At 46.3% G+C, this 121896-nt stretch overlaps 1 protein-coding gene across 4 annotated transcripts; it reads left to right on the top strand.

Moving 5' to 3' along the window:
- Positions 1 to 437: 437 nt before the first annotated feature.
- Positions 438 to 63419, top strand: mim (missing-in-metastasis). Of its 4 annotated transcripts, none has more exons than XM_089580542.1 (16): positions 438 to 843; positions 17610 to 17671; positions 18097 to 18170; positions 21773 to 21857; positions 27650 to 27741; positions 28402 to 28476; positions 34506 to 34669; positions 37399 to 37551; positions 40970 to 41131; positions 45523 to 45645; positions 46585 to 46765; positions 47222 to 47459; positions 47896 to 48011; positions 50060 to 50187; positions 54852 to 54951; positions 58942 to 63419. In XM_089580542.1, the coding sequence occupies exons 1-16, from the start codon at positions 766 to 768 to the stop codon at positions 60261 to 60263; spliced, it is 3153 nt and encodes a 1050-aa protein (XP_089436668.1). In that variant the 5' UTR covers positions 438 to 765; the 3' UTR covers positions 60264 to 63419. The 4 variants fall into 4 exon arrangements, with proteins under 4 accessions (XP_089436668.1, XP_089436667.1, XP_089436666.1 ...); XM_089580541.1 differs by having other exon boundaries at positions 34476 to 34669; positions 45526 to 45645; XM_089580540.1 differs by having other exon boundaries at positions 34476 to 34669.
- The last annotated feature ends 58477 nt before the right edge of the window (positions 63420 to 121896 follow it).

The following is a 121896-nucleotide window of genomic DNA, read 5'->3' as shown; positions in this document are numbered from 1 at the left end:
ACCACTAGTATAAAAAAAAAGGAAATATCTCAAAGAACCTTACCCATGGCTACAAATGATAGAAAGCCTTCTAAAACTCATGTGTGATACCATATGAATTCAGAGCGTTTCGGTTGGAAACTGCCAGAAACGGCCGCAAAGTTAATCACGTTCTGGGGATATTGATGCAAGGTGAAGTCCCTGGTGAACACATTCATCCCATTCATCCCTAACGCTCCTGCCAAAAGGCACCTAGGTTTTGACAAGGGATTGGCGCATGCGCCATAGGTTAGCCGGCGAGCTGCTAGAACCAACCCGCTCTTAGGTTTTTTTTTTCCCCTTCTCTCTTCTTTTACTTCTCTCATCATTTTGCTTTTGCATGTTTTGCTTATCCATCTATGGTTCGTTTCAACCAATAGGACGATACGCATTTGGTCACGTGACTAACGTCACCGCCATTGAGCAGAATCGTGCTCCAGGCGCTCTAGGCCGGACGGCGGTGATCCCTGTGCGGTTCCCTGGAGTTTAGCTTCGGCTGCTCATAATGTTTTGTTGAGCCCACTTCGCATAGTCGTAAGTGTAGTGCTTCAACGGCAAATCGCTCTTCTGCCAGCGAACGCAATGTCTGGTCGCCGGGGCTTCGTGACGGACAGTGGGCACCGAGCGTCCATCCAGCGAGTCGTGGAACCAACGCCGCCATTGGCCAAGCGACGCTTCGTGCACGGAGGATTGCTGTAGCATTTTCTTACGCCCAGTGTTCGCACCGCTGTTTGCTGCCCCTCAGCGATGGAGGTGGAGACGCACGTCGATAAAGACTGCAGCGCGCTTGGCAGCCTGTTTCAGTATATCGTCAATGACCTGAAGGTAAGCAAATCTCCCAAACATAAAAACGATCGTGCCAGTGCATCCCGTCACCGCTGCAGCACTGCTTGAATAAACGTCGCAGTGTTTTAACGTGTTCTTACCTCATGCCGGACAGGCATAACTCTGTACTTGTGTATTTCTGAATGATTGTTAATGATTGTTTTTTTTTCTTCAGCAATTTCAGTGCGAACTTCATAGTTGCGATTGGTACAGTGAATGTAACCGTGTATCCAGAACGTTTCAGAAGGGCCGGCTGTGCACTTATGCAGCAGTAGCGTTTGATGCGTTCAGGTATTTGATTATCCATCTGTATGCTATCGAAGCTGACCACCTTGCGCTTTGAGAGGACGAATGCACCTAAACATGAGCTTTTCACTTTAAATATATTCGCATCAGCGCGGGTAGCGCAGAAGTAGCATCGTTTCTTATGAAGCATAGAACGTGAAGGTGGCGTTGTCACTTTGATATGGCAGTAATCGGCTGTAGTTTGGGTTCATGTCTAGCAAATGCCAATAACACATTTTCCAACCTATAGGTAATGTTGTGCGAGCGCAGAGTGTACCGTTGTTTTGTTTTCATTTTTTATTTTATTAGCCGGCGCATCGTATCTAGTGTTTTGAAAGGCGTTTGCTAGACTAGAAGCGCGCATAAAGCGCTCAGTAATTCATATGTCGCGTGCTTTGGTGTGTTGTCCCTCATCGCCCTGAATTTTATTCTGTAGACGTCTTGTCGCCCTGGCTTATGTATTGTATTGACTTACTGTGGCCTTCGCGCTGGCAGAGAACTTGCCTTTACCTCTGTTCGTGCTCTTTCAGATGTCATTGGCGGTGGCTTTAATCGGCCTCATGGCAGCTTGCGCCGTTTTATTCTGGTTTGACGGTATTCCCGTGCGAGCGGAGTCGCGGAAAGTACTACTGCTGCGCAATAAGTAATATGTATTGCACTTCCAAGCACAGATCCTTTGGAGTACGCGCTCTCGATGTAACGCAGACGGAGAAGCTCCTTGTTTAATACATACAAAGCATCATTGTAGCTTGCGTTTACAGTGGGCATATAAATATGATTTAAGAATTACTTCTACTCTTTCTCACTGGTGCTTTATGTCCTTGATGGCTGCTGTACTACAAAACCTTACTATACTGCCATCGCTACTGCAGGGAGCCCGGGTTGCAGCAAACTCTGGCAGCGTTGGTTTTGCTCCTGTTGACACACAAATGTGTACTGTAAAGGTCAATGGATGCAGCCAGCACTAGCAATGTGCGTTATTCCTGTTCATGTCGACCTTTCGAGAGCGTTCCAAGCTTCAGCTGAAATAGGGTTGAGGCTAATCCTTTCCAGTACTACATATCACACAACATAACGAAGGGCAGAAAAGAGAGGACACTCGAGGCTACCTAGTGTGTGTCCATTGCCTCCATTGCTATCGGTGAACATTCTAGGCAAGTATGTGCTGTCAACTGTAGATTCCAGCTTATGTTTTTCTGCATATGGAGCTCATAGAGTCTCTCAACTGCGCGTGTGGGTGTAATTGTAGCAAAAAGTTGCCTACTATTTGCGGTTATGCAAGTGGCTTCACGCTGCCTGTTGCATTCTTTGTCTTTTATACCATTTCAGGTGTGAAATGATGTCCGCGTTATATGTGGTATCTAATGTGATAGTCGGGCACTGCCTTATAGAGACCTGTTATAGCCAGTGTCATCGTGCAGAGGACGGCTGCCTTCCATCTTCCAAAGTGAGGGGTCAGCAGGTGTTTGCTGCAACCGCGCTTATGAAGAGCAGATGCTGTTCGTAAGCGCAGTTCCAGTCTTACGAAAAGCCTCCAAGCAAGTTCTAATGGCAATAGAATTTTACGGTTGACCCATTGCTTTCGATAAGGTTGACATGCAAGTGCAGATAATCTAAAGACAAAGTTTTCCAGGAACATAGCAGATCACAGGTGTGCGGAAAATTTGAAGTTTGTTTCGCGGGCCCTGTACCTGTTAGTAGGCACTCGATCGTTGCTGAAATGCTTGCTGCTGCAATGGCTTTCATTTGTGGTTGCTTTGTTAGCATGCCCGCAGGCGCACAGCAGCGGTGCAATATTAAACTTTCTCGTGAGTGTACCCCAGGGCCCGCTCTTGGTGAAAAACAAAGGAATATTGTTTACATCTGCATCACATGGCTGCACCTTTCACCTCAGAACTCAGAATACTGGTGCAAACGAACTTTATTACCTCATCGTGTGCTTAAGTTTGGTATCGATGTTGTGCATGTCATGTTCCGTGCACGGATTTCGCATGCCGTGTTTTCGTAGTTAAGTTACGACTCTTACTGGCATGGTGTAAATGAGCGGGGACAAATTATGTTCTGATTTCGCGTAGTTAATCACTTCATGACCTCGCTTCATTTGGCTGATCACGAGATGGCCAATCACCGGACCACTAGAGAGTTTTAGCACAGTGGAGACGTATTACATTATTACAGCGAGAGCTGTACCTGCGTATCTCCTGTGCCGACGCTTACACCCGTTCACACAGATCACGTGGCTGCTCTTGCACGTGCCTCACGCTACCTTCGTTGGGGGGCGCTCATGTGTGATCACATGACCACCCCCTACACTGTACATTGAGCCTCGTGCTATGTCCAACCTTTGTCGTCATCGGGTGAGGCGCACGGTCGGTCGCAAGACGCCGCCAAACTCTTTGAAACGCCTCTTGGGACGCTGCACGTAACCGGTAGGGGAGAGCCCGCAAGTGTGCAGCGAATTCCACATAGGAAACACGCAGCAGTGGCTCAGTGGTTAACTCCTTCCCAACCATAGACAAGCACTGCTTTTTTGCATACCTTGATTCTTATTTTCTTTTTTTTTTGTTAGAAATTGTTGCTCATTATGTTGTGTTGCACATGGAAATGAAGCTAAATGCACGGGCTTTTGTTAAGTGAGAAGTATTACGCAGAGGTGAAATATTCAGTGCAAACTTTAATTCACAAACACAATTTCAGTGAAGATCGGAAAAAATTAGGTAAAGAGAAGCATATAGCTCAAACTAAAAAATTCTAACAAAGATCAGCATGTAAAAGAGTTCCCCATTATACTAATAAAACATGTAGCAAAAACTAACGTAGCTCGCAAAGCCTTTGAGCTATAAAAATGTGAATCAACCCTTGTGACTGACTTCCCATGTGGCAAAGCGCCACTCAAAGGTGAATGCCTGGTTTTCACCGTCGCCGCCCAAATGATGCAGACACCCTGCAAGTGTACGAAATAGAGCATGTAAACATCAGCGAACGATCTGAACCGAGTGTGAAAACGAAACTTATCTGCAAACTGCCAACAAATGTTCCGGGTTCGTTTGGTTGATGAGAACTACTGTATTCTGACGACCTGGGATCGTCGTCGGACTCGCTGCTGCTTTCAAAGTCAGAGCCGCCCATCGACAATGCGGCAAAATCGCGAGATGTGCCAAGAGACCGCAACTTGACGATGGGGCCGCGTGGGCGGTCATGGCTTTCAGCGATCATGCCGCGGCATCGCTTTCACGGCGAGTTTAAAAATTTACCATGGCGGGAAGAGTTGAAACTGCCTAAAAATTGATACTTTAGTTGCTAATCTATATACAAGATATGCCCTATATACAAGAATATGCCCTCAGAGGTTTAGCATATCGCGATCCGCTTCCGCGGGGCCGGAGCTACGCATGCGCAGTGGTAGGTGTGCACCTCACGAGCCCTACTGCGCATGCACCTTGAGGAAACCGGTTCGCGGTAGCGGATCGCTCTACGCTACATCTCTCTAGTAGTCTTATCACAGCGTGTACCGCCGCTGCCTACAGTCGCCAGTGCGCCTGCGCACATCGCGCCGATGGGCCAGGTGGGCGCCATATGCGCATGCACATCTGCGGGTAGGCGGTGGCGTAACTGGCGGTAGAGGGTACAACCGAGTTGGTATATTAGCTCTATGGTACAACCGGACAAATCTTTAGCTGGCGTGCGTGACGGCCGCGTTTTTCGTGCTCCTGCAGATTATGACGTAGCAAACTTGCGAAAATGTCGAATCTAAGCGCAGGCTCACTAAGCCCGTGCTTAATATTGAGCTTTCCGCAAGTTTGCTTCGTCGTAAAGCGCAGGAGCGCAGAAACAGCGGCCGTCGCTCACGCTAGCTAAAGATTTGGCCGGCTATGCATGCGCTATATTAAATATGTCTAGTGAGACAGTTATTGCACCTTTCCTTTCCCGATAGCCAGTTAGATTTAGCATGTAGAGAGAAGTAACTTTTATTCGCGCCCGTCAAAAATGACGGGGGAGAAGGCTTTATTTAGCCTAAACCCCCCATTCATTCTCCTAATCGTCGGCCGGAATCCCCTGGGACTCGGCGGAGGTCAGGGCGAGACCGATGAATTTTCGTTGCTCCTCTGCTTCGCGGTTTAGTAATAAGGTCTCCCAGGATTCGACATTTCTATTCGGATCGTCATAGGAAGGGCAGGTCCAGATCATGTGGACTAGATCTGCAGTGTAGTGCGTGCATCTAGGATTAAAGACTTCCTGATGCCATTTACTGTACAATTGAGGGCTTGGAAACACCCCGGTTTGCAGTTTTCTCCACATGATTTCCTATTTTCTGCTGAGCCGTTTATCCGCTGCTGGATAGGTCTTATGACCGAGCTTATAAAAAAGAAATGATTTCGTGGAATGCTCTGAATTTGCCACCCGAAGGGAGGGGTTCCTCGCATGGAGACGGCGCGTCAGCGGCCATCGACCGGAAAGTGAGCCCTCGGGCAATCGCGTGTGCATAACGCGATCCGTTATCGCGAACCGCTTTTCCGAGGCGCCAACTGCGCATGCGCACTCATGCTACTGCGCAATCGCAGCTCGCGGAAGCGGATAGCACAGTGCTAAATCTATCGGGTGCTTACAGATGAGGTCAACCAAACGGTGGTTTGTTGACCGCTTAAATTTGCTTGATATTTGTATACGTTATTGCTTGTGACTGGAGTAATGAGTTCTGCTTTTGCCCAACATTTTTTTTTTTCAACGCAAAAAAAATCTTTGATCACGAAGAGGTCGAGTGCCGCGCTCACGCGCTCTGCTGTTTTGGCCAACTTTGGTTATGCATAAAGTAAAATATAGTTGCAGTAGGTAGCTGAAAATGTTTAGTGTACAACTATGGGTGCTTTATTCTGCGCCTTATTTTTGTCTGCTTCAGGAGCCCAGTCTTTTTTTTTTCAAAAATTTGTCAAACTTGGCCCAAGTAACTCCACCTAACACCACCTCATCGTGGTCAAGAATTTACTGTGCGTTGGAAAAAAAAAATTAGGGGCAAAACCTATTGCAGAACTCTTATTCCAGTCAACAAGCAGCGACATATAAAAATATCAAGTAAATTGAAGAGGTCGACTAGCCACACTTCGGTTGATCCGTGGCCTCCGCGATAGAGCAGTGCGCGGCCGGCGCGCCGCCGTGGCTGATCGCGGAGGCCACGGTTGATCTTATCTGGAACCACGCTGTTATTATTAGCACGCGGCAGGGACGCTACCTAAAAGCATCCGCCCACACATTTCAAAAACAAAAATTTCAGGGGTGGGACCGCTGCACTAATTGCGCCAATTTCATACAAAAGCGATTTTCTGCGCCTTGTTTCGCTAAAGGCCAGACGCACCCGACACGATATTTTGCTCGGTGTGCTACGGTGTTCTGCATCTCGAAGGGATTGGCGAATATTCGAAATTGCGACTAGTTTGCGAGTATTGCTTGCTATTCGATTCGCGCCGCACTTTTATTGGACCTATTCTGCTCTTCTGGATATTCGTAAATTTCTAAATTTCCTGTTTACCTTAACTTGACGAACCATTGCGGCGTTTCCAAATGGCGCTGTACGTCATGTCTTTTGAAAAGTTCATTTAACTTGCTCTTTTCTCGTAGGGTCGACGTCAAGCACGCCAAAAAAGCGGGCATGCGGTAATATTACGCCTGAGAATATCAATGCGTTGGCGGTCATCGTCGAGAGCCGGCGCGGCCGCCGCGCTCCCACGGGTCGTATAAAATGAAGGGCAGCACCACGCAGCGCGTCTTGACGTCGTGCCACGGCGCATTCGACGAGTGGATATGATGGCGAGGGAGGCGGATGAGCGCCAGTGCTGCTATATCGTTTTCGATCACGTCTGGCGGCGTGCACGCGGGGACTGTTCTTGGGAGGATAGCAGGACGAGCAAATTTGCGGTGGGCTGCTACGGTCACTTCCCGGCGACCGCTGCCATCCTACACGATTGTAGTCTATTCGAACCCAGAACTGGCGAATTTTAAGCCACAGGTGACAAGAAAAAGTCGGGTGACGGAAATGAGTCTCGGAGCCAACCCGCGCAGCTACACACCTCTTGCAACGCTACACGCGTGCTGCATCTCGCTGCTTAGTTTCGTTTTCGCGCCTTAGGTGTGCGACAGCATTTTGACCCATCGCGCGGTTCGCATGCGTTTTAGCAAGTTGCGCCGCTGTTCGTTTCCCGAGCCCGTTTTGCGTTATGCCAGCTGGGGTGGTGGAAACGTTTCTTACCAATGATGCAAATCGCGGGGGCGAAGCCCCTACATGGCACTCGGGTGTCTCTGCCTCCTCAGTGTGAGGAGGAGGCACCCTTACAACGCGAAGGATAGCCCCTGAGCGCAATCCTTCTGTGAGCTCTGGAGATGATCCGGCGCTGGTCTTGAGCGGACGAGCGGGTCAGAAGAGACTCCCAGTAAGACTCCGCCACGGTTGGTGATGGGGGATGAGGGAAGGTGAAGTCTCCTGGTTTGCCGCAAAGTTTGCATAATGACGGGAATTGGTCTGGGTATAGGACATGCAGCAATATTGGGTATGGAGCAGTCCGGGTTTGTAGTTGTCGCCAATGTGCAGCCTGCGCTATGGTGAGGGATGGAGCTGGGGGTGCGTATTCCCTTCGTTTGTCTCGGTAGTACGAAAGAATATCACGGGAAGAGAGCAGGCGCTCCGAGGCCCGTAGAGGGGGCTCAACTCCTGCCCTGAATGTGAGACCTCGGGCTAGGGAATGAGCCTCCTCGTTGCCAGGGAGGCCAGCATGTGCTGGCGTCCAGATGGAGGGCTATGAGGCGCCGGGGCTGCCAGAAACGTAGTAAACGAGCAGCGGTGCTGGATATGTAGCCCTTGGCATAATTTAATATGGCAGATTTGGAAGCCGAGATAATTTTTGTGGCAGATGTAGAAATGAAAGCAAGCGCGATGGCTGCCTCTGTGGTCGAATTGGTAATGATTGAGCTGGAGGTTAGAAGCCTCGCCGCGCCGCTCCGATAGCAGCCTCTGAGGTCACTCCACGAGTGAGAAAATTTCTGTCTACCTTACAGTTACTTCGACCTTCATTACGCAAAAGCAGCTTACAATGCCTCATTTCAGAATTCCGTGAGCTCCTTCGTCATGTAAGTGTGTAGTCAAACTGTCATATGAGGCTCTTTTGCTGAACGCATTATTGTTATTTTGCGAATAGTTTTCGAGTTAATGGTCTGCAAAAATGGAAGGAGGCACTTAGGCTCCGCCTGGAGGCTGTGACGCGATAGCGATAATGGGTTAATGCCCATATATGCGGAAGTAATTGTAGATTGTGTTTAACGTTTTTGGAACGCTATACTAAAACTCTGTGGATAGCCTAGGCATACTGCAACTTTATAGGGAGGCCCTCTCAGAGCCTCTTTAACATTTTCTTCCTTGAAAAAGCTAAGGCTGGTAATTCATTCACCATATTCGTCAGCAATTGCAGAAAAAAAAGTTTATTCAGCCCAAAGTTGAATGGTGATACAAATGGAACGGAAAGGTGGCAGCTTTGGCTCCGAGCCGACGTGTTCATCCGGCGTTGACCTTAGCACTACTGCACACGTGTGTACCTGCCTAGTGGCTTGAGTTAGGTTGTATGTGTTGCGAAAATGGAAATGAAAATCAAGCTGCTGTATATCTTTATTTTTCTAGTGCTCAGACGTGACGTAGGTAGGCTTACTTTTTTTTTTCTTTTGTTACAACGTTGAACGAGTGCTTTCCGTCTGCGTCTGATGAATACAGATCGCTGGGCGACACTGCACGGCGTCCTTGTCGCACGGCGCATGGCCGCTGCCAGTGCGCATATCTTTTTTTTTTTTTTGCTTTCGAACTGCACGGCATCTCTTGCGTAACGCGTTTTAGGGCGAAACGGTGACGACGCGGTCCCTTGCGACATTGCGCGGGCCAGCCAGTGGCCTCAGCGAACATGTTCGTTTGGTAGTGTATTTTAATCTGCGCGTGGTGGTGCGTGACTCAGCATAGTGTTTATGTATTCTGATTTGTTGCTTTAGCAAAATGAACCCAAACGTAACACCATGTCTATGGTCGGACACAACCCAAGAACGAAGCGGCCCCTCAAAGCGCCCTCCAGCCTATGGCCTCGACCTGATCTCATGACGTCATGCGTAATCCCGTTGCACCTGCTAGCGTGACAGCGCGGGGGCTTTCAGGTGCAAGGTGATGGTCCACAGATTAGCGTGCTTAACCACGATATTACGGCAACCGTTCGACGCCAGTGGCTGGAGGGCCTCATTTGAGGGGCATTCACCGCGCCCTTCTTGAGTTGACCGGTGCGGATGTCCCTGCGCCACATTTCATCCAGCAGTGGCGTACGAAAACGGTCCGGACGAAAGTTTAGGCTAGCGCGCAGCGCTGTCGCGAGTCCACGTGGCGCTGCTACTCGTCCGTCAGTTCGCGGTGCGCACGTGTCTACGGCGTTCCATCGCCGTGGTCGGCATCGGTGCCTTGCGTTATATTCGTGAACGTGAAACGTTCTCGATGGGACTTGGCTCCAACAACGGTTTCGAGACCGGCTGCTGCCGTGACGGGCCTCCGCGGCCAGGATGCGGTCAAAATGGGTCGCGGCGCACCATTTCGGGAGCTCATTGGGAACCGGAATGGGCTGCCGCAGAACCGGCGCGCCGGTGATTGTGCTGCCGGCGAGAGGCTGCCGTTTCTTGCGCTCAGTATGCGTCCGTGGTCTCTGCCGCGGCGTGACCTTCTCGCGGGCCGACCCGGTTGTCACAGCGTGTTCGTCTCTCTGGCCGTTCGCGGTGTAGCGGAAGCGCGTCAGCGGGAATACTTTTTTTTTTTCTTTACAGCGGCAAAGAGAGAGAGAGAGAGGGGGGGCTCCGATTCGCATCGAGCGACACGTAGCCGACGAAAAGCTTTGGCAGCAGTTTCGTCCGTTTACAGTGTCTGCGGATGATTGCCTCGCACAGCTGCACGAAGCAGTGCCGTCGCGTCGTGTTTCTCTTTTTACATCGTTTCGATCTTGGCGTACGTTTTCATTGCGAAAAACCTGCCGAGAGAGCAGTGACGAATAGCGAAGTAATCGTGGCGTGCGTGTTTCTTTTAATTTCTTACCACAGACGGCTGCTTTCTAAAGGCTTTTAATTACTGCTGACGCGTAGCCTTCGGAGTTGACCTTGTCTTAACGGTCACTGACCTCAACATTTTCAAGTGCGAGGCTTTTTCCTTTATCTTGCTTGTTACTCGTAAAGCAAGTGCGTGGAATTTAGTGCGTTTACCGGGACGGTTCGAGAACTAGTTTATCCGTTAGCTTTCGGACCGCTTTAGGGGGCGTACGAGTGGTGCGCTCTTTGCAAGCGACCTGAACAAGATTTTATAAATTTGCTGGAGCATTTACATCCGCTCTTCTTTGGTCGCAGCAGTATTAACAACGTGGAACAATTTCACCGCCTTGTAGCGTAACACAAGAGCAATCGATTAGTGGGGACTGTTAAATGTGTTCCATTTTGATTGGCTCATTTGTTCTCTGCTATACTGAGTAATGGGTACGGAAAGGTGAGGTGTAATAATACGCACACAGGCGCGTGCGCGGAGGTAGGTTCCGTCGGCTTCCCACCATAGTAAAAAAAAACACACTCACTCCCACTGCAGTCGCGCTGTGTAAATATAGCCGGCCGTTCAGAAGAACTGCAGTCGCAGGGTTCCCGCTGCTTCTTCGAGATTTGACCGGCCAAAAACTGATTCGTCAGGCCGTGTTCCCGTATGATTGATGTTTCGCATTGAAATGCAACTCAACCACTGTGACGCGTAACCGGCGCTCCAACCGTTGTTTGTTGCGTTGCAGGTTTATTAGACATTGCGCCGCGCGTGACCTCCCTTTCTTTTTTTCGTGGGTCGCTTGGGGACTTAAATTTATGGATTTAAAAAAGGCCTCTCAGAGGTAGGTGCCCGCAAAAAATAGCCCAGTGTGACATCGAGAATTCAGCAGCTATCAACGCATTTGTCGGCCTGCCGAAAACGCACGGTTTTCTTAGTGTTCAGTATTAGGAGAGAAATGGGGGAATGCTCTCCTTGTGCAACAGCTGCTTTGCCAAGGGCGGAATGACGTTCCCGGCGTGTTTTGTTCTCTTTTTGTAATTCCTAAGACGCGGGTGTCGTGCTTGGACTCCTCGACGGACCTCGTGTGTGGTGTAACCATTCGTACGCGAAGCATTGTAGCGTCTTGCTGCCGCAGCATTGCTGCATGCTTGGTTCGAATTGGCTGTTCGAAGGCCAGTTTTGGGTAAATTATGCATTGCACATAGAAGCAGCGAGGCTAGCCGCATTGCAGAACCTGCTGTGCTACGTGCCCGTCCGCGTGCGCTGTCTTTGGTGGCGTTCGCACGAAACGCGCTGTTTCTTCGGCGCGCACTCTCGCGATGGCCTAATGGTCGCCGCGCGCATCCGCGTTTGTGGGACCGCTATAACCGCCGTCTGCGGGCAGGTTTTACTTCCAGTTCTTGGGATCATTTGCGAGCGCGAGGTCACCGTGAGTGGAGAAAAGAGGAAAAATAAAGAGCACGCTCTCGTAATCTGCAGCCGTCGCAGTCTCCTGCCGAGGCGGCGCGAAATGGTTGCGAGACCGCTGTGGACGGGGGTCGGCGGGCGATTGGTCAGCATCATTCGTTGCTTACTGTGGCGACAGCAGAATTCAGTGCTTGCAGGGAGCAGCGTGACGAGCGTTTTACCAGATTTCCAGTATTTGTGAGAACGTGCTTTCGTTTCTCCATTCTGCTCGAAGCATGTGCATTTTTACTGCGCTGAATACTGGTAGCCGTTGTTATTGCTGCTGCGGCCATGCATGGTCGTCCGCTAGGGTCTTCAGTTCGGTCGGGGGAGAAGAAAAACTGGGGCGAACTTTTCCGGTCAGTGCCCTCTTTCCGACATCCCTTCAGTACCCCCACCACGCCCGATCAAGCTATATAGCGGAGACCGTCACACCCTCCCCACTTTCTAACTACTAGCTCTGTACAGACAGCGCAGCGTGCGCTCTGACTTTCGTCGTAACACGTGGAACTCGGGCTGATAAGCTGCTTGGGAAGCGCGCGCACTCCCCGCCGTCTCGGGAGTTTCTTGGCTCCTGTCTACACACGTCGCGTTAAGTGTTAAAAAAGGCCCATTAGCAGCGGCGCTGCGTGCCGGTCAAACCCAACGACAAGTATTGCAAAGTAATTCCCTACTGCCAAACTTTTGTCTTTTCTTTAATGAAGGTTTTGAAGCGGCCGACTTGGTTTTTTATTGTTATTATTTCTCGCTCTTGTCGGTTTCGCACCCGAGATGCCGACGGGCTGCCTTGCCGGGTGTAAAGCGCCAAAAGAGTGTCGCTCCCGGCGTGTATTCCAGGTGAAAAGGCAACCCTTCAGTGTCCTTTGTTATTAGCTATCGTCGTGCGTTGCCGGCAGAACGCTTTGCAGGCGGCGCGCGGGCCCTGGCTGGGAGTGCATCCGGATGCAGCTCGTCTAATACTTCACGTGACGTCACTTGCAGCTCACGCTGTGCTTCGCTGTCTGTACAACGCGACACCTGTTCTCTTGTTCACGCTCATAAATCTCACGACTGCACTTCGTTCGAAGCAAGGCCAGGAACGACTGCTCTGTCTCCCGCAGAACTTCTGCTAGAGAAACTGGAAGTATGCTGTTGTGCGCGCGCAAGCGAGCTTCCTCCCTCAAGTGGCCCCGCCAGGAAGGAGCCTCGGGAACTGTTCGTCGAGGCAAGCTTTGGTTTCCAGACGAGGAGCGCTGCAGCCCGCAGCGACGGCGGCCAGCAGCTCGGATGACGCGGACGGACGAGTCTGCAGGCGCGAAGGCGGGAGCACGTGCCGCTCTGTCTGCTGCGAAGATGGCATGTAGGCAGGGACACTATAGAATTGTCTGTGTACGCCATTGTTGTCACTTGAAACCTGCGCGCCGCTGCTCCGATATTCGCGAGGAGTGATGCGCTAGATTGGATGCGCCACCACAGCACAGCCGACACCTGATCCGCGGCGCACGCGGAGACCGGGTACCCCGGGAGCATGGAGGAATGCCCGGGAGCAACCTGGCTGGCGCCTGCCTGGCGGTCACGCGAGATGTTGCGCGAGCGCCTTCGGTACTGTAAGGCGAGTTGCTCAGCAGAGCGGTCCCGAGCAGACACGCCGCGTGCAAGCTCCTATCTTGTTCTGTGCTCTACAAAAACAGCGCTATAAACGAGAGACAAGCGATAAGTGCACGGGACATGCGTTGTACTTCTCTCCGCCTCTCTTTCTACATCGTGAATCGGTACAGACGCTCCCAGCTTCCCATTTTCTTGTTCTGTTCATTACGTTCGATCGAAGGGAAGGGCGTTGTGGGGCGGATTACCCGCGTTCATCGTCCCCTTTAATTCACGAAATTATTGTTCTCAGTAAAAATTGATTCGTTGGTTCTTTATGTGGACGTTTGTCTGGCACCAAAACGCGCATTTGTCCTGGAGAAAATTTGAATCCACAAGTGGACAAATTTTTAAATCAAACTCATGAGTACCTTACCGAAAAGGACGAGTTACCACAGCTTTGAAGTGAATGGCCGTGTAACGTATCCTCTGGGATTCGCGCAAAAATTGGCGTCGACGCACGCATTTTACTTGAGAAATTGGCTGCTGATGGCTACTCCTATATTTAGTCTTTTTTTTTTCTGTCTTTTCTAGCTTATAAAAGCTCCGTTTTCAATGAGAGTGGTCTCTCTCTGATTAGAACACAGTGCCCTATCAATTCAGGCCGACTTCAATTTGCCCTCAAGTGTGGAGAGCGGCTTCCAGCAAATTTTTTTTTATGAATATAGATCCAAATTTTCATGCATATTGTAATGGTTTTATGTCTGCGTGCACAACATTTTGATGGAGGCGAAATTCTAGATGCCCGTGTACTGTGCGATGTCAGTGCACGTTGAAGAACCCCAGGTGGTCGAAATTTCCGAAACCTTTCACTACGGCGTCCCTCATAGCCTGAGTCGCTTTGGGACGTTAAACCCCCATAAAAATATAAACCAAACTATATTTAAGGAATATTGTTTTCTACAAATTTTTAATCTTTTCTATGCTGAACGTTGTGCAAGGCCTGCAGGCTCAACAGAACGCGTTAGAAAATTAGATTAACATTTCATTGTATTCTGTATTTATGCTACAGGGCAGCAAACTTAGTTTTTGTTTTATAAATAGTTGTTCCAAGAACAAAATTTCATACAAATAATTTATAATGAATAAAAAAAAGAACGTCTTGACCCGTAGGAGGCACCAAGGCAGTAGTAACGAGCCATACGAGCGGATGCTTTGCCTTTTGGAAAATCTAATTTTTGGCCGTTTTTCGCGATTTGAAAGCCGGATCCTTATTAAATGCAAAAGCCGAGTAGAGCGGACAAAGTTGGCCCTACTACTTTTGCCTTTTCGGCTTCATCGATGAGCGTTACAAGTTTTTGCATGCCACTGTTTAGAAGGCTGCTACGAGGGTAGCATGAAAAACAAAACAGCAACGAAACGCGTGCGTGTTTTCTTTCCTTTGGACTAAGGAAGGAGGTTTGTCTCAGCACAAGCCTCGTAAAGCTTGCGAGTTAGTGAACCGTTGAGTTAACCTAAGCACACCCCAGAACAGAATACACGGGCTGTGCGTTGCCCGGACGAGACGCGGAAAACATGAAAAATGGTTTTGAGAAAAGGCGCAGCAACTGCCTGTCTCACTTCTTGGTGGACGCCTCAACCGCACCGTGAGCGAAAGGAGGGAGTAATGAAAAAACGGAAAGGAAGGCCCCGTAGTGGAGGGCTCCGTTTAAATTTCCCGTTTTTTTTTTTTTTAATTAACCAGTAAACCTTGCAGAAAGTGCGCAGTTTCGGAATTGACACTGGACCTTAAAGTTTTTCTCGAATTTCTTGCCGTCGTTCGGGGGGCTGTGAAACAACAGCTTTCGTAGCACATCGCTGCCGCGAGCTGGGTCGGACTTCGTTTCGTCCGCCCCAGCGGTGTCTTTGTCCCATCCGTATACGCCTCGCGCGGCTTCCGTGAGCTTCCATGGAATGGCGCGTTTCAGCCGCAGCGCCAGAAACTAGCGGCCACGGTTCGATGAAGACACACAAAAGGACACGAACAAGGACTCTGCTCCTAAAGTGTAGAAAGAAAACGAAGAAGCGTGTCGCTGTTATGAGCTGATATCGTTCGTAATGTGGGGCGATGAAAGGGTCCGCGCGACCCTTCGCATGATAGGCTTGGTCCGCTCTGAAGTTGCCACATTTGGACCGGGCGTCGCGGAAGATTGCGGCCTAGCTCCAGCGCATTCGTGTCTGTCATCCTTCTCACAGCTGAGACCACAGCAGCGCGCAGTTCTTTCGTCGTCTGAGGTGTGTACAGGAGCACGTGAAGGGATCGTAAAACGTTAGGCGGCCACGTAACGTGTCATGTTGACGGTACGCTACCGCACGCGCTATGCTTGGGCCGCCCGAGCCTGAGCCCACCTCTGCGCATCTGCGCTCTGGTTGTACGGAACGGAACTCGTCTGGGCACATGCAGCGCACAGATTGAACGCGAATGTTGGGGGCGCGCCCACGACGTCGGATACTGCTTGCGCGCCCCGCGGGCCAGGCAGCGCGCGCGGCCGCCTTGTTTGCGAGGTGCCCCCGCTTGTAGCGGCGGCAGCCCATGTAGGGAAAGCATCGCCGCCGGGCACTGAACGCAGCGTTTGTTATGGTAAGGGCACTCTGCGCGGGTCGGCTGTTGCCCGGTGCCTTTTTGTTTTTCTCCGTGCGCCTGGGGCGCGTGTGTGCGCTGGTGAAGATGGCGAACGATCTCGTCTTCTTTGGAAAACACAAGAGTCATGGCTCTCGTGCCTGACTGGGCCGTTCGAGCCTTCGACGCAATCTTTAGCTTGTCTTGGACTCTGCCCCTCTAGTGTAGTTAATTTGCGCCTCAGTCTTTCAAAGCCGTCATATGCATTATGACAACAAAACGTTGCTTTCTATTTTTAATGTACGGTAGCCATGAAGAAAAGAGGACCTGTAATTGTGCTTTTGTATTGCAGACTTGATCACTAGAAGGTGGCAATTAGGCAGGAGGGAACAATGTCATTGTTCAGGGGCTTGCAGAAGCATAGTTCTTCTAACTTCAGTGCCAGCTCTTGACTTTGGTTTATGTCACTGTCATAACACAGAACAGGGCATAATGTTACCACATGTTGTGCCTAAAATAAGGATGTATTTTTAGTCTCTGAGGGCACCTGATAGACCAGGGGCTCTCAACATCTTCAGATTCAGGGGAACCCCTAGCAACTTCCAAAAAAGGTGCTGAGAAGTCAAGTGTGTATGGGCTTTCATCCTTTTCTGCCTAAATAAATGTAAAAAATGCATGTATATTCATGGACCTTCAACAAACACTCAAATTCAGTTAATAATGACTGGCTGTATATAGTAGGATACTACTAACAAAAAAAAAACAGCAGTTGATAATGCTGGGCCACGGTCCGCAGCATCCTTGTATTACTCTACTGGCCAGTCATAACAGTAAGTGAAATCAGCTTTTAATGTCAACTTTATTAAACAAGCCAGGCATCAGAATTCTAGAGTTCATAATTTTTTCTTGTTTTGAGCTCCTTGTTCTTGTAGCTGAGACTCCTATTTGCTCTGACTTCATCCGTGCCCAAAATGTAGTTTGTCAGGGACAGTCATAATCAGTGTCCAATAACTGAACATATGACATCCTTCTCCATAATTTCCAATGCTGAGCATGCTGTTTACACTGCTCAGTGTTTTCGAGAAAACCTTCACCAAGGCTTCGATAAGTATGAGTGATTCACGGTGGAGTGATATGCTTTTGTGGGCACACTACTTGCGTAGCTTCCGTAACGTTGCATGCCGAGTGTGAAATGGAGTATAGAGGCGGAGGCATCTCTATGGTACAGCGAAGCCACATGTGGCCAAGGGTGCAGGTGGGCCGAATTCAGATTTGCTAGCGGCATTGCAAAACACAAAATGCCTGCAGATTCTATTGCGTCCCCAGGCCCTAGCTTTCCCTCTGCTGTGTAAAGCACTAAAAGGCACCACAATCAAGATGACAGGACACATGCTACCCCAGCTTCCTGCCCATTGCCAGCTTTCTCCCAATGTGAGGAGTTTCGGGAGCCTGAAAAATCTGGAAAACAGCTGGAAATTTGGTTAACAAACAAGTCTAATGGTGAAGGCTAATTTAATTCGAGACTAATGTGCTAAGGTATGAAAGATGGTTTGTTTGCTCGGGATATGTGCTTTCATGGCTAATACGCTCATACGTTACAACATGAAGAATATCCGGATTGTTTGCTAGGGATATGGGCTTCATGAAGGCTGTGGCTTTCCATATGTGCTTCCGGTAGAATTGTAGTGCCATTCCAAAGAAAACTGCTTTTGTGTATCTGGCGTGTGTTATACCATTTGATGGTTTCTTGTTACGCGTTGGGGTCATTTAATAACCCAGATATTTTTCTTTCAGGGTGGAACTCCAATATGGGAAGACTTCTTAGCAAAGGCAAGCAAGCTGCACTCCCAGCTCAAGTAAGTGATTTTTCTCCATGGATTTGTGGGCCTTTTTTTCTTTGTCGGGATTGTGACGCCTCAAAACCCTTTTTCTGGTCTTCTGAGGCCTCATGTTTATGTGGCACTTCGCTTTCATTCTGAACAGCTTCAAGAAGTTGTATTTTTTTGCTTGCTTACTTTCTGCCCCACGTCAGCCTTAGCTCATGCATGATGCTGGCATTGATTATTCTGTTCTTCTGACCCCATTTGATAGTGTACAGCGCTTGCACTTGCAGCATTTGTAACCGTGACTTCTTTATCCCGTCAGTTTGATGTGAGACATAAATATGAAGGCAGTGGCAGTCCATTGCAGGCATGAAGCCTTTTCTTCTGGTACTAGGTCAAATTTTTATTACCTTTTCAAGCAACCCTGTATAATGCAGTTGTTTACTTTTCTTTGCAAGGATCACTGCGTCGGTCTCGGCAGCCTTCTTAGATTCATTCCAAAAGGTGGCAGACATGGCTACAAACACAAAAGGTAAGGAGGTGGCCCTTCTGGATATTTATTGACTCAAACTTCCACCTGACTTCTGGTTGTAAGAAGCATTGGAGATGCCGCTGGGGGGTGTGCGGTGGGCAGACTGCACTTTGTGCACTGCTGAGAGTTGGTGCTATGACTGGTGGCAACGCTGTAGTTACAGTTGCGTTCATGCTTGGGATGTCTCAGGTGGTGATGAAAACATGCTTGGCCCTCATCTTTGTGCAGTTTGCTAGCTGAATATTTCTGCGCATTTCAGTGCACATTATTTTTCATGCATAGACATTGTTTGCATTTCTTGTGAATTTGTTTCCTCTCTTAATTTTAAGTCTCAGTCCAGGCATTCTTCCATGTCATAAAACGTTTGTTCTGTCTGCGTCTTTATTAATGCCATGCTTAAGAAAAAAAAAAGACAGGTGCTTGTTTTTCTGCTTCTTCTATAGAAATAAACCTGTAAAAGTAGGTTTGTTGTAGTATGTTTTACTGAATTATTTGTCGTGTATTTTAGCAAATAGCATGGCCAATCAGGCCATGAGGATACATGCACCAGCAGCAGGTGATCTCTGTGATGCCTCTGCTCCATCATGCCATCATTTGCTACTTTGCCAAGGCACTTGAATGCCCAAACATTCTGTAGTGCAAAAAATTTCTGCTATTTCTACTAGGGAGTTGCACCAGAGGGATAATTTTATTCAGCCTAATTTAATTCATGGGACCACAAATAAAACGAATTCACATTCTTCAGAAGAAAATTATTAGTTGATGAAAAATGAATTCCTTCCGAAGACAGGCAGTTGGCAGCATGAGACTCAATCTATAGCTTCAAGCACTGGAAGCTTGAAAGGAAGTATTTAGCTGTTTTTTTTTTCAAGCTGCATCGTGGGCTGCATTTCACAAAAATGTGGTTATTTTGTTGATACTGCGTCTTGATTGTATGCAGTGCCAATGTTATTGAAGGGAATGTTCGTTTATATTAGTGCACTATATTAGTGCACTTTTCTTTGCGTGATTTACTGACTGTAGTGTGCTGAGCACATTTGATTTGAGAGTGTTCGTTTCTATTTCACCTTTGAGCTGTGAAGGGAAAGTCTGCTCAGTTTTATTTACCATATTTTTGTTGCGGTATTTGAAAGTTCTTAGTCCTAAATAATATATACCTGGCTTTGGGACTGGGAAATGCGGCTGAAAAATTTAGAAGGTAATTTTTCTATATGAGAATGTTACTTTCCTGTATTAGTCTGCCTCTTCAAACGCTGACATTATAAACGTGACAACCCTTCCACCCAGGCGATGCACAGTGGCAACCTGCGGTGGCAATAATGCATGTGACATCAACTGAAAAGCATAGGTTTTATTGAAGAATTAAGGTGGTTTTAAAAAACTTTCACTAAAACAAGTCTGGTGGTGTCTATCGGAGATACCAGCAACCATATTTTGCCAGCAGCAATGTTACTGGTGTACGCTGTGCTGTTAGTGTAGTGGCAGTCAGTTTTATCAAAACTGACTGAAAGAAACATTAAACCATGTTAGAAATGGTATGCACTTGCAAAAGACAAAAAAAAAATATGATGTCTGGAGTATCTTACAGCAATAATAACCCTCCGAATTCCGCTCAGTCCTGTTCATTGTGTAGTATGTCTACTCCAGGTGTCTACATAGAGAACTGCAAAGTTTGAGTACAGCCTGGCGCTACCATTGGTTCTGGCGTGGCTTTCTTTGCCAATTTAAAAAAAAATCAGGGGACTAAGCTCCGCCGTAACGGTATGATGCGATAGCGTTAATAGGTCCCTTCAGTGGACTCTTCACACACGGACACTAAATCAAACGAAGATGACAGGCACTTTGTACTGCTGGCGCGCAATCTATTGGAGCAGTGGGGCATATACCATCGTGGGGGTTTTTCTGGCGGCCGCTGCATGCTGGCGCGCCACTATGCCACGCCAAGCAAAGAGGAAGTGAAACAGCAGCATGTACTTTGCTACTCACTTAATTATTGCTACCATAATTAAAACCCCTCCAATTACATACACTGGCGTCTCTCATAGCCTTAGTCGCTTTGGGACGTTAAACCCCACAGAAACCAATTACATACATACTCACTAGCATACAGTCTTAAAATACCATGCATATAAATTCCGCTTGTGCTCAAGCCATACAAAGCATGCCTGCGTGGCCTAGGGCTTGCATGTCAGACTCTGAACCCAAGGATCGCAGGTTCAAATCCTGACTAAAATTTTTGATATTTTTCTTTAAGCGAAATCATTTAGTTTATGAACGTACATCATTTGAGACTTGTGATGACCTTCAGTTTGCATTACATGTCATTTTTGTAATCACTTTCATTGTACAAATCCACGTGCAATGCCAGTTTTGCTTCATAAACGTCGACGGGATGATGCTGCTTTTCCACTTACTGGCTTTTTTAATGCTATTGGGTTTAGATATTAATTTTTTCCAAAACCTCAATAAGGGAAAAATGTTTAAAATTATGCCAGTATCTTATAAGCCTGTCTGACAGTGAACTGTCCCTTTATGGAATGGATACCACAATGCTTTTCCAAGCTTGTGGAGAGGTCTTCAGTTACATTTAAAATTTTTGTTACAGGGCTACTCTGGGTTTTTTTTTTAACATTTTGAGTTGATCATCACATCACATTCTTTAAAGTCCCCTCTCACCAATATTAAAATTAATTTTTAAAATAACGAGTAGAAGTATTTAAAAACTGCAAAAACCAGGAAATGGAAACTGGGCTTGAACCAAAGTAAGGCTTCATGACAGACCAAACTATGGCGCCACAGATACTGTCACAAAACCTATCGTGTGTTCATTGGTTGAGTGGACTGATGACTGCAAGTGACAGCTGGGATAATTTTTTTTTCTGACATGACCAAAAACAAGCTTGAAACTTTCTCCTTCAAAAAATGCCGAGCCAATATCGATGAGTGTACTAATTGTGGCGTCAAACATGCAAGGTTGCCTGTTTAAAATTAATTTGCACTGAAACAATAAAAGTGCCATTAGTCTGTGGAGGACAAAAAACGCTGGAGTTGTTTTTTTGTCCTTTAAAAAGGTTCAAATTGCCACTTTATAGTGCCCATTAAAATGGCCATTTGACTGTTCCTATTATAGAAGCTCACAGAAAACTTCCTTGCATCCCTGTGAACATACCTGATAACTACCTGATGTCAAGGTAATACAATGTAAAGTTTGCTTGTTGACAAATTTTTTTTCACCATCGGGAGTTCGGCTGTGAAAACTGATTATTGTGCACTGAAAATAATATCTACAAAAATGAGTTCCTCTGTATATAGCTTCTCATATGCCATTTTACAGCACGCGGTGGTGTCTAACTTCCAACTGATGTTCTTTAGCAAAACATGTTGTGTGCATGTTAGATTTCTGTGGTCAGCACTGCATATCAGCGTTGTCAGTATGGCCCTGCTTAAAACCTTTTGTAATTGAGGCTTTTTGTATGCGAGAGGAAGGATCTATGACATTGAGGATCTATACTGCTGCTGTAATGAAGTATGTATCTGCTTGAGTTAATCGTGTTCTGAGGTTGTTGCAGTGCTGTAAAATAGTAACTTAAGTAACTTTGCAGGTGCCACCAAAGAAGTTGGCAAAGCTCTCACTCGCCTTTGCCTTCGTCATCGAAGTGTAGAAGCAAAACTGCGCTCATTTACTGCGTAAGTATTTTCTTTCTTCAGTGCTGATATTTGGGGCTTTTTCCATTTTCTTAAAAAAAAAAATTTCAGTTCTTTATGGCTTGTTTCTTAATCAAACTTCTGAGTGCTCATTGAGTTGATTCTCTATTTTATTGTATTGCTATTTTATTGCTTAAACAAAAGAATCAATAATAAATTCTGTATATTGGACAGAGGTACAGTAGACTCCCTTTAAGACTAAATTGAAGGTACCAGAAAATTTGTTTGTCTCATCAGAAGTTAGGCTTAACAGAAATGCCCCTAAAAAGGTATATGCATGTCTAAATATATGTTACATGAAGACTGTGAATAGAATAGCCTCCCAGAGAGAGGATAATTGCAAATAGAGCATTTATTACACTATGCGTTGTACTCTGCATGAAGTGAGCTGAAGGCACAATATGAAGTAAGTTTATGTTATCGTACTTGAAAATGGCATTGGTATAGTTTTCTTTTTCCCCCATCTCTCTCTTTTTTTTTTTTTTCACTGTATCCCATGGTGGCTTCTATTTGCTTTTTTTCTTCCGATTTTTGCTTTCCATCCTGCTCTGAGCACTTCAAAGGTGCCTAGCAGGGTAGCCATGAGTCTCTCTTATCATGGTCCTTCTGTACCTTAGCTGTTACCAATGCCACGAGCAGGCACACAACACGCATTTCCATATGCTGCAGGCAGTGTGCACGGCGCCGATATCTGGTTATCTCTGCAATGCAATTATGTGTGTTGCGACGGCGTGTTTGCTGAAAATGCGGCCCTGGTATTTTTAAGTCCAAAGTCAATGCGCGCGATACCAAAATCTGCGCCAGCATGGGCGCGGTTGTGTCCTGCCTTTTCTGCTTTGGCAAGAGAGCTTTCTCGCAATAAAGTGCACTCTCGCAAGGCTGCTTCACCGTAGCTTTGTATGAAGGTGCGCAGAAGCCATCTTGCGTGGGTGCATTTTCTTGCATATAAGCATTTTATATAATTTTTTCTTTCCTTAGTGCCGCGTGGACGCCCCATGCGGGTTCACCGTGGTTTGTTTGTCTTAGCCAAAGGACATGCAAAACAGTTCGTCTTAAGCGGATTTTTTTTTAATATTGAGTCTTGTGTCCTATGGGAAACCAACCAAATGGTCTTACTTGTGCATTGTATCAGAGGGTTCGTCTTAACTGAGTTGTTAATGGGAGTCTGCTGTATGTTGTAGCCAAGAACACCGATGTATGAAAGCAGTCGTTATAAAACTGGGCCATTTAAAAAAAGGAAAAGATATTTTGTCTTGTAGTTACCTACATTCGTGTCAAGCATCTTTGTCCGAGTTCAGAATAAAGCTAAAGGAACACTGGGAGTATCATGCTGGCCTCCGGTTATTTCCTTCCTGCTGCCAGTGTTCTTTGGCTTTGAAGTTTGGTGGTGCTAAAACAGCAGTGCTTACAAAGTTTAACCCTTTGCAGTTTTAAACTTTTACCTATTTTGGAGCCGTTCCAATCCGAAACTATTTCGCCAGTTTTTGGCACTACTAAAGAAAACAACAGCTGTGCAAGAACAACTTGGGAAATATTTATTTTTGGCATTTCTTTATGTGCTCAAGTCTTCCAGCAATGTTTGGGCAGCATGTGGTATAAGAGATGGCGCATCATGGATAGTGAGGAAAATGCGTGCAGCTCAACAGCGGAAAAGTTGTTGGGTGGTGCCGGACAGCAAACTGGGAACGGTCGGGTTGCGTTGTCGAGAGGGGCCTGACTAGGAACCGCAAAATGTTATGCAGGTCTTGGTGGTAAGAAAAGATACTGCATATAAAAACTCATAATAGCCAATTGCAGCATCTCTGTTGTTGCATTATTTCAAAATGTGTAGTTGATAAATATTCTGTTATGAATGCAGGTTCACACAATGCTGTACACAAAGCATTTCATACCTAAAAGTCATTTAATACTAAAAATCGTTGAAAAATCTGTGATATGATTTGATCAAGCCGTAAGTTGACTTGCAGCCCACTACAGGGTCAAAGAAAAGGGAAGTATAAGTGAGCTTGTTTCACATAAGAATAGCAGCCTTCAGGGCATAAACGTGGGCACGTAAATCTTGAGCAATTAAATGGAAACACTTTTTGAGTGCTTGTAGTGTATCAATGGGAAGATTAAATGGTATAATTGGAGTAATCAGAAACATGAGGGTGGAGATAAAGGAGAAATTTTTCGCATTAGCTGACAGTGGAGTGTGGCGGACAGGTAGCTTGGTTTTCACGACAACACTGGGCTGCTCAGTATGCTGTTAGTACAGTCAGTAGGTTGTTAGGGGCAACTTGTATTGGAAGCTGAGCAATATTTTTAATTCTGATTCCTGCACAGGTTTACAGCCGCAGTTTTTTAAAAATATATTTTATATTGCAGTGACCAACTATTGGTGATTTGAACAATTTTCTCTGAAGAATAGCGACGCGCTAGCTTTCATCACATATTTTGTGTGCATACTGCGCTCTAGTTCAGTCATATAGGCTGCCACGTGCACAAGCCATCCTTTGTTCCTGCTGTGCATCCTGGAAGTCAGATGCAAAGACTAGGCCGGTTGTGCAGCCAGTGTCGACACTTTGATAAAAGCCATTTTGAAACAGCACTGGTGGTTTCCTGTCACATTTGATTCTTTGCGGAAGCGCTAATCATCTCTCATCCTGTTTCCTGTGCATATCATTGCCTCTTGCTTGATGATGCAAGTCACATGGCGTTTGTGGCTGATGACTTTGAAATTTTGCTAGTTCGATTAATGAGTATAGAAAAAAAAAGAGAGAAAAAAAGCAGTTATGATCAGAGTAAGTGAAAGTTCTTGCTTTCTGCTCCTCCTGGAATAAAGAAAAGCAACAAGCAGCAGTAAATTTTTTTGAGGGAGCCAAGTCAGTGCAAATAAATGGAGGTTGTAATTGTTGCCTTTTGTTAATATAGGAAATGTATTCATAGTGAAATTCTACTTGAATGAACAAAGGGAACCTTAAGAAGATGCTTGCTTATGTGAGAGTGCATTGAATGGAAATAAGCATGCAACCATTGCTTTTGATGAAGTGAACTATATTTCAAGCATTGAGATGGTTCGTAAAGTGTTTCACATGTTTCAAGTTTGAATGTCTATGCTTTTATTAACTTTTAATGGTACAAATGCCTGCTGGCTGGTAGCAGCTTTCAGCATTTAGACACATTAGTCACGTGCCTATAGTGCGGAAGTTGTTGCCACTCTTTTATAGCCGTACCAAAGCAAACCAGGCTTGGAATCCTGGGGTCCATGTGAAGGCATGGTGCTGCGAAGTTGTGCAAACTGCACAGCTTCAGAGTTGTAGTGTCTGAAGCTTTGTGGGCAAAAAATTGGAGAATGTCTGTCGAAATAATGTATTGTGACCTGGAAGCAGCATGTAATGCTTCCCTATGTGTTTGCTTAACTGAAAATTTTAATGTGCTGATATTGAACTGAACCACATTTGCAGTGGGTTTCCGGAGGGGATTTGGCAAAAGTTTAACATATAAGTTTGTTCAGATGGTAATTGTTCAAGTGATATTTCAATTTATACCTAAAATCCATCATCAGTTTTATTAACATAGTGTTAAGGTGTAATTATTCCAGGCAAGCTTTTTTTTTATGAGGTAAAATCAGGTATTAGAACAGTTCGTTAGGTTGCTATGACTCAGATTAATATTGCATTTTGTCTGTGTTGTTGCAGAATTAGTGGTGTACGATAGGCTCAAAAAGACAACAGGTTGTAATAATAGGTTGCATAGGGTGTTCTCAGTGCTTCTGTGACATTATTGGTGAATACGAAGAGATTAAATTTATAACAACGGCCCCTTATAAAACATTATAAAACATGCAATTTTAACTAGTATTTGGTTTTGTTTCAGTGGCCTATTTTAACCATATGTGTTTTTTTAGAGTTCACATTGTGTTTACAATACAATACAAATGCCTTTATAGCATCAGATGATGTTAGGAGGTGCACCCTAAAAGCCTTAGATTGGCTTGGCAAAGGAGTGTACCCCCTTCCTTCAGAAAACAGCGGCAGCAACAGTGTACAGATAGCAGCAACAAAAGGTAACAAAGGTTATTGCAGAATTTGCTTTGAAAACAGCCACAAGCATTGAGATGGCACAAATGATACACAAAGTAGAACTACATAAACATACATTTTGGTCTAAGGAGCAGGAACGTGCAATAAATATAAGGAGGTACTCAGCGTGTCATCAACTTGGCTTACGTTATTCAGGCAGTGGCTTGTGAGTGACAAAGAAAGCGCTTTTTTGTTGTTGAAACCTGCTGGAGAGCATGTTGGTGTTGAAACGTAATTTTGTCTTGCAGGTGTTTATTAAGGAAATAAAATGTAAGCAAAAATAGTGTTTTATAGATCTTCACAGTTTGTTCTGGTGAATTCATTTAATAAAAATGTCACAAAGTGTTTGTCACAGGGCTTAACCTGCCCTCTGCCGGAATGTTAAAAAATTGGTCATATCAAAAGTATTCCTAAGTAAATGAGTTCTAGAAAAGTAAAAATAATTGCACAAATCTTCAGTTGTGATGAGTTGTTTACATGGCTATTTTTGAGACTGTCCTCTTTAAGGCTCATGGCAAAAACCCTGTTTGCATTCATGTCCGAAAAGTTTATAAATTTATGTCTGAAAGGCATAAAATGTAGAAAGGGCACAACATAGAAAATATTATTGTAGTCCAGAATACTGTTTGGTCAAGTAGTAGTAGCATTACTGTGCAAGCCAAAAAGCTGGTTGATGTTTCTGAACTCGTACAGATTTCTTATTTGTAGTAAAAATTGGACCATGAAGCATGACACTTGCATAGCTTTCAGTAATCACTAAAATGGGTTGGTGTGCCAACTATTTCCACTCATCCCAATGTATCTCGTGTCCTTTTTTTATGGCCATATTCTGCAGTGGCATTTGAGGTACCGTGCGGCCTATGTTGGCATCATTATATCAGTGTTTTAGTCTTGTTGGTAAATGTAATGAAAAGTTTGAGAAAAAAGTCTAAAATTTAAACCTGTAGAAGCCTGTATAAAAATGGAGCGATACTCTGGTTAATGTGCTAAAAATATGACCAAAGCGCTATCAAAGGCATTGGGGAACATTGGAGATAAAACGTGCACGTATATACTCCTCTTCACGAATTGCAGGCTTCACGCCTAGGCTTGAAGAAATTCGAATAATTTCATAGCTTGTATGGTTTGTCAATTTTTAACTCTCATAGCATGAGGCTGTTTGATACTGGAATTCAATAGTTCATGCACCGTCCTTCAAAGCTATTGAAGAACTCTTGTTCAAGTTGTGTGGCTGGTGGTCAAGGGTGTTGCTCCATCATTGATGCTGCTGTGTAATTTGTTTGAGCTAGTGGGAAGATAGGGGCCTTAGTTATTGATCTGAAGTGAAAAATAAGTTTTGAATAAATTGGTTGTTTTTTTTATATGACATGTTATAGCCTTCAATTATGTAATATTATTTGTAGCCACGTAAGTTGTACAAGCAGTTTACTGACCATTGCAACGCTAAATGCGCAGCATAAAATGTTTCTCTCTGTGAACCATTCGCTTATTCACTCTGAAGTTTTATGCAGATGATATTAAAAGACCGACTTTTTGTTTCAAGCGCGTTCGGATGATGTACTTGCCTGATTCGATCAGAATTGGTTGTTATAGAATGAATTCTGTATGGTATTGTTACAGAAAGAAAGATATAAGTTGACAGATAGCTTTAGCTGACTGTTCCTTTGTGTTGGTTTTTCCTCTTATGTGCAATGTGCTCTTTGCTTTCAGGTCAATTATGGAGCAGCTGGTGATTCCATTACAGGACAAACTAGAAGACTGGAAAAAGAGCACTTTGCAACTGGACAAGGATCATTCCAAAGGTACTTCATGGTTTTATGTTGGTACTTTTGATTGGCAGCCATGTGCATTTTATTGCTTTAAGATTTTACTTGCTTTTTAATACTGAAGCAGAGTATTTTTTTCATGTGAGGACCAAAGTTTAGCTGCATTGGAGAAGTTTTATTGAAGTGTGGCAACTGCTCTTCAGTTGCCCTTGATGGAACTGCAAAGTCATGGTTTTCATTCAGCCACGCATTGTGTGACGTGAGCTGGTGTCAGCAGGATTGCTCTTACAGCTCACTAAGCATGTGCATTGTATTTATGGTACAAGAATCTGGCCATTCTTAATGTGAAAACCAGAAAATTTTTCTTTGTGGCTGTAATAAAATGATAGGGCTGCTAGTGTTCTTGTAGTGCGACAGCTAAGATAGAAAGGTCACCAAGGGAACACATGACACAAGCCTGGCTAGGAATTGATTTTTATTAGTATGCTGAGCATAGTAATGATTTTTTTTATTATTATTACTGGAGTGTAATCTTATGGCAAGCAGTTAAAGCTGTAAACAGAAGCAGAGTGGCCATTGTAACGATTGCATGTATGGATAGACTCCAGAACATGTTTTTGACTTGTACTTATTGCATATCTGTGCAGAAAAAGCTATTTCTTTTATAAAATGTGTAATTGGCTTGCATCCCCGTAGAATTCAAGAGAGCACGGCAAGAGATTAAGAAGATGTCAACAGACACCTTGCGACTACAGAAGAAGGTTAAAAAAGGTATGTGGTAGACTTCATCTGAGGAGTAAAAAAGATTTAAGTTTGAGCCTTATTTATCCTCCCTCCAACACTGAACTCCTCAAGTTTTACAAATACTTGAGACTTATTGCACTTGTTTAAGAGCACAGCAAAAGAACTGTTCTGCTGTTGGTAGATCACTTGCACGACATTGTGCAGACTACAGAGCATACGAAATTCATGCCAGTCAAACGGACAGTATTGCTGCCTGCACTTTATAGAGTGATAGTCTGTAGGGGTGTGCAAATAGTGGTTTTTGGTTCGAAGTGAATAGTAATTTTCTTCAAATAATTTATAAGCGAATATTTTGAATACTTCTATCGTACGGAAAAGGTTGAACGGCACAATAAGCAATTTCCAAATCGCGTATTTTTCTTGCACGCAAGGCCATTACATGGGGAAAAAAAAAACGGGTGCATTGAAGCTTTGCCAAACTGATTGAAGCTGTGCTGACTTTTTGCAAAAAATGGCCATCCGAAATTGGGGCAGTCGACCTACATGTAGTGCCAACGTATTTATGGGGTGTGAGACTTATTTGTGGGACCTCCGACTGCTTCTCTTTATTGTGATTATGTCGTTACGCAGCTGTTTCTTTTCATTGGTGACTCCATGGGCACCTGCTAGGCGAATGCGCCATGTGCCTAGCGCACAGTGTCACCCTGCGTCGTCACAGCCGCATTGCGACATGTTTCTGAAAAACAGAGGTGCCTTGCCTACCTCTGCTGCAAAAGTAAAAGACGTACAAGGCAGGCACAACTTTGTGACAGACATGTTGCTCATTGTTGTGCTACTGTCAACATTTTGGCTCAGTGGCCTGGAGAAATAATTTTATGTTTCGAGGGTCACTAAAGGGGAATATCAAACTAAACAAGACTGATAGGTTATTCCTCTGAATCACGCCGAAATTTTTTATACGCAGAAAGGTGGCTGCATTGCTGAGCAAATTGGAAATGAAGGTCCTGTAACCCTTCTACATTCAAACCGCCTGCAAAAAAATGAGTGATGTTACATCACTTCCATGATGTATTTGCAATGGGTTCTTTGATCAATTATAGGCACCAGTTCCAAAGACCGGAAATGCGTCCAGAGCCGAAAAAAAAGTTAGCCGTCACAGCAGCAAGGTGCAATTACTGGCCACTTTAGCCGTCTCAGCCCCCCCCCCCCCCCCCCCCCACCTCTCACTCAAAACCAGATGCCCTCTACTGCATCACATGTGGCTGCGTCTCGTTGCAACACACATATACGGTTGAAATAGGCTTTGGGTGCAAAAGAAACTATGTGAAGTTTTCGAAGGCAGCTGCAGACTGCAGAACAAGAGCTGCTGATTGCGCTCATGCATGTATACATTGATGATGCGACGTGAGTGTGTAGCCTTCGGTGCATTTTGTGATGTCGGGAAGTGTACACGTAAGCTTTGAGGGATTTTCAAAAGCGTGCGAGCAGCAGAGGCACTCTTATGTATTTCTTTCAACACCATATCTCTGTGAAAAATTGCATGCGCATTGCTCATCAAACTATGTGCTGTGCTGTCGTTTATAGCGTGCTTGTTGGCTAATTATCCTGTAAGTATGATCGCAGACGACCCTTGTGGTCGACTGTGTTGTGGTCATAGTGATTTCTACATTTTTCTGTGGGTTGTAGTATGTGGCAAAGGATGAGGGTATGTTACGGCCAACTGTAGTCTGCCACCTCGAGAGGCAGGGAATGCGCACATAATGTTGACAAACGCACATCAGTTGGTTGAGTGTTTTGCGTGTGGAAGTGTGTGTACCGTTAATGCCAGTTTAGCTGCATAAAGCACCTTTATGCTACAGCTTCACTGCAGAAAAGGAGCACTCAAATGAAAGGTGCTAATATCCGGCCTTACCATAAAATACTGAGAATCTATCCATGCTCGAATAAGCGCCCACCCCTCTTTTTCTTTAGGTTCTGAATTTACATAAAAAACCAAGCAAGCACTTATGCGAATATGTCCAATGCAACGTCCAGGAGAATTCCAAAATACAGCAGAGACAGATCTCGCGCCCGTTTTTCGGTATTTCCATGACGCTTATCGCGGAGGAAGGGTTGAATGAGCAGTAAAGGTATGGGCACACTGGCGGAAAACCGCGCGCCGCGCGCGGTTTTTTGCCAGTGTGTTTGTACCTTAAGGCTTGTGTGGTTGGAAAGAAGGAACCAGAAAGATCTAGGAATTCCGTGGCATAATGAAAGGAGCCGACGAATTGTAAGGGGGAGCTGACGAATTGTAAGCCACATACAGTTGTGTTAACAGAAAGTCTTTGGTCACGTGACAATGTTATCAGTTGGTGTACTTAACTATCGGCACGCATGCAGTTTTGTTCGTTTGTGTTTGTTTTTAATGATCTTTATTATAGTGATGGGTCGTTGGACCAAGTAGGGGCCCACTTCACCGCGCGCCTGCTCCAGATTTTCACGCCTACACCTAACATGCACCCATTCCACACTATTTCTAAATTGTCTTCATATTTTAGGTAGGCTTACTTGGTGTTTTATGGAACGTGCCACCCCCTCACATACTGAATGTATGATGACCAGGGTTGAGGAAACTTTTTTCTTTACTGAGCCAATAAAAGCTTTGTTCCTGGTAAAAGTGATATATTTGCTATCACGTTACCTCTCAGTCTATAGCCTGACTTAGTATTCCCCTTTAGTGTCCCTTGAGAACCACTGTTGCCTATTTCTGGATGCATGGTATAGAACGGGTCATGTTTGCTAGTGGACATATAAATTGTGGGTTAGTTAGACAACAGAAAAAGCAGGGTTTTCTGTGTTTCGTCTCACAGTGCAAACTTGGTGTTGGCAGTCACATATTTAGACCTACTGCTTGCGTTTCAGGCATGAGCAGTTTTGAAGGTACATGTATCTTCGGTACCATCTTTTGATACATTTTGAGTATCTGTATTTGGTATTGCTTGCCAGATGTGAAACTATCGTAGTTTCGCTATTGAAAATACATCATCATCATCATCAGCCTGACTACACCCACTGCAGGGCGCAAAGGCCTCTCCCATGTCTCTCCAATTAACCCTGTCCTTTGTCAGTTGCCGTCACTGTATCCCCGCAAACTTCTTAATCTCATCCGCCCACCTAACTTTCTGCCGTCCCCTGCTACGTTTGCTTTCTCTTGGAATCCACTCCGTTACCCTTAAGGACCAGCGGTTATCTTGCCTTCGCATTACATGCCCTGCCCAAGCCCATTTCTTCCTCTTGATTTCAACTAAGATGTCATTAACCCGCGTTTGTTCCCTCACCCACTCTGCCCTCTTCCGATCTCTTAACGTTACACCTATCATTTTCCTTTCCATGGCTTGCTGCGTTGTTCTTAACTTAAGCTGAACCCTCTTTGTTAGCCTCCATGTTTCTGCCCCATAGGTGAGTACCGGTAGGATACAACTGTTGTATACTTTTCTCTTCAGGGATATTGGTAAGCTACCATTCATGATCTGAGAGAACCTGCCATATGCGCTCCACCCCATTCTTATTCTTATAGTTATTTCTCTCTCAGGATCCGGATCCGCGGTCACTACCTGCCCTAAGTAGACATATTCTCTTACTACTTCCAGCACCTCGCTACCAATTGCGAACTGCTGTTCCCTTGCTAGGCTGTTGAACATTACTTTGGTTTTCTGCATGTTAATTCTTAGCCCCACCGTTCTGCTCTGCCTGTCTAACTGATTGATCATGCTTTGCAGTTCTTGTCCTGAGTGGCTTAGCAAGGCAATGTCATCAGCGAATCGCAAATTAATCAGGTATTCTTCATTAACTCTTATCCCCAACTGTTCCCATTCCAGTCCCCGGAATACCTCCTGTAAGCAGGCAGTGAAGAGCATTGGCGAGATCGTGTCTCCCTGCCTGACACCTTTCCGTATTGGAATTTTATTGCTGACTTTATGGAGAACTATAGTAGCTGTGCAATCGTTATAAATATCTTCCAATATTTTCACATAACACTCTTCTACACCCTGATTCCGCAATGCCTGCATGACAGCTGAGGTTTCCACTGAGTCAAATGCTTTCTCGTAATCAATGAAGGCTATATATAAGGGTTGGTTATATTCTGCGCATTTCTCTATCACCTGATTGATAGTGTGAATGTGGTCTATTGTCGAGTATCCTTTACGAAAGCCTGCCTGATCATTTGGTTGACTAAAGTCCAAGGTTGTCCTGACTCTATTAGCGATTACCTTAGTAAATACCTTGTAGGCAACGGACAATAAGCTGATTGGTCTGTAATTCTTCAAGTCCTTGATGTCTCCTTTCTTATGAATTAAGATAATGTTAGCGTTCTTCCAAGCTTCTGGTACTCTCGAGGTCACAAGACATTGTGTATACAGGGTGGCTAGTTTTTGTAGCACAATCTCTCCTCCGTCCTTCAACAAATCTGCTGTTACCTGATCCTCACCATCACTACACTACAAGTGTATTTTCACTACAAGTGTATTTTCACTACAAGTGTATTTTCACTACAAATGAAAATACACTTGTAGTGTATTGTGTATTTTAACAATACTCGTTACTGGAAAAAAAGAAAGAGCATGTCGCATATTTTGAGGCTGCTGTGAGTCGGACTTTGGGCTGGCGTGCTCACTCAGGCAGTAGTTCACTGAAAAAAGGAATGGAGTGAAATGAGCAAGAGACGATGCCAATGTCGTTGGCCCGGTCAGTCTTCTTTCTTCCTACCTTCGCTGTTTGACAGATAGATGACATCTGTGTTGCATTTCTGCACACTCGTTGACAGAAGGGAAGAGAGACAGGTTCACTGTTGTGAGCGAAACATTAGCCCTTCACCCATACCATAGTGTGGTTGCCAACAGATATGATAGACTTTTGCTGTCATGCTCAGGAGTTTACAAAACATCTTTGTTGACTTTGTCAGCATGAGAAAAGTCACGCACTCTTCCACAATCATCAGTGCCTGCAGTGTCTAATAAAATACATAAAAAGTTCATAAAATACAACACGCAACATTCTTGCAGAGGCTTTTTTTGATTGCTTCGCTTATAGCACGGCCGTATCGTGGAGCGAATGATGTTACTTAATACCGTAAAGTAAAGGTGACACCTAAATTACAGAGTTTAGCAAAATATAGTTTGACTAGTAAAACTTTTAGCCATTTTATTTTTTTTTTCCTTCTAGCTTTCAACAGAATGTTAAATTTCAAATCTCTGTTAAACACAGTACCTGGGGAATAACTGTTCGGCTTTCCCAAGTGTACACAACTTGCACCTTTTAGCTTTGGGCAAAGGCTCAGGCAACTTGGTAAATATCGCAGTAACAAACGAAAATGTCAGAAAATGTTTCAAGGTTATTCGTAAGTAGTCAGTCAAGTGCTCACAGACCAGTTCGCATGAAGATAATTAGCTCAAAATAAAGATATTGCTAGACTGTTAATGGAAATGATCGTTTCAGCGTCACCAGTCCAATGCTAAAGTTGTAATATAAACATTTGCTCCAACAGCTGAGTTTAAAAGAATTACATCTTGAAGAAATCTTTGAGGCTGGATTTGTTTAAACCCTTTTAAAAACAGTGTGATATATCGAATACGGTAAAGATTCCAGAAGCCACGAAAAAATCTCTTAACTTAGCTGATTGTATTATCAGCTTTGTTAATATTGGTTCTCTGTGGTGTGTCGAAGTATCGACGATACAGTGTCGAGTATCTGTATCAGAAATCAATTTTGGTTCTGTATGTTGTATTGGTATCGGAAATAGAATTTTTGATGGTATTGGGTATCGGCATCATGGCTACTTCGGCATTGAGGAGGTGCCCAATCAATCCTGTTTGCATATATACCGTGTACTGCAGGAGGAATGTAGGCTTATGTGTGCCTTTGGCCTTTTGAGGGGTTCTAAATGCCTGCATCCTGTCTGCTCTTACAAGTTGAATGCAAAGTGGTAAACATGCACATTAGCAGCAAGTGTCCTTGCTTCTCATTGCATATCTTGGTTGGGCTGCCAGGGCTTAGAGTCGCACTGGTGTCTGTTGCAGGCAGTGGCAAATGGGAAATGCAGCGGAGCCTGGAGTGTGCCTTGCAGGAGATGAGTGACCGATGCCTGCTTTTGGAGGAAGCCGAGAAGCAGGCAGTGCGTCGGGCCCTGGTTGAGGAGAGGGCTCGCTACTGCCTCCTGGTGGCCTGCCTCACTCCAGTTTTGGTAGGGTCTTCTTTGCACCCTGGCAGCTCTGAGACCAACCCACTCTTGGTCATGGATAGTTTTGCTCTGTTTTCAGAGTTGCCATACATGATTTGATTCCTGCTGTTGGTATTAGCATAATAACACCTGCAAGAAAAGCAAATGTACATGTGTTTTTGACATAATGCTAGAATCTGAAAAAAGAAAACTGATACTTGTTGTAAGGCTGTGGTGCTTTTGTACCAATTTGACTAATAATTTTTGCTGTTGAGATGGGGCTGTTTTGACCTACTGTAAGGTTAATCCTGCCTGCACATGAACCAACAACAGAAACAATAAGGAAACAACCATCTACTGCTGCGATATAGTAGTTTTTTTGGGTGTAAGATACCAGGTAACTAGCTCAGTCTTTGGATAACTGATGAAAAGAATGGTAGAGAGAGGGTGCGGTAGATGGTCCTTGGCGATCACAAAATGAACAAGGGAGGGGAAAGCCTCAGGTTGCTTGAGCCAACGTTTCGACAAGGGGACTTGTCTTCGTCTGGGCGAAGACAAGTCCCCTTGTCGAAACGTTGGCTCTAGCAACCTGAGGTTTTCCCCTCCCTTGTTCATTTTGTGATGAAAAGAATGTGTGATTGCCGCTTGCTATTTTGGGGTTAAGCAGTCTCACAGTAATCTTTGACTTATCTGCAACTTTCCAGAAAAGGCAGTTCTCATTACCATTCAGCCCATGCAAATTTAGTACCTTGTGTCTCTTATTTCTATATCAATACCTGTATTAATTTGGATGTGCTCAGGCTGTCACGTTCAGATGACATCATCTTTTTCTTTTGTGAAATGGGCTATGAGACAGAAATTCTGGGGACACTTAAGCTCTGTCTTGAGGGTATGACATGAAAGCATTAATGGTCCCCTTCAGCGGCCTGGAGTCCTCTTTGCACACTTCAAAGACACAGACGCTATTCTTTGTTATTATTTTTAACTTTTGTGTCGCCGCGGTGGCTCAGTGGTTTTGGCGCTCGACTGTTTTCCGAAAGATGCAGGCCGCCGCAGTCACATTTCGATAGAGCCGAAATGATAGAGGCCCGTGTACTGTGTGATGTCAGTGCACATTAGAGAACCCCAGGTGGCCAAAATTTCGGGAGCCCTTCACTACGGCATCTCTGACAACTCGAGTCGCTTTGGGTCTTGTTAAACCCCCTTAAACCATAAACCTGTTTTTAACTTTTAATTTCATTTTTGTTCTTTTTTAATTATTTATTCACCTCAAGACACACACGGCCTCCCTTCAACCATGTTGAATGAACGTTCCTCAGTGTTCAAGGAGTGGCGTGTCAGGCTTGTGACCCAAGGGTTCGAGTCCCGGCTTTACCATTTTTCTTTTCAGCACATTTGCTTTTCTTTCTTCAGAGGTACTGTGCAATGATGGTGGAATGACGCTACCACCCTGTAGACCAGTGTGGAATTACGTAGTGACGTCGTGACTGTTGTACTGTGCGATTGTTGTGAGGTGTTTGAACTACCCGAGCAAGGTCATGTGGTTGGGATGCCACAACCCTCTCACCCAATATGGATTTCCTCTACACACTGACGCCAGGTTTTCCGCTCTAGGGGACCCTTGAACACTTCCGCGTTAATAACTGTGTTGAAAACATTTCCAGTTATTGTGAAGGAAGTAACAAAATTAAAACATTGTACAGTCATTACAACAAACATGGATATTACGAATTATTGGCTATATCGAACTGTTCCTAAATTTTCTAGCAAACACATGCATTTCTTTCTTGATACATTGAACGCGGTTTGCCATAGAACGGATATATCGAACTGCTGACCGCAGTGCTGTGCCAGCTCAGATGGCAGGCGGCAGGCTTTGCCCCACTTCAAGGGTGACAAGTGGTGGTGCGGTAAATGTTCGCGCCACGGTTCATGCTTTTTCTCGCATTTTCCTGCAGCAACACAGAAGATATACTGGTGAGAACAGCTGTAAGCCAGATGGTTGGCACCCGTTTCAGACAGTCTGCACCCGTTTGCATTTCTCGCACCCGTCCATAGTACCCCAAAATCAGTGCCATGGTCGGTTGTTGTAGCTTTCCAGTAGTCGTCTTCAGCTCAAGTTGACTGTCACGGAGCGGAGGTGGTGAAAGCGGCGGTAGCTTTCATTCTGGTGTCCAATTTTTTACCTTATGCCGCTGTAACGCAAAGAAGCCACCCTAGAAGGAATAATATTCTTAGCGGTAAGAAACAGACACAACACCAAGAGACACACATACAGGACACCCGCTAGCGGGTGTCCTGTATGTGTGTCTCTTGGTGTTGTGTCTGTTTATTACCGCTAAGAATATGATTCCTTCAAGCCGTTACCAACTAGCCCAACTTAATGTTTTAACGAAGCCACCCTAGCTGGCATCAGACCTGGCGCCGCTGTGTGCTGCAGTGCTGTGCGGGGAAGCCAATCATACTGGCATATGCCGCTTGGTTTTTGCGGCCTCTACAAGAGCTGTGAGCAGTTTTGAAATGGTGCTAAACTAGGGTCTCTCCCAGTTGCTTTCACTAACTAAATTTTGCTTTTCCAGTGTGAACGTTTGGTGAAATCTTGATTACAAATTTCGGCTATATCGAACTGTTTTTCGATTTTTTACCTATTCGCGATAACGAGGTTTCACTGTAATTAGGGACACTTTGACTTTGCATGAATGCAGTGTTTTATTTTTTTTTTAATTCTATGTTTTCTTTTTATTTACCTGTAGGAGGAAGAACTGCTGATGCTGCAGGAGACTTCTCATCTGCAAGAGATTGTGGACTCCCTGGCCAAGTTGACACGAAATCCTGAATGCCTCCCTTCAGCAAGTGAACAGGTCATCACTGATCTGAAAGGGTCACAGGGCACCTGGACTTTCCAGGCAAGTTTTTTTTGCACAGTTGTTCGCTGGGTACTGATGATGCTCACTAGGTAGGGAGGTTTTCTAGATATAGTTATTGAGGAACCATTGTAGATTGATGAAAGTGATGACAAAGCCTTCTAAAAATGGGGGGGGTGGGGAGAGTAATAGATATGACGAAAGCAAGCTTTTCCACAAATCAGATATTATAATAGTGGCAATAATATGATGGGAAGAAGTCTGCAGGTTCAAAAAAAAAGTGATTATATGCAGCTTCCATGTGTAATGAGCTGTTTGTGTTTAACATACTTTTTGTGCTGAAAAAAATAAAACCATATCTTCTTGGTGGAAGGGAGCACATTTACTTTACGCTGGCTTAAAAATATAGTGGACTCTCGTTTATTCAGACCCACTTGATTCCAACATATGTTTTATTTGAACTCATGCTTTGGTTCCATCAGCATAAAACGTATTAGAAAGGTTCCCCTTAATTTGAACTCTGCATAATTCAAATTTTTGATCTGGTTCTAGTTTGAATTGCCGGTAGTTGACTGTGTAATATAATTGACTGAGAATTCATAAGTACAATACATGGCAGTATGCTTTTGTCTTGATGGCACTGTACTCTGTGAAGTAGCTTGCAGATTATACATACATTAGCTATCAAAGAAAGCGTACATCATGTCATTTTGAAAGTTGGTGTATGCATAATGCTGCTGCACGTATAGTTTTTAACAATTACCTGTGAAATCTGCATGTCTAGGAAAGCTGCTTTTGGATTCATGTGTCACATTTTACTGGACATGTGCTATATTTTGTGACATTGTTGTCACGCAGTGAAATGTGAGAAGCTTTACTGAAGGCCTTGTGGAAACGTAACTAAAAATGTCATATGTTTAGGGGAATCCCAGAAGGTGCAGTAAATTTGTAATAAGGGAACAAATTACTCATTGGAATGGATGCCAATGAATAATTTGTTCCCATGTTATAAATGTCATAATTTACTGGAAAGGCTCTGTGCACTCTTATTCTAAGAACCACTTCATTAAAGCATGAGGTGGGTTTAACACAGCTAGCTTACTTTAAGGGACACTAAAGGCAAGTATCAAACTAGGAAAAAGGGTAGATTATTCCTTGGAAACACTACTGGCGTTTTTCCTATGGGGAAAGGTGGCTGCATTGCTGAGGAAGCGGCAAATGGAAGTCCCAAAATCCTTTCAGATTCAAAGCACCTGCAAAAAGTGAAGTGCCATATGATGTTTTTGCAACCCAACCAATCAGAGGCACCACTTCCGAAGACCAGAAACTCTGCCGGAAGTCGAAAAGCCGGAAGTTAACAGATCAGTGGTCACGGCGGCGACGAGCTAGTACAGGCCGCCTCCCACTGTTTCGATGGGGGCTCTCCGCTGCTTAGCATGACTGCATAGCATGTGTCTGTGTCTTGTTGCAAGCTCTGTGGGTTCAAGAGAAACTGCGTGAAGTTATCGAGGGCAGCTGCAGACTGCAGAATGAACTGCTGATTGCGCTCAGGCTTGTATACATTGGCAACGATAATGCGAGCATGTGCCATGGTGAATTGTATACATTTGATTCGAGGGATTCTCAAAAGCATGCAAGCAGCAGTTGCTCTCTTAACATGTTTCATTCAACACCGCATCTGAGAGAAAAATTGCACGTGCATTTCTTACCAAACGGTACACTGTGCTGTCGATTACCGTGTGCTTGTTGGCTAACTATGTAGTAAGTATGATTGCAGACAACCCTTATGATTGGCTCTGCTGTGGTCATTGCGATTTCTATGTTTGTGAATTTCTTCCTATGGGTTGTAAACAAAAATGAATCTGGGTACATTGCGCCGAGCTGCAGGCTGCCGCCTACCGGCAATAGCTGTCGGCAGGGTGGTGCACGCGTAGTCTTGACGAACACTCATCAGTTGGTGGTTTTTCTTGCAAAAAAACCCTGCCTTACGTGCCGGTTCCTGGCGTTCGGAAACCTTTTTCTTTAGTGAGCCCCATTGAAGGTGAAAATGCATACATTTGGTATTCCTCAGCTATTTTTCAGCACATCTAAAAGCATATTCGACTTTCCATTGCACAGAAAATGTGGGAGACCATGCGTTCGCATTGCGCTTCACACTTTGATGATGTGCGTCTGTGCATGAGCACAAACTGAAAAGAAAGAAACACTTTGCAATTTCATAATGCCCACAGCCTGCACAAAGTAGCCAGTTCGACGGCTGAAGTGAGAGCGAAGCCCCTTCGCCATCCACGTAACAAGCATGCACAATGTGAGTGCTGGTTCGAGCTTGCGGTTCTGCACTTGCCGTTGCAGCGCCTACAAGCAGCCAGAGTGCATAGAATGTGAGGTGAAAACTTCAGCAGTCGCGTTTGTGACTAACATTTCTCTGCCACCACTGCATGAGTCTTCCAGTGGCGGTGCCATGTGTACCTCGCTTTTACGCAATTTTTTGGCTTATAAAAGCATTGTTATTGGTAAAAACTGGCTTATAAAAATGTTATTTTAGGTAAAAATGACATATTTGCTATCAAGTAAGCCTACCCTTTCAGTTTAACTTAGTATTCCTCTTTGGTGTCTTTTTAACGGAAGAAGTTGCACATGCAATGCAGTGGAAAAGGAGCAGTGTAAAGTGAGACTTACCATATTTACTTGCATAATTTGCGCCCTCATGTAATTTGTGCACCCCTAATTTATTACCCGGGTTTATAAAAAAAATTCAGACCATGAAGGCGCTGTTGTTGATGCATGCTGTGCTCCATAGCATGTAGGCACTAGGGGCGAGTGAACTGAAAGTTTTTCCACTGTTCGTTTTGGTTCGGCTCCGTATTCTCCTTCGTTATGATGCCTAGGTCGCCCAAGGCACGACGACAACGAGAGCTGAAAGCATTTGATGCTTAAAAAAAAAAATTGAATAATGCCAAGGGCGGCAAAAAAAAAAATTGAATAATGCCAAGGGCGGCAAAGTAATGCCTCATACTATAGATGCTGAAGAAGGTTTCCAAGAAGTTTTTGACGGCTTCCCCAAAGCCGGACTAGAAACTGCTGCAACAAAGGTGTCTGATTCTGGAGGCAATGATGGCAGTGACGAGCCCTCATTGAATCCAGCATGCTTGTTCTGACAGCCTCGAGGAAAGTGATTTTGATGGTCTTTAGAACTGACTTCTACGCGGTATAATAAAAGGCCCAGAGTTTTACTGTTTGACAATAAAATTGTTGCTTATGATTTTCTTTTTGACAGTCTAAAATCTGTTTTCAGCTGAAATTCGCTCGTGATGACTGTACACTGGATGCGGACTATCTCAGCAAGAATTTTTGTCCATGCAGACTATAGTCTGGAAGATACAGTACATAGTGCTGTGTTATGAAAAAAAAAAAATAAAAAGATTGGCTGTTGACTGTTAATCAAAATGGCTTGATGCAGACCCCTCCAGGCTCTCCTGGCCCTGCGGGTGGCAGCACTAGCAGTTCCCTGGGCTCACGCAAATCCAGCATGTGCAGCATCAGCAGCTTCAACAGCTCCTCTAGTGGGAGCACCAAGTCTCATTCTCCCTCGCACCAGCTGAGATGTAGAGCAGCTTCTCAGGTGAGTTGACTACAATTTCCTCTTAGGAGGCCCCAAAGCAGCACTTAAGAACCTGCTCAACTAACTACTTAAAGGAATGCACAAACAAGAATGGTTGAGGTTTGATGAAGAAGGATTGCTTATTTTCTCTGCGAATTCAGTACTGTGAAGTGATGTATTTTACAAAGCAGACTGGCATTTATGTTGCCTGTGCTAAAGTTGTTTATTGTGAGTAATAAGGGAGTAGTTACTTATTGGCATCCACCCAAGCATAGATACTATATGGCTACAGAGGAAAGCTACTGAGCTTCCATAGAAACTTTGTAGTTAAAAATTCATCCTTGTCTGGGGTTTGAACCCGGTAGCACCGCCGCACCAGGGCAGTTACTCTGCCAACTTGATGCCTATGAGTAATTACTTCTTTATTACAAACCTCCTCCACCTTGGGGGTTTCCTCTAAAACATTGGACCTACACCGTTCCCACTCTGAGTTATTGATCAATTCTCTGTTGCCCTGCCATGCGCTATAGCTAGGAGTTGGACTTAAAGTTTTTTTTTTTTTGAAAATTTAGCATTCTTTCTACAATGTTCATTTCAAATCACAACTTTTGGCTTTTTTTGGCAAATATTATTTTCGATGAATGAATTGCTGACTTTTTTTCAGTTTTTTAATGTAGCAATCCTGTGTGGTGAAAGGTCACTTAGTGTCTAGCTCAGTGTTTTTGTGAGTAAGTTTATTTACCAGTAAATAACATGCAAATGGTTGTACTTGGAGCTATGCTTGTGGAAACAATTGCTGTCGTTACTAAAAAAGTGACGCAAGTTAAATGAGATAGCCGGCAGACAGAAATACAAGTGAAGTTTACTTATAAAAACTAGGTTGCCACATTATCGTTGCAGTGTTGCACTGGGTTGAGCAACAGGGTGAGGCATCACGTAGTCTGCGCGTTCATCGCAACGATGGAACTGCCACTCGGTCGTTGCGGTATCCAGGAGGTGATGCTCTTTCATGATGCCCAGGCACGGTTTCGTGCCAGTGCCCTTCATGCTGTTGATAAACCTACCTAAGGGACTAACTGCTCTTAAGCAGGTGATGATAGTGAACAAACAGTGCTCAGCTAGCAGGCGGTGAGACTGTGGTGATTTCTGGTCTGCAGAGACGTGTAATCTAGCAGAGGAATACTTCAAATCGCACAAGTGCACTGCTTATCCAACGTTACCACCGTCCCATTACGCCCCTGGCTTCCCTACTTAGTTAATTTTCAACTTTTACTGAGTGTAACTTGTGCTGAGCAGCCAGCTAGCTATGCCTTGCATGCCGAGAATACTGACCGTATTTGGTTAAAACCGAATTTCGAAAATTGATTTTGGCGTACCGTTGTCATTCTTTCTTCTTTTTTTTTTCTGTTGCAACCAAAAAGTCCAACTCCTAGCTATAGCCCTCCTGGTTAACTCAGTTAGTAGAGCAACTGCCCCAGCAAGGTGTTGGTCCCGGGTTTGAACTCTGGACCAGGACGACTTTTTCTGTGGAAGCTGTATAGCTCCTGTGTAGGTACATGGCTGCGCTTGGGTGTATGCCATGAGTAATTACTCTTTTATTACAAACCTGCTGCACCTTTGGGGATTCCCCTAAAGTACTGGACTATTCATTTGAGCTTGTTCGGTGCTGTACAGAGATTCCACTTTTGTGCCAAACTGTATCGGACCAGATTTGCTTTGCAGTCGCGATAAAAATCAGGAGTATTGTACCAAACCTATCCTGAATTTATTGCTGCAGGAATGGTTTGCGCCTTGTGTGAGTTATTGCAGCTACGTGTAAAATTAGTTGCCCTCACCGTTCCAAAACAAAAAAGTTTGTTTGAAGCTCAATTGCAATCAACAAAACTTTCATGTGGCATCATTGTTATTGCATCGCTGCCCATATCTGCTTCAGCGAAACATCAGTAATCAGTAGCACACACGCCTGGATGAACAGGCTAATCAACGACGTGAGGCGGGCATGCATTTTTAACCTGCCTTTCAGGGGCACTTTGCTGATGGATTGGTTGGAGCCTATTGCGAGTGGACCATTTGAAGGTCACATTTTATTGTGACACAGATGTCACCTAGTTGTAGATTTGCTTATGCAGATATGGTGATTTCTGTGTGTATGGATCTTCGTTTTTGTTGGATGGTGTCATTACTGAGGTGTGTCATGTAGCAAGACTTCTTTTGTGTATATCTTGAAAAACGCCCCATCTCCCTTACTCTTGTCTGCTCATGTCTTGCAAAGGTCTTGGTTCTGGCAGTCTTGACAAGGAGGTCAGTTTAGATAGGTCGCAAAGCTGAAGCTCGAATGCAGTCTAGAACCAAGTGCCAGCATCATCGGTAAGGCTGCGGGACTGATGCGCCAAAATGAAGTGTGCGGACAAACACAAATCAGAGAAAAATAATTGGTTACATATTTGCATTTATAATGATTCAAAACATGATTTTAATTGCTCTTTTAAAAAATGTTTTAATTGTGTGCTTTTGTTGAAAAGTACCGTATTTACCCAATTCCAACGCGCCCCCGATTCCAACGCGCACCCAATTTACGGCACCAAAAAAAAAAAAAAATTTCAAGCCCCGATTGTAACGCGCGCCCGATATTGGTAATGAAAAAAAAAACTACAAGCCCCGCTTCTAACGTGCATGTGACTTCCACGAATGAAAATAATTTGCAACCGTTTTTATATTTTAAGGAGAGATGCGGGTGAAAAAACCGCGATTTTTTTCGATAAGTCGATTTTGTATTTTCTTGCGTTTTGTATTCCCCCAAGCCTCTTCTTTTATGTGTAAAAAAATCAAAGCATCAAAGCCGATAATCAATGGGAAGTTAGTAAAAAATGCAATTAAAGCACTCTCGGTGGCTCGCGAAAGTGCAAATTTGACCGAATTTCGGAAACGCGGCATTTTGCTCCACGGCGTCGCCCGCTCTTGAATATTCGCGGGGAAGTAGGCCTACCCATCTTCTGCGAGAAGCCACTTCGGCAGCGGCGCATTCTTGATAAAAATACGAAAAAAAAGATCGTCGCGCCCGAGTCGAGCATCGCGACTGGCCCTTCAAATCACGTGGTACGATCTGAGCCCTTCCATTGGCTACGAGCATTCCACCGCACGGTCGGGCGCAGACGCTCTTTCTTCGTTCTGCCGCCACCGAGACGTGAACCAACGCTTCTGCCCGGGTATTTCTCCTTTCTCCGCTATGGATGTGACTGAGAAACGAGATTTTCGTTCACGCAAGTTCCTGACAAAGCATCAGTATAAAGGAAGACGCCCCAAGCGCAAGCGGAGAGCTCCGGCTACGGGAGGTTCGTCTGCTGCTAGGCGTAACTGCGGCAACGGCGATGCACCATTTGGATCCTTCAAGCTTCTTGCGGAGCATCCATGACTTCGTCAGTGCATCTGAGCGAAAGATAAAGATCTTCGGCGGCCAAAACAAGTGTAAAAACGAGCGCGGAAGCGCTGTTATCTGTGAGATCGGCATGATGCACGACCTCGTCAGCGGCGCGGCGTGCCCCGCCTGCGGACGATGTAATCTCTGTCAGAGAATCGGCCGCAAAACAGAAAGGAGTTTCATCGTTTTTGGAACTTTACCGCCGAAATGACGCGTTTCCGACAACCGTTGTTTCATCAACATATTCTTCAAGCCGCGTATCTCGATCGTGCAACGACAGTGATGAGGCGTCCGCCCGCGGCAGTGCACGGGATACCGTCGCCGTGTACGTGGTCGTTGAGCACGCGACCAATGACAAGCGCCACACCGGTTGAAAACGGCTCCTGCGACGCAGAAAACCACGAGCAAACGTGCTCCCATGCTTGCCAGCAGTTAGTGAGCTCCCACATCGTATAATGGCGATGACGATGGGCAGCTATGGGGCAGTTTCGGTTTGCACTCGAATCCAACGCGCATGCGATTTTGAGACGTATTTTCCCCGAAAAAAGGTGCGCGTTGGAATTGGGTAAATACGGTACTTTTTTTTTAGTAAAATAATATGCATGTTTGCTATTCTTCACAGTAGTGGCCAGCAGCTCGTATGCCATCCACCTTGACTATTCTGTGGCTTGCTTGCCGCTAGCTGCTGGCATATCTCATCATCTCGTGACTTCGTTGTGTGCGGCTGCTCACCTTTTATCGGCGTTGATCTCAAGCTCTTGGTTACTTTTTGTCCTTGTGCTGTGTTCTCGCCGGCTATGTTTGTACACTTGTGTTCGTGAGCCATGTTTTGTGGGAATAGTATAACACATGTACTCAGGTGCGGAGTATAGTATAAAAACTTAATAAAGTAAGAAATAGTGGCTAAGCAGTGATAAAAGAAGTTATGATAAATGCAGTAATGTTTTGTTTTTGTTTGCTGTTCTGCATTGTTTTTGTGTTGACTTTGCTGCAGCAGCCGCCCGTGGGTGGACCACTGCGCTTGTCAAGTGTGTCATCCCAAGATTCTGGCTTCACTTCACAAGATACACTTTTTCTGAGGCCTCCATCTCCTCGAGGAACCAACATGGTTGCCCAGGTGGGAAGAAAAGCATTGCTGTCATTTTAGGTCTTCATGTCGGGGAAACAGTTTGTGCTTCTGCAGGCTTTGTGCAACTTTTATGTAGTGTAGTTGAATCTTGATAACTCTGGCTCAGAGGGTGCTGAGTGTTGGTTAGAATTATGTTTAGTTCAAACTAAAAGAGCCTGGTCGAAATGTGGGCAGAGGCACTGCATTTTAATGCGACAGCGTTAAAGGCCCCGTTATGCAGAAAATCCGGTTTCAGCGCTGTTGGTGTTGTGTGCAAAAATCACGGGCATGGCTCTGGCAGGTGGTCCCCAGAGAGCAAACCTAGGAGGCAGGTGGTCCACCTAGGTCACGTGACCGTGCAGTGTCATCACCACCTGTCCACCGGATAGTGAGCAAGCTGTTCACTGTGGCAGGTGGCAGTTAAATTAAGGGGAGAGGCGGGTCTTGAAATGAACATTTTTATTTTATAGATATTGTAGTGAAATCGGGTGTGTATATTTGAAAATAAAAAATAAAATAACAGCATCTTTTCATAAATAGAGCTTTGTAAACACACTGATTTAAAAACCTGTTAAAATTGTTGCCTAAATAATTAGTCTGGATGACCTTGTGAAAATAGTACTAAATCTTGTAACGTAAATGCTTTGAGCGATACCTTAAAACTGTCTTTTATTTTGACATTAGCGTAATCAGTTGCAATAATCTTTTTGTGCTGACGTGCACACCATGCCTGCACCAAATTTCATTCATTCACTAATGCCCAAAATAATCGAAATTGCCACATCTCTCTGTTGTCTTCCTAGACATGATTTGCTGCTTTTTTCTCTTTAGTATCATTACCAGTTTCCGCATGTCTGTGTGGTCCTTTTGGCAGTGAAAGGGTTTGCATGTGGTATACAAAGTGATGAACATGGCTTCATGGTGCTCTTTGTTGGCGGGGAGATGCAGGTGTCGGCAGGGGATGCTGGAATGTCATCACTACCAGGCTGTGCCTCAAGCAGCCCATCATCACCATTTCCTACCACACCCTCCGTGACTTCCACTTGGCCAAATTTACAGGACAGCCTGCAATTTGAGCGAGCTATGAATTCTGTGCTGCGCTGCCAGAGGCCTCACACTATCTCTTCTGGTGAGTGCCTGCTTCAGGTTTGAGATATTTTGTCATGCCACATGATCTGCTGGTCCTTGTGCTACTTTTGCACAGTTTCGAGGGATGCCGTTTTTTTTCTGCCAGTGTCTTCATTTTTATGCTTTTGTCTGATGTTGCTACAACTTGAGATACTTTGCGGGGTATAGTAATTGCGTTTCAAGGGCAGATAATAATGTTAGTCATTGCATTGGTTCTTTTAGGTTGTTCTTGCAATTTAGTGAGTAATTACTCCCTTATTATCAATCTACTCCACCTTGGGGGATTCCTCTAAAGATTTTACCAAGTCCGAACAGTATGGCAGAGTTAAGGTTTAGCCTTATGATTTTTTTTATTTCTGATCGGTGGCTGTATTTAGTGTGCTGCTTTGAAATCGTTATGGTCTGTTCCCCTCTCTGAGCTGCGTTGTTCATTGTGGTTTTTTTGCATCTCCTCTAGCATACGAGCGGTCGGGCCACCAGGCGAGGCCTTTGCTCACGGCTGAGACCTTTCAACCTCTGGAAGGCGACCTGTTAAGCAGCTCCAACCACAGTGGCAGTGCTGACACTCTGACCTCCACCTCAGGTGACAGCTCTGACGGCCTGGAGCTGGCAGCCCAGCCTGCACCTGCAGGTGGCGCTAGGCCCAAGTCTCCCCAAACACCGACAAGAGGACCCCGACCACCTGTCCCCATCAGGCACGTATAGCCCGCTAATCCAGTGAAGTGCTAACTTGGGCTTCTTAGCACATGGCAAAGTGAAACAACACAAAGACAGGATGAATGAGAGAAATGCAATGCATACTGTTGCATACCGTCAACCATTTTTTATGGCTATTCTGTGCTGAAATATTTAAGGAACGGAGTGGCACAACAAAGTGAAAAAAACATGCAAAAAAGCGCCACTTCAAGTACACATGCTTGGAAGCAAAACATTCAGAAAGGTGCACAAATTCTTTATCGGAAAGGTGAACAGAGAGAAAGCATTAGCACTTGTTGCCCTTTTCGATTATGTTGTAGGGTTTCCAAATGTTATGGCTTTGCCAAGTTCTCTAACGCTTAATGACCTGGCATCTCTCGGAAAGCTGACTGTTGCTGACTTGTTGATGCTTACTGCAATCATCGTGCAATGCAGAACCTCATCGAGCACCAGCACAGCACCATCTCTGCCTGAGAAGCCAGCTGTATTGAAGCAGGCAGCCTCATCTGTGGCTGCAGCTGGGGCATCAGATACACGGCCACCGAGTCAAGGTAATCTTTGTTAAGGCGGAAGCCTTTAATGCCTCATCGTTGTAAGCAGGAGTTGTCGACAGAAATGTCACGCTTTTCAATTGGTCAAAATGGTCGTGACGTCACAGTGCGCGAATTTCAAAAGGGGCTAATTGTACTTTGGCTAGTAACCATGCAACCAATTAAAGGGATCGTATAGTGATGCTCAAAGTAAGAGGGAATGAGTTTGGTTAATTGCTTAATTACCCAATTAGCCTAATTAACCTTTCTAGTCAGGCCAGATAAATAAATAAAACCAAGTAGGAAATTGGTCGAGCTCGGGAATCGAACCCCGGTCTCTGGATTGCGAGACGAGCATGCTAGCCACTACGCCATGCCAGCTCGATGGTTTGGAATGAACAAAGGCGCGTCTAGTGAATACGGTGTCTTCGTTCATTCCCATCTTCCTCCCTTCTTGTTACCGCGAGGTTTAGATGTCCACCGAGATATGCGAGAAAGATACATTTCCTTTCCTCAAAAACCAATTTACCGACGAGCAAGGCGTAGAACTGAACGGGCGATGGCGTTCTGTGGACTCCCTGGCAGCGTTGCAAGACGCTGTCGCGTTCCACTTTTAGACGTGAAGCTTAACCACCACACATCAGACACAAGCAGCAGCACCGCGCTTAAGGGGGACGAGGGTCTTAAAACTCACCTTTTTATTTGTGGCTAGAATCTCGTGGAATTTTGCACACAGATGTGTTTTTCTCTTCTGATTCCAAAAATGTAATCATAATTGAGCTGGTGGTCTTAGATCAAAAGTTATCTTGAATTATAGAGTGTAAGTAGGTAATTTCTTACGCAGCTTTAATGAACTTTCTCATTGCATTTTGTTGCTTTTAATTACATGAATTGATAGCCAGCAAATTCCCATACCCAGTGACATTCTTACTTTTTTTGTTTAGGCCACGTATAAATAGCAATTTACAATTAGCTTAATCAGTTGCAGTGTCAAATACTGCGACCTTTTACTCTTGACACAGTATATCAGGATGACATGCCTTTAGAGAAAAACGAAGAATGTCATCGGGTATGGGAACTCTCTGGCTATCAATTCATGTAATTAAAAGCAACAAAATGCAATGAGAAAGTTCACTAAAGCTGCGTAAGAAATGACCTATTACATTCTAGACTTTTCAAGATTTAAGACCACCAGCTCAATTATAATTACATATTTGGAATCACAAGAGAAAAACACATTTGTGTGCAAAATTTCATGAGATTCTAGCCATAAATAAATAAGTTAGTTTTATGACCCTCGTCCCCCCTTAAAGGGACACTGAGGAGAAATTGAAGTTGGCTTGCATCGACAGAATACCAGCTCCTGATTACAAAAACGCCATTCATACTGACAACAAAGCTCTTGTAACGTAGAAAAGAGCAAGAACCAAAATACAGGTATCGCCGCCACAGGCCAAACTCGCAAGTACAAGCGTGATGACGTCATAGGACAAAACAGTGTTGCTAGAACCAATGCTTCTAGTAACACTGGGACACGAGAAGCTACGAATCACTGAGGAGCAGCCAATGCATGCGCAAATCTCCTTGACGTCGCCAGATGGCGCCACGTACCCGGCAGCTATGCGCGCGCCTGCAGCATCGGAACCAATCAGCGCCTGCTCACCGGCAATAGGCGGGCTCCCAGTATTCCGCTAATGGTAACAAGGTACACGGTATGCTAAAGGTGTCTATTTGCGAGAACTTCGTTGACGACTTCGAGAACGGGGTCAAGAACAAAGAACTGGTGCAAGCCATGCCGAACTGCTTGCGGCTGCCACCAAATGGTGCAGTGTGTATTATCATTGTGGTGCATTAATTATAGTTGCACGAGATCAAGTGATACTTGGAGCGTCTCTGCGGTGCTGATTTCTGAGCACTAATTCCTTGTGCCAGGAAGTTTTCATTGCTATAGTGCCTGTTCACAGTGCATTGTGTTGCACAAGGTCTACTCATGAAAATTGAGTGATGCATTATTGAGGGAGGGCTTGTCATGCACTTTCACTAAGTATTGGGTTGTTTCTTCCTTGCAGTGACTTCTCAGCCTATATATGCTAATGCAGATGAGCTGGCAGTGGTAGCTTCAACCCTTCCAGGCACAGAATCTCCACCATTGCCTCCTCCTCCTATCCAGGATTCATTACAAGCAATTTCATCATGGGTATGTGATTTGCTGGAAAATCTTGCTATACTGTACCCCACACTGCATCTCTTCTTACGCAAAGTGTAGTTGTGCCAAGTGTGTGTCGGAGCATATGGGCACTCTTAGGCAGTACTATCAAACCAGAAATTAGACAAAGGTAAATGAGGAATGGTTTGCATAGAAGCATTTATTAACTTAATAAGCATACGAGAGAAGAAAAAGTCCAAGAAATCCTACTTAATGCCATCCAGTCAGTTGTATAAGTTATTTATTTATTATTAGTACCTCAAATAGCTTTCAAATAGTTTCAATAGCTTGCCTCCTACTGTACTCCGCATGAAAACTAAATACACCCTGAAAAAAACTTTGCGGTATGTCTCCGTGTTGCTTCCTGCCCCGTAGTTATTTCAGCTATTTACTGTATTAATTTCAAATCACTGTAATCTTTCTTGATGTTGTAATAGTTATATATTTGTTTCATTCTGTTTGGTGACCATTTTCTTTTTTTGCAAAGTTCATTGCAACGTCTCTATTTTCCTTTGTTTTGCCAATGTTAGCTGTCTGCCAGGCGCTGCCACTCAAGCCCTTTGAGGCTTTGGTAGGCCTGATTTATGTTGTCTGGCAATTGACGTGAATAAAAGTTCTATCTATCTAAATGCCCCTTGGTATGGGGTATTACATGAGGGATGGGCATAATGTTCAAGTGAAGAGTGGTTCGATGGCAGTCTTGAAGGAATGTGGGTCGGAGTGGCGCACAGCGTCGACAGGCAGTTTGTTCCAGTCCCGAGCGGTCTGAACAAAAAACGAACGAAGATGTGCTGTGGTCTGTGCTGGGGGCGGATAGATGGCTTTAGGATGGCTGGTGCGGCTTGACTGTTTTCTACAACAGCTGATGGCTGGTGCGGCTTGACTGTTTTCTACAACAGCTGCTTTTCTACATGGACCAAATGTTTGGCATTAAACTACCTGTAAAATGGCATTCTGTTGTTAAGCTTTTAAAGAGCTTCTTTGTCTTTTTAATTAACTTGAACTTATAGGCCAGCCTGCTATAGGAGCTAGATAAACAGCAAGTGAACAGACAGTGATTATATCACAGTTTTTGCATGCTTCGTGTGGACTGCAACTCTACTTCTGACATCATAGCCACCGATGCTATGATGTCATGCTGAACTGGGAACTACATTGGAGAAGATATGCAATTATAAATTATTACTTGGTGGAAACAAGTTCCATGTTTTCTAATGTCTTGCGTACCATTCTGAAGGAAAAACAGAAACACAATGAAAATTTGGTGTCCCTACTGTTTTAAGGCTTTTGGCAACCTTTAGACAACTGTTGAGTCTAGCCAGATTGAGTGTTTCTGATGGCAGGTTCCACGGGGTAGCATTTTTCTTCATGCGCATGCTTATCTGGCAACCTTGAGACAAGTGATAAGCCTAGCCTGTTTAAGGGTTTCTACTGGCAGGTTCCATGGATAGTATTTCTTTTTATGTGCACACTATAGCACATTTTATTAGATTACTTAAAAAAAAAATCTCAGATGCTTCATTTTACTGTTGTAAACTAGAATAGGGGTTCGTAATATTTTTAGTCTCCGGAACCCCAGTGGCTTCCAAAAGGTACCAAGGAACCATGCGTGCCTTGTCTTCCGTCACTCATGCCTAACATGAATCCTGCCTAACGTCGATAGCTCTTCAAAAAACAAACAAAAAAAAAACAAATTCAGTTAGTACTGCATTTACTCGCATAATGAAAACACTTTTTTTTTCTGCAAAAATCTCTGAAAATTTGAGTGGAGGAGAGGGAGGTTCATTGTGTAGTGTGAAATATTTTTTTAAAATTTGAAGCTCTAAAACAGGGCAGAATTAGGCTGATGGAATAAATACTTTATCCAGCACTTCTCACTTTCAAAAAATAAAACAAAACGCACTCCTCAGTACAGTTTCTATGCTTGAGAACAAACTTGGCCTGCAAGTAAGTTAAACTCATGCAACTAACTCGCATAGTGGCCCATAACGCTGTCCAAAGAGGGCACAACTAGACTTCACTATAGCACAACTCTCTGCATTCATTGCAAACCCAACACAGCCAGTTGCTACAATCCTTAAAGGGACACTGTGGACAAATTGAAGTTGGCCTCTATCGATAGGTTATAATGTTCTAATGACAGACGCTACTTTCACTGAAAACGGACCTTTTATAACCATGAAAAGGTCAAAAACTGAAATGCAGGTATCGCCACCCATGCCCATTTTTGCAGGCAAACTGCGCTGTGTCAAGGCCAATTTTTGGCGTGGATTCCAGTGTGCTGCAATTTATGCATATTTGTATATTGTGTATAGTGTAACCCTTAGCCCTGTCCTTTCGTTCTATCACTCTCCTCTTTCCTCCTCCCTGTCCTCTCCTTTTTACTTCCGCTAGCTGCAGCTCAGGTGCTGCAAGCTTCGATGGCAGATGCCACAGCTAGCAACGGCGAAAGCCTTTTATGGCTCATGAGTGGCATGGACAAGATGTGTCACGCTTTCGCGAATCCATAGCCAATGCACAGTCCAGTCCATAGCCATTCAACAAGCCAAACCATAATCCACAATTCAATCCAGAACCCAACAAGGCATGAACTGTCAATGAAGAAAAATAAGAAAACCGCGGTCTAGGCGGGAATCAAACCTGGGCCTGTGGTGTGCGCGACGGGGATGATTCCACAGTGCCATGACGGTTCGACATTTGCACCTGAATAAAGGCACGTCTAGTGTGAATGCAGAGTTGACTTAGAAATGTATCTTTGAGGTATGTACTGAGGCGTACATGAGTAATTATGAGCAGATAACTTAGAGATGTTGCAATTAACCGAGTACAAAAGCATGTTTCCGGTAAATTTACTTCTTGCTGGGCGTGTTGTAGTGCCATCATGAGGCACCCACTGAAAACTCCCCTCGCAATGTACGACACTGGCCCAGCAGATGGTGTGCGCTTAGTAATGCAGCAGACACCAGCTTGGCCACTTAGCCATGCCCCCCCAGGATGCAAATTCAGATGTGCAGACTGCGCACAGCTTTCGCATTTCCGCACGTAAGGAGACTTAAGTTTACTTCTGTTTTATGTTTGAATAAACCAATAATAATAATAATAATAATAATAATAATAATAATTTTAGAGTTTGGCAACACTGCCATTCACTTCCAAATGGAAATCATGGAGTCCTTTTTCACATGGATGTTGTGTGATTGAATTAAGTGGCGAGAAAAGTTTTAAGTCCAACTTTAGCAACATTAAATGGGTCTTTTGCTATCGGGCAAACATTCATATGACTACAATGAGCCACAGAATCAATTTTTACAAAGGGGAAAAGTTGGATTGAGTTGTCCTTGGTGTTACTTTTGATGGAACAAAGAAGCCTTTTGACCTGGTGTGGTTTGTATTGGTTCTGGGATTCTTCATGGGGACATTCTTATTGGCTGTTTGTCTTGTAGGGTGAAGTATAGTAGTCTTGAAGTTCGACAGATGGAGCTTTATAATTTTGCGTGATTATTTCGGCGTTCGAAAAAGAGTGCCTGCTAGCATTCACTTTCATCGGCAGTAGACTGTGTGCCAAAAGAGTAGGGTGCGTGTATTACTTGAAGGAAAAAAAAAAATTTAATTTTTGACAGCTGAAGTAGGAGATGCATTCATTATGCGAGCGCATTCATTACACGGGTAAATGGGGTAATGCCTGGCAGTGCAGCAGAAGTCTTCTATAAGCAGTTACAATGTTGCTATTCCCAAAATAAAGTGGGTAAAAGGAATCATGAGGGTTGAGTTGTGAATAGGTTTAGGTGCTTGGGGAACCCAAAGAGCACTCCTTTGAGGAACCCAAGGGTTCCGTGGAACCCGGTTTGAGAATTGATTTATGGTGCGATTATTTCCAAAACAAAAAAGGGTAAAGGAAGGATGGGAGTTGAGACATGCTGCATGGATTTAGGTGCTTGTCTTCAAACACTCAAAATGACTCAAGAGTCCTGCGGAACCCAGCTCGAGAACCCCTAAACTAAAAGAAAAAGGGCTCTTGTACGCAATTTCTTTTGGTGAAATTTTCTAGTTTTAGTCAGAGTGCCTTCAGAAATGGAAATCAGACGATGTCGGCCTTAATAAAATTGCAGATGTGCTACATGCACTTGCAGCGACGGTTGCATTGGTGCTCACATTAAGGAGCGTGCTCCCAGCTGCTCCAAAAAATGATTTACCTCTCAACCTACTCTGCAACTATTTTACCTGCTCTTTGGCTGATCCATATCCTTTGTTCTACCCCTGTAAGGAGCCATCACAATTCGTTGGCTTGGCTAGAAAGTAGCACCGTACCCTTGTGACTGCATAGACTTTAAGGCTCTTCAAAGTTGACCGTAGTTTGATTGTTTCTGCTCTATTGATTTTGCTTGTGTGCTATATTGATCTGGTTCACCTTGGGACTCTCATTGGGACCTTCACTGGTTCTTATTAGTTTGTATTGAATGTCTACTCTTCTGCTATCTGGTTAGAGAGAACCTACTGCAATTTATAGACGTGCTTGATACATGTCACTTGGGTTTCTTCTCATTAGGCAAAAAATATATTAAGTGGAAGTGAACATTACTTTCCAGCCCTTGTGCATTTTAAAGAGTTATGCAAGAAATTATACACAGTGCATCTTTTTTCTCAACTTCTGATAGGAACCAGACAGTATGGTGCCCATGAGGAGGGGATCAGCATTACAGATGCATGAGGCCTACAAGACATACTCCCCAAGTAACTCCTCAATGCGCTATGAAGGTAAGGATCATTTTAAGCACATTTAATAATAGCGTTGTGAAGGTTAGGAACCTGCTAGGGATTTTCATTTTGCAGTAGAGTTCAAGTGATACGATAGCAAGTGTTGGAAATTCTGGCTTGTTATAAATTTGTAAAGCTGTAAAGGCTAGAAAATCAACCTTAAAATTTGTTCTCTTGTTTGCCTCGTTTATTTCTTCGTCTGCTTTTGCTTTTTATCGGAGATCAGTGGCATTGCGAACCAATGGAAGCTCTGATCTCTCCTCTTCACTGTGGTACTAAAATAGAGGTGTTCTGTCATCGGAAAGCCATGAATTCTGCGATGCGCCGTGACCATCAGAAGTGCAAGTTTTTGACGACCACAAATGAAAAAAAAATCTTTTTTTTTTTCTAGATTTCACTCTAATTTTTTGCTATCAGATAGCTGAAGACCCAAGGAGCATGAAAAAATAAATTTAGAGATCGAAAATATGACCAAATTGGCCATTTTATTTGCCACGGCCGCTCTTAAGCAGAGTAAGAAAAATCGTAGGCATATTGCATGTGAATGCAACTGGCTGCATGTATTGATAGTTAGGGTGTGTGAATATTCGAAATGCCGAGTAAAAATTCAATACATGTGTTGTTCAGTTAATATTTGATTTGAGAAATGGGTGCGCGAAAACTTGCGAATATTCGGCGCCAGCTGAATACCGCCTAGCTTTCAGAAATCTGACCATGGAAAATGTACAGTATCTGTGCAGATTATCAAAAGATAGAGTACAAAGTGTCAGGAAAACGGTACAAAGCCGTCCCCTTCACTGACTTCTGTATTGCTTATTGCGTGGACTGGTCACATTCAGACGCTGCTAGGATGTTTTGCAGACTTCTACTAGTGGGCTTTACCACATAAACAAAAAAATGGACGACCACGCGCTTTTGAACAGTCATAGTGTGAAAGCGCACGTTTTTTTTGTTTGATCCTTCCATAATGTGTTTTATACTTAATGTCCACACCCATGGCACTCGCCTTGTTTGAATAGTTCTGGCATTTCGTACAGTCCCTTGAAGTTTGAAGTAATAACATTCTACTACCCATCATGTTAGTTTTAGTTGCCAGTCATGTGTCAGTTCATGGATTTTATTTTGTGTGACTACATTTGTATTACCACATTACAGGTTGTATACTGTTTGCTTCCTAACAAAGTAGTATAAATTTCTTGCACGTAATTTTTTTTTTTTTCTATAGTGCTGGGTCAGTATAGTTTTAATTTTGGTTGCAAAGTACCTGTACTAGGTTGAAAAAAAAATAAGGACAGCAACATTTGCCCATCTTCGTATGAAATTTTTTTCTTACTATACAGTTAAACCTCGTTATAACGAAGTAGCATCGAGACCGTAAATTAGTTTGTTATATCCGATATTCGTTGCTACAGTAGACCTAAATATCAGGTCTGACAAATCCGCAGTTTGGCTTGTGCAAATATTCTAGACACTAAAATGCATTATTCTTGGCTTCGAACCCACTGTAAAGGAGGTAATCCGTACCTGTCTCCTTGCGGCATTTCAGTCAAAATAGACCGGAATATGGGAAGGTCAAATTACAACAAAAGGAAGTTCGTTTGACAAAACAGGTCTGTGTTCATTTATTTGAAGAAGGATGTTATCTTCGTCTGGTGGCTTTTCATGGCACTGAGCAGAATGAAGTTTTCCACAGTGTCTACACACAAGAGGGCCTTTTCTACTTCTGCAGTTTTGGTCGTCGGGAGTTTTTCCAAATAGCCTCTCAGCCTCCTTGCCATGCCTGTGGCGTCCGCACTGCTCATTGGTGGTTCATCACGTTCACTGTCACCTTCGCTATCACTGCTGCTGGTGTGCTGTTATCCTCAGGCAACACTACACGATCCACAATTTCTTTATCCGTCAGCTCAAGTGCCACGGCCAAGCTCTCATCAGCCAAAACGAAATCGTCAAATGCGACGCCTGGGAGTGGCAGTTGATCCCAAGTTTTACCAGCTCTGCCAGGTCTTCGGGCTGAACTTCGTCTTCGACAGCAGGCAAAGCAAAACCAGCATCTGCGAAACAGTTTCTTATTGTAGACTGCCTCACCTCATTCCATGACCCATACAACATTTCGAGCGTCGTCTTGATGTTGGTTGTTGGTCTATGTCGATCGATGTCGAAAACCAGTTGCATCGCTAAATGCTTCCGGTAATTGCACTTGAGCAAATGGATAATGCCCTTGTCCAAAGGCTGCAAAGCAGAAGTTGTGTTAGGTGGCAGGAACACCAAGTGAACTGCCTTTAGCATGCTCGAGACTTTGTGCGCTGAACAGTTGTCCAAGAGCAACAGGACCTTCCTGTGCTGCCTCTCCATGTCCTGGTCGTATGCTTTGAGCTTGTCCTCGAAAAGCTTGGACGTCATCCACGTCTTTTGTTGGACGTGTACTCAACCTGCAAATTCCGGACGCCTTTCAGGCATCTCAGATGTGCAGACTTGCCGATCACTGTGAGCAGTCTCTAGTCAGAGCCATGTTCACGGCAACGATGACTGTCACCCTAACAACTTCAAAAACACGCTGGTTTCGTCGATGTTGTACACGTTACACTCGTCGTATTCCTGGAGCAGAGTTTGAAAGTTCTTTAGCCACTTTTCACAAGTCTCCATGTCAACAGCGGACCCTTCGCCAGGCAGCGTGTGGCACGCGATCTCGTGCCTGTTTTTAAAACGTTGCAGCCAACCGCTGCTGGCACGGAAATCGTCATGCCCCAGCGTGCAGGCCAGGCTGTTGGCCTTTGTTTGAAGAAGTGCTCCCAGTACCGGCAAGTTTTGCGCTCTCATGTCTTTAAACCATGAAAGCGAAGTTGTTTCCATGTCTGGGTGATTGCAAGCCCTAACTCGCTTATGGTTGGCTTATACGGCGTGCTCGGTGTTGCCCTCAATCTTCTTCCTGTGGCCAAAATGGTGGATAAGGTACCTAGGAGAACGCTGAATTCCGATGCAACATCCTTTTTCTTGTGGCCACCGTCCACAACTCTCAATATCTGCAGCTTTGTCTCGAGCAAGATAGGCTTCCTCTTTGTTGCCATTTCGAGCACTGCAAGAAAGAGACTGGTTGCTGTGGTGATGCCAGCCTCACAGTTGCCAGTGTTGCTGCACTTGCCTTCCTTCACTGCTGGACAAGTGGCCGCCCTTCGGCCCTTTGTCGGTACATGAGCTTCCAGAGTTTTTGTGCTCTGTTCATAGGTGGCGCGACCAGCCGAACGCGCAATTTTTGTGCCAGACGGCCAGACTTTCTACAACTTTTTCAAACGATAAAAAAAAGGTGCGGTTGTGAATTGGCTTCCAATATTCATTTTGGTTTTTTTATGCTACCTTTTGGGTTTTGAGCCTCACGTCAACCAAATATTTCTTCATTACAGCTGATATGTTCTCTGTGTGTTGATGAAACAGCCATGAGCAGCTGCTCAAGACCAGCACAGTTCACATCATCTACTGCACATAAGCTACACATGTTAACAAACTTTTTTATTCCGTAATTTCCTGGAGAAAAGTGCAGTCAGCCAACTTGAAGTCAAAAAACCGGAAATATTTCAGATTAAATGCAGTTCTGATATAAATGAAGCACTGAAATTATCTGTGTGCTTATCGTAAATTGTAAAGATTTGAGCCTTCTGCCTTGGGATATTTCTCACAGCTAACATTGTTACACAAACTGGGCGCTTAATTATATAATAAAAAGAGCCTGTGTAGCTCACGGCAGCGCACGAAACATGGCCAACAGAAAGGCCTGCTTTGAGTACCTGACCGCATTTGTTTGTAGGAAGGCTGCTTATTGGAAGAGGTAGGGCAGCTAACCTATTGTCTGAAAAATGTCTTTTACTCTTGATTGTCCATTACATCTGTGCTTTTATGACTGGGTTCATCTGTAGTGTATTTAAAAAAAAAAAAAAAAGAGTTTTCTTATGTGTTCTTTTGTATTGAGAACAGAGCCCTTTTTTCTTTTTTCTGTAGGATTGTCTGGGTCTTCAACACTCCCAGCCAAGTCCAGCTTTCGACGGAGCTCTCAGCCGCCACCACCACCTCCTGTACGACGGACCCCTTCTATCACAAGCACGCAGGGCTGTTCGCCCTCTTCTCCCAGTTCACAGCACATTCAAGAAGTCCCCTCCGACCGTGGGTGCCAATCCGTTGGTGATAGTGATGACAGCTCCACAAGTCGAGCTAAGTTGATACAGGCGCTTAATGCCCGATTTTCGAAACCAAGCCCACTAGAACAGGCTGGCCTTCGATTCTCTCTTCCGTCAAGCCACACAGAGGACAGCTGCGGTCTTCCACTACCAGACCCACCAGAAACATCGCATTTCGATCCTGAAAATGACTCAAAACCTTTTCCAGCCCCACCGCCATTTCTTGAACCGGTGGAAAATGACCCTTTGCTTGATGTGGAAAGTGAGCATGCTGGTGCATTGCGAAAACAAGTGCAACCTGAAAAAAAGCTTCTTCGTGCCCACACCATTGGGCACAGTGAACGTGACGCTCTTATTCAAAGTCTGAATGCCAAATTTTCGACAGCGGAAGTAACACCTCCTAGTGAAACAAAGATGGCTGCCCGCAAGACTTTGCCTTGCGAATCCCCATCTGTGGCCTGTGCTCGGTCACAGCGGTCTGGTGTTGGTGCTGCAATGAAGTCTGGAAAGTCTCCTCCCGAGATGGATTTCTTTCGAGCCAACTTGGAGCAGACACTTCTCAAACGAGAGCTCAAGAGAGATCCACGAACCAGTGTTGCTGGGGGAACAGCTGATTCTGCAGGAGAAAATCGTCGAAGCAGGTCTGTGGGACCCGTGCCATCTGGTGAGAAGAAAAACAACTCAGCAGAGCGACGACAGTTTCTGAGCAGTCTGAATGCTCGCCTTGCTGAACAGCGACGTGCTTCACTGCAGCCGGCTCAGCAGTTAGCACCATCAGTGAAACTGGCGCAGTATACACAGCAAATGACAACATTTTGTACAGGGCAGACGACAGTTCCTGTACCAGCGCAGTATGTGCACATGACATCTAGCCAGATTCAGAATGTGCAGGTAGTTCAGGCTGTCCCTGGAACTCTTCCCCATACAACAGCTGCGACAACACGCCGTGGTTCCTTGCAGCCAGACGTTGAGTTTGGGTTAAGGAAAAATGGTGGGCGGGCGGCCCGAGTTCAGAGCTGGCTAGCAGGTCGTGGCTCTGTTGACCTAACTGCATGCAGAGAGTCACTCATGGATCAGATTCGGCAGGGCACAGTGCTGAAGCGAGTTGCATCACAGAGTGATCGCTCAACGCCGCTTTTGCTGTGACGTTACCTCGTGGTTTTCATCTGGCACATATGATGGAAGAGAACACTGCGACTGTGCGGCGATGACATCGAGAAAGATTGAAGCAGGATGGAGCTCTTGGGTGCCTTCTGTGCTGCTGTAGCTCCTGTACGCTCTTTAGATTTCATTCCTTGCTTTAATATTTTCCCTTTGTTAGCATCCTTAAATGTGCTCCACCACAGTGCTGATGGCATTGAAGTTGAATAGTATTTATTTGAGAAATTAGTCAAGATTTCCTTTTTGTGTTTGGAATGCAACATGTGCCACGTAGCTTACATAACTAATTCCAGAAGCTACCTGCCTAGCAACTTTTAATTCATATGTCACCACTGTCTTTTTCTTCTACATTTAGGTCACTGTAAATCTTGCGCATATCTTGGTACGTTGTGGCGACTATTTTTCTCATGTTTTTGTTTTTCATTTAAGAGTAGCGCACATGTTATTAAGTGCAATGTGGAAGTTCATGTTGCTTAGCTCTTTTTTAGTTGGGAGTATTTGTGTGTATCAGTAGAACTTTTTGGGGCCATAGCTTAGACAAAATAACATTTTTTTTTTTTTTATCATTACTGTCATGCTGGTTGGTGTGTGTGAAGAGAGCTTTAGCTATTACTTTTATACTCCAGAATTACTTTTCTTTCTTAACATATATGCAAAAATAGTTCTTTGCATCAGTGTACTTTGACCTGCCAGCACTATGATTGCTTTTGCAATGCCATCTTTTATGAAAGGGCTGTTAATGTGGGAATGTTGTTCCATGCCATTCACTTTGCTAGATAGGCTTTGTTGTACATTGAAGGTCAATGCTTTGCTGCCTGAGTAGCTGGCTCTGCTCTCTGTAATTTTACCTTACGCAAATTGTTCCTGTTTGCTTGAGCAAGCTGTGGACATCTTGTTCATTGTAAGCACATGCAAGTAGCATATTGCCACCAAAAGAATGGCACACTACATGTTTGGAGGTGTTATTTTACAGCAGTCATGGTTCTTTAAATTTTCATTAATTCATACAGAAGCAATGGTTCAAGGTATGCGAACAAATGAGATACTTTCACGTCAGATATAGTGGTACCAAAAGTTCAATTGTCCATAACAAGCGCACATACCTAGGCACAATATAAGTCAAATAAATGTGAATCTTGCTGTTATCATCATGAACCTCAATGAAAAATGCAGTATCACCTTCAGCTTGCCCATATTGAAAGTGTAAGTTTTTCACCTGCTTTGATTGAATGAGAATATGATAATTTATGGCAAAGATTTCTGCGATTGCTGCCTACAAAGTAGCCAAAAAATCTGGTAGCACACCTCCATCTCATTGATGCTCGGGTTGCTTTATTGTTGGCCAGGCTCTAAGCAAGGACCGATGTCCACATGGATAGTGTTTAAATTGAAACTTTAATTTTCAGTAGATTAAATTTTCTTTGTATATTTGTTGAATGCTGAAGTGCGTAATGCCATGCACCCATGGCTTAAGCAACATATACAAAGTGCGGCAATAGACGCCAGAATAACCACTAGTCACTAGTTGTGTAGCATTTGGCCAGAAATCAAACATGTATACCTGGGTAGTGAAACTAAAGCTCTCTTCCTTCGCTAGAAGCAGCACTGACAGGCTTCAGGCACTGCCAGGCATGTATGTTTAGTTGAACCGGTGGGCACTCGTAGCTTTCATGGCACATATATATATATATATATATATCTGTATTTAATTATAAAGCAAATTTAAGGGCTACCTTCTGTTTGGGAATTGAGGCAGAGGGAGTCATGACTTGTTTCGTATAGCTAACCAAAGAGACCTGCCTTGAAGGTTGTATGTGTGGCAGTCAAAAAAGAATGCAGCAGCCCTCCAGTTGAGCATGATTGCTGCATTGATATTGAAGGCAGTGTACATGGAAAAGGCCTTTTTATTGTATCAGTCTTGGTATTTAATGTGGTTGCATTTTAGGGGGAGCACATGGTTATACTCCGTTTCATACATAGCAGTCAACGCAGCGAAGGCTGCGGCGCCTGTTCGCGCTCCTCGTCCGCATCTTAATGTAGTGCGTCGAAAGTGAAAAGAGTAATGAACTTAAAATTAAAGTAAATGTTGGTCAATATTGAACTACAATAATAAAAGTGTTTTATTTTGCAAAAAGATTGCTTTTTTTATGTTCTTCAGAACAGAGTGCCTTAGTTTCCTGGTTTTATTTTTCCGGCTCCTTCTGTGTCACGTTTTCGCAGCTAGGCCGGCCGGTGATGTCGTCTGCTTTCGTCTTTCGGTTTCTGAGTCTGTGAAAATGGCACCGCTATCTCCTACTCGCTTGTTTTCTTCGCCCACTGCGGCTTCAAAAACATCTTCTGCTCGCCTATTCTCCAAGCTGAAGTCTCCGAAAATTTCGAAAGACTGCAAGCAGGTGATTGTCAACGTTTACTCTAGCGTAAGGAAGCGCTTCTCGGAGAAGACTGTGCGTGAAGTTCTCGAAACTGTGGTCGAGATGACCGGGGTGAGCACTCGCACAGTTGCGAGGTTCAAGAAAGAAGGTCTCTCTACTGGAATAAGATCAGCGCAAAAATGACCTAGCAAGGTGACAATATCTAACTCTCGCAGTGTTAAATATGACAGCTTTGCACTCAACGCCATTCGACTCAAGTTACATCATATGTATGCCGTACACTACACTGCCTTTTCCCTTCGAAACAAGTAATCAGCGCTGTGTTTTTCAAAGTAGGTATCAGAGTTTGACAGTCTGGAGTTTCTACCTAATGAATCTTTTAAGAAAAATAAAAAAACCCAGCGAAGCCGAAGCCGGGAGTCGAACCTTGGCCCCTTATAAAATGAACAGAAGGGCGCGCGCTTCGTACCACTCAGCCACGACGCAAGGTGGACGGATACATTTCGCTTGTTTTTTGCAGCAGACTACTTTCGTACCTTTGGCAGCGTTGACTGCTATGTATGAAACAGAGTATAGATATTTTAGTAGTGTCTGGCGAGGACATTGTAAAATGTGAAAGCATTTTTGCTTGTGATCATGTGGCACTTTGTTTTTGCCAAATGTCTTTGTTTAATCGTCTGCTAGAGGAAATGTACAAAGATGGAAATGTTTAAAAGAAAGTCAAAGGACTTGGAAGGGCTTGAAAAAAAAAAAAGCAGGGGGGGGGGGGGGGGGGGGTAACATTGGACTATTGCATTATGCCTCTTGTGTTCAGTGCTTTACTCTTGGGCAGTCTGTCATTCTCGATTTCTGCTTATTTGCATATAGTGTGTTTTTGTTGGTAACTGGATAACATGAGCATGCTAAGATGAAAAAAATGCAGATGACTGTTACTGAGTCACAGGCACTGTAAGCAAAGCTTGATAAAAGCTTTGTGATTGTAATATTGTCTTCAGTCATCAAAAGATTTTTCTGAACAAATGGCATCAAACTTCTGGAAGCTCTGGTCTTAGAAATACTTAGATGTTAAACAGCATGGAGATGCTTGTATTGTGTGCATTGGTGTAATGTGATCATAGTGATTTAGAAGACCTACAGTCATTTCTCATTTTCTACTTGGCGCTTGGCGATTAATGCATTCTCGGAAGCCGGGAAACTTTACTGCACATAATTTTTTTCTCCTGATTTTATTGCTGCTGATCTTCTTTTATTACAATTGAAAAATTTAAGTTATACAAAATATGCCGGTTTGCTTTCAATGGAATCCTTTCTTTAACCTTTGACTCGGGATTTCATGCAAATGCTTGTTTAACTAGTTGACTTACATCTGGGTTATGTAAGTACTTTTCTTTTTAAACATGTCTGCATCATTGGTGCAAAGCAGTGAATAAACCTGAAATTTGTTCTTTTCATTTTCACCTTTCATTTACTCGGGAAGCTAACGCATTTGGTCTCGGCGATAGGCTCTGATGTGTATGTATTGTTTGATGTTATGTGTTGCAGAGGAAATCATTATTCAGCCTGTTTCACTTTATTTGGTACCAGGCATTTTTTTTTTTTTTTTTGAGTAAATTTAATGTTGCCAGTGAATGAGTCGGTCTCCATATCATGGTACTTTGACTTGTGTTCTCTCCACTTTAGTTTTGTGCATAACGCATAACCATTCTTGTGTGCTTTTTGTTGACACTTGCTAGTGTGTGCAAACGTGTTTGGATTTTTGTGAGAATTTTGAAGTTCATGTTGGTATCCATGTGCTAATGAAGTAGCATACTTAAGCCATACATTTTGCCAAGGTTTTAAGGTTTCATTCGTGACATAAGGCAGGGAATAGCTGGCTTTTACTCTTGTTTCTAAACTGAGAAGCCAAACTGGTGGACTGTGCCATTGAGTTTTAGTTTGTTCATTCTGTACAGGTGACTCTGCACAGGATTTGAAGTATTGTTTTGGAGGTAATGCTGCATGAGCTTTGACCCAGGCAACTATAACTGGGGCACAATGATTGTTATGCTGTCTTGCATTATTCATTGCAGAACTAACTCTTGGTGTGTGCTTGCTACTCAAGTATGTTTTGTGATTCCTTGCAGTTTGTAAGACCTACTTTAAAGTATTGCTGCCTGCCATTTTTTATCTGTCACCAGTATTTTGTTAACTTCTGAATGTGAAAAATGTGACTGGGTCATGCTAAGTGCTACGTTTCTTTAAGCATACTGTAGTGAAAGCGTTCTAGTGCCTGTTACCTGAGGGTTGGTGCCAGATTATGGAAAGCAGTACCTTCCAATTCAACTGTCACCCTATTGTCGCCCATAGTGATTTCCTGTCATTGTGTGTGTCACATGAAAACCACTGTGTCATAGCCAGCCGCACCCCACCTATCCTGCAACCCTGCCCGTGTACCTGTTTCACCCCTGCTGTTTCCTGTTGTGTTGAATGGAAGGCACCAAACAGCAGCGAATATGCACCCAACTTTGTCGGATCTAACAAACCAAGTGCTCTAAAAGAGGCTGCGCTCTTTTTCTGTCCAGTTGCCGAACTGTGACCGTCCAGCTTGTGTGTTGTTCGCCAAGCACAAAACACATATCTTAAGTTCATCTGCCATTTCTAGCTGGCTGTTCTTATGACACTGCACTGCCTGGACATCTTGAACTGCTCTTCAAGCATTGCTGTCTTTGCGGCACCCCTACTGTGGTTGTCTCTGTTGCCCATTGTGTGACTGGGATGTTTTGTTAGTGTGAAATGAAGTGTGCCAGATCTTGTTTTTGTGAGAATTTCTTCGTCAAATTCATTCCTGCAACATTTTATTGTGATGTTTGAAGTCATCTTAATATTTATCAACCTCTCTGGCTTGCAAAGACTGCCCGCTGCTGGCATGAGCACACAAAAATTATTTTCATTGCTGTTGTCTTGCATCGTGGGCTTCTAAATTTTAAACACACATGATTCCACGTGGAACATGGCAGCTCGTAGCTGGGAAATCAGCATAGTTTCACTCCTTGACATCACAGAATATCATGTGCTTAGTTTTGTTGCCTAAATTTGATGCCAATGATCAGGTTTCCACCTTTGCATGTAGTTTGTCAGCAAGTAGACTTTTTATCAAACAGATATATCCTTTGCTGTATAAGTAATTGGGAGGTATAGATGCTTGCTGTTTTTAAAACGTTGGTGTCACTTATAAAAAAAATGGGACTGTGCTAGTCATTAACCTCTTTGCTCAGCTATTATGAGAGGGCATAATGGAACACAATTTTACTGGTCTTTTTTTTTCTGCAGAGAGTTCAAGAAGCTCCTGTAGCATTGAAAGTAATCAATACAATTATCTATAGACTTTCCAGGAGCAGCAAAACACCTATGCAGAAAAATTTTTAATGGTTCAAATTCTACCTTTTCCTTGTTCTTTGGAGCCTTGATAATGTACAAGGAAACAGTTTTTCAGGATTTTACTTGTACATGCATCATGACTTAGGTTTTCCAGCAGGGTAAAGTTCGGAAGATGCGACACTAAAGAAATGTTTGTTTCCAAGCATGTGCAACTTTAAATCTCTAAATGTTGCACACTTATGTTTTATCTGATGTTTAAAAACAAAATGTCTAGATTTGAAGGTTAGAAGGGATAAGTGAAATATTTATATCTTTACCTTAAAAATGCACCGACGTCTTAAACCAAGAATAATTAGACTTGCATGCTGAGAAATTAAAACATGAAGCACTTAATTCATAATTCCTAGACCCTGCATATGTGATAAAATCTTGTTTATGGGGCAGTCCATGCATCAGTCACTGTGTCCTAACATATAATGCTCTTAATATTCCAATACTATTTACTCAGTATATTACCAACCAGCCAGAGTTCCTACCTTGCTGTGGTATGATTCAGGTATCAACACAGTATTCTGCATGGTCTCTCGGGACAGTGGTGGGATCAGTTTTCAAGTTCATCTTTGTCATTGTTTTCGTGTGATTTGTCTATTAGCTGTAAGCTGGTTATCAGGCATCAAAGAAATGTTATTCAAAAATGATTGATGTGTACTTCGGCATAAACCCTGCAATTTTGCAGCTGAGTGACCGCAGGCATAGATAACAAATTCTAATATAATCTTGACTTGTGTCCTGACAGCTAGATAATTTTACATTGCCAAGTGAGATGGCTCGTGTGCCTTGTTGAGATTGATCTGCGTCATGGATTAAATTGCAGTGTTGGCCTGCAGGCGATGGGTTGCGTGCTCCGCTCAGTCGTGTGTCTAGCAGTCTTGCAGTAGGTATGCCACAGATGGGACATTTCGGAGCCACAGAGTTTCGTAGCATGTAATCTGTGGACTAGAACTAGTAGAATGTGGTCTGTAATAGGAATCCACAATCAATGGAATCCATTTCGGTAAAATTATTTCATGCCGCTAGACCTTGGTACCAAGAGGATTAAATTTCACTGATGTACTTGGTTCTGGTTTTCTTGATGTGACTGTTAGCATTGTGGCTTTTGAAAAAGTGTTAGGATTACAGGTTTGCAATTTCAAATGTGCTTTGGTATGTTCATAAATTCATAACATAATTTATCTTGCCCTGGTGAAGGTTTAACCAGCTGTGCTAATCTCATTTTATGATACATGTATAGTCAAGTATAATGTTGCACAGCACACTTTTCAGGTGCTTTTATAGGGATTTTGTGTTGTTGCTTGTGAAAATGACTCTGAGAGCAAATGTAACAAATCTAGATTCAAGAAGTATGTGTTTGTCGTAGGTGCCAGCAGCTAACAGCTTTTGCAAACAGTTTCCTTTTAACAAATTCTTGCTGATGTTTGCTTGGTGCCTCATTTTTTTCCTGTGAAACTTCACGAATGGAAGTGATGTAATGTTTGTCCTCCTGCAGTTGAATTTCTCTGTCATGGCAACTGGCTTAAGATGTTAGTTGCGGATTTTTTTTCATTCATGAGATTACCTGTCCCGTATTAGAAAAGTTAAGGTGGACTCTGCTTTGGAGGTCATCGCATGGATCTGTGCACTTGACCTGATATGCTTGACACAACGATCTCTGCATGCCTTTGGCTCTTGCCTTTCCTCCCATGGCAGTTGGAGCATCAACATAGTGGCTTTATCTCATGCTTATGAGACGCTTGCAGGTGTGTGAACAGCAGTCTTCCTCTGCTTGCTGCAGTTATGCCTTTATACTAATGATGGGTGCAAATGCTGGGAGCTTTGCCACATAATGCTTGAGCACTCGCCGGTTTCTCTTGCTAGTATAGATTGCATGTGTGCACTTCACTACCTGTCGGCTTCTCATGAAATGATGAGCATGAAAAGTCAGCGTGGAATCTTGGCTGAGGAACAATGAGGTGCGACTTCTGTGAAATGTCTGATGTCATGTTTCACATAAGAATGGCACTTGCCTGCTGTCATCTGTCAAGATAAGTCATTTTTTCCTGAAAGAACAACAAGAGGTAAATGCATTATTGTGTAAGCAATATTTTCTTTGAGAAAAAGTGGTCTTGCTTCTTCCCCATTGTTTGTGCTTCCTTCTGAAGGGCTGAAGCATGCATTCTGGCTTGTTCATTTTTTGATAATGAATCTGCTAGCTCGGTTATGTATCGTCAACTAACCGATTGCAGATAGTTTTAAGCATAGATTGCGGTATTCACAGTGTAAGTTTTTGCACTGAATCCAGCACTTTGAAGTATTGTCATCTGTAAGTCTGTCATAATTTTTGGTGTACTGTAGTACCTCACTGGGCTTACCATTGCAGCATAAGTTGGCAAGTCATTGTCTCTGCGAGTTCAGGTGTTGGGGATTTGCCATGAGCCTATTGCGTAAACCTGCTGCACAGGTGCTACAATGCGTACATTTCAGACTTGAGAAGCAATCTAGGGAACACTTGCAATGTGGTTAAACAAAAGCAAAGATTCTCATGCCGCTAGGAGGGCAACATCCTGGTTAGTTCTTTGCGAGTTCCTACACGTATTTATTACCTTCCCCATTTCTCCCTCCTTTAGCTTATCTAGGCTTAGAGGCGTCCTGCGTACTGGCTTGCCGGCATGCATGCTTAATTCGGTCTTCACGTCGTGCCAAATAGAGGTGCGAATTTCAGACTCTCTAGGTGCGCCTGTGTAGCATGTCGATGGGCGTGCGCCTGCAACCTGTGTGCGTTATCGGCTCAGCAAATCACACGCCACACGACTCTAAACCCGTGTGTCTTCACAGGAGTAAGGGAAGCAGACAGTTGCGGTATAGAGCAGACGGTAGTCGGGTGTTTTGTAAGTCATCATCGGCTCGAAACATTGAGATTTTTTTTTTTTGCAGCTAAACTCAGCTGCCTGATGCGATCAGGCAATTTTGTAGATTTACAAAAATGGCGGCCATGGGTGCATGTTTTGTTGTTTTTGATTTGTGACTGCTAGCATCCAGTGTTGTTCGGGTGTTCCCAAGCGGGACTGATGCAAGGCCGTGTGTGGCGCTTGTCGCGCAAGAGGCGCCAGTAGTCATTGCGTTCACTGCGCAGTCTATCCGCAGGCTCTGTGACCCAAGCAAGCCGAGGAGCAAATGTATGTGTAGACGCGTCTTTTTCTTGGAGAGCGTGTGCAGTTGCCTGTGTGACAGCTTGTACACTGATACTGCTTTAATTATGTGTTTGTGCGTTGTCTGTAGCAGAGAGTTTATTTTATGTGATGTGATTATGTGTGGATAGAGCTTGTTTTGTACATTTCGGCATTGCCACACTGTTTTACTTGTGAGCCGGGGGAAAAGCCCAGTGCTTTTGGTAGGTTTCTTAATGCTTACTTATTTATAACTGATATCTGCAAGGTGCCGGCCTGTGGCCCTTGCTTGGGCATGACGCGTCCAGTGCTGCCGAGGAAGGGTTTGGCCTGCAAAGATTGTACTGGACTGGTCCAACCCTTCTTTGCCGATTGAGACCGCCGTTGTGGCTGACCCTTGCAAATGTAATGAGCTTCCATCAGCTGGCTAACTGCTGGTTTGAGTCACTTTGCAACTCTAGCGTGGCTAGGAATGGGGCAGTGAGAAATTGGCGCACATTTAAATTTTTTCGTGGTTAAATTTATTCGTGGGCTATATACAGTGACGAAAGTAAGCAAAACCTTTTCGTGGTAAAGTGGGGCATTTACAAAATACCTTAGAAATTTTTTTGCTATATTGAAGTCTGGAAGCTGACAAATTCTACTGCACTGAACTCTTCGGAAAAATAAAGCTGCCTAGGTCAAGCGCGGTTTCACGTGCTGTGTAGTCTGGCCTTAGCAGATGGTGCGCAAAAGCATATATACTGTGGAGACTAAATGAGCTCTCATATTCATCACTTGCCCGTCGTTATAATTCTATTTCGGCGAGGGTGTTCAGCCACTGCAGTCGCGATATCGTCTCGAGGCGTTTGGGCCAGCCACTGGATGCGTCTACTTGCGGCTTCGTTCGGCGACATTCCCTGTACTTCGCGTGAGTTATATCTCTCCTGCCTATTTCTTACCGTCTGTTGCACTGATTTTATCAACCCGGAAACACCCCCACAGCAGCTTTTATGTGGGTCTTGGTGTGCATAAATTTCTTACTCTTCCTGCTGTGTTACTAGAGCCAGGATTTGTAAACCATCTGCTGCTGGCTGTTGTAGTCCTGTGGTTGTTCGGTATACAGTGGATTTTGTAGCTTGGCAGAGCCCTCCGATGGAAGGTTGCTGGAAACAATAAAGTGATCTTTCTTTTTAGTGTTAGTTTGTTTTTTGTTTACTGATGGCAGACAAAAAAAAATACGTGAGAACTGCTGACAGGCCCGTCTGTACTGGACAGCTTAGCAACACAGAGCCGCTGTAGAAATCGCGAAGCTATGATATATGCCTTCAGTAACCTTTCGTGGTATGCTTTATATTGGATTACGGTATTTGTGAATTGTGGGGTTCCTGAAGCTATGAACATGGGCTATGAAGGGCGCCGTTGCGGAGCGCTCCGGATTAATCGTGCAGTACATCGGCGTCCATCGAAATGCAGCCCCCGCGACGGAATCTGTCTTTTTCACAAGATTTGCGCCCTCTAGAGAGTGACGAAATTTCGTCTGTACTGGCTGAAATCAAACGCCCATGGGAGACGCAGGCCTGACCTGGTTCTACGAGCAGCTAGCTGCGCTTACAAAGTGGCATGCGTGTGCCATGTGTGCTTGACAACTGCCGCCATCTGTCTCATATGCGCATGCGCAATAGGAACAGGGGTTGAATTTCAACCAGTGGAGCTTAAGTAGTAGTAGTGAAAACATTTATTTTCTTTTTTTTTTTTTTAAAGGAAGAGTTAGGAAGTAGGGGGATGGGGATAGATAGATGTGGAGCTTCAGTGGTCGGTATTCCCTAGTCCAGGATCCCGTTGGCCTCCGCCGCTGCCTTGGCCCTCGTCACCAGCATAAGCTGTGTGCTCGGGTCGGAGTCAGCCAGGAGGGCCTCCCACTGCTCTAGACTAGGGCTATTTACCTTTGGTAGTAAAGGGCTTTTTTCGCAGCCCCAGGTGGCGTAAGTGAACTAGAATGTGGAGCTGGAGAAGTCGCGCGCATGCGCAGAGTGGCCTTGTGAAAAGGCGGATTGAAACCGCGGCCTTCGGACAAGCAGCCGAACGCGGCGGCCGCCGCACAATTTCTTGCTTGATTTTTTTTTTTCTTAAACCAGTCGGCTCGTGTGGCGGCCGACTGGTTTATTTGGTTTATATTTTATTTTACTTTTTTCAAGAATATTTTTGAATAAATAAATAGTTGCCTAACACGTACTACGTTCCAGGCGCCTTTCGATGTTCAGTTACTAATCCAAGGGGCGTGCAAAAGTGCGCTACAGTCGGATACAACTCAAGAATGAAGCTGCCTATTTCCGTCAAAGGCCCCCCTTGCAGCCAATGGCGTCGACGGATTCTCATGAACCTGCTAGTGTCGCAATGCAGTATCGCCGTGACAACCTGCCACTCTGCATTGTCACGCTATACCAGGTGTCCCAGCTAAATGTAACCAGCTTTTAAAAACACGGGATGTCCTAGCCGTCTGAAACCAAATGAGGGTTGTTTAGAGTGGCGTGACCTAGTCTGCAGTATTTTTTCGTTCTTCAAGGTTGACTAATTAGTTAAGCTTAATTAACTTTTAATCATTAACTTGAGGAACAAAGTGTCAATAGAAAAGTTGTAGATCGCTTTGAGAAACAGCTTACTGAGATATTTGCAGCAAAGTAATATTCACGTAAAGTAGTTTTTTTACCGGCCTTTAACCATAACCCGCACAATACGAAAAAGCCCTTTACTAATAAGAAAACCATAACCCGCACAATAAGAAAAGCCCTTTACTACCAAAGGTAAATAGCCCTAGTCCAGAGCAGTGGGAGGCCCTCCTGGCTGACTCCGACCCGGGCACACAGCTTATGCTGGTGACGAGGGCCAAGGCAGCGGCGGAGGCCAACGGGATCCTGGACTACGGAAGACCGACCACTGAAGCTCCACATCTATCTATCCCCAACCCCCTACTCCCTAGCTCTTCCTTTTGTGACAATAAATGTTTTTACTACTACTACTACCGGCTTCTAACCATAACCCGCACAATAAGAAAAAGCTTCCACATGACAACTGTGCCACTTCAACGTCCCAAGACGCGCCTCCCAAGACTTTCTTCCTGAAGTCAATAATTAAAAAGTTAGCGAATTAAACTTAACTAACTAATGAACTTTGAAGAGTGAAAAAAATATTCAAGACTAGGCCACGCGACTATGAGCAACCCTCAGTTGGTTTCACTGGACTAGGACACTTCGCCTTTTTTAAAAGTTTGGTTGCATTTAGCTGGGACACCCGGTATATTGGCAAGCTCATGAGAGTCGGTCGATGCCAATGGCTGGAAGGGGGTCCTCTGACGGGGAAAAGCCGCTTCGTGCATCCGACTTCTGAGCCTCGTCCTTAACCTCGTCCTCATGTTTCTGTTTTACAACATTCTTTTAGCAACAAGTGCAGTTGCAAACACACAGCAGATTTTTCGAGCTCACAGCGTTGCGACCTGGTGACCCACGTCATAGAACTAACGTCTTTTGGACGCCCTTTGGCAAGCCCAAATGCGCGGTGCGTACGGGAATGTCCTAGAGTGTCTTCGCCGTCTTGGCCGCCAGAAGAACGTTACAGAACGACCATGAAATAGGCTATACATCCTCATTTCCGTTCCGATAGTTTAGTTTATTTCTTTTGAAACTCTTCAACTGCCCCAACAACAATTCGTTTCGAAGTCCGTCAAACTCGGATATGTCGAACTCGAAGAGGATCGCGAAATAGTCAGTTACATAGATAATTTGATATGTAGCAAAATGGCAATAGATAAGCTTATCTGTGACATAAAAATAAAAATAGATAACGCCCACGCCAGTGATGCAACGACGCGCCGCCCGTCTGCGCACTGGCAGCGCTGGCTTAAATGAGCCCTGGAACACCGTCTGAGGAACGCGCATAAACTCGCTCAATCAATGCAGTGTGTTTTTGTGAACATCTGAGCAGAAAACCCACAATCGCGCGCGAAAGCTGACGAGCTCTTTCCGGCGACTTTTTTAAAGGGAAACTGCATAGGTTTTAGAAATCAAAGAGCTTAAGAGGGTGGAATGTGTGAAACTTGCAGGTAAAGCATGCGAAGTCTTTTTGGTCGAGCGCTTGAAATAATGAAGTAATCGCCGATCAAACCCGGACGCCCTTCAAGCTTCTCCGCAGCGCACGACGCCAAGTGTGGGGCGCGTGATGACGTCATCGAAGGTATTGGTGCGTTTCCAACGCACAAACGCCTGCTTTGAAGGAAAAATACCAGCGTCACCGAAGGCGAACCCTGCCGAGAGTTGTTTGGCAGCGTCTAAAGCGTCAGGGCAGGATGTGGCGGACGACAGCGGTAATTTGAAATCATAGTGCATTGAGGAGAAGCGCAGATTTCAATCGTCGATTACGTCACTATTTTAAATGCTAGTGCAAAAACACTTGGCATGCTTTACCTACAGCCTACATAGATTCGAATCCTTGAATATCCCAAAAGTCTCAAAAAAGTGCTGCAGCTGCCCTTTAAACACCCTCTCCTCCGTGTCGCACGTCTGCATTCGTTGGTTAAGAGTTGGCTGTTGGTTAGACGTTCACTTTAGTTAAGACTCTTTCAGACTTCACGCAGCTGCCATGACCACGGCCAGTCAGCCGCGTCGCCTGGCAGGTCAGGATGCTCCCCCCCCCCCCCCCACACACACACACACACACACACACCACGCGCACACGGGAATTTTCCTTGCGCGTCGGCAGTTGGCGACGGGGCCGAATGGGCGGGGCTGGCGGGGGAGCGCCGACCTTTCAGTGAGCAAAAAGTGACGAAAGGAGAGGGAAATGCGCGAGGTCGCTTCATCAGATTTTGACTACAGACAACTCAGCTTCTATAGCAAATGCATAAAAAAAAACTCTTGCTGGAGTATATTCGTGAAGCGGCGTCCTTTAACATTCCAGGCATACCAAAACTTTATTAAGAGCCCCCTTTAACCTGCTTTGCATCGAAGCCGCTGCGTACGGTGCTTTGGAACTAGCCATAGCCTATCGTAATATGTCTAATCCTGTCACCAGTACATTATAAATGTAATGGTCGCTCATTAAATTAAGGTACGGTTGGTTTCCGCAACACCTTCGGCAGCGAAGTACGCTAAGCGGAGGCTGCCGCCAGGCTTTAGTTAGGTTGGCTTCACGTTATGACAGGAATGTGGATTGGAAAATGGTTTTCTTTGGTTTATGAGGGTTTAACGTCCCAAAGCGGCTCAGTCTATGAGGGACGCCGTAGTGAAGGGCTCCGGAAATTTCGACCACCTGGGGTTCTCTAACGTGCACTGACATCGCACAGTACACGGGCCTCTAGAATTTCGCCTCCATCGAAATTCGACCGCCGCGGCCGGGATCGAACCCGCGTCTTTCGGGTCAGCAGCCGAGCACCGTAACTGCTGAGCCACCGCGGCGGCGATTGGAAAATGAGTATGAGAGACCGAAGGCCACACTTACCTCGTCACGCATTTCACAGCACTGCCAGCAGGTACCCAAGGCCGCGCAGCCGACCCGTCTCCATGCACGAAAAGTGATCGAAGAGCGACGTTAGGAGAAGTGCCATTTGCAGGGACACGGCACGCCGCTCGATATATAGAGTGACCGGTGAAATCGGAGTTCGATATAACTCGAGACTTTCCCATGCTTTTACACGGCATTTTCAAGGTGATAATCTATGTGCTTGATATAGTCAATAATTCAAAATATCCGGGTTCGATATATCCGACCTCGACTGTGTTCTTCAGCCTCTGTTCAGCCTCCTCCCACTTAACCATCGTCCATCTGCAAGTTAAGTGGCAAAGTAAGTAGTTCAAGTTACCGAGGCATAGAATGGAACGAACGGACCCATGCCTGTAGGCAAAGCGAGGACAAAGGGAGACACTAATGCAGATACACGGCACAGACATCAAACTTTGTGTCTCCTTGTCGATTTCTGATCACACCATGCTCGTTTTACGTCAGGCGTTGCGTTCTCATGCTCCCCTTGTTTAAATTCATGAACCGACTAGCCCGCCAAAATGTTCTGTTTCGGGCATTGCTTGTGAGTCGTGACACTTCCCCGAGCAGCGCTCCTCTCCTGATTGCAATCCCAGGACGAATTAAACGTATACACCGCAACACGGAATGCAATGACCCAGGGGACTACGACGTTCCCACAGTCTCCCCCCTCCCCTTTCCCCTTTCTTCGCTCGTCGCCCGCCGTAAATCTGCTTACATCTTACTTGCACAAACTGGCTCCCTGCACTGCCATCTATTAACGATTTTCACGAACTACAGGCGGTGCCGCATTCGAGCCAAGATGGCAACCGTAAAGAGGACTCCGTCTGTGGTCAGCCTGGAAGCATTAACAAGTTTCCTTGATTGCACGAGTCATGTTTTTAGTGCGAAAAGCACTACTTCAGTGGCAAAGCTGGAAAAACCCGGGGTATGCGTGAAGCTCCAACCTTTGACGGAAGCAGCCTCAACTTTTGACGCGCGGACCCCCCCGCTCCCCCTCACCGCGCGCGCGCACGCACGCACGCACACACGCACTCTCTCTCTCTCTTCGCACGTCCTACTCTGCTTATCTACGTTAAAACCCATTCATATCAAAACACCACAAAAAACATCATCACCTTGTGTAGCCTGCAGTACCGCAGTTGCAGTTTCCGCGCCATCCCTGCGGCTCGCCATTCCGAGTCCGCTCGGAATAACCGTTTCCGTTCTCGATCGCTGTGAAGGCCGAGACGCTGCTAGTGTGAAAACGAGAGGCTGCCTGGTGAAACGAGCACAATACACTGCAAATACCCACGCACTCACTGATAGAATGTTTCATCACTCAAAAAAACTGCAGGGGACACCCACGGCAGATCTTGAAAACCCACGCCCCCGCACGTAGCAGGCTGAAAAGCAAAAACTATTGTGGTGATTTGGCCTTCCCTCCTCACTTGAATAGTCCGAGCATCTAAGGTCGCGATTTCTTAATCTTTTGACTTTTGGAAGAGGTGAGCTGAACTCGCCATTACCCAGACAGCACCAACAAACTCCTCCTGCCCCACCTTCGTCCATCAACCAAGCCCCGTCCACAGTTTTTCTCCGGAGGACGAAAAGTTTGGAACTTTAATTCGGAGCCATTGTTCGGTTCACCGTGTACGAAGAAAAGACGTGGCAGATTTAACAAAACGCTGAACTTGAGAGTGAGCTATGCTCAACAGTCAGGTCAGCATGGTGGCAAATGCTGGGGCCGGTATTACAAATTACAGACAAGTTCACGGCGCACCCGTGCTGTGCCACGTCTACAGGCGCATAGATGAAAGCCTCATCACATCTCGGCGACCGGAGCCGGGCTTCACATTGTTTTATCGTCCCCGCTGCGACGAAGGGCCAGGCGATTGATATGGCCCTTTCCCCGCCAAATGGGGAATGATTGCACCGACCGAGGTGCGCCCGCATCCGCTATCGGTTCCGGAGGCGCGTGCCACGAGGAAGCGGGGAGCAGCGTTTGTTTCCGCGGGGCTCCTCTTCTTAGGCCTATTTTAGACGGGCGCCGAGTCGGTGGGCCAGTTGCATGCGGCTACGCGAGCAAAAAAGCGAGCGTTTCTCGGCAAGCTAGGGCCGTCCGGTCGCTCACGGCGCGAGGCAAATTGGCCCAGTCGCCCGAATTGTTGGCCGAAAGGTAGCGGCCTCCTGTCCAATACTTTGTTGTACAAAGGGCCGCCGTGGCGGGCGCACCCTGCGCGACCTTCCGCGCCGCTGGCCTTCCTCGAAGACGTGCGATAAATGAAGCGACAGGGCCTCGCGGAAGCGGCTCGTCCGAAACGTCATCGGGGCCGCACGTCCGCCCTCCATCTGGCCAGACACGCGCCGCCCGGGAAAGGCCGCAGAAATCGCCAAAAGTGACGTGCGGCCCGCGAGGCGTAGTGTCTGCGCCCGGCGAGGAGGTGGCTCATTGTTGTCAGCGCGCGCGCGCGCGATGCTGTAGGAAACAGGCGCTCTAATGGCAGCGAGCCCGCTATTTCGAGCTGCGCCCCTTTTGTGCTGAGAGTTTGATCCGGAATTGCTCGAGCACGTCGCGGTCTGCGCAATGGAATGGCAGGGAGCGAACGGTCTGCAGCCGCCATGCCGCCAGCTAATCGCGGATGGGATAAGTGGCAGCGGTGTTTTTGCGCATGCACTCGCATAACCGCCGCCGGGGTGAGGCCTAGAGAAAAGCACCGCAACTCTTTTTCAGTTGCTCAGCTCACGCTTGCACCTCAAATATAAATGCTGCTTCTCGGTCTCAGCCCAACGCACATGGAGATCGTAGTGGCGCTCGAGTGGTTTGCGCTCTGGCCCCGCATGTAGGAGGTGCAGGGTTCGATTCCCAGTGCTGCTGGGTACCTACTGGTAATGCAATGGGTACAAGCTTTCCTCTGGCCTCGTGCTCGGCTTATCTAGTGTGAAACGCACGGAAAATGGGTCTTTGAACCCTACCTTGTGTAATCAAAACTACCCCGCATCATTAAAAGTAATAATCATCGCCAACACACATAGAAGTTGTATCATTCTGAGTTTGTACTTTGCTACTTGTTGCGGCCTTGCAAGCAATAATTATGCTGTAATGCATTTTTTCCCCTGTTACATAAGTGAAGTGCGCCTGAACTTACGAAACAGCTGGGCAGTTCCTCTCCATGTCTCGCGAATGAATTGAACAAGCGTTAGCCTGTTTGAGGCTGTGGGAACCGAATGCGAACGTAGACCTAGGCGTTACAGGCTAGCAAGGGCGTCCGCAGAATTTTTTGCAGGGGGGGGCCCCATTGGTTGTTGGCGCCGGAGGGGGGGGGGGGGCATGTTCGTAGCAAAAAGGCACTATTTGCGGTATGAATTTATTTATTTATATATAAATAAAAAATAAGTGAAATACACACATGAAATAAAAATTACAAACAGCAAATTAAAGTGTGGCTAGGAGAGATACATTGCAGTTTATCAACGAAGAAACAATTAAAATTAATAAAAAATCCAAAAATATACTGTCACTTCGTGGAGAAGAGTGCTCAGTATTGCTGCATACGGGTTCTCGACTCACCCGGATTGATGACCAGCACACAGCACAATATGGTCACAAACACGCAACTACAGTCACTCAGTCAGTCTTCCTTGAACAGCAACTGTAGACTCCACGGATTTTTCTGGGCGAATTGCGTGATTACACGGGTGATAAATTCATTTCTGTGCTTCATTACACGCTCTCGGTGCACACTCGTCACACACATTGATTGGAAAAACGGTTGAACGCGTACGTTGAAAACAAAAGATGTCTATACATACAACGAAAACTTATTTACAAGATAAATGCACGCTCGCAGCTTCATACACCTCGCTCCATCTTGCTCGCGCATCCGCACAGTCGAGCAACCGCACGCACACTGCTCGCCGCTCGTAGTTTTCTCGTCCACTGTCTTGGTTGTTCTCAGCTTCGTTGACAAACGGCCACTAAAAACACCGAAGCACAAATACAGAGGCGCGCACACGTGCAAGGGCTTACTTCCGTGCGACTTCCAAGGGGAAGGGACACTCGCCACTCCTGTAGGAAATTTTGTTTTGTGTGTTTTTATGGGGTTCAGAGCCCCAAAACGACTCAGGTTATGAGGAACGGAGTAGTACAGAGCTCCGGATAATGTCGACCACCTGGGTCTCTTTACCGGGCACTGACCTCGCACAGTACACGGGCGCTGTTGTCATTTGAGGCCCAGCCAGAGGTGACAGGCGAGCCAGGCAGGCGCCATCGGGCTGCGTTGACCAAAGGCGCTGGTTTTCGGAGAAGACGCAAGGGACGCTGGTGTGGGGGCGCCTCTGGAGACTGCGTCGCCGTGAACAAAAGATGCTAATCTCCTTTGCCGAAGATTCTGATAGCGGCGCTTCTACCGCACTGCGCTCTCCCGTGGATCGGAGGCACAGCGAGCGGCGGCGGCGCCAACTGATCGCCCGCTTGCCCATGAGCAGCCCGACAAAGCGGGGGTGGACACGGCAGATTTGTCTTTCCCTCCTGAAGAATTCAACGGTGGCCGGCATAACGAAGGCGAAAACAAGATGCACTGTGCACTGTCTGCCTCCGTGTCGCTATCTGTCTAGAGATCAAAGAAACAGGCACCCATTTCAAGACGGCTTGAAACACATGCTCGCCGGTGCCGCTGTATGTCTGCAACAGGTCGGCCTTCAACAGAGCTAACGATGGCGTGGTTTGAAAACGGCGTAAAGACGCGTGCCCGGACGCGGCATTTCGCAGATGTGACCCAAAGCGTGGAAGCTGGGCTGCTTTTACCCTTTTGGCTGAGCCCACCACGGCCCCTGGCGTGCGGCCATCACTCACGGTTCGAGGGAGTGATTTTCCAGGGGGGTGCAGCCGCCCCCCCTTGCCCCCCCCTCCGGACGCCCATGCAGGCTAGGCAACTCCTACCTTCTCTCGCGCAGACTCATCTCGTCCGTCGGTAGATTCGCCAGGCAACTTCCATCGACCTAGGCGAATTTCATTTGGTATTTTCTTGCCGTGCGGACATGTTTGGGATGACATTCTATTTCCTGTTCTAAGATCTGCTCTGGGTTTTACGCCATTGCCAGGTGGCGTCGCCTGTGAAACAGAATGACACTGAACAAACGCGTTGCTTTATGCCGCAGTATTGGCTCCACAGCGCAAATCCACACGACTGCCTCTTTGTCTGCCTGCTGTGCTTACATATCGCGTGTGCTCTGCTTGTTTCCCCACTCTCTATACCTGCTGTTCTGCTTCTATGGCAGCACCGGCTGGCCGAGCCTCATAATAGCATATACGGATCACGTGTGTAATAAACAGCTTGCTGTACTGGAGGATCGCACGGAGAAATAAATAAATAAATAAATAAATAAATAAATAAATAAATAAATAAATCGTACTCATGTTAGCTCATTTGTTAATGTATTCATGATTCATTAATTTATTCATTAAATCCGTCAATATTTTGTCATTACTGGCACGCCGGGATTAAAGAGCCTTCCTTGTCAGTCGTCCGCGGAGCTTAGTATACAGCTAGCCTATGCCAACGCCTCTGGGTGGAAGACGGCACTTCTTCCATTCCTCCGGTGTCTGGTTTCCTTCTTTAGCGTGGGGTGCCGTGACCTTCTGTCAAGCGCCTGGCCGGTCAGCTCCCGCGCTGCTCTTGTTCTTGGCGCCTGGCGTGCCTTCTTCTTGCTACTGCCTACGGCCTGTCATTTTTCCCCCTCTCTCGTGTGGACCGGTGCCCCCAACTCGGAAGCGCAGCACACTGCTCGTGCATCATACACCGCAAAAGAGAGGGGGAAATAAGTTACGCAAAATAATCTGCCTCGTCTGGAGATGGCGTCTTGCGTTGAACAAACATGTTTTATGAGGTCGAAATGTGCGCAGGCTAAAGTATGATTTTCTGTCTAGAAATTTTACAATTATTTGTGGCATCCACCCAAAGAATCCTTATTAACGTAAATCCCCTCGCAGAAATTTACTATACGAAATCATATATTGTGTTGAGGTCATCGTCTCCCCCAAGAGCCGCTCGTCTTTCCTGAGTTACGTGGATCCGTTCAGCGCCACAGCTGTTCGTAGGCTGTGCACGGTGAGCTGTAACGTTCTGCTTTAGCCGCCCGGCCGAGAGGCGATGAGGCATGCGCAGAGATATGCATACACGCCTCTTATGAGACTATACGTTTCAAAACAGTGCGTAAGCGTAGAGCTTTGCAAAAACGTCAGCTTGTGTACCTTGGCGCCATCAAACCAACTCGAAATGACCGTGACGCACTTAAATTGCACGGCGTTTCCAGAAAAAGCCTTCGCTGGTAGTGGTCATCCCGGCAAAATAAGCACGCGCGACGATCACCGCCCCTAAGTTGGTCGCGTGCCTGGTGCGCATAAATACGGCGATTGTTTATTGCAACGACCTTATTTAAAGCGGATGGCATTGAAAGCGGAGTTCGACGAAAAAAAAAAAGGCTCTTGAGCGGACCAACAGCTACGTTTAAAACGCGGTGCCGTCAGCAACCGTTATTCCTTTTGGCTCGATACAGAGCTGCAGGTATGGCGTCATTGCTAAAATATCTTTAAGACATATGCGCGGCGTAGCACATATACCTACTAAGATCAGATTCGAAAAAAGAGAAAAAAAAGTTGTTCGGATTATTTGAATGTTTGAACGTTGTTTCAAGTAACCGGGGCTGTATTTATCGTCTAATTATCAAAAATCGATTCGTCAGACACGAGTGAAGTTTGGACCAGTGAATACAGCTATTTTCAAGATGTGAGAGAAAACGCCAGGACACGCAATTTCCGAAAATGCTCGGAAACTGCCAAAGCTCTTATTTAGCTCCAGAGAAAAGGCACTATAATCGAATATTTTACGGACTGAGCACCACAGATAGCGGCCGCACGCAAGGCTCACCGTTGTTGAAGCGCGGCATCAAGAATGAGCTAAAGAAAAAGAAAAGTGAAAATTGCGTCTTTAGGTATACTTTAGTCGACGCTGTGCGCATGCTCTGTACATGCACAGGGCCGCACAGTATTGAATAAGTGTAGCAGTTGATCCATCACTTGAAAAAATACTTTGAGCAAGATGACCTACAACAGAACTTCGTTACGTTCATACCCGAAAAGTGCTCAGGGACCTTTCCTCAAAAGAAGGGTATCCATTGTGCGAGTAGGAGTAGCCAACAAGAACAGCAGTTAGTAGGCTGTAAGTCGCACTGCGTGGCCTGGGATTGCCGTTGTCATTCATTACTGGACCGAGGTCTGTCCGGTGGTTCCAGGCTGAATCAACAAAGAAAGAGTAAAAATATAAACTATATGAATGGCGACAGGAAAGCCAGCGGCACTACGAAATCAGCACCGTAATCGGTACAACAATCCTTTAACTTACAACCCCTCCATGTATAAGTAACTTGTAGACTACTCCCTACTTCCTCCCCCTTGCCCTCCCATCACACATACACACATCTTGCATGTTTTGTAAATTTGTCGCTAAAGATTTATAAAAAAATAAGAGAACGGAGTAGGGCTATGGTGTTCGGCAGGGCCGAATTCGACCCACCGCATTTGTTGTCGGCCGGTTCGGCTGAATTCGCGATTGAGGCGAAATGCAAAAACGTCGGTACACCGAGATTCAGCTGCACGTTTAAGAACCACGTCTGGTTGAAATTAATACGAAGCCTTTCCTGACGGCGTTTCTTGCAGACCACAGCGTCAGTCAGGACAAAAGTAAATGGAGCACGTAAAGTCCATCTAACCCAACTTACTATATATATGCATGTTTACAGTTTGGATGTATGGTATGCGCATGTTGCTGGTGACCGTGGACACACGGTATCGCTTTGTTTCTGCTGGGACTGGTGTGATTATACTCGGAACAGAATACGTGCTCCGTTTCCTTATGTCAGCACCTGCACTTACGTCATTTTCCCGCCTAACTCTAAGCTTTCGTAACACGTCAACCCCGACCTTCCTTAACACGGTACAAAGGTTAAAATGTCAGATACCCCACCCAGACTCGGCCCGTACACTCTAGTGCTCAACTTAGGTCTAGTCAACGCCTGTAGGCTCTGACGCCTAACCCGATCCTGGCCCAGCCTGGCCGCATGTGACGAAAATAACAAAGCACACGCAGATCATGGGTTCTGAAGTTTAGTTTTACCTTGGAGGGCGCTTGTCGCTATAGCGACGTTGTCTTTTCATTTTTTGAGTTCCAGTATGGTAATAAATAAGGACTAATAATAAAAAATAAGAAACCGGATTCATTCGGCTCATAGTTATGAGCGGAATACTTACTGTCTCTGCACAGTGGTGTTGAAGTTGCTGTTTGTCAAATGCGAGCATGATCACTCAACAACACGCGACTAGGCATATAAAATAGATATAATTACGCACACTAAAGCTGTCAAATCTCAACAGATAAGAAAAATTATTGGCGCACTATTGTAGTGCTAGAGCGAAAAAAAAGTTCAAACTCAAATTGCTGCGCTTTCCAAAACAAATAACTCATTGCTTCTGGAAGCTCTGTGCCGCTGATAGATGAGGAAAACGCAGTGCACTAAACAGGAAAGGCCTGCATGCTTTGTCCCAAGAAACACGAGCTTGCCTAAATTATCTATCCCGCTTCATTTTTCATTTCATTCAGGCTAAACAAATCACGGGGGATATGGAGCGTTCAAATGATATTGCGTGATATCTGCTGATTGTAGTCAGTTATTTGGAAGATCACCGTTTATTTTGAATTCATGGGAGTCGTTGTAAGAGTGGTAATTTGCTGTACGACATTCAAGCACGCACTCGTACAGGGTGACGTTCACGCAGACATTTGTCTTAGATATGCACTTAAGAAATTAACTGAGGATATTGGTTCGAAGCAACAGTATTTAAAGCCAGTACGAATAATGTTGAAAAAGAACGTTAACTGAGGATGTGAGCTCGGAGCAACAGGATTTAAAGCCAGGAACGAATAATGTTGAAAAAGAACGTGTACGACACACTGGGGACTTTCCTGAGTTTATTCTAAAAAGATGGAAAAGGAAAAAGCGAAATACCGCATTGGTTTTTGATCGTTACACTCATCCCACTTACTGCCGTTGCCAGTTTTGTAGCTATGCATCGGCGTAGTGCAGTCAAAAGTTGTGCCTGTTTGCTGGTCTAAAAGTAGATATTTTCGACTATCCATATACGATTATAGTTACTCATTGAAACTGTACCGGTGCATGAAAACATCTAGAAGCAAACGTTTTTTATCGTTGACCAGGGTTAATGCGCACCTCTGTGAGCAATGCGATTGCATGCTATTAGGTGAACATCTTGATCGCTAGTTTTCTATGTATTCATTACAGTGCCCTCACTTGTGAATATGCCCTCATTAATTAGTTTTACCTCCTGTAAGTTGATAACAGCTGCGCTCGGGCGTATACCGTAAAGCCGGTTTACCCAATTTTGTCCGGTCCCGTGTCCGGCGTTCGTGTAGGCCCGAGCCTGTAGAACATGCTACCCATTCGCTACGCGGCCGCACCTTGAAAACGATGCAACTGTTAGCAGAAAAATACTCTGACTGCATGCAGCGCTCGTTGGCGCTGCCGTTGTATACTCTTTCTAGCAGGTCAAACAAGTCTGTCAGGCACGTTCGTTGATTGCAGATTGGCCTCAGCACCATGTGATCGGTGGCGCAGGGGTGAAGATTCCGTCTTATTACCTCATGATGAGCGCTCCTATCGACGCAAACTGAAACGATGTAAGCATCTACTACAGAGGAAGACAAATAGCTCAGCCGAACTGCGCTCATTTCAAAAGCGCACATCTGGACTTAAAAGAGAGAGTGAAGGTATTTCGAGTTTGTTTCTGGCTCAAGAATTAGACCAGGCTCAGTATAGAGCGTCGGACATTCTATCGTGCTCCACAACAGCGGGACAGTAGAGCTGATATTCAGCCAAACAAGCACGGGTCATTTTAGCAACACGTTCATGTGTACGGGTGGGTGTAATGCACAGCGAATAAATGCATTTTCTGTGAATGGCCTCGTGAGGTCATTTACGTCAGGCTAGATATTGTGAACGTCCGTGTGCCGTGCGATGCCAGTGCACGGTAAAGAACAGGACAACCTGTCGGGCTAGTTGGTTTGGTTTGGTTTATGGCGAGCCACCCAAAGTAGTTTACAGAAGGTCAAAAAACCTACGCGATATACTAACATCATCAAAGACCAATTCCCCCGAACCCGTAGGCTGCCATCCATGTAACAAGAGTCGCTGTAAAGTATGTCTGCACATGACCACATGTCATAGCGTCAATAGCACCGGTTCACTCTTTCGTTTAAGCATTCACGGTGATTTAAACTGCGATACTGCAAATGTCATCTACCTGTTGCAGTGTACCGTATGTAATCTGCAATATATAGGTCAGACTGAAACCCCCTTTAGATTACGCTTCAACAACCACAGAGCCCGCGTTCAAGCCCTACCAAACTTACCGCTATATCAAGGCATGTCCAACTCACCGGTCACTCATTTGATCAGATTTCTGCTACCATTCTGGAATCGGGATTTAGAACTAATCATGACCGGGAAATTAGGGAGTCTTACCTTATCTATAAGTTCAATACATTGTCTTCAGGTTTAAATGAAAGCACGGGAAAATTGAGTTCCATACCCTCTTAATGCCAAAATATTTCGCTTTTGGGTCAGTGTACTGTGTTTGCCATCAGTTTCTTTCCTGGATTTGGTAATAGATATTTTTTCTACTGATTATGCTTTTCATCGCCTCCATGTGTTTCCTTGATCACGTGTAACCTGTTGCTTCTTCATTCTCGCTGTTCAAGATGGTGACTTTTCATCTTAGGACTGATTATAAGCGAAGTACATAATGATGTTCTTGATATGTAGCTAACACAGAAGATAGACTAAATTTCGCAAAGTAGCTGTTGTGCATTGTGATTCATTTATCGTCTTGTGATTCACACTGTGATTCATTTATCGTTTTCTAGCCATGTGTCTGATGCTTTTATTGATGCTTTTATCGATTTTTTGGGTCAATTATCCCGTGCGTTGTTCATACCTACATATATTGTACCATCCCTTTCATATCAGATATTCTGACGAAGGCCGTTCCACGGTCGAAACGTCAATAAATTGTTTCAAGCGTTGGTCTACGTTTTTACTATATATATATATATATATATATATATATATATATATATATATATATATATATGTGTGTGTGTGTGTGTGTGTGTGTGTGTGTGTGTGTGTGTGTGTGTGTGTGTGTGTGTGTGTGTGTGTGTGTGTGTGTGTGTGTGTGTGTGTGTGTGTGGGTGGGTGTGTGTGTGTGTGAAGAACTTCCTTCCGATAAATTATAATTTGTCACTGATGAGATATTTATTTATTTGGTAAATAAACAGTGTGAACTTCTCTCAGCTACCTTTATACCCGCAGAAACAAAACGCTCACCAGGGTTACAAAGACTATAAACACGTGAAACATCGAGGTGTAGAACAAATGATATTGCCTATATTCTGTACCGATATGATGAGCAGCCAAGCCACAATCTTTAACGAAAGAGGCAACAAAATGCTGAAATATTTTGGTCTTCCACTTACTGTTCCTGTTGATTCTCTTTAAAAAAAATGCGAGTAAGTGATAAAAAATTGTTTAAATATTCTGGCCGTGTTATCTACTGGCCTGTTATACTGCTGTGTAATTTTCCACCTTTTTGTTGCCTTTTAGAGCGAAAGCTCTACTTCGCGACCAAAGCTGCAAAAGCCGGGCCGTCGCTAACCTTGAGTACCTTGAGGAACCTTGAGTAAATGAATAAAATAAATAAATGCTGCGACTGAGATTCGAACCCATGGCGGCGCGAACAGATCAGCTTCGTCGGCCACTGCACGAGAACACTATGCTATCGCCGGAGGCGATCTGCTCATTACACATTGTCGTCTTCAACTTCCATCTTCAGCGCGAACTGACCAGATCAGCTTAACTTCGATCAAAGATTAACCTGAGTCTAACATCGTTGCCAGGCGTGCCGACGACCCATCAAGGCAAAACCATGAACCAACCAGGCCAAACACTCGGTTTCGCACGTCTACTCGGTTAAACTACGTTAGAACCCTATCATTTTTGGCTGCCCACCATGTAGGCACAGAATCTTCGCAATATCATTTGTTCTACTCCTCGATGTTTTGCTTTTGCATGTGGCACCTCCCTTTCGCCGCGTATTTTATATTTTGTAACGCTGGTGACCTTCTTTTTTTTTCTGCGGCTATGTATAGACTGGTGTTGGGTATGGGGGAGTTTCGGATCGGAGTCGTTGCTAGCTCGCTGCTGCTGCTGCTCGCTACTTGACGGAACCGCGGTCAAGCTTCGAACCCGTTCCCACCACCACCAGGACAGGAGTGCCGCTGAGCGAAGAGTTAAGGTGATGGGAGGAAGATTACAAGAGGGTTTATTTACATTTTTACATCATGGTTAGAAGTGAGACTGATGTGAAGCCTCACTTGAGCCTCACTTGAGCCTCACTTCAGCTTCACTTCAGTCTCACTTCCGTAAAAATGTAAATAAACCCTCTTGTAATCTTCCTCACATCACTTAACTCTTTGACTTGGCGGCACTCCTGTCCTGGTGGTGGTGGGAACGGGTGTCAAAGCTTGACCGCGGTCCCGTCAAGCAGCGAGCAGCAGCAGCGAGCTAGCAACGGAACCGAACCCCCCCATCTTCGCCAACAACTGGTGGCAGCGCCAACACTGGTTTGGCACTTCTCCGAATTAAGATTGAAGTTCAGCGCTTGTTTGTCTTTGTGTCTTTTTGTGCTCGCTCGTCGCGCTGCTACACGCCTCTGAAAACGACGGTAAAGATCCCCGGGCGGCCGAAATTAGTTCGGAGCACTCAACTACGGTCCCTTTTTCTACCGGTTGACGGGACTCCTGCTGCGCACGCGCAGTGAAACGGGTGGGGCCAGGCGGGGCCACTCCGCGTGCGCAGCAGGAGTCCCGTCAACCGGTATACGTCTATGCTCCGTTATGCTAAAATTGTGTAATTACTGAAACTTTTCTTTCTTTATGAAGCGTTTGCAGTCGCATTTTTTTCCCCGTACGAAGTACGAAGCAGTGACAGAATATTTGACAGGAGCCACCATTTAAGAAGCTATAGTTTCATAACTGCGTCGTTGAAGCGCAGTTATGACATTTTCTATTGCTGTGCTTCTTGCGTCTTCATTTCTTTTTGTAAAAAGAAAAACATGAAGACCTTCTTAACTACATTCTTGAAGAAGAAAATGCGGTAGCGTTTAGGTTGCCTGCTTATCGAGTTTTCAATGAGTGTCTAATGTTCTTGTTGCGATTTTTCCGCCAAAACTTCGGTTCGAACTGGTTCCATTGCCATTACGCATGAGTCATCACCTTCTAGAATGCTCGAGTACCTTCCATTGAATTATCACATGGGATTATACTGATCCGACCCACGAATCCACCTTGATCGATCCGCTAATCCATTTTCTCGGGTGGGCCTACATAAAAAAAATTGTAGTCCTGTGGAATTTTTGGGGTGAGTCAACTTACAAATTTTGGGAGTCCTCAGATTTTCAAATTTGGCGGTGCCCTATGATTGGTCTGCTGGTGCTCACACGGAGTTGATGAGGTCACGATCCTCTCTCAATCGCAGTCATATCTCGCGGGGAGTCCTCATACCACTCCTGGCGCAGTGGTGCAGCGGCTAAGCGGTGCGCCACTGCCCCGGCAGGTGGCTGTTTCAAACACAGCCACCGGTGGGGCTCGTGAGAGACCCCTGTTGCTCTCCCTGAGCTCCCGTAAGGCTCACGCGCAGCGCCACGGTGGGAAGGGGGCAATTGCATTTATTTTAATTAATTTCATTGACACGTGCCATAGGGAGCAGGGAGCTCAAAACCCGATGGCCAGGTTGCCACGTGCCATGGTGGCCAGGTTGTGATGACGTCGCAAGGACACGTGACCTCTCTCGACCAATCAATGATTTCTCATCTGTCACGATGGGCAGTTTTCTCACAGTGCTGTGGGCAGGTTGTGACGACGTCACAAGGTCACGTCATCTTTCTCGACCAATCTGGGAATTTCATGACAGAGAAGCCGGAAATTTTTTATGAGACACCGAAATTCAAAAAAAAAAAATGAAATGGCAAACCGGGAAAAGTTCGCTGCAGTTTATCGGTTGGCCTTATATTCAAGCACTTTTCTAACAATTGGTGACAGGTAACAATTTTACTTAGTGAACTGTAGAGGAGCAAGAAACAAACGCTCGAAGAATTTCAGCCTACAGAGACACTGACACGTTGATTATTTCTGCACGGACCTGTACCGCGCTACATTCACGCGCGCCCCGGAACAGGCAGCTCCTCTGACCGCTGAACTATAAGGGTGTTCTAGGGGCACAATCAATTAAGAGGATAAGGGAATAGCTGGGCGCCAGTGCGCATGCGCGGCACATTAACTCGAGGGGCGTTGTGCACACACGCCATCATATATCCAAGCAGTCATTTTTACGACATTCGTTACGCAGGAGCGTCGCATCAGACGCAGTGGCTTGCAGGGAAGATGGTTTGGTTTGGTTTATGGGGTTTAACGTCCCAAAGCGACTAAGGCTATGAGAGACGCCGTAGTGAAGGGCTCCGGAAATTTCGACCACCTGGGGTTCTTTAACGTGCACTGACATCGCACAGTACACGGGCCTCTAGAATTTCTCCTCCAAATAAATTCAACCGCCGCGGCCGGGATCGAACCCGCGTCTTTCGGGTCAGCAGCCGAGCACCATAACCACTGAGCCACAGCGGCGGCAACTTGCAGGGAAGAGTAGAAATGGAAAGGGCAGCGTGCCCCATCGTACGTCAAAAATGAATGACTGTCGGCCGGCCTGTTTCCAAAATGTGCACAGAGTTGCATTTGAACCCCAACTGGGACGGAAAAACTCTCGGAGGTCATTCAGAAATTGCGATTAGGTAATGAAGTTGATAAAATTCGACGTAATTTTTAATGACGTCGCATGTTGCTGCCTTTCATTAAGCACAAAATCCGGGTTCAAACCCCGGAATTCTGGTACAGGAAACACCGCTCGTGACGTCACTAAAATGAATCCGCTAGTAACAAGCGATGAGAAGGAGTAAATTTATATTGTACGCTTCAGAGGAGCAAAAATGAGATGGGTGCTTGGCCACCTTGGGACGACGGAAGGGTATAGCGAAACGCATTGCGAGAGGCACGACGTCAGCATGGTTGCTTGGAGTACTGTTCCTGTCTTGGAGCATTTAATACCATCTTTCAGGCTGCGTGGGCGGCATAAGCACAGGTCTGTTCCAGTCATAACCACGCGCTCGTTGGGAAGCGCGTGACTCGATGCGGACCAGAAAAAGAAAACGCTTTCAAGGTCCCCCTCTCCCGCGCTATTAGGGTGCAGTTTAGCGGCGCACTGCGGCGGCGGCTCGTACGGCGCCACCTAGCTGTGCCCAGCGTCCAATTGTGTGCAAATCAGCTGGAAGAGAATGCGGCAAGATCGCGTGTCGGTCGGCACCAGACCCGCTCTGACGATGACAGGCGCTCCTAGATGGCTGCACCATTCCGCGGCGCGTGGTGCGCGCGTTGCGGCCTCAGGATCGCGGTCGCGATGCGGCCGGCGCTGACCTTTGCCATCGTCTTTCGCCTTCCGCACCGAGAGGGGACGGTGACGCGCGATTCTGCTTTCCCTCGCCCTCGCACCTCCAGAGGGCAGCCAAGTGACTTCGAGAGGGGGGGGAGACGCGATCCGGGCCCTGGGCCAGTGCATGACGCCGCTCAGTTGGTACGAGTCCGCAGATCATGGCTGCTACTATTGGGACAGCGTTAATTATACGCGGAAACCGAAAAGGTTAGTACTAATTGAAAGCCAGCAAACAAGGAATAAAAAAGAGAGAGAAAAAGGGGGTGCAATAGTGGCAATAGTGGTAGGACATATGCCAACCCCCTGGCAAGTATGCCGTAGAAGAGTGATACATTTATTTATGCAGCCACTTCGCTGGCATGCAGCACTAGGAGAGTCCGCCTACATATCGCGGGCTGGGTTATCGCCAGGCATTTTTGCGAGCCTTAGTAATCTGTATATGCAACTCAATAGCTTGCACACAAAAAATACGTGACAAAATCACTCGAACATCTGACCAACTGCGCTTCAGGTCACAATACTCTCTCGCTCTTTCGCAATGTTTTCTCTCGTGTTACCTCCACGGGTTTCTTTTTTCCAGCCCCCCCCCCCCCTTCCTCCCCCTCTTTCGCGACGCTGCGCTGGCGCTGTGGCGAGCTGTGTCGTAAGCACGCGTTTCCTTGGCCAACCTACGCATGCAAATGTCGCATCGCAAAGGACTGCTGGCCGCAATGCTGTGGCTTACGGACCCGTAATGACGGCTGTTAGTGCTGGGCGTCGATTAAGATCTTTATAACCTCATTAGCCGCCAACTTTTCCTCGGCTAACTGATAATTATTTGGTGTAGATAAAAACTTGCGGTCTAATTTGTGCTACGCTACGCCGTGCTACCCTACAGCCGAAACACACGCGTGCTGTACAATGTTTTGGTCTCATATACACACAAGGAACAACACAAGGAAGGTTGTCAGTAAGAAAACTTTATGCACTCTTTTCTGCGACCAAAATCTGCGACCAAAGAGAGGTGAAAATGCAGCCCTTAAATGCATTCCTGCATTAAAACAGATACCGTATAAAACAAAATAGGCGATCCGGGAAAACTGCCCTGTCATTGCTTAGTACGCCTCGCGGCACGATATCCAATGGACAGTGACTCAACTATGGTGCCCTCCGCCACGGTAGCTCACTGGCTTTGGCGTTCGGCTGCTGATCTCAAGGTAGCGAGTTCGATCCCGGCCGCGGCGGCCATATTTTGATGAGGTGAAAATACAAAAGCGCCCGTGTACTATGGGATGTCAGCGCACGTTAAAAATTACCCAGGTGGTCTAATCTATAGAGGGAACCTCCACTATGGCGTCCCTCATAGCCGATGTGTCGATTCGGGACGTTAAACTCCCTCAATCCACAATTTGCTGTTTCTATACTGCGAGGCGCTGTACGCTTTAATCAAGCGGCATATCAAATCGAAGATGTGACGCTCAGCATTCGGGATTCCTGGTTTGGGAATCGGTGAAAATGCGGCCCTCCTGTGTCCCGTTTCTCGTGGACTGGGATGCGTACTAATAAAAGTACTTTTAAAGGTCGCGCAATCAAGGACGTCTGATAAAGGACGTATACTGAATGGCTTCCTCACTCGGGTCGTACGGGGATATGCCACCGTACGACAGGGTGCTTTGTGCTTGGGTGTGGCCGAAAGGCACTGCGGAAGGTATCGGTCTTGCCGAACGGTAAATGCGAGCCCCGTAAATAACTACTTGCTGCAACTATTTCTTCCGCATTGTTTTTTTGCTCGCGATATACCTCCATGTGTACAAGGAGTGCAGCTCGATATTCTGCCTCTACTAGTTAATACGCTTTCCTCTTGAAGCGCTATAGCGCATCAAACGAGGCTCGAAGCGATTGGTGACGAAGGTCGGGAATACGGGGCCATTACATCGTTGGTATTCCACTAGTGTACACGGGGATTTTGACGATTCCCGAGGTGTTTGCCCTGATTCGGGGCGGCTTTACTCACTGCAGGCTCAGGAGCAAATTTGATAGCGCTCGCAAGAGCGTTTGCGAAGTTTCCGTCCACTGCACATGTATGTTGGCAACGAATGGCAGTCTTATGTTAACAGCGGCATCAAGAAATGTGATCCACTGTGGCTCGTTCTGGACAGCGTCCGCGTTCCCTCCCGCATTATCTTCCAAGGTTGCGCGATTCACGTTAGGCGGTGCAGAAACCGCCTGCCAGCAGACGAGCCGCACTCCATTTTGGATGTAGCAAGCGAACGCTGATGGAACGCGAGTGGCATCCATCAGGCGCTGCAGACGAATTCGCTGACCTGTTCGCCAACTGTCTGAATTATTATCAACATACTATTACTGTCCATATAAATTAACTAATTAACGAGTGGTGATTAGGTATGTTTGGTTTGGTTCATTGGGGTTTGACGTCCCAAAGCAACATCAGGCTATGAGGGACGCCGTAGTGAAGGGCTCCGGAAATTTCAACCACCTGGGGTTCTTTAACGTGCCTGATTAGATATGTCATCTCATTAAGTAAGCAATACCTAAGGTTTACTAACCGAGGACTGGTTCGCTGAAACCATTTAAATATATTGAAAGTTATATGCTATTAACGGACAATTATTAATGCACAGCGAATTGGCTGGTGCCAATTAGTCGTTAACTAGCCATGATCGAATTTGAACTATTGATAAATATTACCTTAATAACCGAATAACTGAAAATTACCTGAATTCGATAACCAGCAATTATTAACTGTTCATTATTGTCTAGCAGTACTTTTCGTATTATAATATCAGTTAACTTATGCCAAATACTGTTTATGAGATGTTGAGTGATTATAAAACCATTACCTTACAATGGATTGAGAACACTAGGACCCGCCAACTATCACTCTATAATTGTTAATTATTTCTATAAATAATAATCACGAACAGGCTATACACTATCGCTTATTAAATATTTTGTGAAGAACACGACTTACCTTCTAATGAAACGTCACTATTACCTAGATTACTAATTGAACACTACATTTTCGGTGCAGTTATTACTATCATCTACGATAAGTATCCCGCCAAACGATTTGATGTGGGCCCAGTAAATTTTTCAGCGTTGTGGCTCAAACAAATGCTGCCACATTTGCGAGGAGGGTTTACAAGCATGGCTTCAATACCACGTCGCGCAGAAAAGCCAAATTATTTGCTCCATTAAATAACTCCTTGTTATGGCAGCGCTCATAGCCTATTGCATTAGCTTATCCTTTTTCTTGATTTTGTTTGTCGTTGTTTTCAAGGATGTGCTCGACGCCTAAGCCCAGCCTTCAGGTTTATTCGCATTCAGTTTATTTGCTTTGCCTCACTGTATGGCTCTATTGTCGTTGTATTTTTTCGCGCTGTCATTCATGCGTGTTGTCTCGGGAACTGACCAGCGCCATTTGCACGTTTCACACAAGTTGCGGAGAGTGCAATATATTTTTGTTCCTTTCTGAATGAAGCAACATATCTGGGATCTCAATATCACTGAAGTTTTGAGCTGTCTTTAAGTCCTGGATGTGGACAGATGGTGTAACGCCGTCGCGTTGCGACAACCTGATAAGAAGTTGCACGTAGGAAATGATACGAACGCAGCCTTGGTTCTCCAAGGGCAGAAAACTGCTCGACGAGAAGAACGTTCCTGCTGCATCTCTTTCAAAGGCGCTGCAAAAAAGAAGTTGCCGGAAGCTACACCGAAACACTGTTGTTGTTGTTGTTGTTGTTAGCCTTTGAAAGGATGGTACATACCCACACTGGGGGATCGGCCAAGAACCGGGAGGTAAAGGTTGCTATTCACCGGTACATAGTAAAGGCAAAAGGAAAGCACACGGGAGAGCAACACCGGGGTAGTCTACCACAAGGAGGGCAGGGAGTGGAAAAAGGTATGAGTTTGGATTGGAGAGAGAGAAAGAGAGAAAGAAAAAAAACACACTGATGCCGGCCCAGCGTTAACACCTCAACCTCCTTCTCCCTTTCCCACATGTATCTCGAGAACCTTTCCTGTTGTCCGGTCACTGTGGGCCGCCGTAAAAGCGAGGCGATCTTGGGGTCAACTCCATGCGCTCACCAGAAAACTGCGATGAAGCAATGACGAGCGGAGTTGCGTCATGCGCATTATTTTTCCTTCCGTCGGGCCGTTCTTTTCTTTAATTTTGTTTCATCTCTTGATGCTTTTCCAAGCAGAAGCGTTGCATGGCCCCCAGATTTTCGCCAGCAAGCTTCGTTGGCTCTATGAGTTCGCGTTCTGGTGTTCTAATGCAGAAATGTGCCATGCTGGACCAGTAACAAGAAACACGTTGAAGCTGTGTAAAAGAGAACATTTTATCAGCTGGCAGTTCACAGTTGCTTTTCAAGCACTAGTTAGAAGCCCACTTTTTGATTCTTTTTATCAGTAGTTTTCATCTACAGGCGTGATCCCCATTATACCTTTTCATAATCTACACAGATTTAGAAATAAATTTGGGTGTTTGATTCGAACTAGACCTTCTCTCTCATATTGCTCGCGCAAGCGGTGGAACGATCGCAAACAAGACGAAAGTACCGCGCGGACAGAAGAAAGAGTTCGAACGTTTCGCTTCGAAGTAAGTGACTATTAAACTCTGCAGCACAGAACGTCATTACACGGCGCTTGATCCACAATGTGACGTCAGACACAGATTTTTCTTTCTTTAGTTATTGCTCATGGCCAGCAGAATGGCACGTACTGATGCGTGAATCGATCGTTCATAGTCGGATGGTAGCGTAAGCGCAGCGTAAATATCTGGAGTAATAAATAAGACGAGGCCACCTCATGTTGCATGTTTTCGTTCTGTTTTGTCTGCTATATGCCGCGCGTCTTTAAGCGCATAGCACGATGGAAACAAGTTTCAGTGGTCGGATGGAACTTTCGTGCGGTCGGAATATGTCAAAATTGAAGAAAAAAATAGGGTAATTAATATGCGGAACATCAGGTATATTCAATATCCAATATTTTTTTTACTCCAAGGTGCGGCGTGTGAAAATCACCGTCGCACACTTTTGTGTACGTTCTTGATGGCAACAGTTCTGGCTCAACAATAAGAGAAAGAGCTTTTGCGCACTTGGTTTCTGGCGCACACTTTTCTGCTTTCCACTCAGCTTGCGGCATTACGTCACCCTCAGATTACGTCATCCGCACTGGAAGTGATGACGATGATAGATGGTGGTGATGATCGATTTTTATGGCGAAAAGGCGACGAGCGCTAAGCGCTGGGTCGGATGGCCGATTCACGTCTCCAGGAACATGGGTTGAATATGGGATTAATGGTTTGCTGAGAGCACGGTCTACAAAGCCAATCATAAAAACGGTGGTTATGGCTCCTACAACCCTGCCCACAAGGTGACAGTGATGACGGCTATAGAAGTACAGACTATCTACGGAGATTGGCGTTGGGGAAACGATTGACTGGAAGCCTCGTTGCACACCCCTTAATTCCGCAAGGGGTCTAAGGCTCGCGCATCTCAGGTATAAGTCATACCCTCAGACCTGATGAACAGAGGGATTAGCAATGGTATGTTATGCGCGGATAAAAAAATAATTATTACCGGTGATAATATATGCTAAATAAAAAGTTTGCCTCAGGTAAAAATGGTAAAACACGGTCAAAGTTAAACGTTAGGGGACCAGTTAATGAAATGAGGGAGAGGAGAGGGAGACTTTAATGAATAAAGGAGAAGTCTTCCTGGTTATGGGCCTAGCATGCTACTCCAGAATGGAATGAGGGGCGTTGCAATGTGGCTTGTGTGCATTTTAGACATATCGTTTTCCTCCTATTATTGTTCGGTGTCGGGCACTTCAGGGGGACGTGAAACACAGTTCTAGCGCGCCGGTAATAAGGTATTTATGTGTGGATTATTCTCAGCCTGTAGTGTGTAATTTACCTAAATGTAGTTTGATGGTGTGCAGTTCATTTTCTGGCTGTCTCTCTGTGTCACTCTTCCTGGCATTGAGTTCTTTTTTTTTTTCGCATTTGTGGTTTCATGTCCTGGATCTGCACTGAAAGTGAGTGCCTATATGAATATATGGCTGTTAGCACCACCTCACCCCCGAAGCTCATGCCGTCAAGCCGCATTATATAAGCTTGACCAATTCAAGTTTACCTAATCTTATCTCATCTGAAGAGCGGGTCAATCCCTCTACCTCTGGTGTAGAGAGGTCAGTACAAAGCGCTCAAGCGTTGCTCGGCAAGTCAAAGGAAGCGAAATTTTAAAGCAGGACAGAATTTCGCAGACAATGCTTGCACTCTAGCGCGGTCGAATAGGCATACAAACCCTACAGGCACAACCACATTGCCCCTAACAAAGCAGCTATACGCAAAGATTTCGCCTCGTTTGCTCCACATCACACCACTTGAGTGCTCTCGACAAGCGTGCTCACCTATGTGCAATTCTCGAATCTGGAATCGCGATTACAGGCAAATGAATCACTTCAGGTACGTGACAAAATGAGGCTGCTGCGTGATAGGGCTGATAGCTGAAATCACCGCCTGCCTGCGCCAGGAACTGCCGTGCCGTCTGCCACGGCTCTGCTTCCTTCCCTCTTGCATGAGAAGCATGAAAGTAGCGCGCGTTTGGACTTGAGGACAGAGAGCATAACGCCATTAAGCGAGCAGGCCAGCGACTGCACCGCGCCAAGTCTGCCTAACTGATTAATTATCGAAAGCACGCCCTTTGTACAGCTAGCGCCCAGCTTAATGCCGACCGCGCTGGCTGGAAGCTTACGACGCGAAGCGTTCCTGGCGCAGTCAGGTGCCGCGTTGCTCTGGCCAGTGGTATAATTAGATATCATATAGAAAGGGGCTGGTGTCTTGATAACTTGGAAACAGAGGATGGATTGAGAGGGGACACTATGCGGACAGGGGAACCTAAGTAGGCCAGTTAAAAAATATTACAGAGCATTGCCAACCAACTATTATGTTTCCCTGAGCCATCATTCTCATATCTCAAAGTATCTAGTGCTTTTCACAGCATTTCAGATGCGGTGTCGCAACCGAGGTAGTGTGTGCACGTGTGTTAATATACAGCCGCTTTAAACATAAAGCGGCTGTCTTAAGTTGTACCGTCCTCTCCTCAAGTCACTTGCAGGCCGGAAGCTTTAATCGGTGTAGATCGCTCCATGTCCGGCCATAAAGCGCATTCGCCACTCGCGCCCAGTTTATTGTTTTTTGTGCCTTTTTTTCCCCCGCGCTCGGCAAAATCCTTTGGAGCGCGGATGAGGAAGACGGGGGGGGGGGGGGGGGGGCACGAGGAATGCGGCGACGGCTATCACGAACATGCATGTCGACTAATTGGCCATCGACGCAGCATCATCACCCATTCGCCGGAACCCTGGAGGTCAAGGCTAACCCTTGTTTGGTCGGAGCCAAGGACGTCCGAGGCCGGCGCACGGAGTTCCTGGTGGAAGACACAGAAAAGCGCGCCGCCGTTTAACACCTCGCGCCTGGCGCCTTTCTTCTCGCGCCGTTAGGCGAGCGGGCCAGGCCTCAATGGGCATTGCAATAACGCTGGGTCACCGTTACTAACCGGTCGGCGGCGGAAAAAAAAGCACGCGCGCGCCGCTCCGCAGATGGCGCCCGCCTGGAGGCCTGCCAGAGGCACCGTTGCTGGTCTCACATCCGCCCGCGGTTCGGTCGCCGCGCGCCGCGTTGTTTCCCGCTGCGCTGGCGACAGCCGGCTGCTGACTTCACCTCCGGCGTGCGATCGAGTGTGCTGGGCCCACTGACTGATGCCTCGGTCATGATACGGTGCGATATAGTTTGCATGGGCCGCTTAGTTGAGAGTGTCTTGTCTCTGTGCGAACAATGACTGGTTGGTATGCCTGTGCTCCGCTGCTCAAAACTACAAAAGAAACTGAATCAAAGACAAACGAGAAAAAGCACATAGATGAACTCTATCTGCTTTCCTCCCCTTTCCTGTTCCCGTCCTTTTTGTATAGCACTGAACAGCGAAGTGCTTGTTTGCTGGTTGCTGAGACATCATAAAGAGCCCAATCGCAGCTCCCTGTTTACATTTCTTGCATCTAAAAGCTCATAAAACACATCAAACGACTCGCAAAAAAGAAAGAAAGCGACAGAAACAGACATTGACTAGAAAAGCCTAGCTTAACGCCCTTCGGACCGAGGCAGCAATGACCAACCGGTCCGAAAAAACTGTACGACGTAGACCCGAGCGAACATAAAATATTAGGCTAGCTCGGTGGTGTTTCCGTCCTTGACGAAGCAAGTCGAACTAATACAGCTAGTATTTCCTCTCAGACATGAAGCAGACTGCAGTATTTGGTCGTCCAAATATTTGGCATACGCCACAGATATAGATACATACAGAGAGGGGGGAAAGGCAGGGATGTTAACCAGAAAGGTATACCGGTTGGCTACCCTCCACTGGGGAAGGGAATGAGGGGATTAAAGAGGGAAGAGAGAAAAAACGGGAAACACAGTCACAATCTGTCAATCAAGGCAGTCTCTCGCAAAAACAAACAAACAAACAAAACAGTGCCTTCTAAGCCTTGATGGCAGTCGACTGTTGTGGCCACGGACCGAGGATCTTGGCCTCTGTGAAAGGGCGAGGATCAAGGCGGTCCAGAGCACAACGCAGCTTACGTCGTTCGTTCACAAAGACAGGGCACTCACACAGGAGATGACTGATTGTCTCTGCACAGACACAATTTACATAAGAAGGGCTGCCGGCCATCGCGATCCGGAAAGCATACTGACTTGACCACAGGTATACGTATACAGTAAAGTATTGTCATTTCGAGACACGCGCTCAAGCCATTTTGCAGATGTCTCGCGAAAGGACTCGGGCGGGAACAATCTTGGAAGGCCCAATTGTTCTTAGTGAAAAAGGAAGAACTACTCAATTTGTGTCCGAACGCAGACACCAAGTGCATCGAATAATTGCGACTAATTTTGCTGGAAAGAACTTTACGCGCGACGTGACTTGCTAACAAACGAAAGTTTCGTGAAACAACATTAGCAAACAATATACTATTATTTTTCATTCTTTATTTTCTCTCACAAACGTAAAAGAAAGCATGTTCCTGTATTTATCGAGTTCAGTATGAAGAGAAGGAATGAAAAGGAAACAAACGAAAAGCTATGTGGTAACAAAGGAGTTAGATTTATTTAATAAGGACTTGAGGATGTATGCGTAAGTAGCCTTGGAAAGGGTCACAGCAGCAACGTGGCCGGTTCGAGGGTTAAATGTTTTGTTATCTTACACGTGAAGTGGGAGGCGCGCCCCTGCTTCATTTCCATAAGGTTGAGGTCACATCCAAGTTGAAAAAAAAAAAAAAATTTAGGAGGAGGTGACCTGCATAGAGGTCTGGCATAAGCCTACCATTTATTCGTCTTTGCTCCAAAATTTATTAATTTGAGCACATTGTCTTGGGACTTTGAGCGCTGGTCGACCGGGTATACGGAGTGCCTCTATTGGGAACGGTTACAGCCTAAACAAGAAGCAAGGACACAATTAAAGGAACACAAAACAAGAACCATTTTGTGATCCTTTCTTTGCATTCTTGTTTCTCGTTTGCACTACGGCCATTCCCAATTAGAGATGGACCAACTTGCCCAAACTACCGCTTCAAACGTATCATTTGCGTTTTTGTCGGTAAGTGGGATTGTGGCCCTCAGCCAGCAGCTTCGGTAACGGTATGTGGATCATCGGCGGTAGAGGTCAAGTCCAAAAGCCGTTCTCTGATTTGTTGTTCATCTCGGAACAAAGCAACGCCGAAGGACAGAGAGGGACCACACGAGTGGCGTACGTGCCAGCGCTGTCTTCCATAGCCCTTCGCCGTCCTTCGCGCTGCTTTATTCGCCGGATGAAAGTACTATACCCGTCTCGCCCTACTGGCCACAGTAACCTTCTCTTCTTCAGCAATATTTTTTCTCCGGTCAAACTATACGGTTTCCTACACTTTCGCTCAAAATAAACTGCATGCAGAACAGGAGACATGCGCCGGTCCAGAGACCGCAAATCTTCGAATACATTGGGGCGCCGCTGACGCGATCGTGGACTGGTGTAAACGCATCACGGTGTCACAGCGCCGACACGAATGCGTCAGGTCGGTTGCAAGTAGTCGGAAGGGCCTCCAGGCATGATCACAAACAGTTCCGGTGACAACGTCTGGAGAAGAATCTCTGGTTCCCTGGCGCGATGTTTTCCTCGTTCCTCGATTTGGCTCGCGGCCGCACGCACACGGGCGGCAGATTCAAGACTCCTACGTACACGTGTGGGGCGCCTGTCTGGTCGCGTAGGGTCGGTCAAGCTGACTGCTTGCATGAAGTATCTCGCGCGCTTGCCCTCGACTTAAAAACGGCAACTGCTTTCAAATGATGTCGTTTAGGTGTTTGTTCTTGGCCGCTTATAAGCACGAGACGCAAATGGGCAGCCACCTACGGCGCTGGCGGCTTCCGAACGAATTGAAGAGTTGGGGCGAAAGGTCAGGGTTTCGCCCGGTGACGTTTTCCGGGTGGCGGCATCACTCGCCCCCGGCGGCCGCCGCGAAGCGGGCCAAACACAAAAGAAGAGGGAAACAGGATGACAGCGACCGGCGCGCTGGGACGCTTGACAGAAGTGCAAACGTTCGGGCACCTCCGCTGGGATGCGGCGATGATCCGTGACGAAAGGGTAGGGCTCAGAATAGGCGGCTGAGTGGCCTCTGTCACGCAGGCCAGGGTTGGGCGCCCCGATAGCGCTCCCCGGGGCCACACCATGCGCTGGTGCTCCCTTGCTGTTGCAACAGCAGGCATGGCGAGCCGCACCCGCCTCTGGTCGGCGTTCGCCTGTCGAGCTCCAGCCGAAGAAAGTGATTTGCCCTGCACAAATGCTGCCATGGCGATCACCTTATCTACCATGAAAAAAAAAAGTGAAATGGAAAGAGCCCCAGCTGTCTTCCGCTTGGCTGCCAAACCATAGGCTGCAGTGTAACAATCAATAACTAGTATGGATGCGCTACAACTTCCTGACGTTGCTCAGCGTCACGTGGCTGTGAAGGCGTGGAGCCGCGCTCTCCTTCACTCCTGGCCTTTGCAGCCTAATAGTGCACCCATTCTTTCTGTACGGCTTCCTTTTGCGTGGTATCATTCGCTTCGCCGACTGGCCGGGGCAAGTAGCGATATGCCCAGTTCAGTGATTCTAGCAAAGAAGCATTGTGCCTAATAAAGGGAAAAGAATCACCGGAGGCCGGTCCACGGTAACCTCAGTGCGCTGGAAATTATACGGCGCTCGATCTCATTTCTTCGCAGGCGCTCATGCGTTGCTTTACACAAGTCGAGACATAAAGATTGGCAGCGTATCTAAATCACTCACGCTCGCGAATAAGTGCATATTTATTTTTTTTATCCATCCAAGGGTTTATTAGCTCACATATAACGGGTGCACATCCCAGCGGCTCTCGTGACTGAAACCAAGCTCTTGTTATGTTGATCTTGCAGGGGCTCTTCATGGTGTAGACTTCTGCTTTCTTTCGTCTATACCTGGCTTCTCTCGGTATAACCGGCGGCAACAGGTGGCGGCGCGCTGCAAATTGCCGTGCACCCGTTTGTCACGCTCAGCGACCGATACCGGCCGCGGCGGCCCACGCCCTGCGGCGCGTGGGCCCGCTGGCCGGAGGCGAAGCTGCCGCGGGCGAGCAGCAGTCACGACGCGCCGCAGCCCCCGGCCGAGCCCCGTTTGCACTGCAGGCTGCGCGTCCCGGACCACTTCCGGGGTCAGGCCGACAGTTTTGCAGCGACCGGGCACGACCAGCTGCGTCGGCCGGGACGTCCGTTTCCGGTCCGACCGGCACTCACCTTTCACGAAATGGCGCCAGGGAGCGGCCGGGAACCCGAAACAACCGCGGTCGTCCATCCCCGACGCACATTATGGAACAAAGCTTCTGCAAACATGGCTCCTCCGTACAGCCGCGCAATGTGTCTTCTGCTTCGCGCGGAAATCGGGGAACCGTGCTGGGCTAGTTGCCACTGGGGTATGTATACGGTTAATCCCGACGCTGCGAGCGCACGTGGCTTTGGCCGCGGTTGACTCGCGCATTTTTATCTTTGTTTCTTGGCGCCTCGCAAAACTGTCTTGATTCTGCCAACGTTTATTTGAAACTCTTCCGTCGCCGGACCCAGAGAAGAAATTTTGCCAATCGTGAGACTACTCGATATTTATAACATATCTCAGAAATCGCTGGCTGCTTTTCGTCAGTTTGCTTATTTGAAAGACAACGGAGTAACACACACACGACAGAACGCAGAGTATATGACATGGCTCCTCGCAGTCTGCTGCTGTCCACAACCAGAACAATAAAAAAAGCAATAAAAGTCGAAGTGGCTTCTCTAAATAGGCACTTCACACATAATCAGGATATCTGAGTTCGGAAACGGAGCTTAAGATATTCATTTTCTCCACTTTGTTTCACTAGTTCTGCGGAGGTCACAACACTTGGAAAGTCGATTGAGCAAGCAGTGAAACACAACGTTTTATTGCAAAATTTTATCACCTGACGAAACGCAGTTCGACACCTAAGCACTAAGTATCAGTGGGGACCATAATATGCCGCAGAACCACCGATACAACAAGAAACTATTGTTTCCTTTGTTTTCTTCTACTGGAGCAGGTAGGCAGGCGGTGGATATCCCTGCGTTTCTATTTAGGACACAGGATGAGATATGATTGGGCACATTTCTCGGGGCCCCCACTGCTCGCGGCTGCTCCACGCAGTCCCCCGCGAGGCGTCCGAGACCCTCGAGGCGCGGGGTGACAAATGAAGTCCTTTGGGCGCTGACAGGACCATCTGCGAGGAACACGGTAGGAAAACGTGAGAACCGTTACAATGAAGAAACCAGTTCATCTCTCCAGACGTCTGTGTATTGTTACGTTTTCTCTTTCCGGAGCACGGCGCCGGTGAAATGTCTTTCCGGATGGCTTCAATTTCTTTTCGAGGAAGGACGCGGTTTCAAAGACCGCCCATCACCATTGTTACGCGGCCGGGAAGCCGCGGCTGCAAAGCAGAATGGCCGCCGCTAATCGTGACTCCGTTGACGCAACGCTCGCTCGTTCGCATGCCGACGGCGTAGTTGGCCAAAGAATGGGTTTGGAAAACGAAATCCTGTTTGCAGAGCAGTACGCATCCTCCCGCTACTTATCCGGCGGCACGGAGGGCCTCTAATGTCTGCCCACACGGGAACGTTTGACCGCGGCCCGATTCGCTGGGAGTTGAAAGCAAAGGAAGAGGGTGAGGGCAGATGAAAGAAAGAAAGCAAAAGTACGAGGGAGGCGTTTACAGCGTCGCAAGACTAGCCGGCAAGAAAGGGACGGTACAGCGGGAAGCTGTAGGAAGTGGCATGGGATGTTTAACGTGCACCGAAATGCCGACGGGCGCCGCGTGGCGTCTCGGCGACGTCGCTCCGTGAAATTGCTGTCGGCCGGTGCACGAAAGGGGAGGCCGGTGGAAGCGAAGCCGGGACAAATAAGCGACGCTGCCGCGATGCGCAAGTACCGGTTGCATGCGAACCCGAGAGGCGCGCTTCTGTTGGCAGATGGAGGCCATAAATTGAAGGCACTGATTGCGCGTTGCGAGAGAGAGTCAGTGCTCTTCGAACACTGTAATCGAATTCTAGAAGCGACCGCTGGCTGCAGCAGAACCGAGTAGAGCAGGGAGCTCTGTGTTTTACGTTTTTTTGCATCAGTACTTCAGTGTCTGGACGGTTTTTGCCGGTGAGGATCACGCACCCTTGCTCCGCTGGAATATTACCCAGGGGACATGACGTAACAAATTACTAAGCGCGGACGTGTGCCTGGCGGACCCGCGTAGATGGTGCCGGGAAACGCACGATCACTGATAGTATCACAGGTGAGAAGGACAGAAGGGATATATTCATCCCCTCGTAGCATTCTTTTTTATTAAAACTTGGCAGTAATTGAGATGCATGCAGCCTCAAAACCCATATTAACGACAATTATAGTGCCACTGTGCTGCGAAATCAGTGTAACTTAGTGGTTTAACACCGGGTTAAATCTGCAACATAACATGTAAAGTGATGGCGAATTAAAAAAAAAAAACAAACATCGTATCGTACAAGCAAAAACAAAAAAAAAAAACGAAATGGTCACATATTGCATCCGTTCTTAATTTAAGGCGACACGCATCCGCGTTTTTTGACCATTTCTGTGAGGAAAATTTTCCCATTCATTTGAATGCGCACTGAAAATCAGGTATTTTAATGCGTTGCCATTATTACCCTCACCTTTTCAAAATCTGTCCGTCTGGTGTTGTGTGATGCCGCCGCCACCCTCCAGGAGGCCTCCACCCGATACCACCCACCTTTGCCCTCCACCTTCTAGAATCCGCCACCCATTACCAAAAACCCACTATAAACCTCCAGATGCTGCACGCACTGCCACCAACAACGCACCTTCGCCCTCCAACAAGCCTCCACCCGCTACCCGCCCACCTTTTCCCTCTGCCCACCTTCACCGTCCAGACGCCGCCACCCACCACCAACTAACCCACTTTCACCTTAGAGAAGCACGCCCACCTACACCCTCCAGAAAACCCGACCCACCAACCATCCACTCGCTTGCACCCTCCGTACGCCTCCGAGCCACCGCGGCTAGTAAAGTGGAACCTTTCCAGTGTGCCTGCTCTTTTCTATTTCGTGCAGTTTGTGGCGTATCCACTCAGACACACTGCTTTACTGGTCATACAAAAATTATACCCACGGGAAGCGCACACAGCATCGGAACGAAAAACTGACGGCGAAATACAATTCAAAGGCGCAACGGGAGGGCGATCATTGTAAAAGCGAAATGTGCAACAAATACTGGTAATAAAGATTTATAGCATCAAATCGTAAGACTGCCTGTGAATTTTCTTCTTTCTCCTCTCAAGCGATGAGCATTTTGGCAAGCCATTGTCAACGCGTTAAGTTATGTGCGGTTGCAAGTGATCTTGAATTTGCGATACTGCTTTTCGCTTGTTCAGGCTTTGTTCCCTTTGACTTATGCCTGTTAATCTCATTTGTTTATGGTTTAGGGGGGTTTAACGTCCCAAAGCGACTCAGGCTATGAGGGACCTGGGGTTCTTTAACGTGCACTGACATCACATAGTACATGGGCCTCTAGAATTTCGTCTCTAGAATGTCTAGGATTCGACCGCCGCGGCCGGGATCAAACCCACGTCTTTCGGGTCAGCAGCCGAGCATCATAACCACTGAGCCACCGCGGCGGCTAAGTCTCATTTGTGACTTAATAAAGTCGAGTGCAATGCGGGGCGTGTTACAGTGCCTCTTACATCTTGCGCGGGCAAAAAAGTCTTCCTGTAAATGTTGAGAACTAACTAACTAACTAACTAGCTAACTAACTAACTAACTAACTAACTAACTAACTAACTAACTAACTAACTAACTAACTAACTAACTAACTAACTAACTAACTAACTAACTAACTAACTAACTAACTAACTAACTAACTAAATTTTCAGAGCTCGTTTTGGCAGCTTCAGAGTTGCAATAAGCTTACTAACGAGAGGTGCTGCTGATGATGAATACAAACCGCTTAGGGCACAATGAGAAAAAGACATGGAAAAGCTGCTGGAAGGAATAGGCTGATGTATACAAGATGAATTTGGTGCATCTAAAGTAAATAAGGGACAGAAAACGTGATCATAGGGCCCTGGACAACATGTCCGCAGCTTCGTGGCTTGCTGCGACGACCGTCGGAATTGCGGGAAAAGCTGACGAAGAAATAGGAATAAAAAAAAAAAAACTATCTCAGTCATCTTAGCTGTATGTATGTTTTATTACCATACTGCGACGCTGCTTGGAGTGCCAAATTTAGCCGAAACCCAGTCTTGGCGTGGTCAAGACCACCGTGATGCGTTTATTACGTATCAGGGTGAATGGGGGCGAAAGAGCAGAAGGGAGCTGCTTCAACGTTACAGTGTTACAGCCTATAACTGTTGTATGTGCTACTCAAGGTGTTGTCGCACTGTAAGCGACGAGTAGTAAGTGAAGTAAGCGCACATCCAACAGTACGATGTAGAAAGCGCGGCTCTCCGAAAGGAAAGATTGCAACGGAAGCGAACACGCTGCAATTACTCGAGCCCAGATATATCGAACCCGGATATTTCGAAGTATTCGCTATATCGAATACACAAATTATCCCTTGAAAATGCCGCGTTAAAAGTATAGGAGAGGTGCTTAGTATATCGAACTCTAATTTCGCCGGTCGCTAGAAATATCGAACTCCGCGCCGTGCCCCTGCAAGTGGCGCTTCTCCTAACGAGGCCCTTCGGTTGCTTGTCGCGTGGAGGCGGGTCGGCTTCGTGGCGTTGAGAAATTGCTGGCAGCGCTAGCGATGTGAAACCCCGTGAGGAAGTGAACGTGGGGTGTGCTTCAGGGTTGTCACCGGTACTCATTTTCTATGCTATATTGCTGTCATGCGATGAAGCCAAACTTGACTGCTAGCTAGCGGCGGCTCTCGACTGGCATGCTTCGCTTGCCTCGGTACCGAAGGCGTTGGAGAAACCAATTGTACCTTAATTTGAATGAGCGATTATTCTGTTCTCAGTGTGCTGCTAACAAGGCTGGACATCTTATAATAGGTAGTGGCTAGTTCCAAAGCACCGCTCGCTGCGGCTTCGATGCTAAGCCGTCCAGGTCTAACGAAGCCTCTAGCGAGTGGTACATGAGCTGGCAGCACGGCGGCCGGCGCCATGTCGTTGCAAGCAACGCGTCACTAGCCAGTGTGTGATGTATTCTTATTTCTAGGTTGCAGGCAGACTTATCTATTGCCATTTTTATGTATCGAATTGATACGCGGTAAACTATATACACAGGAAGGAGCGCTGTTACACCACGTGGTATATATCGCGTGCTCCATCGCGCGTACAGTGCCGCGGTGCACGCGGAACGCTATTCGCGGCCGAGAGCGTGGCGTGACCTCAGCGTTTACCGGAAAGCGCGGAAACTTGGCTGCATGACGATGAATCGCACGAATCATGCCATCTCGGTCTGCGGGCGTCTATGACGTTGGCTGGCTCAGATGCTTTTTTTTTTTTTCATATATATTTCGACCGTGACGTGTTCAGCGGGTCGGCCCGAAGACGCTCCGCAGTTTTCTCTATGTTCGTTGTGCTTTACTCTCTCCCCAGTCGTGAGCGGCATGGAACGCGCGGGCGAGATTATCCGTACGGCGGTTCTCACGGCTTGTTCATTCGCTTCCGAGCGATGCGAGCCGGCCGCGCACTCGGTCAGCGGAATTTCGTTCGCGGCGCCCAGTGTGGAACTCGTGCTCGAACCCGGTATAGACCGGTTTCACGATTAGAAGCACACGCGCGCTGGTTACGTGTGCCTCTTCATTGACAGGTGGGGTCACTGCTGGCAGCTGCGCGAGGATATAGACGGGCGCTACTTACAACACTCCGACCGGCTTGCGGATGGCGAGAGAAGCTGCACGGGTGCGACCTCGCTCACTTAGCGCGTGTAATCGGTGTCAACTCCAATGTGGCGTGGCATGACTCTATCTCATAGGAACCGCGCAGTGTCGCGGAAGTTAGGTCTGCTGCCGAAAGTTCAGCGGCGGGGGGGGGGGGGGGGGGGGGGGGGGTCGAGGGAGAGGGGAAGAGAGGAAGTGAATTCGCAAAGCTGCGCGCACGTGGGAACTGTTCGTGATTGGCTCGCACCCGCAAGTTGGCTGATCACGGGAACCGAATGCGCTGTAGCAACGGCACCGGGCTTTCTTATGGGCGCGAACACTCCGCGAATCCAGCCCCCGAGTTTCTTACGCAAGTTGTCGTTTCTGAAAAGGTGCAAAGTTTTAGTGAATTATAGCATGAATAACCGTGCGGCGCCAACCGTATCGAAAAACAGGAAGCTATGCCACTTTACTGAGTGTTTCAGCTAAGTTTTAATTAATTACTAAAAACACCGGCCGTTCGGTGGATTTTTCGGACTAGTATTGTGTCTTTGTAAACGGGAGCATAAACAATTGTGTTTTGCTGGCTTATTAAGAAATTAAAAATTGAAATTTATACAGTGCACGCAAACTCTGGAACTAATATACATCTATGAATGGCGCCTAGCGTGAAATCGCAAACTTAACGAAATCGCGAGCAAGAGCATGGCCCAAGTATACGTTACCGTTTTTTACAGATGAAGAGAAATGTATGAGCACACCTGTTATGATAAAGAAGAAACATGGCGTCGTGCAAAATACATTAATGCTTCTTATCATACAGACGATATCGTCTACGTTTTGTTTCCGCACAATAATATCTATTAGCCAGACGAAATCCGCCCACGACTGATATTATCCCGCTGTGAAGAACTGCAATCTCGTCTGCAACTTGCGGCTGCCACGTGGGCATGGACGACACAGACACCAAGGATGATACTACTAAAGGATGTGGAACTCACGGCCACCTGGGAGGAATACCTCTTTAGGTGGGCGACGGCAAAAGATAAGAGCCGAAGCCTGCTCATGTTCTTCCGCGGCGATAGTCTCCCAATAGTTATAGTTCTAACACATTCCACATGAGAGATGTTCGAACTGAAAAAAAAGCACTTCGACCACAAATCAGATGTAGGTGTTAGCAGTGCACACGAAACAAGGACGGACAGAAAAGGGAACGAAACACAGCGCTGACTTTCAACTGAGCTTTATTAGAAAAATAAGCTACTTTTATAAAAAGAATTTCTAACATGTGACTCAGAAGATGTCAAAACGTCCTACTACATGTGCCATCCAAAATCACTGATACTCTAGATAAACCCTGATAAAGAACGTGATTGAAAACACTGAGGAATCCTGAGAAGGAGGTCAATCAGATGAAACGGGTTAGATTTGTGCAACGCCCACCTTTTTTCTTAAGACACGTGTCGCTTAAAACCATCTAAAGGGTGTCATGATCAACAACGGTGAAGAAACAACAATGGAAGACTCTTTCAAAAAGATGTTTGATACCAAAACGCAAAATCAGGGTGAAGCTGTAAATGGGCTCCCGTTGTCAAAAAAGTAAAAGAAAATAAAATGACAAAAGACAGGACTGAAACGGCATAAAAACACATTATCTAGACAGCATAAAACCCATATTATCCCACCCGCTTAAGGAGTGTCCAACTTTACGGGTGCGCGCCTGCGGCCTGCAAGAATCCAAGTTCTTTATCCAGGAGCACTATGGACGCAGCGCTGACGCACATGTCCCCTTTCTGTTCGATGGCTTTTGCCTCGATAATCTCCCTCGTGGTCAGATCGCTGCTTCTACTTAAAATCGTAGTTTGCTGGAACCGTGGTATGCACTTATTGCATTCGCTGCAGTGCACAGGGAGATTTCCTTCTCGTATGTTTCTCTTGCGCAGATTGTCATAATTATTGTTGTGTTCTCGGAGTCGGTTGTTAAGGCATCAGCCCGTTTGTCCTATATAAACTTTCCCGCAGCTTAACAGAATCTGATACACAACACCTTTAGTACAAGATACAAACGAAGTCCGATGTTTTTTGGAGCACTGCACACGTGGTGTACCACACGTCTGAGTAAGCTTGCAATGCTTTGACAGCTTTTCCGGGGCTGAAAACAGTACTCTCAACTTCACTTTATTGCCTATCTGTTTCAAATTGTGGGAGATGCTGTTCAAATAGGGTACTACAACCAGGTTTCGTTTCTGTTCGCTCTCAGCCGAGGCTTTCACACCTCCCTTACTTTTACTTTTCACTTCCCTGTAGATTCGTTCAGCCACCGAGATGATGATCTGCTCCGGATAACCACTTTCTTTCAACCTCGCAGTCTGTTGATAAAAACTGCGCTCCATGGTATGCGGACAGGATTTTTGCAAAGCATTTGTCAAACACAGGCCACGACATGAGGCCTACTAGAGAGGATCTCCTGCGTTACCTTCTTCGTTTAGGAGTTACCAGGTTACAATACTGAATAACAGCGATCGTGTATGCTGCGGGGGAGGCGACGGTATACCCATCGTGTCGGCGCCGCTCTCGGGAGCGCCCTAACGCCATCAGTGCGCTCTTCCGCGGAGTGATCGGACGGTCGCCGACTCTGCTTAGAAGCAGCAGGCCGCGAGGAAGTGCCCTGCACTGCAGCGCCATGTGGCGACTCACCACATCAAATCTGGAGACTCATATGCGCGCACGCGTGCGTTTTATTTTTCTTTCTGTGCTTGACAGTTCACGCGTGCGGTCGGTGCATAAAGTGTTCATGTGCTCACTCTTCCCCAGGCAGCACGCGTGCCCCCCGGACATTTCAGGTGCGGAGTGGCAAATAGTGACAAATTTTTCTCGACGTGCTTGCGCTTGACGAAATCATTCTAGTGGAAAGACGCGCGCGGGCTCATTGCGAAACTCTACTCCATCCGGCTGTGTTACCCTTTCGGAATAGACTATCGCGGCCGGCTTGGTACTATGTAGGTGTATTTTACAGTTTTATGTTGTTTCTCCATCCACTCCCCTTTCTTTCTGTCCCTTCCCTCTTTCGTTCCCCTCTCTCCTTCTCTTCTTCCCCTTTTATATCCGCTGGCCGCAGCTCAGGTGCTTCAGGCAACGATAGCAGATGCCGTGGCCAGCGAAATCGATTTCCTTCCCTTTTGTATTTGATTTTGAAATAAATCACTAGTAATAAGAATAATATGCTCGAGAAAAGTAGCAACTGACGCTATTCAGGACTAGAAACAGCCAGCATCCGGTCTTATAAGCCGTTATCTATTGTTTAGCATCAAGAATGAAACAAACTGAAGCCTACTCACGCTTGCTGCATTTCCCTGAAAATAACTTCTGATAGCTGCTCTTCGCGAAGTAACGATTTGCACTGTATGCGTGCCTGTATACGCGTCCGCGACGTGCCTTCGGCAGGCGCAGTGCGTTCCGCGCCCAAGCGTGACGGGGGTGCTGCTGTCGGCAAGCGAGGCGAATCTTGTGACAGAAGGGGCACACTTTTTGCCGCGAATCTGCCGTTCGAAGTCCGCTCGTGGCATGCCTTGCCTGCCGACCGGGCGGCCTCTTGGGCGTCGACGGCAACCCGCTGGGATGTGGTATTCGCCCGCAGGTGCGCCGCGCGCATTTGCCGGGCCTCGAGGCGATCGGGACACACCCGCGTAATTGGCTTCGCCGACCGCGCGCGCGTCGCGTTGCTGTCATCGAGTTCGACTTGCGTGAACATGGCTGATCTTCACGGAGCTTCTCGTAAGACTCTTTCGTGAGGCATAGTGCAGGCGTTTTCCCCTTTTATGCACCTCGCCACACACAGTGCGTCGATTGGGGCCGCGTCATGTGACGACGCCCGCGGATCTAGACCGTTCTAGAATATTCCTGACGTATAATGGCACACGCGCAAGCACGGTGGAGCCCGAACACGCAAGACGTAGTGCTTGCGCCGTCCGTGCCAAAGAATGAAGGACGAGGAGGCGAAGTGTTCTCAGTAAGAGAAGATGGCGATGAAGGCTCATTCAGTGTGGAGAACAGATGGCGTTGCCAGGGCTATATTGTAGCCATTTCATGCTCATTTCTGCTTTCGGCTAAGGAAAATCCTGCAAATGAGGGATGATTAAGCGAAAGCAATAACGACAGTGGTGCCCTTCACTGCGCAGTAGGGAGCTAGTGCTTCTGCTGTGAGGTGAGATGAAAATGGATGCATGTGGCGAAGGCCAGAGAGAACGCGGCGAGACTGTGTGATCAGTTTCGATATGCACGACTTTCAGTAGAAGGAAGGCTTGCGCGGCAGCCAGTGTGACCGCGGAGTGTATGGGTGGCAGCAGAGGTGCGAGCGAGACTGAAAGTCTGGATGAAGGGTATAGCAAAGGGATGAAGGGGTATAGGGCTAAAGGGTGTTATGCAAAACGCATAACACGAGTTGCGATGACAAATACGAATAAAAACTGAAATAAGAGATCTGAAAATTATAGAGATGTGCAAGAGGAGGTACACGACGCTCGTACGTGTGCCTCCTGCTTTTTTCATGCCCGTGCTACTGTTCTATAACTTTCAAATCATGCCGCACCAACTTGCTGGAACTGCCATCAAGCAACATTTCATGCTGGCCGGATTTCAGACTCGGCACAGGATCTCTTTTCTTGCACTTCGTGATCTACCAGGCGCTCGAAATCATCATCAAAGCCGTTTATTTTAGACTAACACTAAGGTGATCCCCCCCCCCCCCCCACTTCTCCTCTATCCTCCCCCTCCTCCACCTTCTCCATATCACTATTTGATGTTTGGCTGTGACAGCTCCCTTTGCTTAGCTTTCACTATCGGGCTTTCACGGGAGCCAAAATGGAGCGGTGTCACCAGTGTAGCACCAGCATCACAGACCTAGACTCAGTGGGCTACTTTAGTCAGTATTTGAGCTGCAGTTGTCAGCTACAGCGTGCTTAGTTTTTGTTTTTATTTTTTCATCTGGCAAAGTACTTCCTCGCGACGCTGGCTGCAGAAAAATAGAGCTGTCGAATCGACTTACTAACGTTCTAGTTCGTGTGTGTGTATATGTTAGAGCGCTGCACGGGCCTCATTTTGAGGCCTAGGCCCGAGCCGAGCCTGAGGCTCAAAGCCCGAGCACGGCCCAGGCCCGCTAAATATCGGTTTAATGAGCCCAGGCTCGGCCCGCGAAGCCCAACGGGAGGCCCGGCGTGGGCTCGTTTCCTGCAGTAGCGCAATAGGTTAATTACTCAATGCATGCAAGCAGACGCACACAACACCGGTAAAAACGGGCTGGCAAATGCGCTGGGATCGGAAGAACGTTTGGAGAAATTAGTTTGGTGAAGAGAAAAATACAGAAGATGAGATGGGTTCGCCTATTCGGGTTCGTCAATGGTAAGGTCTCGAATTAGTTTAGACCTGAAGAGGGAAGGGAAGAAATCGGTGAAGCGGAGGCCCATTAATGAGTTAGTGGTAAGAGGGAAAGTAGAGGAATTCAGGATATCGCTGCAGAAAAGATATTCGTCTCTAACTGAGGACGACGACCTTAATGCTCAAGTATTGAAAGTTGATCTCACAGCTATCATTGCGGAGTGCGTAGTAGAAGTAGGCGGCAGGATGGTTAGACAGGATACCGACCAGCTCTCTCTGGAGACGAAATATTTGATTAAGAAACGCCAAAGCATGAAAGCCTCTTACCCCACATACAGAATAGAACTGGCAGAGCTATCATAGGTAATCAATAAGAGCAAAGTAACCGACATAAGGAAGTCTAATATGGAGAGAATCGAGCATGCTCTAATGAACGCAGGTATCTTAAAAGTGGTGAATAGAAAATTAGGCATTGAAAAAAAAACCAAATGTACGCAGTAAAAGACAAAGAGGGCAATTTCATTAGCAATATGGATAAGATAGTCAAAGTAGCTGAAGAATTATACATAAATCTATACAGCAGCCAATGTAATCAGGACGCCACGGACAGAGAGGCAGTAGCGTACAGCAATGGGACATCCCGCGAGCAACGAAAGAAGAAATAAAGAGAGCCTCAGGAGCAATGCAAATGGGGAAATCAGCTGGTGAGGTTCAGGTAATAGAAGAGCTGTTGAAGGACGATGGGGAGATCGTTCTATAAAAACTAGCCACCTTGCATACGCAATGCCTTATGATCTCGAGCGTACCGGAAGCTTGGTAAAACGATAACATAATTTTAGTCCGTAAGAAAGCAGACGTCCGAACGACAGAAAACATTTCAGCTCGATCAGCTTACTGTCAGTTGCCTACAAGGTATTTACTAAGGTAATCGCTAATAGAGGAAGAAAAACTTTAGTCTTGAATGATCAGGAATAATTTCGTAAAGGCTACTCGGCAATAAACCATATTGAAATGGTCAATTAGGTAATAGAGAAATGCGCAGAATATAACCAACCCGTATAGATTACAAGGAAGCATTTGACTCAGTCGAAACCTCCGCAGCCATGCAGGCATTACGGAATCATTGTGTAGATGAGTCTTATGTAAAAATACTGCAAGATATATTTAACGGATGCATAACCACCATAGTCCTCCATAAAGTCAGCAATACAATCCCGATAAGGAATTGCGTCAGGCAGGGAGACACGATCTCGCCAATAATATTCACCGCCTGTTTAGAGGTGGTATTCAGAGGCCTGCATTGGGATCAGTTGGGGTTAAGAGCTAATGGAGATACCTTAGTAATCTGCGTTTCGCTGATGACATTGCCTTGCTAAGTCACCCAGGATATGAACTACAAAGAATGATCAGTGAGTTAGACAGGCACAGCAGAACGGTGGGGCTAAAGATTAACATGCAGGAAACCAAAGTAATGTTCAACAGTCTAGCAAGGGAACAGCAGTTCGCCATTGGTAGCGAGGTGCTGGAAGTAGTAAGAGATTATGTCTACTTAGGGCAGGCCGTGACCGCTGATACGAATCATGACAGGGAAATAACTTAAAGAATAAGAATGGGGGCGCATTTGGCAAGTTCTCTCAGATCATGAATGACAGTTTACAAACACCCCTCAAGAGAAAAGTAGACAACAGCTGTCTCTTACCGGTACTCGCCTATGGGGCAGAAACGTGGAGGCTAACAAAGAGGGTTCAGCTTAAGTTGAGGACAACGCAGCGAGCTATGGAAAGAAAAATGATAGGTGTAACGTTAAGAGGTCGGAAGCGGGCGGAGTGGGTGAGGAAACAAACGCGGGTTAATGACATCCTAGTCGAAATCAAGAGGAAGAAATGGGCTTGGTCAAGGCACGTAATGCGAAGGCAATATAACCGATGGTCCTTAAGGATAACGGACTGGATTCCAAGAGAAGGCAAGCATATCAGGCGGCGGCAGGAAGTTAGTGGGCGGATGAGATTAAGAAGTTTGCGGGGATAAGATGGCCGCAGCTGGCACAGGACAGGATTAATTGGAGAGATACGGGAGAAGCCTTTGTCCTAGCTGCAGTGGGCGTAGTCAGGCTGCTGCTACTGATGATGATGATTACTCGTTTTCTTGAACGATGATCTTGTTTGCGCGTAGTTCTGACTAACCCATCCCGATGGGGCGGTTCTGCTGTGGGAAAATAGGTAGCCCACGACAGCAAGGCAACAACTATCCCCTCTCCTCAGCTTGGTCGCCGGTATTCAACCGGTGTGCGTGACATTCCGGCGACGGCTTCTTCCTCTGCATCAGATACTTTTGTTGGGTTGGATTTTATGGTGCATTTGCCGATGAGGTTATTCGTCCCAAACACAGAGTAAAAACGCTGGTCTGCACCTGGGTTGCTGCTCAGCCAGAAGCTCTCCCTTCATGTAACCTTCCGAAAGTGCAGCTAGTTCAGGGTGTTTATGCCGCATCGAAAGCTGCTTCACTGAACAAATTTCGCCGAACGTTACCATGTAGGAGTGTTAAACCGTTAGCGTAACTTTTTGGGAAGATTACAACCGCCTTACATGGAAGTTCCAGGCCTGCAAGCTGGTTTGTAAAAAAAATGGTATGTTTCAACTCGTGCCTGTGGGTTAAACATATATCCGGGCAAAATATGTGTGAGTATAGATACCAAACATTCGCCGTACGCCAGCTACGCTTTACCTAGGGCAGCTTCAGTTATCTAAGTGAGGCAGTGAAAAAGCCAAGGGAGTTAGAATGAAGATGAACCTAAGGGGAAAAGGAATCGAGCAGAAATTACTGAACGCAAAGCAGGCGCGCAACGACGGTGTTTCTCATGACACAAACGCAAACAGTTTTGTGAAATGGCCGTCGACGAAGCGAACACGCTATGTATAAAACGGCATGTCGAGGAAACCTTCCGGACTATGGCTTCGTGGGAAGGCCGGCGACAACTAAATTCGTTCTTATCGCTTAATACCCTACTGCGTAATGCCATTTTCCGACAGCACTGTGAGCGCAAGATGGGCTGCTTGATTTTGCGCTTAGAATCGGAGAGCGGTCTTTCGCTGCTGCTCTTCAATCATTCAAAGGTGCCATTTAACTTGTATCGTTCAGCATGGCCGGGCGTGCACGTCAGAAGGTTGTTTGGATATTTCATTGTGAGGGACATCGATTGCAACGTAGTAAAGCTTTTTATCATTCCGCGTCAACAAAGAACTCTCTGCCAGGATTTTAGCGCCCGGATTCTTAATTTCTGAGACGTTCCGGGCAGCACGCACACAAAACAAAGGCATTGCTTGTAATTTTTTTCGTGTGAGAAAAATGCAGCTATAGCAAGCACCAAAAAAGAAGAAAATAAAGGTTTAGTATATTTTTATCTCATCCCACACCATAACCCTGTTTCATCCGTATCGCTCCTAGAACTCCCTAAGTGTACTTCACCCTGCAATAATGAATCAAAAGTCCGGATACAGGCCCTCTATGTACTGGCCCGAGCCCGTACAGTTCTCTAGTGTGTGTGCGTGCAAGCACGTGAGCGCACGTGTGCGTGTTGAATTTGCGGGCTTCCCGCAACAGCAGAGTACTGATGCTAGACCTCGATGACCTTGACCATGTAGTACGCACTATGTCTGTCCATTCAAAGTGTCCGAGGATGTGAAAGACTTCACTGCAGCCTCTGACGAACGCCAGGAATACGTTACCCTGCATGGAGGTCTGAAACACAGTTTTTACTCCACATGCTTGTCGAGGTTTCGAGGAGTGTTAGCAAAGTATCGCGGGCTTAATTTATCGGGAAAGCTTGAAAGTGGAGGCGGGTATGGGGGTGTAAGGGTAGTCACCCATCTATTTACCATGAAAGAAAGGGGGTGAAGAGGGGGGGGAGGAGAGGGTGGCGTTCCAGAAAAAGTCAGGGTGCTTCTGGGGTGTAAGTGGGCAGTGTTTGGTTGGCTGCGCTTTAATATAAACTCAGGATACCACTAAGCCTGGTATGTTTTGCGGCTTGGGAAGCTGGTCGTTTCCCACGAGCTGTCACTCCCGCCAAAAGGTAGCGACACTGTGCAGGCGAATGCACACAAAGCGTGACCTAAGAGGCCCACCCGATTCAGCCGTAAGCATCCTAAGTCCGCACAAGGCGAAGCACGCGTAAATGACGATGCTATAGGATACGCTAACGTGTGAAGCGTCTGCACCAGGAAATAACCTCGATAAATGGGTTCTCGTATGATCAGTCCGCACAGCCGCTCATCGGGGCACGCATGTAAGGCGCCCGTTCGAGTGATAGTGGCGTTGAAAAGAGCAGACCTCTTCGCGCCTCGTGCGATCCATGCTCGACGAAGGCATGGAGGAGGAGGAGCGGGGCCAAGGAGGCGAGTGAGCCCGTTCGAACGTGCCAAACGATCGGCGGCGTGCTCGACTCCGCTCGTGGAAGACAACGAAGCCAGCGGCGCGGGCAAAGTGGCCCCGCGCCAGCGTGACCGAGCACTCGCGTCCTCCGACGAGAGGCGCAAGCCGCTTCCGGAGCCGCCGATCACGGCGCGCTTGCTTGACCCGCGCCGCGGCGGCTTCTCGCTTGCACGGGACGGCCCGAAGGTCGTCGCTTGCTCTTTTTAATTCGTTTGCCGACTTCCTTTCTCCGGTTATGCCGCGTTCCCGTGACCAGCCTGTTAAGCGTCGGTCGGCCGTGCGGATTAAGAATTCGGAACGGGTGATGACTTCTTTTGAGGCTCCGTCACCACCGTCGTGGGGCCTGAAAATAATCCCGCTGCCTCGAGGCTGCAACGAATCCAGTGTAGAGACGTAGAGGATGGCCAGTACCCCGCCAGCATGCACACGCGCTCTTTTCCTCCGCTTTGTTGCTGGTGGTGGTGGAAAACGTTTATTTGCTCTCTCCGCTGAGGGTAGCTGCCCTGCGTGCACGCCTTACTAGTCCTTGTTGGACTTTCAGGATGTCGCTGGATAGCATCCTCTCCCAGTGTCCCGCGCTCGCGTTTTCAATTATGGGTAGCTTGTCTATTTTCTGGCATGTCCATGTGGTATGGTATAATGTTGGTTTGTCTCCAGGAAGGAATAGGGATAACCTTGATGTCCGCGCTTGAATGACCAAGGGGCCGCAGTTTCAAATAATAAACCTGATGTGGAGCGGTCCTTTGCATACACGACGCCACCGTTTGAAGTACAGCAGCTTTGAGCACGACGGATTCCACAACTACGGCAATATGTATGTGAAAGAACACGCCTTCGTTTTAGTGGTGCGTTAACGAGCGCTGCCAAAGAATTAGTCCGTGTGGCAGGCTCGCTTTCCGCTAAACATCGGCGAGAGTAAAGGAAGTCACCCCAAGGTCCAATAATACTACCGGGTGCTTCAGGGAAGCCCGCCACTAATTTTTAAAAAGTAGGTTTGTTTAGGTAAAGGGAGACTTTTTATGGCATAGTAATATCAGTATTGGCAAACCTCAGAAAACCGGGGAATCAAGTTAACTCCTAAAGTTGTTTACTAAATTCTAATAGTACACTTTTTACCTACTGCCGATAGGCGTCTGATTGCAATTAGAGATTTGTAGCCGGCCGTTAATAATAGCCGTATCAGTTTTAATAACCTAGAAAACGCGATTACCCTCGCCGCTGTGGCTAAAACAATGGGCCCTTTCTCGAGACATTCCTAAGCTGCGTGCCTGCATAGAGCGCACAGCAAATGTCTAGCAAATCGCGGCACTCCGCGGAGCCCGTGCCACGTGTCATTCTCTGCCCCGCCCGCGCTGGATCAGCGAAGTGGCGAGGAGCAGGGAGCACCGGAGCGCAGGCGGGCAGGTGTTGTCACGTGGCTTTTTTTTGTTTTTTAGCATTTTATACAAATAGGCTTTTTGATTTAGAAGAGTGCTTTGTTCGGCATCGCGCTGTCAGCGGTGTAGTGTATCAGACTACGACTAAGACGTGCTAGTTAACTAGTAGGCTGGTTGACTAATTTAGATTTTTTTACTTTTTAACTATTACCGTTAGGCTACTAATTTATTGAGAGGCTTGTAGCCCCCCCCCCCCCCGTAAGTAATATCCATATCAGTTTTAAAAATTTAGAAAACGTCATTCTCGTTGCCGCTGCAGCACAAGCAATCTTGGGGCCGCACACAGCCGACCGAAACAGAAAACGCGCGTTTAGAAAGAGCGCCAGCAACGCCTGCTAGCGCGCGTCACACAGCGGCACGCCTGTCACGCGCTCTCTGCCCGCTCGCCGTTTCCAGTCGGGGCGCTGCGAAATTTATTTATTTTATTTATTTATTTATCAATACTGCAATCCCCTCTGGGGATTTTAGCAGGAAAGGAGTACGAAAGGAGTACGTGACACTTGCACCGCCGTGAGACGAGCGTTCGTAGGCGCGGCTAGCGCTCTTTTTGGCCACGTGGCTTCCCTCCCCACTCATCACTCCCACAGATGTTCCCCCGAGCACGTGAATGACCGTTTTTATACTGTTAAGCAGGCCGCTTTGACAGTATGTTTAACCTGCAGTAGAGTTTGCGATCGAAGAAGTCGACGGACGGCTGCCATTCTTGGACATGGTTTTAAAAGGAGACGGCGGAGGTATATCACTTAGTGTCTTCAGGAAAAGCGCGCGCACTGGCAGGAACCTGGATTGCAGGTGCGTGCACTCTGCCTGTCACAACGAGTCGGTACTCGCTGCCATTGCACGACGCGCAGATAAGCTATGCTTGAGCCCGGAGGACCAAGCAGCTGACCTTTCTTCTTCGGACTGTTCCAGCTGGTTTGATCGCAGCGGTGGCCTAGTGGTTTGAGCATCTGCCTCGTACGCGGAGGAGGTTCAGGGTTCGATCCCCAGTGCCACCGGGCACTCACATGTTTTCCAATGGGTATGAGCTCTCCCCTAACCTGATGCTCGGCTTCTGTGGGGTGAAACTCTTACACCGTGGGTGAAACGCTTAGAAAATGGGTTTTCGACTCCACCTTACGTAGTCAAAAAAAAAAAAAACACTTCGGTGGCTCAGTGGTAAGGCGCTCGTCTACCGAGCCGGAGTACCCGGGTTCGAACCCGACCGCGGCGGCCGCGTTTCGATGGAGGCGAAACGCAAGAGGCGCCCGTGTGCTGTGCGATGTCAGTGCACGTTAAAGATCCCCAGGTGGTCGAAATTATTCTGGAGACGGCACCTCTTTCTCTCTTTCTTCTTTCACTCCCACCTTCCTCCCTTCCCTTACGGCGCGGTTCAGGTGTCCGCCGAGATATGTGAGACAGATCCTGCGCCATTTCCTTTCCTCAAAAACCAATTTATTTTGGTGACATGACGCCATGAAAAAAAATTCATTAGCATCGTACTACAGTTCGTTTATTCACTGGGCACGGTGGCATTTCAGGGATGCGGTCACCTAATCCGTTCCTCTTCATTCCGCAGTTGTGGATCGGTGTGCTGTTGGCCACCGCCAGCTGCTTCGCCGGGCCGCCTGTGCATGAAAAGGAGTTCGTCATCCAGAACATCACCGCCTTTCACGTGGATCCTGTGCTTCATCCGACGCCCTGGAATTTCATGATAAGACAGTCAGCGGCTACACGCACCGATGACAGCGTGCATGACCCAGGAACAGCGCCACCACATCACCAGCCTATAAATGACCCACTCGGGACCGGCGCGCCCACTGGGCACGGTGGCATTTCAGGGATGCGGTCACCTAATCCGTTCCTCTTCATTCCGCAGTTGTGGATCGGTGTGCTGTTGGCCACCGCCAGCTGCTTTGCCGGGCCGCCTGTGCATGAAAAGGAGTTCGTCATCCAGAACATCACCGCCTTTCACGTGGATCCTGTGCTTCATCCGACGCCCTGGAATTTCATGATAAGACAGTCAGCGGCTACACGCACCGATGACAGCGTGCATGACCCAGGAACAGCGCCACCACATCACCAGCCTATAAATGACCCACTCGGGACCGGCGCGCCCACTGGGCACGGTGGCATTTCAGGGATGCGGTCACCTAATCCGTTCCTCTTCATTCCGCAGGTGAGGAAACGCTACGCAAAATGTATTCGTTCTAGTGATCCCTTTCTATTTCTGCTGCCGTGCCCACGGATATGTTGGTTCTTCTATCGAGTTGCTCTGCACTTGAAAGAATTGTTAGTGCTGGATGGTGATATTGAGACAAATCCTGGTCCCAATAATGCACAACTTTCAAAACAACTGGAAGATATAGCTGCAGACATCAAAGAGATAAAAGAAAAAAGGTTGACTGACATAGAAACTAAACTGGACGCAGTATCGAGACTGGAAGCCAAAATCGTTCTCTGTCAAGACCAGCTCGAATCTATGAATCGTGTAATTCAAAGCCTGGAAAACAGAATAGATGATTTGGAAAACCGCAGCCGTAGATCGAACTTAATTGTTTACGGCTTCAAAGAAGAAGAAGACGAGACTTCTGAGTCCCTGGAGCGTGATGTTAACCAAAAGATCATTCAAGACAAACTTGATCTCGCACCAGTTACCATAGAGCGCATTCATCGTTTGGGAAAACCTGCAGAGAACAAAACTAGGCCAGTTATATTCAAGCTCCTGGACTCTCGTCAAAAAACCGAAATTCTAAAGCAAGGACGTAAACTGAAAGACAGTGGTATATCGATCGGTGAAGACTTTTCCTATAAAACAAGAGACATAAGAAGAAATCTCTGGAACAGTACCAAGCCGAACCGCGATAAAG

The sequence above is a fragment of the Amblyomma mixtum genome, chromosome 3 (genome assembly GCF_055824585.1).
Source record: "Amblyomma mixtum isolate Tamu chromosome 3, ASM5582458v1, whole genome shotgun sequence".
Classification (NCBI taxonomy): Eukaryota; Metazoa; Arthropoda; class Arachnida; order Ixodida; family Ixodidae; genus Amblyomma; species Amblyomma mixtum.
The sequence above is the reverse complement of the archived record's forward strand: the minus strand, read 5'-3'. Positions and strand labels throughout refer to the sequence as shown.

Coding starts and splice junctions, on each gene's coding strand:
- mim (XM_089580540.1), top strand. CDS start 766: ATGGAGGTGGAGACGCACGTCGATAAAGACTGCAGCGCGCTTGGCAGC. Junction 17,672..18,096: donor AAGCTGCACTCCCAGCTCAA/GTAAGTGATTTT, acceptor TTTCTTTGCAAG/GATCACTGCGTCGGTCTCGG. Junction 41,132..45,522: donor GATGTAGAGCAGCTTCTCAG/GTGAGTTGACTA, acceptor ACTTTGCTGCAG/CAGCCGCCCGTGGGTGGACC.